General features: G+C 38.8%; 1 protein-coding gene across 5 annotated transcripts; it reads left to right on the top strand.

The window, feature by feature from the left end:
- The first annotated feature begins 25,056 nt into the window (after nucleotides 1–25,056).
- On the top strand, nucleotides 25,057–129,877 carry topaz1 (testis and ovary specific TOPAZ 1). 5 transcript variants are annotated; one of them, XM_079878102.1, is made up of 20 exons: nucleotides 25,549–25,617; nucleotides 26,055–26,133; nucleotides 28,706–30,575; nucleotides 30,786–30,856; nucleotides 31,369–31,430; nucleotides 31,692–31,803; nucleotides 31,962–32,014; nucleotides 32,164–32,250; nucleotides 32,373–32,436; nucleotides 79,969–80,120; nucleotides 102,351–102,443; nucleotides 102,714–102,829; nucleotides 102,929–102,995; nucleotides 107,880–108,051; nucleotides 117,049–117,149; nucleotides 117,234–117,399; nucleotides 117,486–117,638; nucleotides 127,204–127,407; nucleotides 127,750–127,927; nucleotides 128,884–129,877. In XM_079878102.1, the coding sequence occupies exons 1-20, from the start codon at nucleotides 25,579–25,581 to the stop codon at nucleotides 129,092–129,094; spliced, it is 4,050 nt and encodes a 1,349-aa protein (XP_079734228.1). In that variant the 5' UTR covers nucleotides 25,549–25,578; the 3' UTR covers nucleotides 129,095–129,877. The 5 variants fall into 5 exon arrangements, with proteins under 5 accessions (XP_079734224.1, XP_079734227.1, XP_079734228.1 ...); XM_079878100.1 differs by having other exon boundaries at nucleotides 28,205–30,575; XM_079878099.1 differs by having other exon boundaries at nucleotides 26,055–26,169; nucleotides 28,205–30,575.
- The last annotated feature ends 14,302 nt before the right edge of the window (nucleotides 129,878–144,179 follow it).

Raw genomic sequence — 144,179 nt, 5'->3', positions numbered from 1 at the left:
CTCTATGGCACCCTGGAGTATTACCAGAACAACATACACACACACACACACAAACACACAAACCTTTGTGTTTAACTTAGGATACCCTTTTAATGTATGTACATTCCTATATGCATGTGTGGTTAGTTTCTGCTTTATAATAGAGTTATGATTTTCTGGTGTGTAACTTCAAATCTTAAGTGTATTTCTAAAGAATGAATCCCTAACAGGATCACATTCCTGTAACCCGATCTCATTGGCAGGTCATAAAGTTTACGACTTCCACAGCTCCTCTGCAAGAGAGATAACGGGGAGCGCACCATTCCAACACACACATTAAACGCACACACATACACAAACTTTGAACATTAAACTTAGAATATAAGCATGTCATATTTCATATACTCCTGTGGTCTTTCCTAGGTTATATTCACTTCGTGTATGACGTTTGTTTGAAGGAACGAACTTTTAAAAGCCTATAATACGCATATATTATGTGACTTTGCATTTCTATAACCTTCATGTGATGTGTTTGATATCTCTGTAATTCTCTCAATCTAACGAAGTCGAATTCCGATAGCAGAATGCAGTAATGTACATTGTTTTACACATTTCATATTTCTGGAGCCGAAAGGCTTAAGTCAAACACCACTGTAACTCGTGCCAGGAGGCAGTTCCCAAACAAACAAAGGAATCTTCCCGCTGGAAAATCTCGACAGATGATTTGCCCTTCCCGTAAAAAAGGGGCGGGGACGGGATTCCCTCAAAAGACGGAACTTGCCTGATCTCCCGCTCTCTCAACTCTCTTCCCTTCGACAAAATTTTGTAAACCCAAGTCCGGACCGGCTTCGGCCTGCTTCTCATCTTCTTTCTTTTCTTTTAGTCTTCGTTTTTCCCATTCTCCTTTGTTCATTTCCACCCACGAGGGAAAATGAACTTAGCCTGAATTACTTCTTCGGTAACTTCACGTTCGGTGAACCTTTGAAACTTCACGCGAGTCTGCTCGCCCCGAAAGACAGGAAAAGAACACGCCCAGCTTCGACGGAGAAAAAACACTCGCCTTCCTTCCTCATACAAAGAGAACCATATGCAAGTATTGATTATTGAATTGAACTTTTAATGTGATTTCTTTGTTGTCTCTCCAAGGTTACCTTGTCTGTGAAATTGCCATCCTGAGAGTTTAGTTTCACTTTCTCTCATCTCTCTCATTCTCCGATCTCATCTCTCTCACCATTTTATCCTCTCTCTCATTTTCGTTATTCGCTTAGTCTTGTATTTGTTTACGTGTCCTGTATATACATATATTTACTTGTGTAAATTGTAGTATTTTGTATTCCTTAGTTCGATGTATTAGTCCAATTATTAAAATTCCATATATCCTTGATTGCATCTGTCTTAAATGCCCATATTACGAGTCAATGAAATGTTCGATCTTAAGCTACAAAGCTGATTTGTTACTTTTCAGTAACCTAAAATTTATAAGGACAGGATAATAGTTTCATGGCCAGAAACTGTTTTCCCTGAAATTATAAGAAGTGATAACTTTACTGAGAAGTTGATAAGTTGATCTTACGGCCGCGTTTTCTGGACAAACCGATTGTTTGATAGCTAAATTAATTCCATTAAAGTTATCCCATAATTTTGATTTGAAATAAGACTATTGATGTATTAATGACCATAACCCGTTATGGTAATCATTCATATATCGATCTAGTTTCAGCTTCGATAAATTAATGTAACTAATAATATGCAAAATATGAATCATATTCATGATTAATTATTAAAATTCCCTATAGATCATTTGAGCTAATGTTAATGTGCTACCCAGTGTGGTTACATTATGATTCAGGCAGCATTACAGGTCAGAAGTCAGATTGGATCAAAATATTCACAATATTTATCCAGTTCCATCTGGTTGGAGGTCGGAGTCATCACGCGGGTATGGAGATGGGTTTGTTGAGGTTTCCATGAGGCCTTCACAGGGCTGATGAGGCTGGCACTTCAGGGATGCGTTGTGGTCGTGTCCAGGCGCAGGTTCACCGTCTGATCTGGATACGGCCCGGATCTGACTGACTTCAGTAAACCTCGGAATAAATGGAAAGACTAACATTAGCGTAGATGCCATTCTTCTTATGATGTAACGAGTACATTGGGTGTTATAGGAAGTGTCCCCGGTTCCAGCTGACCTAATCTATGCTGCCTAATAATCATTTAACTGATTTGAATAATAGAAATGTATAATGTTCTATGTGAATGCCAGGTAAAAGAGATGCGTTTTTAGTCTAGATTTAAACTAACAGAGTGTGTCTGCTTCCCGGACAATGTTAGGGAAACTGTTCCAAAGTTTAGGCGCTAAATAGGAAAATAATCTACCGCCAGCAGTTGATTTTGATATTCTAGGTATTATCAACTGGACAGAATTTTGAGATCGCAATAGACGTGAAGGACTATAATGCGTTAAGAGCTCGCTCAAGTACTGGGGAGCTAAACCATTTAGTACTTTGTAAGTAATCAGCAAGATTTTAAAATGTATACAATGTTTAATAGGGAGCCAATGCAGTGTTGACAGAACGGGGCTAATATGGTCATACTTCCTGGTTCTAGTGAGAACTCTAGCTGCTGCGTTTTGGACCAACTGGACTTTGTTTATTAAGCGTGCAGGGAAACCACCCAGTAGAGCATTACTATAATCTAGCCCTGAGGTCATGAATGCATGAACCAACTGTTCCACATTTTTCATTGAAATTTGAATTTAGAAATATTTTTAAGATGGAAGAATGCGGTTTTACAAATGCTAGAAACGTGACTTTGAAATGAAAGATTGGTATCAAAGAGCACACCCAGGTTTCCTAACCGACGACGAAGACTTGACAGAACAGCCATCAATTGATATACAGTATTCTAGGTTATTAATTGAGGAAGTTTTTTGTCCAATAATTAGAATCTTTTTTCAGAGTTAAGTAGTAGGAAATTACCAGTCATCCAAATTTTTATATCAGCTATGCATTCCGTTAATTTTGTGAATTGGTGCGTTTCGTCGGGGTGCGAAGAAATTTAGAGCTGAGTATCATCAGCATAACAGTGAAAACTAATGCCATGCTTCCCAATGATATCTCTCAAGGGTAGCATGTACAGAGTGAACAGCAACAGTACTAGTACTGAGCCTTGTGGTACTCCATACTGAACTTTTGATTGATATGACATCTCTTTGTTTACTGCTACAAACTGATAACGGTCAGATAAGTATGATTTGAACCATGCTAGTGCAATTCCACTAATGCCAATATAATTTTCGAGTCTATTCAAAAGAATGTTGTGGTCGATGGTATCAAATGCAGCACTAAGATCCAGTAACACTAATAGAGAGATCCTACACGCTCAGATGCCAAGAGCAAATCATTTGTAACTCTAATGAGAGCGGTCTCAGTACTATGGTATGGTCTAAATCCTGACAGGAAATCCTCGCAGATACCATTTTTTTCTAAAAAGGAACATAGTTGTGAGGATACTGCCTTTTCTAGTCATTTTGACAGAAAAAGGTAGATTCGAGATCGGCCTGTAATTGACTTATTCTCTAGGATCAAGTTGCGTTTTTTTAACAAGAGGTTTAATAACAGCCAGCTTAAAAGTTTTCGGTACATATGCTAGTGACAAAGATGAATTAATGATATTAAGAAGAGGATCTGTGACCCCTGGAAGCATCTCTTTCATTAGCTTAGTCGGTATAAGGTCTAACATACATGTTGTCGATTAAGATGATTTTACGAGTTTAGCGAATTCTTCCTCTTCTATAGCAATGAATGAATCGAATTTTTCCTTAGGGAGACTACAATGCACTGCCTGATGCGATACTGTAGTAGACGGTTGCATGGTTATAATTTTCTCCCTGATATTATCAATCTAATAAGTGAAGTAGTTCATAAAGTCATTACTGCTGTGCTGCTTGGAAACTTCTGGGCTTGAAGCTAGTTTAGCCACTGTTCCAAATAAATACCTAGGGTTTTGTTTATTTTCTTCTAATAGGGTTGAAAAACAAGCAGATCTAGCAGCTTTTAAGGCCTCTTTCAACGGTATCAACATTGATTCCGTGTGATAATATTAGATCTAGAGTATGATTACGACAATGAGTAGGTCCTGACACGTGTTGTCTAACTCCAATAGAGTTAAGAATGTCTTTAAATGCCAATCCCAATGCATGTTTTTCGTTATCCACATGTATATTAAAATCACCAACAATTAGGACTTTATCTGCAGCCAGTACTAACTCTGATAGAAAGTCAGCAAATTATTTGATAAAGTCTGTATGGTGCCCTGGTGGCCTGTATACAGTAGCCAGCACAAATCTCAAAGGTGATTTATCATTTACACTATATATTGCTATATTAAGCACCAACACTTCAAAAGAATTATATTTGAAACTAGACTTCTAAGTAATTCTGAAAATATGACTATAAATTACAGCAACACCTCCCCCTTTGCCTTTCAGACGAGGTTCATGTTTATAACAGTAATCTTGCGGGGTGGACTCATTTAAAGTAATGTAATTGTTTGGTTTTAGCCAGGTTTCTGTCAAACACAGCACATCTAGATTATAGTCTGTAATCATATCATTAACAATAAGTGCTTTTGAAGTAAGGGATCTAATATTCAGCAATCCAAGCTTTATCATTTGCTCATTTGTATTATATCTGTTTTTTATTTGTTGAACATCAATAAAAATTGTACCCTTAGATAGGTTTGGAAGTTTTTTGTATGTCCTAATTTGGGGAACAGACACAGTCTCTATATGATGATATCTAGGTGAAAGAGGCTCTATGTGATGTGATTTATCTGACCTTGGTGACGTGAGACAGCTAGCAGACGGTCGGTTTAGCCAGTCTGTCTGCTTCCTGACCTGAGCCCCAAGTCATGTTTGAGCTCTAAGACTATGTGCCATATTACTAGAGAGAAGAGCAGCACCATCCCAGGAGGGATGAATACCATGTAGCGTCTGGATCAAATCACAATGACTTGTCATTTTAAGATTCAGAAAGCTTTTAACCATCGACCTCATACATGTAAAACACAGCTTAGTGGCGATGAGTCTGAATCAAATTGCCCCCTTTGACACGTTTGTGGCCTGGCAGAAATTTAACAGAAACACCTCCAAACTCCGATGTGAGCTTCAAATAGATCACTATCAATTTCAAACCGGTAAACTCTTTCTTTCTTTATTTACTTTCGTTATACTGTTCATATATATATTCTTTGTTAAATGTAGTTGTCTGTTTATAGTTTCATTTATTTTAAACACATTATATGCTTGGTTGTCTCTGTATGCTGCTCATAGAACAAAGCCTCTTAAATGTGTGATCTTAGCTACAAGCTTTGTATGTCACGAACAATGAAACGGAAGCAAAGATGCAAGTAAACTCTTTATTTGTGAAAATGATGAATGTACAGATCCTCAGGCAGGCTGGTGACGCAGGGACTAGATGGACTAGATGGGGGACCGGGACAGGCGGATTAATATGAGAATGAAACAGGGGTTTAATCTTTGATACATGGAAGGAGGGATGAATTCTCCTGTACGCAAGAGGAAGGTTGAGGCGAACTGTCACCGGACTAATGATCTTGGTGGCTGTGAACGGGCCAATGAATTTGGGAGCAAGCTTATTAGAAACGGAGCGGAGAGGAATGTTCTTGGTAGAAAGCCACACTTTTTGACCAACGACGTATACGGGAGGCTTAGACCGGTGGCGATCGGCTTTAGCCTTGGTGCGCGCCCCCACTTGGAGTAGAGTCTCACGGGCTCTAGTCCATGTGTGGTGACTAGGGGTGTCCCCGACTATGGATTTTCATAGTCGAATCAGAATCGTCAAGTCTTGCCTATAGTCGACTAATAGTCGAATCATGTGTATGGGGGGCTTTAACATTTCAAAGCCGCGATGTACAGAAAATCACACAAAGATATAGAAAAAAAAATTAGAAAAACATTTTGGATCAATAAATCTAAGAAATAACATAAATAACTCCAGAAAGGCCACACGGTAGACAGGATTTGCATTTCACATGCAAATCAAATTAAATCGGCTAAATTACCTGTGCGAGCAGGCTCTAAGTACAGCACAACATCGATGCGCCGAAAAAATAAACAATTAATTTACTAAATTAAATTAGCACAGAATATACCTTTCTAATAAATAGAAATACAAAACGAAATAAATCAGAATCAAGTCACAAGATGAGGAGCAAATGTGTGCAAAATGCCTAAAGTGCAGGGGAACATATATTCAAAACACAAGCCACAAATAGTTAGATTAGATAACCCTGACAGATCAATAAATAAAATTAAAATAAAGAAATTATTAAAATAACGATAGTAGCCAGAATTTAGTCTTTTTAACTGCAGAAACAACAATAAATGCTAAACTGGAGTGGCAGTCTTTATAGCTAAAAATGTTCACAGCATCCAAAAATCAAATTAGAACCGGCTGAAAAGTTTTGAAATCACTTGTACCCGTCCCTACCTGATCGAGAGAAAAAAATCCAGTTTTTCACTCTGTCCGTGTCCGTTGGAGTCTTTTGTGCGCGCGGATAAAATACATTCTAAAATACTTAACGTGAAAAGCGTTTAACGACTTAATCTCCTAAAATAGTTGAATTAAAATATCAAATTATGTAAAGAAAGGTTAATCTGCTTATCTGCACATAGTATGGTTTCTTAATAAAGTGTGTACATACATTTAGCCACGTTAAAGTGCCTTTCAAGCGTTTTAAAAGCTTTTTTCACGTTAAGCATTTTAGAATGTTCTGTGGAAAACCAACTTGTTAACGTTGGGCGGCAGAAGTGCGATCATGGTTTACCTGATGCTAAATCCAGCCTTGGAGAATATCCTTTCTGGTGGTGTACATCCACACTTTAGATTTTCTTATCCCAGACATTGTTAAAGATTTAAATCCTTGCCGCCAAGACGCTCCTCTGTCGGTCACGCAGAGCCGTTGCGCTCTGGGTCACGGACTGAAAGTGAAACTTAAAAATCTGTCACGGGGTGTTTGGATTTATTCACGCACGTTAAAAAATATTTATTAAAAGCTTCTTTCTTTGCACATTTTTATATAGGCCTATTATCATAATGGCTGAATATTAGCGTATTGACAGAAAACCGGTAGTTCTATGTGAAATCAGACATTGAGCGCCCTCAAATAGCCAAAGTGGCATGATCCTCGTTCATAACACCTCTGCGAAGATTCGACCGTGAGATCGGTAGTCGAATCAGGCTCCTCCTATCGAAGCATCGAATCTTCGACTATTCGGGGTCACCCCTAGCGGTGACACCTCTGGATGAAGGCGTGAACGGAGGGAACCGCGACTTCGGATTCCAGACTGGGAAAAACTGGTGGCTGGTAACCTAAACTACACTCAAACGGAGATAGACCCGTCGATGACACTGGTAACGTACTGTAGGCGTATTCCACCATTGACAATTGTTGACTCCATGAGGAAGGATTCTTGGAGACCAAACATCGCAACGTTCTCTCTAAATCTTGGTTGGCTCTCTCAGTTTGACCATTGCTCTGGGGATGGAACCCTGAGGACAGACTAACAGTCGCTCCCAACAACTTACAAAATTCTTGCCAAAATTTGGATACAAATTGGGGTCCCCTGTCGGAAACCACGTCTGTCGGGAGGCCATGTAAGCGAAAGACGTGATCAACAACGATCAACGCTGTCTCCTTGGCTGAGGGTAATTTGGGCAAGGGAATGAAATGGGCCGCCTTCGAGAACTGGTCCACCACGGTCAAAACTACCATGTTGCCTTGAGAGGGTGGGAGGGCGGTGATAAAATCTAGCGCAATATGGGACCAGGGTCTCGAAGGGACAGGCAGCGGTTGAAGTAACCCACCTGGGGGTCGATTGGAAGTCTTACCAGTGGCACAAACTGAGCAAGCCAAAACAAAACTGTGGACGTCACGAGCCATAAGTGGCCACCAGAATCGTTGCTTGACCAAAAACTTGGTTCGACTAACTCCTGGATGACAAGCTACGTTGGAACAATGCCCCCACTGAATGACATCAGACCGTAATCCCTCCGGTACAAATAAACGGTTCGGTGGGCAACCGGGCGGAGGCGTTACCCCTTCTAAGGCCGTCTTGACCTTCGATTTGACCTCCCATACGAGTGTGGAGACAAATAGGGTCTCGGGCAAAATGCACTCGGGTGTAGACGGGCGTTCGTAACGGTCAAAAATGCGCGATAAAGAATCGGGTTTGATGTTCTTGGAACCCGGGTGGTACGAGAGAGTAAAATCAAAACGTCCGAAGAAAAGTGCCCACCGAGCCTGCCTGGAGTTCAATCTTTTAGCGGTTTTAATGTATTCCAGATTCTTGTGGTCGGTCCAGACGATAAAAGGTACCCCCGACCCTTCTAACCAGTGACGCCATTCTTCCAATGCTAACTTGACTGCCAACAACTCTCTATTACCAATGTCATAATTGCGTTCGGGAGGGGACAAACGATGAGACAAAAACGCGCACGGATGCTGCATCTTGTCGTCTGTGGGAGAACGCTGGGATATCACTGCACCTACCCCCACCTCTGACGCGTCGACCTCCACCACGAACTGACGTGATGTATCAGGGGCAATGAGGATGGGGGCTGAAACAAAGCGGCCCTTCAGTTTGGCAAACGCAGCCTCAGCTGCGTCTGACCACCTGAACGTAGTTCTGGGGGAGGTCAAGGCAGTCAGAGGTGAGGCTAGTTGGCTGAAGTTACGAATAAACCGTCGGTAGAAATTGGCGAACCCCAGAAACCTCTGTAGGGCCTTACGGGAATCTGGATTTGGCCATTCCACCACAGCCTTAACCTTCTCAGGATCCATACGTATTCCCTCAGACGACACAATGTATCCTAGGAAAGGAACAGACTGTGCATGAAAAGCGCATTTCTCCGCCTTGACAAAAAGCCCATTCTCTAGCAACCTCTGAAGCACTCGTCGGACGTGCTGCACATGTTCCTGGAGAGAAGACGAAAATATCAATATGTCATCCAGGTAGACATATATGAACTGGTCGACCATATCTCGCAGCACGTCGTTGACGAGTGCCTGGAAGACTGCTGGGGAGTTGGACAACCCGAAAGGCATGACCAAGTATTCAAAGTGCCCCCTGGGGGTATTAAAAGCAGTCTTCCACTCATCCCCCTTCCTAATACGGACCAAATGATAAGCATTACGTAAGTCCAATTTAGTGAAGATAGACGCTCCCTGCAACCTCTCGAAAACTGAAGACATCAACGGCAAAGGATAAGTATTCTTTACCATGATGCTGTTCAGCCCCCGGTTATCAATACAAGGTCGCAGAGATCCGTCCTTCTTCCCCACAAAAAAGAACCCCACCCCCGCTGGAGAAGAGGAAGGGCGGATGAACCCTGTTGCTAGAGAATCAGAAATATATTTCTCCATAGCCTCCCTTTCTGGGACAGAAAGCGAATATAACTTGCCTTTAGGCGGAGACTTACCTGGCAGTAAATCTATGGCACAGTCATAGGGACGATGCGGAGGAAGAGAAGCAGCACGAGACTTACTGAACACCTCCTTCCGGTCTTGGTACTCTGTGGGCACGTTAGACAAATCCACTGCCTCCTCCTGAAACACAGGAACAGAAACAGACGAACAGGCAGACACAAGACAGGACTCATGACATTTACTGCTCCACTCCAGCACTGAACCTTGCTGCCAGTCTATTTTGGGGTTGTGGTCAATGAGCCAGGGGTGTCCAAGAACAACAGGTGCGAGAGGTGAGTCCAGTATGTAAAATGAAAGGGTCTTGGTGTGATTGCCTGATGTGATGAGTGTGATGGGTCCAGTGCTGAGTGCAATGGTGGGTAAATCCTGGCCGTTGAGTGCATGTACAGCAATCTTGCGGGTGAGTGGGAGGATGGGAACTTGAAACTTGAGTGCAAATGAATGGTCCATGAAATTTCCTTCGGCCCCTGAATCCACCAGTGCGTGACAGTCGTGATTGTGGGCTGACCATCTTAGTCTTACCGGGAGGAGCGTAGATGTTGATGAGGTCTTCTCAGCGGAGATCCCACCCGACAGTAGCCTCATACTTACTGCCGGGCTTGGCCTTTTACCGGACAGTTATACGCGTAGTGTCCCGCCGCACCGCAGTACAGGCAAAGCCCTTGGGACCTCCGCCTTTCCTTCTCCTCCCGGGAAAGCCGAGCTTGCCCGGGAAAGCCGAGCTTGCCCGACCTGCATGGGCTCGTTATCGTTGACGGGGCTGACCACGTCCCCGCCGCTGGACCGCTGACTCTCAGCTCCTCTCTATACCCGGCTGTGCAACATCAGTCGCTCGACCCTGGTCAGTCGTGCATCCACTCGAAGAGCCAATTCCACCAGTCCGTTAAGAGAAGTAGGAAGGTCCAGGGCGTAGATCTCTCTCTGGACGCGGTCAGCCAGCCCATGCAGGAACATGTCCCACTGCGCCTCCTCGTTCCACTGACACTCTGCCGCCAGGGTCCTGAAGTCGATCGAGTAATCTAACACCGACCTCTCTCCTTGTTTGAGTTCCGCGAGCATCCGAGCCGCCTCTCTCCTGGCGACCGCTCTATCAAAAACTCTTTTCATCTCGGCGGCGAGTGTCTGGAACGAGGCGCAGCAAGGGTCTTGGTTCTCCCACACCGCCGTCCCCCATAGCGCTGCTTTCCCAGTCAGTAAGGTCAACACAAATGCCACCTTGGTTCTCTCGTTGCGGAAGGTTCTGGGCTGGAGAGAGAAATGCATCGAGCAACGAGTTAGAAATGCTCTACAAAAGCTTGGCTCACCAGCGTATGATTCCGGAACTGGTAGGCGGGGTTCTGACTGGAAAACACTCTCTGATGGTGTGGGGGGAACGGCCGGTGTGGGTGGCACAGTGGGAGCTCGCAGATGTTGAATTTGCTGGGTGAGCTCGGACACCTGCGTCACCAGCACTTGGACAGCCCGTGCAGTGTCGTTCAGATTCTTCTCCTGACTGTCCATGCGCTGAATGCTGGAGTTAACAAACTCATCCAATGTCGAAGGGTTACTCGCTGCTTCCATTGAAACGGTCAGATCGTTCTGTCACGAACAATGAAACGGAAGCAAAGATGCAAGTAAACTCTTTATTTGTGAAAATGATGAATGTACAGATCCTCAGGCAGGCTGGTGACGCAGGGACTAGATGGTCAGTGTCCGGTGGTGAAGTGATGAGACGGTGATGTCGGTGAGTGGTGAAGTAATCCAGAATAATGAATGACAGTCTGTAGAAACAGGAACAGGAACAAGAGCACGAGCACGAAACAAAACCGCCGACTGGAACAGGACCAACACACACACGAAGGACATCAAACAACGATCTGACAAAGAGAGGAGATTGCAATGAGTATTTAAAGATGAGTGAATAGGCTGCAGCTGGTGAGAAGAGTGAGATCAGCTGGATCGCTGATCATCTGGGATGAGCGGTAACGCCCCCATGCACACACCCACACACACATAACAACAGCAACACGAGACAAGAAGGAAACAGTGAATTCATGAACCGTGACATTGTATTGTTGATTAGCCTACAAGATAGTAATCTTATAGAACAAGAAAGTTATTCATGGCCAGAGGAAAAGCCTTTCTTGAGAGTTTATAAGAAGAATAATCCTCCTTGAGAGTCGATAAGAAAATCGCATAATTCGTTTGGCGGACGAACAAATTATTCGATGTGACATTAATTTTGTAGGCATTCACAAATTTGATCTATAGCCCATCTGTATTCATAATTGATTGTAATTCGTTGTGGTTAATTATCTATATATAGAGATACAAATATACGGGCTATGTATCCCCTTTTTGGGCGATTTAAAATGTGTATGTGATATGGCTCATAACCAGTATGATTAATTATTAATTATTAAATATACATTCCCCTCATTTGAGCTGATTTCGCTACAAAAATCTCTTTTTAACAGGTCAGGTCTGCCCCAAAAACTTTTCCAATTGTCTATGAATTCTATGTTATTTTGCGGACACCACTTGAGTGAGGACAATCTACTAAGTATCTCATCACTCCTGTGAACAGGAAGGGGGCCAGAGCAAATTACTGTGCCTGACATCGTACTTGCGAGTTCACACACCTCTTTAACATTAATTTTAGTGATCTCCGACTGCTGGAGTCGAACATCATTAGTGCCGACATGAATAATAATCTTAGAATTTACGATTAGCATTAGCCAGCACTTTTAAATTTGCTTTGATGTCAGGCGCTCTGGCTCATGGCAAACATGTGACTATGGTGGCTGGTGTCTCTATTTTCATGTTCCGTGTAATAGAATCACCAATGACTAGGGCACATTCAACAGAATTCTAAGTGGGTGTTTCACTGAGTGGGGAGAATCTATTTGAAGTTGTAATCGGAACAGAAGAGCGGTGTTTTGTCCCGCAACTACAGCGCCTCACAGTCACCCAATTGCCCTGCTGCACGGGCTCTACTACAGCCGGAACCGAACAATGTAAAGAGTTCACTAAGCTAGTCGCATCCAAAGCAGTATCTAAAGCCCTTACGCTCTTACAATTAACCTCGATTAAAGCTTGGATGCGTGTCTCTAGTTCTGAAATCTTCCCCGTCAGCTTGACTATCTCCCTGCATTTATCACATGTAAATCCTGTGCTGACGGTGAAGGCTATGCTAAGTGAAAGTAACAATAAGAGGAGAAGATGACATTACTCACCGTGTTTGTTGACTGATCCTACTCACCTAAGTTGTTTGATGAACTCGTAAAAGGCGCGAGAAAAAATAAATAAAATAAAGAGCGGACGGATGGCACGCTAACAGGCTAGCGAATTACTAGCGTGTTGTGCTAGCAATATCGATTTAGATTGAAGCTAGCGAAGTCAGGTTAATGTGTGATGATGATTAAGTTATATTTAGCAGTATAAACAACAAGGAATAGTAAATAATGATTCAAAACAGAAAAATATGCGAAGCTTACAGACGCAAACGCAGCAGCAGGAATCAAACTTGTGCAAGCCCACGAAACTGTTTAGAAGCAGATCTCCTAGAAGTGGTAAATGCCTCACTTCTCTCTGGGAGTTTTCCAAACTCCCTGAAAACTGCAGTTGTCAAGCCCCTCCTGAAAAAGAGCAATCTGGATAATGCCATATTAAGCAACTATAGACCGATCTCAAATCTTCCTTTAATAGGCAAGATCATTGAACAAGTTGTTCTCAATCAGCTGAACAAATTCTCAAGCTCGAATGGATACTTTGACAATTTTCTGTTAGGGAGGTGCAGAGACAATAGGAACCCAAGAGCAGATCAATTCAGAATAGAATTTATTGTCCAAAAGCTTGAAAAACAAAACAATGCAAAACATAAAATAATTGGTAGCCGAGCTACCAAGTAAGAGGGCGAGACAGAGGCGAAATCCAATGGACAGGCTGGGGTCAAAAACCAGTAGCGGATCAACAGTTTCAAGGATGAGGCCAAGGCAATAGTCCAGGACGAAGGCAGGGGAGTCAAAAGCCGGGTGAGCAAGCTGAGTTGAGATAGGGAACAGGAACTGGGCAAATAAACAACAAAACAGGATCAAATAATCAGACAAGGTTTTAAAGGTCTTTAGAAGCAACCAAAACGAGACTTCAGGCAAGGGGACAGTGGTGAAGCGGACTGAAACCAAGACACACTGACAGAGAACCAAAGAAAGAGAGAAGCATAAGTAGTGGAGAAAATCAGTGCAGAAAATGGGAAACAGGTGTGTGATTAATGAGAGTGAGAGCACTAATTAGGATGGGATTCAGCTGTGAGAGTAGAGTGAGGTGAACTGACAATCAAGACACAAGACAAACACAGCAGAAAGGCTGAAGATCAAACCAGAGTCCTGACATTTTCAATCTGGTTTCCGACCGCATCACATCACAGAGACAGCACTCATAAAGATAATAAATTATATTCGCTTAAATACTGATACAGGCAAATTATCAGTGCTAGTATTACTCGACCTCAGTGCTGTATTTGACACTGTCGATCATAACATTCTTCTTGACAGGCTGGAAAACTGGGTGGGGCTTTGTGGGATAGTCCTAAAATGGTTCAGGTCATACTTGGGAGGGAGAGGTTATTATGTGAGTATAGGAGACCATAAGTCTGAGTGGGCATCCATGACATGCAGAGTCCCTCAAGGCTCAATTCTTGCGCCACTCCTATTCAACCTGTATATGCTCCCACTGAGCCAAATATTGAAAAAGAACCAAATTGCTTACCACAGCTATGCAGACGACACACAGATCTACTTAGCCCTATCGCTTAACGATTACAGCCCCATTGACTCCCTGTGACAATGCATAGATGAAGTCAACAGCTGGATGTGCCAAAACTTTCTTCAGTTAAACAAAGACAAAACTGAAGTCATTGCGTTTGGAAACAAAGATTAAGTTCTCAAGGTGAATGCATACCTTCACTCTAGGGGTCAAACAACTAAAAATCAAGTCAGGAATCTTGGTGTGACTCTAGAGTCAGACCTCAGTTTCAGTAGTCATGTCAAAGCAATAACTAAATCAGCATACTATCACCTGAAAAATATTGCAGGAATTAGATGCTTTGTTTCCAGTCAAGACTTAGAGAAACTTGTGCATGGTTTCATCACCAGCAGGGTGGATTTTTGTAATGGACTCCTCACTGGCCTTCCCTAAAAGACCATAAGACAGTTGCAGCTCATACAGAACGCTGCTGCCAGGATTCTGAGCAGAACCAGAAAATATGAACATATCACACCAGTCCTCAGGTCTTTACACTGGCTCCCAGTTACATTTAGGATTGATTTTAAAGTATTATTACTAGTATATAAATCATTCAACGGCCTAGGACCTCAATACATTGCAGATATGCTCTCTGAATATAAACCAAACAGATCACTCAGATCATTAGGTTCACATCAGCTAGAAATACCAAGGGTTCACTCAAAGAGATCAGGGGCCTGTTTCAGAAAGGAGGTTAAGTGAAAACTCTGAGTATGTTAACCCTGAAATGAGGGAAACTCTGGGTTTTCTGTTTCAGAATGGGAGGTATGTCAAACCTGAGAAAGCAGAGTAAGTCAAGCCCGTTTCTGAAAGAGAGGTAACTTATACTCAGAGTCAGTTACCATGGTAACTTACTCTGTGAACCTAACCTGGTCGGGAGCAGGTTTTCTTCGGTAAACCCAGAGTTTCTTTCGGTCTACTCCCCTTTTTTAAAGAGGAAGCGGTGTTTAAACACCTCATTCATTCTTTCAGTACATTGTTATTAATACAATTAATCTTTTATTAATAAATAAAATATTGCTATTTTTACTGCTGGTTTTTTTTTTTTTTTTAATAAGATTACATCTATATAACTCCTTAACTGGCAACTGAAAATACAGTAGTAGATTAGAGTTACATCATATAGTTCTAAACAAATTCTACAGATTTAAACTTTGATTCTATAGGCTACTCCACATAAAAATGTGAAATAATCAGAATGTGTAGATTGTTTGATGTGTAGACACATAATATTAACATTACCTCTGTATGCCTCTCTGTGGCAGCAGAAACTCTTTATCCCCATCGTCCTGTGAAGATGAGCATTTGGTTGAGTACACTTTATAACACTATTTGTCATAATTTCTGGTGTATTGAGTAGGCTACTTACAACTGCCTGGGGTTCTGTTAGGACAGGAGGCTCCAAAAGACAGATATTACCATCAGAATCTGTTGGGACCAACAAAAAACCCAACCCAAAGTAAAATAAATGTAAATATCAAAAATAGCCTATATAAAAAATAACACATATGTAAACCTCCTACATGTTATGAGGCCCTTGGATCTTCGGGAGTGAATGGCTCTGAAGTCCCTCCAGGAATTCCCTCAGCCAAAAATGCTGCTGCACTGCTAGACACTGGATGCTATTTAGTTATTTAATATGTCAAATGTAAAGTCAGGTAGCCTACACCCATGATATGCTCAAGCCTTACCTGATTGAATTATGTTTTTATATTTAATTTTCAGCTGCTGCCATGTTCTTTTAATGCCTGCAGGATTGCACCTACATGAAAATTAAAATTAGGTTGAATAACATTGTTCTTCCAGTTTCACCTCTGATATTATAACAGTTGGGTAAGTTACTCTAAAATAGTTATTAATTACTAACTACAAATGACATCTTCAACAGTGTAATTAGATTAATGTAATAATGACTATCTTTAGAAAGTATTGGTCTACTTATTACTAATTACTAAATCCCATATCAACTTCAACCACTTGAACAATACAAGGAGAGACAAGAAACTGCACTTTTAATGCTTTCAAAATAATATACAATTGCATTAATTATTCTTGAATTGACCAAAGTGTGTAGAGGGAGAAGGTTACATTAAAAATATACCTTTTAAAAATATATGTTAAATATACAGAATTGTTCTATAGTCTAATGCAATTACATCAGATTTTAATTTAAATTACAGAAGAATTAAGAGTAAGCCCTTTAATTAAATTACAGTATTTAGATTGCTTGGTAATTAATTACACCCAACACTGTATAACAGTAATTCAAATGTAAACTTATATGCATTGACTCGAGCAACTATTTTCTCCCTAGCTAACTCTCTTTCCTGCTGGAGCCTATATTTTAAATAATAATAATAATATGTGTTGGTACTCTCCATATGCTTGCAGAAGCTCATCCAGTTCTGCTGGTGAGAAATATGAAGACCTCTTTTTGTCTGGCGCTGTTGCCATGGTGACTCATAATATCTGCACTCCATTGATAATGGCTTTTTATAGTTGTGGTGCACACGCTTGACTCAGAGTCAGTCAACTCAGAGTTGATTGAACTAACTCATTTCAGCTGTTCTGTAACCAAAAACTCAGAGTTTCCCATCTCAGGGTAAGTCAACTCAGAGTTCAAGTTTTAACTCAGAGTTTGTTGAACCTCCTTTCTGAAACAGGCCCCAGATGTGCTCCTATAGTCACATTCAAATCCAGACTCAAAACACATCTGTTTAGCTATGCATTTAATGAATGAGCACTGTGCCATTGTTCGTCCGACTGTTTGCACTGTATTTTATTTTATTTTATTTTTTATTCTAAACTGTTTTAATTATTCATATTTCTTTTGATTATTTTAATTTCTGTAAAGCACTTTGAATTACCATTGTGTATGAAATGTGCTATATAAATAAACTTCCCTTGCCTACTTATCCAGACCACCCGGTAATAAATGAAGTCAAAAGGAGTCATCAGTTTAGTTAACAGCTTTTGGCCAACAAAAAAAGCTCTTCCCCCACCTTGTTACACTTGTGGTGTTCAAGGTCAAAAATGACTGGCTTACAAAAATAACTTATCGTTATGCTATATTATGTTTTCTTTCAATTAGGACAGGTTTTGTATTTCTTTTTGGACATGACTGATTGTAGGTCTCATTGATATTAGCTTATGCACCTCAGTTTTTCAGTAAAAATAAAGCTGTATTTGTGGATAATTTTGTCAATATTTATTTCTCCAAAATGACCATTCATAAAAAATTATTGGGGTAGACCAAAAATAAAAGAAACAATTAGTGTTCAGGAGCATGTTCATCATGTTCACATATGTACAAGGGTCCTTGCAAGATAAATGCCTCAGACCTGTGCATGCGTGGATACATGCACACTTTTTGTCAGTCTATTTTTTTGATTGAGTGGGCCTCTGACTGGTTCTAAAACTAGCCTCCAAATTGCAAAGGCCATGGTTGGTAACTAAGCACCCAGCTGATTCCTAGAGCTACTCATATTTTAACGATCTAAGTGCATGGTCTAAAAGCACGGCGCAAGTGCACTTAGGGCATGTCCGAATCCACTTTTGCTAGCTTAACGACGGGAAAAATGGCCGGCGCACCCGGCGCATGGTCTAAAAGGGTTGTCCCTATTCTCTTAATGAGTAATGGGTGTGTTTTGGGCATAACGTGTAATAAACCAATCAGAGTCTCATCTCCCATTCCATTTAAAAGCCAGTTGCACTCGCGCAATGGCGGATTCACTATTTACATGGCGGATTCACTATTTACATGACGGAATTTGAAAGCGGAAAAACTGAACGCTTCTTTAGTGAGGAAACGGATCATCTACGGGACAAAGTGTACGCACGTTGTGGACCTGCCTATAGGTGCACATTACTAACGCACTTAAATATATATATAAAAAAAATAAATTGTGCCATTCACTTTAGACCAGGTTTCTATTTCAGTTGCCTCAAAATAGCAACGCTTTTTCAGACCAGCGCGGCCACGGTCACACAAATTGGCGCAAATACATTTGCTATTTAAACAATGTGGCGCAGGACGTGAAAATGATAACTGCGTCAGTCTGAAACTAGGAAAAAACACTTGCATCGCGCCTGATGCTGCATTGCGCCGGGTGTATGATAGGGCCCTTTATGTGACAGGTCTATGCAGAAAGAAATTTGTTCCAGAGCTACAAACCAGAGACTCACTGGTCTTGGGGTATGATTCTCACTTAGGGTGGGAGAGGGCCCGGGTTCAAATCCTGGACAAGCAGTCTCGGTTACTGATGCAACTCTCGTTCCCTGAAGGAGGTTATGTCGATACTGACGTATTGGGGTCTCACTTGGGAGCCCCAATCACCTCTGAGTAGAAAAAAGGTGCCAATGAATATTGGTGAGTGAGATTTGCACGTCGAGCCACTCCTACCCAGACATACAGTTATATAAGGCAGGTGTGGTGAAAAGAGTGAAGCGATGAGTCCCACTGTAGAGATGAGTCCCACCTTAGGACCGCAGTAATATGCCTGATCTAAAGCTTCCTTGCCTTCCTGCTGCGCTTTCCGGCGCCTATATCCTTTTCATTCTCTGTATTGTGTGTGTGTGTGTGTTGCTACCGCGACACACATACTAAAAGAGCAGCGTCTTTTTAAAGATGCCTTCCTGCGGCTCGTGCAGAGCCACACTCAGCGACGGGGACCGCCATGTGATCTGCGTTTCCTGCCTGGGTGAGGAACATGCAGCTCTCACGCTCGCTGACGGCGGCTGCCCTCACTGCGAGCTACTGCCCATGGCGACTCTGAGGACTCGCCTGGCCTTCTTCGCCGAGACTGCTCCCCCGCCCGCCGCGGTGTCGCGCCGTAAAAAGCGATTCGCCGAGGTACAGAAAGCATCACAGGCTATGAAGTACTTCCTCCCGAAGCGCTCCAGCTCTGCAGCAGGCCGTGCGAAACCGTCTGCACAGAGCTCACAGCCCCAGCCACCGCCCACTGCCGCCACTTCGCAGCGCCGCCAGGCCCGAGGCGCGAGACCGCGCTCCCGCTCATCCGGCCGCCGCCCCACCATGCGCGGCCCGCGGCCTAGGATTGTGGTAAAGCCCGAGGCCCCGAAGTCGTCCTAGCACGCCTAGGAAAACGACGATGTTCGAGTCCCGCTGCGGCCGGACTTCCACCAAAGCTATTCGCTCGTCCAGTTCCAGCAAATGCGACTGGTCCAGTGTTTTCTGCAGCCAACAAGCCGGTTCTGTTGCCCGCTTGCCTGCACACAAAAGCTGTTTTTACGGCTACCCAGATAAATCCCCAAGAGAGTGTATTTTCTGGTGTCCCGGCCACGGCCGATGGTGTTTTATGTGTAGAAAGAATGCCCACTGCCCAGTGCCCATCACTACACACAAGCACACAGCCTGTCACACAAGGCTCGCGCACATATTCAACCCCTAGCTATTCATGCAGATGCATGGGCAAAGCTGCCCGGGGTTTCGAAGTGGGTGCTAGACATTATAAAAAGAGGCTATTCGCTGCAGTTTCGCCGGCGCCCTCGCGTCGAGACCACGGTAAGTAGCACATTTACTTCGAGCCGAAGTGGCGAAACTATTGAGCAAAGGGGCCATAGAGCCTCTCTCTCAAGTTCAGAGCGAAGGAGGGCTATACAGCAGATACTTCCTGGTACCGAAAAAAGACGGGGGTCTCAGACCCATACTAGATCTAAGACAACTGAACAAAGTGCTTGTGAAGCGACAGTTCAGGATGCTCACGACCAGAAAAATCCTCGCGCAGATTCGCCGAGGAGACTGGTTTGTATCAATAGATCTGAAGGACGCGTATTTTCAAATACAAATAGCGTCACGTCACAGGCGATTTTTGAGATTCGCCTTCGAGGGCCAGGCATATCAGTACACAGTCCTGCCGTTCGGTTTGTCCCTGGCACCCCGTACATTTACGAAGTGCATGGACGCGGCGCTCGCACCCCTCAGAATGAAGGGCTTGCGAGTACTGAACTATTTGGACGATTGGCTGATTCTAGCGCAATCTCGCTCAGTGCTCATAGAGCACACAACCATTTTACTCGATCACCTCGAGAATTTGGGTCTCAGAGTCAATTGGGCGAAGAGCTCTCTGTCCCCCAGTCAAACGATATCTTTCCTGGGCACAGAGCTGAACTCGCTGTCTATGATAGCACGACTATCACCACAGCGCGCGGCGGACGTTCAGCGAGCAGCAAACTCTTTCCGCTGCGGCGCATCTGTCCCGCTCAAGAAATTTCAGAAGATGCTGGGTCTCATGGCCTCAGCATCCTCAGTGCTCCAGCTGGGCCTGCTCCGCATGCGCCCACTGCAGTTCTGGCTGAAAGCGCGTGTCCCACGCCGAGCGTGGACATCCGGTTTGCTTCGTCTCAAGGTCAATCAGAAGTGCGTGGCAGCTCTGAAACCTTGGAAAGCGGACGACTGGTACCGATCAGGTGTAAGCCTGGGGACTTCCTCGAGGGTGAAGGTGGTGTCTACGGACGCATCCACCTCGGGATGGGGAGCGCTGCTCGAGGGCAGACCGTTCTTCGGCCAGTGGTCAGAACGGGAGAAGCTCCTGCACATAAACTGCCTCGAAATGCTGGCAGTAGACAACGCGCTGACGCGTTTTTTTGTCCCCAAATAAAAGGACGCCACGTCCTGGTCCGCTCGGACAACATGTCTGTGGTGTCCTACATAAATCGCCAGGGCGGCCTCAGGTCCAAGAACCTGCACAGGCTAGCAGAACGCCTCCTGGTGTGGGCTCAGTGCAACCTGCGCTCGCTGAGAGCAGCGCACGTGCCAGGACTCCTAAACATAGGACCAGACAGACTGTCCAGGAACAATGTTCAGGCAGGCGAATGGTCTCTACACCCACAGACAGTCCAACTGCTGTGGAGGAAATTTGGCAGAGCGGAAGTAGACCTGTTCGCGTCTCAAGAAAACGCTCACTGCCCGGAGTTTTTCTCCAAGAGCAGGGACGCGCTGGCTCATGTATGGCCCCGCCGCCCGCTCTATGCTTTTCCCCCCGTCTCTCTCCTGCCTCAGGTGATAGAGCGGATCAGGGAAGAAGGATGCTCAGTGCTGCTCGTAGCGCCGCTCTGGAAGAACCAGCCCTGGTTCCCAGCTGTGATGCAGCTAGCGAGCACTGCCCCGTGGCCAGTGCCAGTGAGGAGAGACCTCCTCTCTCAGGCTTACGGCTCGATCTGGCATCCTCACCCGAAATTGTGGTCCCTTCATGTCTGGGCCATCAACGGGTACATGCTGAGCTCCCTAAGGGAGTGATAAACACGATCACGCAGGCTAGAGCTCCGTCTACGAGACGTCTCTACTCCTCGAAATGGTCAGTGTTTTCGGGCTGGTGCACAGCCCGTGGCGTGTCACCCACAGACTGTGGAGTGACGGAGGTGCTTTCCTTCCTACAAGAGCTGTTGGATAAGGGTAGAACCCCTTCCACGCTCAAAGTTTATGTGGCGGCTATAGCAGCGTTCTCAAGAACAACGCTTGGTCAGTCGATAGGAAGGAACGATTTAGTCATCCGCTTCCTTAGAGGGGCTAAGAGACTGAATCCTCCCAGACCTCCCTCAGTCCCTGTATGGGACCTTTCTACGGTACTGGAAGCCATGAAAGGTGGCCCATTCGAGCCTTTGCAGACGATTGATCTGAAACATCTGTCTTTCAAGACCGTGTTTCTGCTGGCTCTCGCTTCAGTGAAGCGCATAGGGGACTTACACGCGCTCTCAGTGAGCGCGACATGCATGGAATTTGGGCCGAATGACTCTAGGGTTATACTCAAACCTAAGCACGGTTATGTTCCAAAATCCCTCAACACACCGTTTAGGGCGCAGGTCATTTCCCTGTCAGCCCTAACGGTCCCTGATGAGGAAAGAGACGCGAGCCTCCTTTGCCCAGTCAGGGCGTTGCGAGCTTATGTGTCTCGCTCGTCTGCTTTCAGACAGACAGAGCAGCTCTTTGTTTCGTTCAGTGGGCGCTCTAAAGGACTAGCCGCGTCGAAACAGAGCCTATCCAGATGGATAGTTGATGCTATTGCGCTAGCATACGCTTCTAAGGGCATGCAGTGCCCGTTGGGTGTCAGAGCGCACTCCACGAGAGGCATGGCCTCTTCGTGGGCCTGGTCGAGTGGGATTGCCTTGCAAGATATTTGTACGGCGGCGGGCTGGGCCTCCCCGTCTACATTTATAAGGTTTTACAACCTAGAGGTTCCCGCCCTGCAGGCCAGGTCCTGATGCTATCAGCTCAGAATGCTGTGTCTGCTGAGCGCAGCTCAATGATCGACAGTGTAAAATAATAGCACAAGATGTGTTTGGGCAAATTGTGTAAGACCCACATTTCCCCATCAGTTCAGGCCGTACCCCGCCCTGTCTGTATGATGTAATAAGCGTCTAAGCGACGCTGCTATGTGTGGAAGAGTGCGGTTTCGCCCCTCCCTCTTCCCGGACTCCCTGTGAGTTCCCTGGGTGATTGTGCACTATATGAACCCCGGGCTTTCGCCCTTGGGTCTATGGTGTCAGATCCCTGCACGCACGGCGTCTTGCATTGGGTCCCCTAGCGTAAGATATCTTACGCAGTACGAGAGACCTCTCGTAAGAGAACGTACTCGGTTACTAACGTAACCTCGGTTCTCTCTAGAAGAGGGAACGAGTACTGCGTATCTTGCCGTGCATGCACACGCTCTGGTTGCTTCGATGATGAAAAAACAGATATTAGCTGCCTGCGAGCTGTATTTATAGGCCTAGACCACGCCCGTTTCGGCAGGATGTGACGCAGCGGGCGCGAAGCACCCTCATTGGGTCTGGCGTCACGCCAGGCCTCGCTCGATAGGCTGCTGCAGTTGCCGCAGAACAGCCAATAGGCGCGAGCTGCCTCGCCTATATCTGTATGCTGCCGCAACGCGTTTTGCATTATTGAAAAATTAAGGATAATTTTTGGCTTCAATATCTCGCGGAAAAAGGATTTTCCCCTAGCGTAAGATATCTTACGCAGTACTCATTCCCTCTTCTAGAGAGAACCGAGGTTACGTTAGTAACCGAGTACGTTTTCTGCCATAAAGTAATATATTTATTTGTATAGCGCTTTTCACAGTACACACAGCTTTACAGAAAGACAGACAGCTATTAAATAGTAATTGTCAACTGAATTGTATAAGTTAACTAAAAAAAACACTAAGAACAAGAAATGTTTGATTTCACAATCTATCTTCGGTTATATATTATGAAACATACAAGTTAAAATACATGAATGGTCGTTATAACGTAGTTCAAACATCTTATATAATAAAGTGATTTTGTTTGATTTGTAACCAGGCACTAAAGCGATTACCCATAAAACGTGCTTTGAACCATCCGGATTGCTTGGGTTCTAAGGTGGGACTCATCTCTACTGTGGGACTTATCTCTTCACCACAGCTGTACCAGGAATGCACAAATATTTTGTTGGTAGTACCAGTTTGCAACAATTATTAGTTAACACTAAGTTGTCAACACTTCGAAAAAAAATAAATAAAAGTTTTTGGATATATTTCTATGGAGTGTTAAATTTACTAGCTGTAAATTTCCTGTCATCTTTGCAGGACTGTGATATGAAGAGTGTGGCAGTGTGCAAATTAACATATTTTAGCAACAGTATGAAAGTGAATAGCACATAACAGGCACAATACCGGTATAAACATGAATATATTGGTACAATATGCGTCACATGACTAAATTTACATCAACGTTTTTAAATACCTCCGTTTTGACAGTCCACACTAGGGCTACTCAAAAACGTAGTTTTCAAATTTATCCACTTTGGAGAGCATTTTTAAAACTCAGTTTTAAAAAAAGTTTTAAAACAAAAAGCTTTGTTTCCATTAATAAAAACACCGTCTCAGTGAGGACAGAAAGCCAAAACAGAGAGAAAAAATAAGTGTTTTCCAACGAAAACATATTAGTGTGGACAAGGCCTTTGACTCCAACACTAATTAAACACACCTGGACCAGGATTGGACACCCCTGTAGGATATGCTGCCTGTGCTGATTAGATTAAATGGTAATGTGTTTTCTAAGAAGATGAAGAGAAATTTCTAACTTCCTATCTAGTTTAATTTCTTTTTTTATATATGACTTCTTGTTCTTTGATTGACAGGGTGATTTTTATTTAGTAATTAGATTTTTATTTATTTAGATTTAGTAGGGTGACTGATATCTGTAAAGAACATTCATATGCCTGTATGACATCCCTTATCCAGCAATTTCCTATAAACATTCGGTGTGGAATTTCTTGCCTTAATTTAGTCTTCGCAACGTGAGCACTTTTACAACTAAATTGTAATTCATTTGAAGATTCAGGAGAAGTGACTTCTCAATTTTAGTTAATTCTTGCAGTACTGGTTCAAATTTGTAGTGTTTCAACAGCCTATAGTTTCCAGAAAGATTTTTATTTTTTTATTTACTATAAATAAAAGAGGTTCATTGCAAAATCAGTGAAAGATTAAAAATTAGATTAAAAATGAAAAAGCCTTAGAAATGGAAGCTACCTTTCTATAATTCATAATGTTTTGTTATTCAGATCAATAAAATATTTTTTTTTTCCTTTTTTGAAAAAAAAAGAAAAAAGAAAAGACTATGTTAAACCACGCGGCGGCAGTATTCATCGAATACTCTACCATCAATTGCGCATGTCTTAACTCGAAATTGGAAGTAGGAGGGTGTTTTTTTGTCTTAGTAATAATCGCAAATTGACACGGACAGGTATTGAGGAACATATATTTCATTATATTGTCTTTAAAAAATACGTTTTGACGTGCATCTGTATATTACCTCTTGCCATTTTAGTCTATAGCTTTATCGCGATTGATGCACGTCTCGCTGGAAACAGCGAATTTAATGCGACGCTGTCTTTAACAGTCTCTGTGTGCCTTACATCGACAATTTGTGCTCAGTATAAATTGTAACATGCTGATTTTTAAGTGCATTGAGGAGAAAAAGATTTGAGTTAATTTATGCGTGACAAGTTTTTCGTTAACGTTAGTTAATCGCAGTTGGCTATAGTAATGTTTCCATGTAACGGCGTTTCGAGGATCAAATTAAAGAGGGATTCGTTTAAGCAATATAACAAATTAGAGCAGAATAAACGGCGATGGACTGGGCCTAAAACTGTGTCTGGTTTAAATCCACTTGCCGATCGTGGCATACAGGTACAAGGCCAAGACAGCTATCCAGCTCCGGAGGCAGCAGATGTCGTTTCCTCAGAGCTAAACGCCCACGAAATCTGCACTACCGCCGACCCCCAACCACCGCCCTATTTTGACGGGCAGGCGAGCTCCAAACAAGACGCTTATGCTGAACATGACGACTGCCGAGGGCATTATAATCAAGGTACTTTCACATCCAGAGTCAGTGGCTTTAGTAACTGTGGAGGTGGAATTACTAAAGCTCAAGTTACCTGTACAAGGAGTCGGTCAGCGTCCAAAAAAGCACTGAAAAAATTGCCTGAACATAAAAAAGAAATTTTCTACCGTTTGCGCTTAGCTTTGTGCTTTGCCAGGAAAAAACATCTAAGTGGCGGGAAGCGCGTTATACACAGGCCAACGGGAACGCCATGTCGCGCCCTGTCGTACAGTAAAGTGTCGGTTGAGTCAGATAATATTTCTATTAAATCCACCGTCTGTGGAGAATCAGTGGATCAAACTCCACCTGCCCAACTAGAACCAAAATACGAAAAAAAAACTGGCAGTCAAGAAAACCAAAAATCTCGTCGGGGAAGGAAACCGAGGAAACTCTTTATTGATCATTTTGGTGGGTCTGATGGACAGGTGAAAACTACCATCAAGACGGAAGTCCGGAGTGCTCATGCAAGTAAAGCCAGACCCACTATATCTGGACGAACACCAAGTAAGGGTCAAGACATCCTTATACATGCAAATAAAGGTGGAGGTAATTTAGTAAGGAACATGTTTCCCAGTTATTTATTTCCAGACCTCATGTTTCACAGGCAGCAAAGTCAGTTGGGTTAACTATACATCCCTTCAAGAGGCAGAGATGAGCAACAGATTTGTTATAAGTGCATTGATTTATATCCATCTTAAACAAAAATGAAAATTCACATCATTTACTCACCCTCGTGCTGTCCAGGATGTGAATGACTGTTTCTTTAGATGAACACAAATTAAGATTTTTTTTAGAAAAATAATCCATCTCTGTAAATCCATAAAATACAAGTTGATAGTAACCCAGAAGTCAACACTTCAAAAACCACATAAAGCCATCACAACAGTAATCCATATGATCCTAGTGTCAGGTGACCAGAAGTCTCCATTTTCTGGGGACAGTCCCGGTTTTTGGTGTCCTGTCCCCCACTGGAGCTGTCCCCTGAATTGTCCCCAGTTTACAACTTGTTCAAAACAACCTGCAAATCCACAAAAGCCCAACCAACATAGGAGCAATCATGTTGATTATTTTCACCAACAGATGGCGCTGTGTGCTACTGTACTTGGTCATACTTCATGAAGAACTTAACCTAGACTAGAGCAGAGCACCATAATCATCAAATACCAAAGAAACATTGTTATTGCTTTCAGGGTAGTAACATGCTACTGTTACTTCTTGTTTATATAAAGAAGGGCCTAATACTGTTTTGTATGTGCTTTTATAACTGGGCCTCAACAGGGTGCAGGATTGTTTTGCACAATTGTAAAGTCTCCAAAAGTTCCAGTCTCAACACAGTAATTTCCACACTTAACTATATGTAATTAAAAAAAAAACAAGCAAAAACAAAACAATTACACTTGCAACAAATAGCCTACATTTGCAGAATACACACACTTTCTGCTTAAAATAGGTCTAAGCCTAAAATGCAAAATAACAAGCCCAAATAAGAATAGTAAGAGTAATTTTCAAGCACAAATGTAACAAAACATTTGAAGTTAAAAAAGTGGTGAGGTGAATTGTATTAAAACTAGACCAAAAATCCCAATAATCAAACGAACATAATACTTATTAATGTTAATAATAATTTAGGGAACCCACAGCAATTTAAAAAAACACAAACATTAAAAAATGTATTGTCCCTGTTTTTTAAATAATGGATAATAACAAATGTGATTTCAGTGATATTTTGACTACTCAAATTTCTATTTCAGAAATCTGGTCACCTTATCCTAGTGGATTAATCAATGTCTTCTGAAGCGAAACGATAGATGTGTAATAATTTTTTTTTTTTTAACTTTCGCTTCCTTATAAACTATAAGCTATAATCATATGCACGTTTGAGTTAATGTAAACGTCAGCATGTTGTGAAGCATGATATAGGCTAAGTGTGTTGTGAAGGTCTGTGCTTCCGTGTTACTTCTTGCACGAGTTTCACAAGGCACTTACTTCACGTTCACAGTGTGCTAACATAGTGCTTCATGATGCTCTTTGACAGTTGGACGGAAGTGATGTTTATTGTATAAGCTTCCTTGTAAACTATAAACTATCATATGCATGTTTTGAGTTGATGTAAATGTTAGGAACGTTGTGAAGCATGTGTTGTGAAGGTCCTCTGTGCTTCCATGTTACTTCTCGTGCGAGGTTCACAATGCACTTATTTTATGTTTCACAATGTGCTGATGTAGTGCTTCATGACGCTCTTATAAACGGCCATATGGGTAGTCATCATCGCTTGGTGTGGTTTTTGAAGTGTCAACTTTTGGATTACAATTCACTTGTATTACATGGACTATTTTAAAAAAATATATTTGAGTTCATCGGAAGAAAAAATTCATATACATCTTGGGCTCCATGAGGGTGAGTAAATGATAGCAGAATTTCCTTTTCTGGGTGGAGAATACCAAGCATTTTGATTGATATAATTTAATGGAGAAATCTGTCAGCGTTTTGGGAGAAAGCAGTTATAGGGAGGCTCTTTATATTCATATTGCATTTTTACTCTCACCCTTTTCACATTCTTTGTCTCTGATTGCAGATATCAGTTCAAAAGTTGAGCTGAGACGACGACTTAGGTCAGACTCGAGGAAAGACCGCAAACGATTGGTGAAAAATTCGTGCTGTGCTTTGTGTGGTGATGTAAAATACACTCCTCCCCCTAGTAAGAATCTGGCCCGTTTACTCAATCACAGATCGAGAGCTGGCCGCCCCAGCCCGACTGCGTGGCAGAAAGGTGCCTGTCATAACTCTGAGTCCCGTCGGCCCCCGACCACACCGATTTTCCGCTTTGAGAAAAACCCCATGGTGAAACTGTGTGATGTAGCCCGAGTGTTTGACATAGCCTCACGTGATTTCTCATGTGTCTTGCCAGCTGTACTAAGACAAAAGAGGAAATGCAAAAGAGTGAGGTGCTTAATGAAAGAATTCAGTTTTCTCGTGCAACCTCATCTCCATGGCATCAGGAAGCAAAGAAGTAAGATTGCTAACCAATCCTGGGAAGTTTCCACTCCAACCCATAGCTGTGCTTCTTTCTCATCAGGTGATCCTCCATCTGGAGCTACAGGCAGCACATACATTTCAGACACAGCAGAGACTCCAGATGGATCTGTAAAGGAATGGGATGCTTGCCTTGTAAGGAATCCAGACTGTGAGAGGATGAGACAGACCGACATTGAAGGAACTGCCTCGGTACTCCCACGTTGTGAAGACAACGGTCCTGTTGTGTGTTTCTGTGAGAAAGACAAGGCCTGTCAAATGAATAACATCTCTGAAAGTCCTTCCAGCCCAGTGCGTCGTGTACCACCTTTAATACTCAGACGAGTTACTGTCAATGGTTTTGGTTTCGGACATGACATTGAGAACAGGGGTCTTTCACTGGATGAAGAGGAGGAAGACAGAAGAAATGAGGATTCTGATTGTGAAGTGAACTCACCTGAGAATTTCTCTTGCCAGCGAACACAAGCCTACATATTTTTCCCTCAATCATCATGCGCACGCACATGCAAAATCTGGCCCTTCCCCAGAATGGGCCCTCCTAACAAAATCAGACCATCGCATCTAACTGGACCCCGGTGGATTGTGACCACTTCATTTCCTGCCACCGTTCAGACTTCTCACGGTGTAGCACCTGAATGCTTATCAGATAAGGATGTTCAAAACAAACTTTCCAAACCCATAAAGCAAAGCAAGAGCAGTGATGACGCAAGAGAAGTACTGGAGGGGCAACTACTTTCTTCTGCACCAGGTGAGATGCCACCCATTGACACGTTAGCTGTGTTGGAAATGACTTCAAAATATCGAGCACAAAGTCTTAACAATCCCAGAGGTACAATGACTCAAGATATTTTTCATATTTCGAAACTTGCAGAACACAGCACTTGCAGTGCGTTTGGCGAAAAGCCACCCACTTGCACACCAGAAAGGGCTTGGAAATGTCTAGTAGACAGTCCAAGAGTCATATTCACTCATGTTTCCAAACCGGCAGAGCTTAAGTCAAACCGAAGTCTGAAGAAAGCTTTTGAGGATGTTCTTCAGTTCTCTGCACCTGTAATGACTGAACAGGGTAACAACTACAAACTTAATGGTCTTGACTATGCAGCATCATTAGAAGGGAATGGTCTTTTAAAAAAACATTCCCTTCTCAAGAAGTCTAATCAGGAAATGCTTTCAAGTGGGTCTAACAATCAGTCTGATGTTCCTGTCATCAGGGAAGACGATCAAAAATTGCCCAAAGACTCGTTGTATCTCAAACCTGTTAGCCAAACCTCAAGAGCAACGTCATTTGAGGATCAGGAGGGGGTAGAAAATGGTGTTAGACGAGTTCTCTATAACCCAGGGTCACTCTCGCAAATATGTCTTAAAGTAAAAATGCTAAAAGCACAGCATTCTTCTTTAGTGACAACCTCTTCCTCTGTGGACCAGGAGATCAAAAGTGTTACTCCAAATTCGGTTGTGCATACACCCGACAGCAACCCTGACTGTTCAGGAGAAGGGAAAAGAACGCAAGTATTTGACAGCTACACAATCACAGACTCATCTTCTGAAGATGAAAAGAAGAATTTCGCTACTCTGTCTTCAGATGAGGAGTCAGTGGAACATCATGCTGCTGAGAGCTTGTTGTCTGATGATGATGGGACATGTCAGATTAAAGATAAAGAACAAGGCTCCACCCCTCCACCATCTCATGTGGTTTCCGACAGCTTCCTGGATGTTTCTCGAGCATATGAAGAAGATGTCCTTATACTGGATGTGATACAGGATGATCCAGAGTTGTTCGGGGCTGTTGTCACTGAAACTGTGAGTAACGAAGATGCGTCAACAGAGGAGAATGAAGAGACACAGCAAAAATCTAAATCGAAACTTCAAACTGGAAATCCCTGCAAGATTGTCTGGGACCTGAGCACAGATCGGTAATTCATTTAAGATTTAATAAACAATGATGGATCTTTTTAAATGTGTGAAGAAAGTCTTACTACTGTAAGATTGCTGTTTGTATTTAATTGAATTTCTTCTTTTTTGGTGATGTATTTAAGGTTAGAGGGTTTTTTTTTTTTTTTTTTACTGAATATGTTTCCATTAATCCATGAATATGTTTTCTTAATCTATAATTTATTTTAAAGCATCAGCGAACCTCACTCAACTGCTGTAGACGCCAAGACGGAAGATTTGAAAGATGGTGGTACTGTGATAGGTATGTGACCTTTGAATTGTTTGACAGAAATATTTTAAGCATAGATGTCAAAGTTAATTTGAGTTTTGAGTTTAATTTGTGTCCTAATTCCTAAATAGTTTAATTAAAGGGATAGTTCACCCAAAAATGACAATTCTGTCATCATTTAACTCACCCTTGTCACAAGTTGTTCCAATCTTGTATGAATTTCTTTCTTCTGCTGAGCACAAAAGAAAATATTGTGAATAATAATGGAAAAAAAATAATACTATGGAAGTTAATGTTTGGTTACCAATATTCTTCTAAATATATTCTGTAGTGTTCTGCAGAAGAAAGAAATTCATACAGGTTTTCAAATAACTTAAGAGTGAGTAAATGATGACCATATTTTTTTTGTGCAAACTATCCCTTTAAGGTGTCCGAAGGTCTCATTCTCTATATAGACAAAATTTTGTTGTCCATCAAATATTAGAGCTTTTTCTTAACTTTTTTTTTTATAAGAAAGTGACTTATTTTCTGTTTCTCACCTACAGTAAAGGAGACACAGAGTTACATAGCTCAGCCTGCCCAGTGTATGAATACTTTAAAGTCAAAGGTCAGTTTGCATTGCTCTAAAACATTTGCGCATTATATTGTGATGATTTTATTTTAAAGTGTGCCGTTATACTAATTGTGTGGCTTCTCCTCAAGCAAAAGAGACACTAGTTTTTTGGGGGAAACCTGCTTATTATCCTTTCAATTCTGTTTGTTGCTGCTAGTGGCACAGAAATTAAACTTTTAACACTTATTTGATGTTTGGTTCTGAACATAAATTGTGATGAACAGAGGGTTAATATTTTATGTCCTCATCTTGCAGCATGCCACAGACTGCAATAACAACCAAGAGATGAGAGAAACAAACAATCTGTGTGCTATTACAGTAAACAACACAAGAGCAACAAGTCTTGTAATGAACACATGCGGTAATGGTAGGTCAAACTCAACACCAACCTAAGATCTGAGTTTAATTTGCCTGAAATGTTCACGTTTGCTTATGAATATATGTAGTGTATTGGAATATACGGTCAATTTAAGCAATTAAGCAATCTAACCATAAATGTCACATGCAACATGTTTTATGCTCAAGGGGTTGAAGTGACTGCAAAAGAGACTTCTGCTTTGAGAAATGTAAACAGCAGTGTGAGTATACTCAATCTTTGACACGGATAGATAAGAGCACACAAAATGTTAGTGTTATATTAATTTTACCATTACCTTTCTGTTTTATTTTTATTTTATGCATTATCCACATGTAGCACATTTTGTACCAAACTTCTCTCTGTCTTCAGTATTGTTGGTACTACTTTAGTGAATATAGCACCTGCCTGCGAAGTGTCTGTTGGTTCCTGCACATGCCAAGAGATGGAGACGAAAAGGTGTGTGTTGTAATGTAATTCTGGTTCAGTGTTTTTTGACACGACTGCCCCCTTCTGAAAAAATTTTGATTGTTTCAGTATCATCTGAGGTTGTGTTTATGGTTTGCATTTTTTTGTTTCAGTTCTGCATGGATACAGTGAAGAAGTTCTGTCATGTTGGTAAACATGCTCTTATTCTACGAGCAGGTAACAGAACTTAACTTATTAAAGAAATAGAGGGTATGCATTGACAACATTTTCCCGATGGGACAAGCCCCCTCAGCCGGACTATGTGGCAAAACATCCTGCAACATGACTGGTTTTAATAGGGCTTTACTGCGAAAACAGAAGTAAAACAAACAATGATCTTCTCAAATTAAAGGTGTTTACAACTTGCCAAAGAACCAGTGGTCCATGGACATTGGCCAGGAATCGAGTGTCCTGACATTTATATGTATTTTGACGGCAGGGAAATACATAGTGCAAATACAATATAGGTAGAACTAAATCTGGATGATCACTGTTATGATCATCATTATAATTATCATTGTTATATCCAGGGCTTGACATTACTCACCAGCCACTGTGGCTAGTGGTTTTCCAAAGTTACTAGCCACTCAGCATTTTCACTGGCCTCTATTTTGACATTGATACCATAGGAGAAAAACTGCCATATAGATATTTTTTATATTATCTTATAATTTGGAAGCCGTTATATTAGACAGCTGTCACTTTAAGTCATGACGCACAGATCCATTATTCTGTTTTAAATAGCCAATATATTTGTCTTTATGAACGCGCACTTTGATTGTGAGCACAAAATAAAATTATGCGCAATCCCACTCGAAAATCGAAATGAAATTGGTGCTCGTTCACGCGAGTGACAGTCACGCAGTGTGAATTATCAAAGACGCAATCTGAGAGAATCACAGATGAGTCGCCGTTGCCCGTGAGATATTTGGCATTCTAAATAGCAAAATCCTATTCAAAATCCTGCTATTTGAAATGTGTTTTGACTGAAAATTACATTGGCGATGACCTGCAGCCAATGAGAGAGCAAGATACAGGGCAGCAGATAGTTCGGGGAGGAGTTATAGACCAGAATATCAGTATTTTAAGAGATATATTTACAATTACTGTATATCAAACAGAAACAAAGCACTAACATTTGCTTAACCTTGCGGCTGGCAGCAGCACATTGCAAAATTATTTATTTACCTCCAACTTTCTTTGCAGAACACACAATACTTGCTCCCCGCATCTCCCCAATCATTTCCTCCTCCATAATCTTTTTTTCTTTTACTCCTTTTCAGCGCACAGACAATTTGGATGACAAGCTTCTTGCAGGCTATAATTTTTTTTTATAACAATTTTAGTCTCGCACGAGAACTCCGGTCTTTAGCACACGTGATCTTGCGTTATTTCCTTATCACTTTTTGCATATTTTTGGTTGTGAAATGTAGTTTGTAGACTGCGATTCTTCTTATTGTAAAGTCATGCAATGTGAAACCCCCTGTTGCTGATACATCGTGCAGTGATTACACAGCAGCAACTGAATGCTACCCCAGACAGTCGTGCAGTGTGAAAAGAACAGTGATCTGACGAGTTTGAAAATCAGCATATTGAGTCTGCGATTTCAGTTAGTTTAATTTAATGATTGAAACGTTAAAGGTTTTACTTTGGTTAGTTTGAGCTTAAAGGGGTCATATAATGGTACATGCACTTTTACAAGTTGGTTGTACTGAAATGTGTGTTGGCAGTGCCTGTACACAACCATCATAAAATAATAAAAATCCATCCAGTGTTTTTTTTTTAATCTTCTTATGTTTTCCCCCATCTCAAATCAAGCCGTTCGACCGTGACACGTCACACAGTCGGACGCCCCCCCACGATTGTTGATTGACAGCAGCGTTTCAACACAGACCCGCCCTTGCTCGTGAGCGAGCTGTCATCATAGTCCGCATTAGGGCTGAACGATATTCTGTTTTAACATCGACATCGCGATGTGCGCATGAGCGATAGTCACATCGCCGGAACATGCGATGTGAAGGGCATAGATATAAACACTAGATGTCGCCTGGGCTACGGCAGTTCATTGGAACGAATGCGTCAATAGACCCACTATCTTGGAACAAGGGAGCCCCTCCTCTTTAATGCATCAGCGTCAATGTAGGCAAAGGTCTAACGGAAATAAAATCACCATAAATCGTCATGAATGCGATTTTCTAGTTTTTTTTGGTTTGTTCCAACGGTCAGACACGTATTTACCATTGAGTCTAGAGAAAATTTAAGGTTTTGATATTAAGATAATTACTTCTTTTTCAAATATAATGCATAGTGCTAGTAGGCCTAAGTTTATTAGTCACATTCTTCCACTTGAGTAAACTTAGAATGGACTATCGCTATATATATATATATATATATATATATATATATATATATATATATAGCCTACATATATATATATATATATAGCCTACATATATACATACATATATACATGCATACATACATGCATACATGCATACATATATACATACATATATATATATATATATATATGTATGTATAGATGTATGTATGTATGTATGTATTTATATATGTATGTATGTATATGTAGGCTATATATATATATTAGGGATGCCACAATTCTCAATATAATATTGAACCGTTCGGTACGACATCCACGGTTCAATACGCGCTTATGAATTGCGGTTTTTTCGGTTTTACGTTTAAATAATTTATTTCTCTCCGAATTGACTCTTTGTGTGTGCCTGTAAGTCTACGAGCTGATAAGGAAATTCCCCGCGAGTAAATATTCAATCACTATGCTCTAAAGTTAGGGGGCGCTTAACCATCATTCCACACTTTAACATGGCAAGCGGCGGTGAAGTGAGGCTACAGTACGAGGAAGCGCCGGCGTCTTTCAAATCCGTGGTGTCGGGACATTTCGGTTTTGCCGTTGAGTATAGTGCCGAGGAAGAAAAAACGGTAAACAATAAAAATAACTGTGCAAGCATTGTTATACACGTGTAGCCTACTCAAACAGAAACACTTCCAACATGACTGCACATCTGCGGCACCATCACCCAGCAATATCACTGTCTGAAGGCACAAATATGTTTATTTGAAATGGTCAATTTAAAGGGGTCGCACACCGAACGCGCAGCGCCACGTCTTTTAAATTCGAACACATTATTCTCTATGAGTGTACGTAGCGCTACACACACCGTTGGCGCCTTTCGGCGTCTGTCCGCGGTGCCCAGCAACGGCTCAGGACCGTGTTCAAAATCCTGCCGCGCCACAGAGCGCCATCTACATAGTTTTACATTAAATGTACATTTATTTGTCTCAAATCGTCGTTCATGTATATACTGACTTCACCCTGTGCTGCAATATACATTTAGTTTTACATTCATTCACAGAAATCAGCTGCTTGAATGAAAATTGCTGATGTTATCGGATTTTCAGGTGATATTGTCATTCATTCAGTTAACGGACGCTCTGAGGTAAAGTGTTCAGACTGCAGACTTAGCAACGATTGTATTGTACAGTACAATCATAACATAGTACAGGCATTATCTTAGTTTCATAATGTCCTTATAAACATAACAATATTGCTGGCCATAAACTGAGAAAGTGCGCGTCCGGTGTGCGATACCTCGAGTTGTCCTAGACTGACCCCCTTTATGTTTACTAAAATGTAGGCCTATGTTTATTTTCAAAATTTAGGAATTTGTGTGTTCCCCAGTTTACATGGGCTACCAGCAGCTGTGAGATGTCAGTGTTAATAGTATATTATACAATACACTAGGAACTAGTGGACTTTGCTTAGCTTTTAAGTAAAATAAAGGAGTATTGCAATAAATCGTTTTTATTTTTTTTCTCCTTAACCTCTTACTGTTCCTATTGCCTAAGCACAGAATAACAAAAAAAACACTCTTATGTGTCAAGCCATCAGAACCGAACCGAACCGAAAACCGTGGTTAAAAAACCGAGGTATGTATTGAACCGTGGGCTAACTGTATTGTTGCATCCCTAATATATATATATAAATATAAATAAATGAGCAAAACTTGGCCACTAAATATTTAATATTCAATTATTTTAATGATCACAATTAAAGTTTTAATTTTATTAAATTGAACAAGCGCAACATTCAGCATTCAATCAAATATTCTAAATGTAGATGTATTATTAATAATAATGTTATTTCAACATAATATCTCGTTATTTCGACATAATATGTGTGCGTGCAACAAGCAAGAAGTGCAATTGTAAATCCGGTGACGCGTGCATTGATTTTTATTAACCCTCTGAGGTCTGAGCTGTTTTCTGGGCCCTGGAGGTGTTCTGACATGCTCTGACATTTCTGGTTATTTCTGTTATTTGTGACATTTTCATGGCTAAAGTCTAATTACACTGTATTCAGCACAAACTCTGCTACAATAATATATCAGCAGCATGTATGTAAAAGTTTGTAGTTTTGAGATAATGACATTTATGCGTGGTTTGTGAAAATACAAAAAAAAATTCTCACTGAAATAAGGCCATGAAACCCATACTGATTATTTCTTCACAAGACTTTTGAAAATTGTATGACGTAGCCTAGAATATTTGCTCCAAAACTATGTGAAAATCACCCTGACTGCTCATTCAGATAAGACAATATATTGATTTAAAAATTTTACGACGTGTTTTGTGTTAGAAAGCTTTATGCGGGAGCTCATTAATATGTAAGCTTTTCTCACCTGAGAAAGACAAAGAACCTCCCCTAACGGCCCTATTAGGAGCTATCAGGCCCTGCCATTCTGAGCAACCTTGCACAATACTGTAAATGAGGAGATTTAAAAAAGAATGGCTTTTAAATTGTTTGGATTTATTTACAACACAACATAATCCAAAGATACACAACAAATGCCAAAAAAGCACTTCAAAGACAGACCTTTGTGCCATTCCTAAAAACATTGTACATGCCTTTCATTTCCAAGATTTTCACTTTACCGTGTTCACGTACAGAGACTCATGTGAATGTTGAAGTCCTCAGTGGCATCTGGGCCCTGAAAAAAAAAAGTGAACATACTGATATCAAGAGAAAGGCCTGCACGATTTTGGAAATAAATATTAGATTTTTCTGGTTAAAATTGCTTTTTAAAATTCCTTTTTAAAATTCACAGAATACACACACACACACACACACAAATGTTTCCAACATAATATAATGAACACCAGGTTTGTTGTGCCTTGTAGGCATAAGGTATATGCGCAGTGCCGGATAAAATAATAATAACAATAAATAACCTATAGCAGTATAAATCTTCCAAAAGATTTCAGTAACAACTAAGCTAGAGAAAAATATATTGATTATCATGTTACTTCAAATGTTTCCATCCGTTATGATGATATGAAATGAGATAATAATAAAAACATGAAGCCGTTTGGTGCGTTTTGCTTTCATCCAAAATATGATACAGTACATTCAAACGCGATCGCTATCAAAAATATGATACATTCAAACGCGATCGCGCTCAAATATAAAACATTATGGTTACCATATACATATCTACGTTTGAGCAGATATCCACAAACACAGTAACAGTAAACACGGGTCTAAATATTATAATATTCCCCATATATCTAGCAACAGTTCAACTGCAACGTGACATTTATGCAACAATAACAAACTAATATGTAAGAATTTCTTACCTTATCTTTCTTGTCTTCAAATCGCGTTCTTCTTCTTCTGAGGTAGCCTAAATCCAATGTAAGCTCAGGCACGTCTTTCAAACTCTACGAAAAGTGAAGTGTTTTGTTGTTGAGGTAATGAGCGAGTCCGCGTTCCATGTGGAGATTTGCATGTGAATCTCTTTTGCGCGAGTGGGCGTGGCCGAATTAAAAATAATTAGGAAGCGTTTGAGAAGCTGGACATCTTGTTGGTTTTATACAAATTACTTAAACAGAGAATATTTGTTTTCGTTTTGAATCCGATCATTTAAAAGTACACACTTTAAATGTTTATAAAGGTATATGGCTCATAAATGTGTGACAAGTATTCGCTGAGTTTTGTTTCAGTTTATAGACGTGCTCAAGAAAAAAAAGTTCACCGCGACGGAGAGGCAGAATGCACACCCTGTTTATTTTCTTTATTTTACAAAAGCACAATGTTTTGGTTTGATTGTAAGTGGACACATACAAAAGGAGAAATATCACAGATTCTTTTTTTATATTTCTTTTTTCTGTATGACTATAAATGACTGAGTAATTTAAGTTTATAGTGCTACAATGTGGAGAAAATCCAGCAAAACGCGCCCGCGCGTTTTCGACCTCAGAGGGTTAATAAACTAGTGTTTTCTGACAGTGTCGACTCGGCTGCAGAGATGAAGTTGACGATCGCCATCTCCGTAGTGAACGCGCCTATAGAGAGAAATGCACATAATGGATTACATAATCAGGGAGTAGCCTTTTTCTTTTTGTTTTGAATTATTTCGTTTAGGGTTAGAATTATTTGATGTATTTCTCATGTCTGTGTGGGGCATAGGCTTCACTGAGTTTCGTTAAGTTAGGATGAGATGCGCTCCAGTTAACGTGCAATGTAAGTGACCGCGCAGACGCCTCCATGATTATATTAACAGGCAATTTGTTGATGAATAAAATTTCTTAAAATTAAGATACAATTTATACAAAACGAAATTCACTTTAAAGAAAGGCTTTAAACAGTTGACATTTTCACAAATTCCAGTGTCCTTCCACACCTCCATCCCCAGTTTGCAAGGAAAAGAAACAAGCCCTTGAGCCCACTGTATCTTTGTGCAAAACGCACAGTCGCACACATAGGCTACATAAGATTTTTGGAATTCTATGTATAATAATCATGGATGTACTGTTTGAAGATTGACAGGGAGAGGACAAGCATACTATTAGGACTGTACTTACAGGTTACAAGCGCAACACGTTTTTTTTTTGTTTTTTTTCATTAAAAGGTTTGAGTACAATCGGTAAAAAATCAAAAGTTAGGAACAACACAGCCAAAAGTGGGTATTGAGGATCAACTCCTGCATATTGTACATTTTAAACACAAGGGTTATTTCAAATAATATCTAAAGAATACAGCACATTCACAGTTCATTTTCTGTGCGAGAATCACAGTTCATTTTCTTCCTCCAAGCAGAGAAATGTACACTTAACTTATAAAAAAAAAAAAACTTGACTACTACCATCCACAGAGTAAATGTAATCCCATGCTGTCTGGTTTAGATTTCGTTTGTGTAAACATCCATACACAGCACAAAAGTCCGGTATCATCCATGAATTCGAAGTACAGGCGGAGATAGCAGCGTTACCTAGCTACTTCCTATGACAAGACCCCTGTTCCAAGATGGCGGCGGTTTTGACGCATGTTTAGACCATAGACTGTAAAAAAATATGGACGTAGTGTCCGTGACATCACCCGTAGGTTTCTGAAGAGCATTTTTGAAGCCTAAAGTGGGTGGAGCCGGCCGTCGCCATCTTGGCCTTGCGTCACTCCCGGATAACAGAAAATGGGCAAAGAGGCTGAGAAATCATGCCCAAATAGCTCGACGTGATCAAGTTAGCTCAGGCTGTTAAAGGCTCTGGGTAATGCTCGTAATGCTGCACAGGGCCTCGCGCTAAAGTGACACTTGATGATGTAAAGCCAATTAAAAGTTCCTGTTTTTGCCCTTTGAAATATTATAATAGTTAAAAGACATGGCTACAAGTGAGACTGTGTATCGTGATTCTGTACTATTCTGCTAGTTGAAAATGTATTATGCAGTAACTTAATATTACTCTTGAGAGTGTGTGTGAGACAGTGATTTATGTGCATACATGTCAGTCACTCTTTTTTATATAGGCTATGGTCCGTCAGCGCGGCATCGCTCGTCAAGTTCGTAGAGAGCTTATTCAGTCCATTTTAAATTCTGATTTTGGCTGCCTCTCAAATGGGTTAAACCATAGATATATTGCCTATGAAGTTCAAGTAAATGCGCTAGAAAATCCGCGCTCATTCATGGATGTGCATTTATTGCATGGACGGAGAAAGCGCCGACGCCTGCAGGATTTCATCCGACGGTACATAAGCATATTATAATCCATCTGTTCCGTGAGAGCAGAACGAACGAGCCTTTATTGACGTTTTTAAATTTGAAAACTCCAAAAAGCAACGAAATTGTCAGACATCCATTAGTGCATGATTGTTCACAGAGGAAAAGAACTGAAATACAGCGCTGGTTGTTCTCTCGAACGATAGCAGCTACTCGACGACAACGACGGAATCCAAAGCCGTGGGCTTTGTACCCAAGTAATGGGTGTATTAAATTGTATGAAATAATCCCGAAAAAAAAGCACAAACACTGCAGAGAAAGCAAGTTCAGCAGCAACACTTGCTGAGGTAAAGTGACGGCTAGTAACAGCAGACAAACGGCTAGCTTTGACATCAGCGACAACCCACCTGTCACTCAAGTGGCCACACCCTTAAATGCAGAAATTTAAATATTAATCAACTAAACGGATGAGTTATAAAAAAATTCACCCCCCTCACAGTTGTTATGAAGGGCAAAATTAGCTGTATAGACCAAAGCCACATAGAGATCCAGGCTGTAAACATGTTTTTTTTCTGCTGTAAAGTTGGTAATTTTAACATGGGGGAGATACAGATTTGACTCACTTCTGCAGCCAGCCCAAGCAGCCAGTTAATGAATTGCAGTTTAACTCACTTCCGTGTTGGTTTCAGGAGAGAGAAGGGGAGGTTGCCGCTTGGTTTAGACCCCCAAGGCGACATCTAGTGTATATATCTATGTGTGAAGGGTAGTAGCACCCATGGTGTATTAAGAGAACGGTAGCACCAGGGTAGCACACAGTAAACACGAGTTTGTTGTATGGCTTGTTGCTGGGGTGACGAAATGATGATTTCTACCAAAAAGAAAGTCAAAATATCTTGGCTATATAGTCGGCTATTTGGGACTATTTCGGCTACAAAAAGGAGGATGTTGACCAAAAAGAGGTACTTTGCCTGGAGTGTTATAAAGTTGTGGATGGTTGTCTTTTTTAACCCCCTGAGGTCGGCTATCGCGCCGGCGCGATAGGCTCGTTTTTTTCCTTATCAGTGAAAACAAATAAATAAAATAAAATATTACTTTTTATCTTATATGCTTGTGTTATACATCAATCGATCCTGTTAAGTGTGTATTATTTTTGTGTATACTCACAATAAAAACAAAGTGTTGTGCTTTTCGCCAAGTAAAGAAAAATAAACATGATGCGAGTTCTGCCTTCTCTCTGTCAGTGTAGTCCATTCTGAAACGCGTCCGAAAATGAACCATAACTCAGCGAATACTCAGTCAAACAGACATACAGACACACAGGCGTGAAGCTTGAATTCTCTTCTTTTAAATGAAGTAATTTATATAAAAAACAAATATTCTCAGCTTGTGAAATCTGTATTAAAAGAGAGCGATTCCAGTCGAGCTAATTAGAGCTCATTCAGATGTAATGTGACCCCGCCCACGGAGAGCGCGCGCTATTCAAACGCAAAGGCAATCCACGCAAACTGTGAACGCCCACATCAGCTCGAGAAAACACATCAGATCATTGTACTTGTTTAACACAGTCTCGCAGCGCTGTGAGGAATAATACTATAATGGAAAATTTACCTCAGAAGTACGAGGAGCAACAGATCCGAGGCTATGGAATAATGTAGTAAGTTTTTTTTTCATTTTCAAGTGCGGCGCGTATCTGTGCATGAATGAATGAATGAACGGCAGAGATGCCGCTGTTTACCACAACTGGCAAAAGACGGTTTAAATTTGAATCGTTTCTGTCTGTGAATGTTTCGCTTTTAGCAAACTGTATTGCTATAGGCTGCTGAGTAAAAATCGAGTGAAATATGTTGAAATAAAATGTATTTGTATAAGCAACGTATTAAACTGCAAATTAACATTTATATTTCTTATAATAAAAACGAAAGTTACTATGTTACAGACATATGAAAGACAACATTTCGTTGATTAGTTTTGGATAGATTATACATTTTTACTGTAAAATATCTGCCACCTCAAATAAGCTTTTGTTTGCCAATTTTTGCTCATATGTTAAATATAGTATGTTTTGTCAAAAATAATCAAATAATATGTTATAGTGTTTATTCCAATGTAGCCTAGGCTATATTCAAGTAATGAATCCTTAACTTTGAAATATGTATGATAAAATGTATACTTTAGTTTTTACAAAGAAAGATTACACTTGAATTGTTGTTGTAATTGTAACCTTTAAAAAAAAAAAAAAAATACTAGGTAGATGTAAACAAACTAATAAAAGGTAAATATAAGCCTTTTCTTTAAAATAATTTTTTATTGTGTTTTATTAGTGACAAATTTGGGGAGAGGATAAATATTCCAAAACTGAAAATACAGTATGAGAATTAACTGCACAATTACTAGACATGTTTTCCTTTTGATATTATAGGCCAATTTGCAAGCACAATTTGTGGAAAAATAAAAAAAACACGAGATGCTTCCAACTGTTGCTCTTGCATTCTTTCTTGTGACACACCTGAATGAATGGCTCATTAAGTATGTGGGCCCCATTGTCTCCAGGTGCGAACCACTAAATATGCATGATCGTTGACGCCCACTCCGCATATTGCCTTTCCAGACAGAAAGTGTTTTGCAAAATTTAAATCAATGCATTGTGTTATGTGAATGATTAGGCAGGATAATTTTCACATCATTTTGAAGAAAAAACTCTAGGCGATGACATCCATTAGTCAAAAGTCTTATTGACACATATTTAGAATGTGTTTTATGGCCTTATTTCAGAAACTTTAGTTTTTAGTTTTTTCAATAACCATGCATAAACATTATTCTCTCAAACATACAAACATGTACATGCATGGTGCTCACATATGATGGTAGCCCTGTTTGTGCTATATAGAGTGAATTTACACCTTTGCCATTAATATGTTTATAAGCAACTGAAAAAAGCAAAAATGTCAGGGCATGTCAGAACATCTCAAGGACCCCAAAAACACCTTAGACCCCAGAGGGTTAAAAAGTCTTTTGTCTGTTATTTTTCGTGTTCGCATTTATGAGGAAAAAACAATGTTGCGTGGCAGTTCTCCATTACGGACGTACGGAGCCCGGGAAGTCACCTGTGGGAGAAAAAAAAAAACAATCCGTGGCGACGGTTTTGCAATCCGTCCGCTCAGTTTATAAACCGTACTCACGAATTCTCAAACTGTTCCCTCGGTTTGACAAATCGTGCCCACGGATTAATAAACCGTACCCACGGGTTTCTAATCCGCGCTCTCAGATTTGTAAAACGTGCCTTCAGTTTTTGCAATCTGTACCCACAAATTCATAAACCGTGCCCACGCTTTCGCAATCCGTTCCCACGGGTTTGTAAACTGTACTCACGGATTTGTGGCTCGCCCTCATTTTAGAAGAACACCAGGAGACCGTTGTTAATGAATCATATTTTATATTGTTTTATTAAATATGAAGTGGAACACATCAAATTGTCTTGCGTCTGCATGTGATTCTCAATTGTAGCGGTATGGGGTGGAATATAGCCTACGAATTAATATGAATGACGTGCATCAAAATATTTTGTTTATTTGTGATAATCTTAGCACTTCATTATTATTGTCTAACCTGTATTATGACTGATATTTGACGAATTGCTTTGTTCCTTTTTTGTAAGTTTTGGACAAAAGCGTCTTCTAAATATGTAGCCTAAAATGTAGGCATAATTAATAATAATAATAATAATAATATAATTATTATTATTATTATTATTATTATTATTATTATTATTATTATTATTTGAGTTTATAACTATAAATGAGTTCACTTAGTAATACGGTAATATGTTTTTCATAAAATAATTTATCAGTGCTTTATTTGTAGGCCTATAGGCTATAAACTAACCTTTTACAGTTTTGGATAAAATAGGCCTACATTTTTTGCATAATCTTTGCTTAAAAATAAAGCATTCATAAATTATTTCATGATAAATGTCTGTCTTATTACTGTCTTAAGTGAACTTATTTATAGTTATAAACTCAAATAATAATAGGCTAATAATAATAATAATAATAATAATAATAATTATTATTATTATTATTATTACATTTTAGGCTACATATTTAGAAGACGCTTCCGAAACTTACAAATAAAGGAACAAAGCAATTTGACAAATTTCAGTCATAATACAGGTTAGACAATAATAATAAAGTGCTAATATTATCACAAATAAACAAAATATTTTGATGCACGTCATTCATATTAATTCGTATATTCCGACCCCATACCGCTACAATTGAGAATCACTTTAAACATGCAGACGCAAGACAATTTGATGTGTTCCACTTAATGTTCAATAAAACAATATAAAATATGATTCGTTAACAACGGTCTCCTGGTGTTCTTCTAAAATGAGGGCGAGCCACAAATCCGTGAGTACAGTTTACAAACCCGTGGGAATGGATTGCGAAAGCGTGGGCACGGTTTATGAATTTGTGGGTACAGATTGCAATTGCTGAAGGCACGGTTTACAAATCTGAGAGCGCGGATTAGAAACTCATGGGTACGGTTTATTAACCCGTGGGCACGATTTGTTAAACCGAGGGAACAGTTTGAGAATTCGTGAGTACGGTTTATAAACTGAGCGGACGGATTGCAAAACCGTCGCCACGGATTGTTTTTTTTCTTCCCACAGGTGACTTCCCGGGCTCCGTACTGACGCGACCTCTCTGAAAGCGGCAAAAAGACTGCTTTAAAACTTTCACAGAGACCTCAAACTGAAAGCACAAAGCCTTTCTTTAAAACGAATTTCGTTTTGTATTAATTGTATCTTAATTTTAATCAGTGTTTCATTATCCAATTTCCTGGATTTAATAAATAAAAAGTAAATATAGCAGAGATATGCTATACGGAGGCGCCAGCGCCTGACTGGAGCTTAAGCTATCATCCATGAACCGAAACTCAGCGTATAAGGTAGCCTACTCGCCTCACACACCTAAAAAAAAAATATAGAAATATATCTATTATATACAGAAATCTCTACATTTAAACATAACCATTCAAAACAAAATAAAACTATGTAATCCGAAATGTGCATTTCTCTCCGGCGCATTCACTACTGCGAAGATCGCGAGTAGCCTATCGTCAACTTCATCTTTGCAGCCGACACAGAAAACACTTGTTCATTAATAAACAATTAAAATGTTTCATTGAAATATTTTACATATTCATAGTCATTGCTTTTGCTGGTTCTTAGTGACAGATTTTAGGTGCCGTTTACATGAACGCGTCACTGCATCAGCACCGAGAGAGAGAGAGAGAGAGAGAGAGAGAATAAGAATTTTTTTACTTATTTTGAGGAATTATAGCCTAATGAACAAACATCTGATAAGAGCGCCGCCACGTTGGATTGCGTAGAACGTTAACCGAATTCTTACAGAAATATGTTCTAATTTTGGAATAAAATATTAAGTGACCTTTTTGTCACTTGTAATGAAGCTTGCTTATTAGTGAAATTATTAATATCATGGAATGGTAATAATTGACTTTAGCCTGGATTAATGGCTCGCAATATCATGATATATATCGTTGGGAAAAAAATATCGCAATGTAATTTTTTTCCCAATATCGTGCAGCCCTAGTCCGCATTGTTGATACGCTGGAGCAGAATGGCGTCTAAGAGATTGTGGTGTTCTGTTCTTGGGTGTAATAACGAACACAGCAGTCATTTTGATGTTCCTAAATTCGAACCGCTGAAGACGCAGTGGCTGAGTTTTGTTTTTGAAGGGAATATTACCCACGATCAACAGCAATGCTTTCATGTTTGCGCAAATCATTTATCACCAGACTGCTTTATAAACTAGAACATTGAAAAAGGTATTAGCTCCTGTCTGAGTAGGCCTATGTGTTGTTTATGTGCCTAATGACTGTCATAGTCTCACAGATTTTTTATTTTTTAAACAATCAGTAAAATTTTAGTGCTTCAGCCCTTACAGTTGTACCTAACACTGCATAGATAACGTTACGCATCACGGACAAGCCTACATTTACGAAAAAAAGTTTTTCATGACCATTAGCTGTAACATCAATCTGTCAATGAACTAACGTATACATCAGTAAACACATAGCGTTCGTATCTCACTACTCTACCCTGCCAGTACACACAAAGATAGATCAAAGTGACATTACGTTAACCAACCATTCAGAAACGTCCTGCTTTCCGACTCCAGTTCAAATTGATACGGTTGCACAGTGTCCTCAGAGACTCCCGCTGCCATTCTTCAAAATATACCCTCAACTGTTGTCAAGGCAACACTCCACGTGTGTTGTTGTGGCAAAACGCCCCACAGAACAGAGGGACGGGGTGAGCAAAGCTCATTATAATTTAAAGACACATGCACTTAAACGGCGTGCTGAAAACAAAGCTGTTTTTGACCAAGTAAAATGAGTGTTTTCTTACAATACTAATGAGAATTTTTAATTAAAGTATATTACAAACTTTTAATTTAGACCCTAAAGAATCATATTAGCTTGTACAAAAATGGCATTATATAACCCCTTTAAACTGAGCCTAAACTAACATAAAACATTAGCTTTGCTGTTATGTTAGTGTTGCGATTAATTTCCTTTGCTAATAAACTGTTCTTATTTGTGTGTTTGAAATGAATTTCGTTTTGCGAGGAGAACTGTTGAATACAATTTGAACAGAACAGAACCCAATTTGGTGATTGTAAGAATGGTGCATGCATGTTGATGTCATAGCAATGTGTCTTGCCTATTTTTTTAACAAGGTCCGATGTTTCTCTTTCTTTTTGTTGTTATCGCCTGATTTAATGATGATAAGTTTAATTTCCTAATTATAACGTGTAGCGCTGTTTTTAAAATTGTATTCAAACTATAATGTATTTGTTATTTGTCTAAAATCAGGGATTAAAAACTAATTGCTTCGTTTTGCATGAGCAAAAAAACTTTTTTTTTTTTTCTCTCTCCTTTCTGGTTTTATAGTTCCAATGTCTCCTTAAAGGGATAGTTCACCCAAAAATGAAAATTAGCCCATAATTTACTCACCCTCAAGTCATCCTAGGTGTATGACATTCTTTTTTCAGACGAATACAATCGGAGTTATATTAAAAAATGTCCTGGCTCTTCCAAGCTTTATAAAAGTACATCTATCCATCATAAAAGTGCTCCACATGGCTCCGGGGGGTTAATAAAGGCCTTTTGAAGCGAAGCGATGAGTTTGTGTAAGAAAAATGTTCATATTTAACACGTTACAAAGTAAAATTATAGCATCCGGCCAAACGGCCATACGCAGTATACTTGCGCCTAATGCGTAACTTACGCAACTTGTGACGTCATGGCAAAGCGTAAATATCAGCATGTCACATTACTCACATAAGTTGCGCTTTACACTTAAGTGGAATCCGTATGTTCGTTTGGCCGGAAGCAATTTTTTTTACTTTATAAAGTTTTAATTATGGATATTTTTCTTACACAAACGCATCGCTTCACTTCAAAAAGTCTTTATTAACCCCCCCCCCCCCCCCCCCCCCCCCCCCGGGGCCGTGTGGAGCACTTTTATGATGGATAGATGCACTTTTATGGACTTTAAAACAAATATAGCAATTCAATGCCATTATAAAGCATGGAAGAGCCAGGACATTTTTTAATATACCGTATTTTCCGGACTATAAGTCACACTTTTTTTCATAGTTTGGCTGGTCCTGCGACTTATAGTCAGGTGCGTCTTATATATCAAAATTAATTCATAATTAATTCAAAAGGATAACTATAATGTATGGCGGAATAGCACTTGGGAGCACTTCGACTCGGCGCAGTAATATCATCACTCCTGAAAAATCCTCTCCCCCTCTCCCTCTCACTTCTGTCATTAGAACCAACATGACTTTTTACTGCGCCGAGTCGAAGTGCTCCCAAGTGCTATTCTGCCATACATTATAGTTATCCTTTTTACGTGCTTAGAAAAGCGCCCCGTTTTATTTTGTGTCACCATACTTGATCGTGTAATTACTCGTGTAACTGTATTTAATTAGGGAAAACGTGGAGGTGTTTGGTCGCTTCTAACTTCATCTCTGTTTGGATTCTAATGAATGAACTGGGCTAAGCTAAGTGCTATCAAAGTGTCGGCGCGCGCCAGAGCGATTGATTGCACGCACTGAGACGAGAGAGGTATGTATCAACTCGTCTTAGTTAAGGGAATAACATAATTTAATATGAAAAAATGGTGGAGTGTTCCTTTAAGATACATGATGCTAAAGGCCATTGCACACTGAGTTCGAAATTCGCATCCGAAAAATTCGACCTCACGTTATGTCAATCACGCTTGCACACTGTCTACGAAACTTTTGTCCGTACTAAAAAAATTCAGATCGGGTTCGATTTTCTGCATTTTTCGCATCCACAGCCAGTATTTTGAGAGGTTTTTTGACAATTCAGAGCCACTGTACAAGCGAGCGACAAAATCCAGCTGTTCGGTTCTGTCTTCTGCCGGCCGCGCGCGCGCCAGTCTCTGTTCAGGATCGATTGGTTCACGGAAATTGGTGGTCTTCTTTTTAATATGTGGCTCCAGTATCGCTAGCAAAGCATCAAACTGTTCCACTGACATTCTGAGGTAAATTTTGAATTGCTCGGGATAATTTCGCAACTCCTTGATAAGGAGGTGAAACTCTCCTTCCTCTCGGTGCAATCTCAGGATTGGATGGACCCAATATTTCCTCTTTCTTTTTCTCTTAAAGAGGGCAACAAAATCATCCTCACTGCTTGACGAATCCATTTAGTATTTTTTGCGTTTTTTTCCACAAAGGTTTAATAAATACGCATCGGACTCAGTGTGCAAGGTTTCTGTGCGTGACGAATTTTAAGGCTTACGAACACGAAAAAACGCATACGAAGATTTCAGACTCAGTGTGCAATGGCCTTAAGAGTTCACTCTTAGCATCATGGCTCAACTTGAGTTACAAAAAGGCCCAGAGCCCTTTGCTGCATTCCATTATATAGACAGAACCTCTTTCACATGGAAACATGTGCTAACAATGGAAATTTGCATTCAGAGGTTACACCGTTTGGGGGTATGAGGCCATTTGCCAGGAGACCACCTTCCTTTGTGTGTCAGCTATCTCTAAACTCCTAAAAACCTTATTACTTTTTGTTTTACCTATTTGAAAATGAGACCTTTGTACCAGTCGCACTGAGACATTTCAAATGATACCAAACATTTATAAAACTGGATGATAATTGTTAACATTTAAACCATGTATTTTCTTGGGTGAATTTAGGTGATCTGAGTATGAGAGAGAGAGGGGGTGAGGGATGAGGGAATGAAATGTAGATTAGGATGACTCGGAGGTGAGACTTTTGTCTCAAATGGTGAGTTCAAATGGTAATTTCCTGCAAGATCCTGTCTTCTCAGGGTCTGGTCGCTCCTTAACCAGTCTGTCCGGCATTTTCTAATTTCTCAAGTCTTACACTCCAGAGCGACTTATAGTCTGGAAAATACGGTTGTATTATTATTAAATACTCTGATTGTATTCGTCTGAAAGAAGAATGTCATATACACAGAGGATGACTTGAGGGTGTGAAAATCATGGGCTAATTTTAATTTTTGGGTGAACTATCCCTTTAAGTCGCTTACGAAATAAAAATGACTGCTTTATTTATTTAGAAACAGAAGTATTTAAAAATGAGTTTTTTTGTTTTGTTTTTGTTTTTAATCTACAGCAAAGCATAATGCTCCCAAGATGCTGTAACGGAGCTGCCAACATTGTAAACTCTTAACGCGTGCATGAAATATTCAAAGCACCGCAATTTCTACATCCGTTTGCAGTATAACTAAATTGTATTTATAAAATTATTTTAATTACAATGGTAATAATGTTTATGATTTTTGATTAGGCCTATTTAAATTAATATTCAGAAACAGGTGCAGTTACTTATACCATTTTTTTCTGATTAACTTTTACACTGCAGACCAAAATAAAATAGACCTACTTGATAATATTATTTTTAAAATGGGAGATATCTCTGCTATTCCAAATTAATAAGGTACAGTTTAATTGTTTTTATCTGCAGAACAAATAAATCCAGAAAAATTAGGCTATACTTTTTCTTTTTACAAAAGTAGAGATAAATGATGTTTGACAGGGAACGCATCTCAAAGTCGGATACACAGACACATGTTGCCGTTAGAGTAGTCAGCACCAAACAATAGGCAAATAAAATTAGCCTAGGCCTTAAAGGTATAGTGGAGGATTTTCTTTTTCCGGGTGGATCATCAAGACTATTGGTCCTCCTAATTGTCAATCATTCTGGTGATATGTTTACGTAAGGCCGTCGTACGTGCTTGTCCCTAGGTGCGCATGCGCACTTTCGTCGCAAGAGAAAAAAAGTCGACAGTAGTCGATTGTCGAGTTCGGGCGCATGATCGTACGTACTAAACCTATGCGCGTGAACTCGACAATCGACTACTGTGGACTTCAGCCGAAAACAGGATGTAAATACAGGTATGAGCGCTGGCTGAAATAACATCACTTTTATTAATATCTTTCACATCTACTGCAGTCAGATTCACCCGCGTTCACTCTAAAGGAATCACTCACATGGCTGGTGCACTTGTAATGACACATCAAGGATGTTAAGAGGCTAAAAGCAGGTTTAAAACTTGCCCCATTGAGGTCAACAGGGTGCAAATTTTAAAAAGAGGATAACACGACACCTTTAAAGGAGAACTCCGGTCAATTTTAACATTGAGCTCATTTTTTTGTACATTTGGAGTGCTGTCAATACAGAGAACAACGACAAAAATCGGTGTTGCCTACACCGTGTTATCCTCTTTTTAAAATTTGCACCCTGTTGACTTCAATGGGGCAAGTACTAAACCTGCTTTTAGCCTCTTAACATCCTTGATGTGTCATTACAAGTGCACAGAAAATGTGAGTGATTCCTTCTGAGTGAACACGAGTGAGTCTGACTGCAGTAGATGTGAAAGAAATGTATAAAAATGATGTTATTTAAGCCAGCGCAAATACCTTTGTTTACATCCTGTTTTTCGGTTGAAGTCCAAAGTAGTCGATTGCCGAGTTCACGCGCGTGATCATAGGTATTAAACCTATGCGTGTGAACTCTGTAATCGACTACTTTGGACTTCAACCGAAAAACAGGATGTAAACAAAGGTATTTGCGCTGGCTTAAATAACATCATTTTTATACATTTCTTTCACATCTACTGCAGTCAGACTCACTCGTGTTCACTCAGAAGGAATCACTCACATTTTCTGTGCACTTGTAATGACACATCAAGGATGTTAAGAGGCTAAAAGCAGGTTTAGTACTTGCCCCATTGAAGTCAACAGGGTGCAAATTTTAAAAATAGAATAACTCGGTGTAGGCAACACCGATTTTTGTCGTTGTTCTCTGTATTGACAGCACTCCAAATGTACAAAAAAATGAGCTCAATGTTAAAATTGACCGGAGTTCTCCTTTAAAGCCCTGTTTTCAGATCGTTTCTGATGAAATAGAAAGGTTAAGATTAAAATTTGGACACATGCTGCTGGCCCGAGAATTTTCGGTTTCTTTCGCTTCCCCCCCCCCCCCACCTCCACAATGGCTGCATAGGTGCACTGGAACAATCCTTCCTAAAACGCATTAAACATAAAACGATACAAATACTGTTTGTTTTCTCACACAAACCGCTCGTTTCGTGTCTTAGGCCATCAATGTGTACTTACGATGGGGAATTGTTTAATTTGGACTTCTCTGTGCATGCTCTTTGAGGTGGTGACCATAGACCTGCATTATATGACTGACAGACAAGAACGGTTTGACCTAAAAATATCAAAATTGAAACTACTGCGGAAACAAAGACACCTACATCTTGGATGCCCTTGAGGTAAGCTAAAACATTACAAAATTTAATTTCAAAGTGAACTATCCCTTTAAACTTTCGTTTACAAAGACGTGAAGCTCACAGAGTGGTCAGGGGTGTTCACTGATATGCTCACACAAAAATCGCTGCAAAAGATGCTTTCCAACAGGTTTTATCGTAGTTTTTGTCCAACTCCATTGACTTGTATTGGATGTGCTGTGAGGTACGGTATTACTCCGCCACCAACTGGGCTGGAGTGTCTATTATTCAAGCTCTCAACGGAAGAATGTACGGGTGTGAGGCTGTTGGAAAAATAGGTCCACAGTTTTACAACGAATGGTAAAACACCTGTTGGAAAGCATCTTTTGCTGCGATTTTTGTTTGAGCATATCAGTGCACATCCCTGACCACTCGGTGAGTTTCACGTCTTTGTAAACGAAAGTTTAATGCGTTTTAGGAAGGATTGTTCCATTGCACCTATGCAGCCATTGTGGAGGTGGGGGGGGAAAGCGATAGAAACCGAAAATTCTTGGGCCAGCAGCATGTGTCCAAATTTTAATCTTAACCGTTCTATTTCATCAGAAACGATCTGAAAACAGGGCTTTAAGTGTAAAATACCGAACTTGTCCTTTAATGGTGGCAGCAAATATAGGCTGTCAAATGCACGGATTTAGTAGGCATACTGTTTTTCTTTCTCAACCGTTTAAGACAAAACCGGCTGTTTACGGGGATATTTTGACACAATTATGCATGTATTTGTCCGTGCACCATATAAGAGGCGTCTTGCGCTTAAGGAATGCCATCAAGAAGAATCGATTTTCTATTTCTAACCCTACTAACTACTAGACTATAGAAAATATTTCATTCTTGCTATTGCATGTGAATAAATATGTGTATGGTAACTATGGGGCTATGTAAAATATATTTGTCATTTTTTCCCAATATTGACAATTATTGTCTGGAAACTGACTGTTACAGTATAATTAACATTGCGATACTTGCGAGACATCGTCAATATATATGATAATATCGTCATATCTCCCAGCCCTATTCTATACTATTAAATTGACTATACGCTTGGTCATACTTTAAGATGGGATTTGTTGGTGAAATTAAAGTGACGAGGACATCAATGGATATTCTGGTGTTTCAGTTTATTTTGTAGAAATGTTTAAAGTTATCTGGATAACCGCCAGGTAGGGATGTCACGGTGAGGATATTTTTACACTAGTAAAAATAAACCGGTATTACCAATAACACGTATGTGTATAGGGAGCAGTGGTACTGACCGCACATTTTACTAGATAAAATATTTGTCAATGGCTGTGTTTACACTTGGTCGCAATTAACATGCAACCTGTATCTGGATGTTGTCCACATTCACATTGAAAAGACAAGTGACTTCTGATCGGAATGTTACAAATTGGATCTCAGCGTAACGTAAACGCAATCTAGCCATCGTGTCACATTCACAGGTGGACATCACACAAAACCCCGCCCACTGTCATTATTCCCCTTCCTCTCTCTGGAACTGAGAGCTGTGTGGTTTTGCGATTGTCGAGTGCGAAGTACATCGCAAATATACTGAAATGTTTGCCTTCGCACCCAAAAGTTGCAGAACCATTCATTTTCTGTAAAGAACGCACATTTTTCCCACCACAGCTGGCAACGTTCTCGGACCCATACGTTTCTCTGTACTGTTACCGTTTCCTCCTCATTTTGTGAGATTTGTAAAATGTCCCCCAACTGAAAGCTGTTTTTAAAAGAAAACCCACCACTTGAGGTCGACTTTGTACCGGAGCCATCCTTTTTTTTTCTTTGGGAATGCGAGATCCGATCTGTTATCCAGATACAGAAGCCACTTGATGTGAACAGGTGTAAACGTACCATGTCCTGAATGGCTTATGATCCGATCTGCTTGATTGGATCATGGTGATGGCTTATGATCCGATCTGCTTGATTGGATCACGGTGATCGCATGTTAATGCCAAGTGTAAATGCAGCCAATGATGCTTAGAATCTGTTCTGTGCACCAAATCCTCCATCATCGTCCTGTCAGTCATCTCATCTCTCTTTACCCACGTCACGTGATAAGTGAAATCAGACTCCTGCTCCACTGTCCTGCAACTATGCAGCTCATGCTAAATATGGAGCAGAGCAGACACTTTCAGTTTATAAATGTAGCGTTTGCTGTCCAACTTAAAGCTACACTGTGTAATATTTTTTGTTGATTCTTAGCAAAAAACACTTAGTTCTTTCAAAAATATATGTGCTCATTAATGTATATTTACTTCTTTCAAGTAATAAAGTATTCTCGTAAGTTTATAATCTGCCATTGAAAGTACATACGGGTGAGGGGTTCGAATGCCGGGCGCCATGTTGCCCCTCCATCTTGAATCCAGCCTATTTGTCTAAATTCAAAGTTTTATAGTTGCTTGTCTAACCATAGCATGGTTGTGCATAACGCCAGAACGACCTCTAATAACTTGCATTACTTTTCCTCACGTCAATGGTGAAAAAGTATTGTTTACCTTGTAACATAAATCTGTGCTGCGACGGATCACAGGTGATGAATAGTTTTAAAGGCGCAATAGGCTTTATGCCCAGCTCCACTACTTCCTGAACTTCAGCCAGCTCCTTTGTTTCCTGTCTGCCATTATTGGACAAACTGATTAATCCAGGTGTGTCTGATTATTGTTACTGAGGTCAGGCACACCTGGATTAATCAGTTTGTCCAATAATGGCAGACAGGAAACAAAGGAGCTGGCTGAAGTTCAGGAAGTAGTGGAGCTGGGCATAAAGCCTATTAGACGAGAGTCGAACTGGAAGCCATGTTAATCTTGGAATAATACGGCCACCGTAGGAGTTAAAACGCCCTCGAAATTGAAAGGAACAGAAACTAATATTCACTGGGTAGTCTAAAGCCCCTTTCACACAGCACTTTGAACCCGGGAAATTGCCGGCAAATTGCCAGAACGCCTTCTGTGTGAATGCAAACACGACCCGCGATTGATGCCGGCATCGATGCCGGGTTAGGGAGCTAGTAACATTGCCGTGTTCAGTCCCGGAACGCGCGCTGTGTGAACAGAAGCCGTAATAATGCCGTGTCGTAGTGATGACGCTGAAGCCGGGATCGTTCGCCAGCTGTGAAACGGTACGTAATGCGCAAGTTTATGATCGAATCAGAGAACAAAATGCACTAGCGTGGTTTCTCGAGAGAGAGAGAAATCGCAGCTCATAAGCAAACTTAAGACGCTGCTGAGTCACATCGATGTCACGTGTCTTTACGGGATTTTTACGGGTTGTGTGTGAACGCACTCTCTGATTCCGGAAAATCACTGGCAGTGTGAATGAACCAAGATCTAACAAACCCGGGTCAAATCCCGGGTAGGGCTGTCGCGATAACCGCAATATCGCAGTACTGCGCTATTGACAAGCCAACCGCAGAGGAATTCAAGTAACCGCAGCAACCGCGATATTCGCGTTTTCTTTTTTCATAAGGCTATACCCTTCTTGTTTTGAACTTCGTGCATGTGTATTGAATGTTAACCCTCTGGGGTCCTTCGTTTAACAGTCACACTTGGGACCTTCGGGTCCAAATGGACCCGGAGGGCGGGATTAATATATATATAAAAAAATCTTAATATTTTTTTTTTTACTTGTTTTTTATAATATTTTTTCTTTTCTTTTTTGGTGTTTTGAGATAATTTTATGATTTATAATTAATATTTATGCAATAATTATGACCCATTTTTTCCCATTGAATATAATAGAAATTTTTTATATATATATAATTTTTATTTTATTTTTATTAAAGCTGTATTTCATTTTAGAGTCAAGCCTAGGCCTCATGAAAGCAATTTTTGAAATGAGATGGGCGCCAACTGGTGGACACACTGAGCATTTTTATCACGCAATAGCACATTTTTACCACTAGTGGATTTACAGCTCTCTGTAGAAAGGCTTGCGAATTCTAGTGATTTTTGCCTGAACAGATTTAGTCTGTTTTGCACTCTTGATGTTTTAGAGATTCACCCCTTCACTGTTGAGTCCTTTTTTGAGTCCTTGTCTGATTTGTAGATTGTATGCACAAAAAAACTCTGTTTTCATATTTTTGACAATTTCCCATTCATTTCCTATGGGAGTCATTTTTGACCAAAGAGCAGAAGTGTGATGACCACTTAGCATGCTTGGATCATGACCTCAATATTTTTTGTGTGTTCACATACCTAATACCATAAAAGTCACCTAGTTTCGTAACATTCCGATGAAGCTGTGATTTTTAAAAATTCAAAACAGATTTTTGTAATCTGAATTTATTAGTGTGTATGTGTATAAAAGTGTGTTTGTGTGTGTGTGTGTGTGTGTGTGGATGTGTCTGTTTTGCACTCTTGATGTTTTAGAGATTCACCCCTTCACTGTTGAGTCCTTTTTTTCTGCATCCTGGCTGATTTGTAGATTGTATGCGCAAAAAAACCTCTGTGTTTTCATATTTTTGACAATTTCCCATTCATTTCCTATGGGGGTCATTTTTGACCAAAGAGCAGAAGTGTGATGACCACTTAGCATGCTTGGATCATGACCTCAATATTTTTTGTGTGTTCACATACCTAATACCATAAAAGTCACCTAGTTTCGTAACATTCCGATGAAGCTGTGATTTTTAAAAATTCAAAACAGATTTTTGTAATCTGAATTTATTAGTGTGTATGTGTATAAAAGTGTGTTTGTGTGTGTGTGTGTGTGTGTGTGTGGATGTGTCTGTTTTGCACTCTTGATGTTTTATAGATTCACCCCTTCACTGTTGTGTGCTTTTTTTCTGGATCGTGGCTGATTTGTAGATTGTACGCACAAAAAAACTCAGTATTGTCACATTTTTGCCAATTTCCCATTCATTTCCTATGGCGGGTCCATTTGGACCCGAAGGTCCTGAGTGTGACTATTTTTTTTACAACCACTTAGACTATTCAAATCCTGTCCCCAATTTTTTTGGGTGTTCATATACCAAGTACCAACAAAGTCACCAAATTTCGGATCATTCCGATGAAGCTATGATTTTTTACATTTTTTTATTTAAAGGCTTCGGGTCCATTTGGACCCGAAGGACCCCAGAGGTTAAATAAGTTAATAATGATAATAAGACGTGGTGATCATGGTTTTATCATGGTGATTTGTGAGGCTTCGTGGATTTGTCCTGTCATCCTTTTAACGTTTAAAATAAAGGGTATTTACCATGAATGGCATCAGCGACAGCGCTGGTCAGCATCCACAGCGCGAGGAACTCGCGGTCGCGGGAAACAAAACTCAGTGAGTCACGCATTGAATCAATGCCATTTGTCTCTATTAAGTGAAGCTTCAGCATTACCTATGCAACGCATTGCTGGTCAGCTGAGCCTTGTGGAGCTCAAAGTTAAAAATAATTAACCTTGTTTCATTACTATCTTTTAATGAATCAATCAGCGTTTTTGAACGTGTTGTTGAATGAATGGTTTATGACTCACTCAAAGACAGTCCGTTGCCAACAACTGCGCGCTGAGTGACAGGCTTTCAATGCGCAGATACTCTGTTTAGTTTCGGTTTTGGTTACTGAAAATGTACTCGTTTTTGTGCATGCTGACCACATCGTAACACTTATTTATATAGCAACAAATAAATCAAAATAAATTAATAAATGCGGTAAAACCGCATATCGCGCTATTGAGCCACTCATAATTACCGCAAGGGAAAATCCTTCACCGCGACAGCCCTAATCCCGGGTCACTTTATCCGTGTATTTTCCAGAATCTCTGTGTGAAAGGGGCTATATACAATTTCACCGCTAGATGGGGGAAATTATCACACAGTGTAGCTTTAACTAAATGTTGTTGTTTTTTTTTTCTATAAAAAAAGGAAAACAGCAACGGGGGCAGTGTCACGGTGGGCAAATAATGTAATCTGTGTGTACAGCCGAACACTGTGTAACACCGGTAACACCGACTACTGCAGCAAGCCTACCATCAGACAGACAATACAGTTTGTCTAACATCTAACCATCTCCCTTTGTAGAACACATACTTTGTAGAATACAGTATACAACGGTAAATATTTAATTGATAAGTTAATATAATTTATAACTAGGGATGGGTATCGAGAACCGGTTCCGTTTTAGAACCGGTAACAAATTTCCAAAAACTGGGTATTCAATAAGACGCATGCATTACGATTCCTCTTATCGATTCCTGACTTTGGGACAGTTGCAAATTCGTTATTTCAAATGTAGGCGCGCGGCAAGCACGTTCATATTAGAAGCGATGTGGGCCGTGGGCGCGACGAGCATGCGGTGCGTGGCGCTCGTTTTTGCAGGCACGCCTATGCCTCGGCTAGATGAAAACATCATGCCGCAAGCGGTGCGCAGGTCATGTGACAAAAAACAACCGACCTTTCTGTAACATCAAAAGCTCGGCCGAACAGCTGATCATAGCTGAACAGGGCGGGTTTTTATTTCTCATCTCCATAAATGTATCTAGTAGCCTAGTAAAGCTAATGCAAGGGCTATAAATCAATTAATCCTTTGCTGATACTTCCTCGTCGTCATCATGGAGAGTGCAGTTCATGGTTGCAGGGCCGGCCCTGACCAATTTGCTGCCCTAGGCAAGATTTTACCTGGCGCCCCATGCATCACAGCCCATTTCACCACGTCATTGTGTTCACGATATACAGTATATATATATATATATATATATATATATATACACACACACACTACAGGCCAAAAGTTTGGAAACATTACTATTTTTAATGTTTTTCAAAGAAGTTTCTTCTGCTCATCAAGCCTGCATTTATTTGATCAAAAATACAGAAAAAAATGTAATATTGTGATATATTATTACAATTTAAAATAATTGGTTTTCAATTCATTATACTTTAAATTATCATTTATTTCTGTGATGCAAAGCTGAACTTTCAGGACCATTACTATCACATTATCCTTTAGAAATCATTCTAATATGATGATTCATTATCAAAGTTGGGAACAGTTCTGCTGCTTAATATTTTTTCATAACCTGTGATACTTTTTAGGATAATTTGATGAATAAAAAGTAAAAAAAAAAAAAAAAAAAAAGAAGCAAATGTTTTAAAAATAGAAATCTTTTGTAACAACAATATACACTACTGGTCAGTAATTTTTTTTCTTTCTTTTTTTGAAATAAATCAATACTTTTATTCAGCAAGGATGTGTTAAATTGATAAAAAGTGATAGTAAAGAAGATTTATATTATTAGAAAATATTTTTATTTTGAATAAATGCAGTTCTTTTTAACCTTTTATTCATCAAATATATTAGGCAGCAGAACTGTTTCCAACACTCATAATAAATCAGAATATTAGAATGATTTCTAAAGGATCATGTGATAGACTGGATGTCACATGTGACACTGAAGACTGGAGTAATGATCCTGAAAATTCACAGAATCACAGAAATAAATGATAGAAGAACTTCTTTCAAAAACATTAAAAATAGTAATGTGTCCAAGTTTTTGGCCTGTAGTGACATCTAGCATTCAAGTCAAGTCCCCATTATCTTTTATAGCGCGTTTTACAATACGATTTAATGTGAACTTTGCTATTTAAACCTGTAAATAAATATCATTACTAATTTTTGCAAATAAATTTTAAAAATGCCATATATCCCCCAAAACTGCACAACTGTAGTGTAAAACATTAATTAAAAAAGTGATAAAAAATGCGTCTTAAAACTGACATGATTGTTATACAAAATCACACTGTCTGTGGCCTCTGGAGAACTCACAACTGCTAACATTAAGTTTAAGGTTAAAATAAATGCCATTAAATTATAGTATCTTAGGCTAATACTATGCAATTAGATAAACTGTTAATTCACTACATCATGCACTTTATTATCCCCTTTTATCCTCTTCTCTTCTTTTTGACACTGTATTTATTGCAGACTATAATGCTAATTTATAATGTGTCATGTAAATTTGGCCATCCGTCACAATCAGGAAACTTTCACCGTGTCAAGACCTGGCGCGAGCTGGCAGGTCCGTTTCTACAGGGGAGCCTGAGTGTGTTAAAACAAACAAAAGCAAACCAAAAGCAATGCTGTCTACATTGGATGCGGCGTCGCGCACGCTACACAACAAATTACCAACAACTGATCGCGCGCGCGCTCTTTTTCTGACGCACTTTAACCCTCTGGGGACCAAAAACGCGCCGGCGCGTTTTGCTCGTTTTTTTTTTTTAGCAATGAAAATAAACACTAAATGCTCTGTTAATTTTGATCTTTCATTTTCGTGTAATACATCAAACGATCCTGTTCAGTTTCTATTTTTTTTCTGTATACTCACAATAAAAATAAAGTGTTTTGCTTTTTGACAAATAAAGAAAAATTAACATGATGCGATTTCTGCCTTCTCACTGTCAGTAAACTCCCATTTGAAACGCGTTCGAAAATGATCTATAACTCCGCGAAAATTCAGTCAAACAGGCAAACAGACCCACGGGCATAAAGCTTGAGATCGCATCTGTTAAATGAAGTAACTTATATAAAAAACAAATATTCTCATCTTCTGTAATCTGTATAAAAAGAGAGCGACTCCAGTCGAGCTCATTACGAGCTAATTCACAGTAATGTGACCACTCCCCGGAGAGCGCGTGCTATTCAAACGCAAATTCTGAGAACTATTGAAGATCTGTGAAACGCCCACATCAGCTGTAAACAAAGCGCGTCGCGATCGAGTGAGGCATAATATAGCCTACCTTATGGAGAAAAGATTCCTCAGAACAGTGCTGATATGAGGAACAATATATCCTGATATGAGGAGCAGATCCCGCTGAGGAGTGAGGTAGGCTGTTTTCTTTTCTCAAGTGTGGAATAACGTTATGGAATAACGTTAGTGTAGGCCTATGCAAACCGCAAAAAGATGAATCGCATTTCTATAATATGACTCGCCTTTCTGTGAGATGAATGAAGGGTACATATTTGTAAAGACTGTTTAGCCTAAATATAAATCGCGCGTCTGTGTGTGAAAGAATAAACTGCTTTGCTATAGCCTACTGAGATGAGTAAAAATCGACTGGAATATGTTGAAATAAAATGTATTTGTATAAGCAACGTATTAAACTGCAAATTAGCATTTATATGCCCTAATATTTCATAAAAACAACGCTACAGTCAGTCACTTGTTGACTAGATTTGGGTACAGTTTTTAGGCTACTGTAAAATATACTGCCACATAAAATAAGCTTTTGTTTAGCAATTTCTGCTCATATCTAACGTTTTATATATATATATATATATATATATATATATATATATATATATATATATATATATATATATTTGTCAAAAATAAAGTCATAGACTAAGATGTTAGATGTTCCAATGCGGCTATATTCAAACTAATGAATACATATGATAAAATGTAGGCCTATAATCTTTTTTCTTTTTCTTTTTTACAAAGAAAGAGTACACTTGAAATATTGTTGAAATTGTAATTATTGTTGTAATTGTAACATTTTTAATAAAATAGCAAAACATATTTACAAGAGAGATGTAAGCAAAATCTTAAATGGTCAATATAAGTCTTCTTCTAAATACATCCTTTGTCCTTGCATTGTGGCTCAGTCAGTGTCACACCTGAAAGGATGGCTCATTAGGCAGAGTCATTATGCAGAGTGGGTGTGAACTACTCCTCCCCCTCGCATATTGGCTTTCCAAGCAAAACCTGTTTTACACCATTTAAATCAATGTATTTTTTTTTTGTGAACGATAAAGCAAGACTATTTTCATATAATTTTGAAGCTAGAACTCAAAGGGACCACATCCATTGGTCAAAAGTCTTGTGGACACATATTTAATATGTGTTTTGTGGTCTTAATTCAGCAACTTTCATTTTTATTTTTTCCAATAACCACGCATAAACATTATTCTCTTAAAAATACAAACATCTACATACAAGTTGCTCGCATATTATGGTAGCCCTGTTTGTGCTATATATAGTGAATTTACACCTTTGTCATTAACATGTTTATAAATAACTGAAAAAAGCACAAATGTCAAGGCATGTCAGAACATCTCAAGGGCCCCAAAAACACCTTGGTCCCCAGAGGGTTAAGCACTCGCTGGGCGGGGGAAGATTGATGTGCCGGACTTTTTTTGCTTTATTTGGTAGTATTTCGAAGTAATGGTTTAAATAGTATTATTAAAAAAAAAAAAAAAAAAATAAATAAAAAAAAAAAATTCACTCGTTCACTCATTTTGGCGCCCCTATGGACGTGGCGCCCCTAGCATTTGCCTATACTGCCTATGCCGCGGGCCGGCCCTGCATGGTTGCATAGCAACGACAGACGCCACGGGAGCGCAAGCGCTTGTGGAAAGGAGAAAGCGGTGCGGCCGTGCTTTTCCATGCATTTTTAGACACGATATGTGAACGGTCCCTAATTCAGGAATCTATGTGGCTTAAAATCATTTTTGTTTCGTTTAAAATGGAGATCACGATTACATACATCAGACAACTACTCAGAATAACATGTTTAGTCTAATAGTCTATTTTTAAAAAAACTAGTTTGAATAATTAATTCAAACACTAATTAATTCAGTGTCTCATAAATACTTGTTTAATGAATGAATGATTCACCGTTTTTGAACGAATCTCTCGAGTCTTCTTGAATAAATATTTCAATGAAAAAAACAGTTGATTTTTGCCACCTACTGGAGTAATAATGTAATCAACACCTTTATATGAAGAGATCTTTTCACTTTAGCCATTTTATTGGTTATTGCTTAAAATTGGCAAGAATAAAAGGTAGAAATATTTATTCAAGTATTTGCCCTTTTTTCTCCCTCCAAAAAATATTGGAATCGGAAACAAGAATCGATAAGAACCAGCTTCGATAAGCAGAATCAGCATCGCTAAAAATGAAACGATACCCAACCCTATTTATAACCTAGGTTATGATTTTTACCCCAAAATTCAACATATCTCATACAAAATGGTATCTGCAAATCCACCTTTCACTGCCTGGGTTCCATTTGTTTCTTTGAATTGCAGTTATTCATTTGCTTCTCTTTTCAGTAGTTTTTTTGCGGTTTGTAAAAAGATAGCTCCCATTTCTTGTTGAATCTATTTGTAGTGTCAATCGCATAGCACTTTATCGTTTTTAGATGCGTTTTGTAGGGTTGGGTATCGTTAAAATTTTAGCAATTCCATTTCTGCTTCCCGATTCTTATCGATTCCTAGTTTTGATTCCAATTAGGCAAAGAAAACCAAAAAACATAGATATCATTCACATTTATTCTATGTTTTTTTTTGCGAAACATTCCCTTGCAGCTGAATACCATTAAAAAAAATCAACAGGCTAAAGAATACTTACAAGGAACTTTGTCTATGGTTTTAGCAAAAGTACCACATCAAAAACATCTAGCATAACTAATTAAATTTCAAGCATTATTAAAGACAAGTAAACACTCAGAAATTAAATAAGAACAAATCAATTAGCAATAGTGCAAATAAATACAACTGAATTAAGATACAAATGAAATGCACAGTGTTTTAAGATTTTCAGGTAGGTCTATTATTCAGGTACAGAAATTTTACTGGTATCAAATGTAAAATAACTGCACATTATAAATAAAATATACATTACAAACATTATTTAGTCAAGATCACTGAGTAAATTTTCTCTTTGTCTTTTGTTGTTTAATTAACATTAATTGCACAGATGTCAGAAGAATTGTTAGGCTGCTATCACTTTAAGAACAAATACATGCAACCCTAGTGTTTTGTGTGGGTTTTTCGCAGCATTCAAGCTGAACAACAATGCTGTCACTCAGTGGGTGTAACCACAGTGATTTCCACCTGCTGTGATGTCATGTGCATACTAGTATTGTCAAAAATATAATGTTTTTGATATGTATCAATACTGAAATATCTGAAACGGTTCCAATACTGCTTTTCTTCAATACAAGAGACCAGCTGCACATTCTCGCACTCTCTTCTGTACGCAGATACGCTGTACGCTGTACGCTGACACATACCTGCCTCCTGTCACTCACTCGTCTCATTTGCTCCAGTTGAATAGTGCTTGTATTGCGCATAATTTTTCTCATTCCCGCAGGTTTCGTGCTTACACCAAATGCGCGTGGACCACTGTTCTATATAAGGGCCGCTCTCATAAAGCTGCCTCAAACAGATTGTGAGTACCAAATTGACTTCTTTTTCGTGGCTTATTGCGCTTAAATAGTCAAATATATAAAAAATAATAAATAAATGCCTGTAGGCCTGTCACGATAACAAATTTTGCTGGACGATAAATTGTCCAAGAAATTATTGCGATAAACGATAATATTGTCGTTCGAGACCATTTTCATCTAATATAATGATAATGGCATAATAATCCAGGTACACATTTTCAAAGATCTATAAACTTTTATTTCTTAAGAATATTAAACATTGAAAACGGAAAAACATTTTAAATATCCACAAAAAATTAACAAAACAACCAAAAACAATAAAAGCAATGGACTCTGTGTCTGTTAACAAAAAAAAGTAACTTGAATAAATACCAAAAACAATAAATAAAATGGATGTAAACAAAATTGTACTTCAAAAAATATTAAACATTAGGCTCAGACATAAATAGTGACATTCCATAACAGGCAAAACTGCTGGTTAGGACCTTTGTAAACAAATTAAAAAAAGCCTCAACAGGATACCACAGCATTTGCACTGACCTCCTGTTACTTTGTCGACTAAACAAACGCCCGAGTGATTGTGTAATTTACTGTCGGGAAGACGGAGACACGCTTTATTGCGTGTATATGCTACGCACTGAAAATACTTGGTTAGGATTAGGGGTGAGGAGTGCGTGCGTATTACACGCCATAAAGTGCGTATCATATGCACGCAAAAACTATTTTTGGCGTATAAATGGCACGAGAAATAACATTCGTGGTATAGATACGCATTTTCATGAGACCGGGCTCGCTGTCGCGTTTGGCTTTGAAACCAATTCCTTTTTTTTTTTCCTTTTTTTTTCCCTCCAACTCACAACTAGCGTCTTTTCTCTCTCCCGGCAGTTGCCGCAAGCAGTCCCGCCGGCGCTTTCCCATACAAAGACCATGTGACTGACAGGCGCCGCGGCGCCACCTTCCCCACACAAAGACTATGCAACTGACAAGAGGGTTCACTCCTCCTATACGCTAAGGAACCGAGAGTGGTCATCCAGTCTCTTTGGTAGAGAGAGAGAGAAACGAGGAAAACAAACAGGCATGCAAATGGAATTATCGCGGCCGGAAAAATTATCGAGCTAAATTTTTTTTTATCGCGCGATTAATTGATTTATTGACTATCGCGACAGGCCTAAATGCCTGTCTTGACAAGTATTCCAGTAAATGCAGTCATTTTTAGAAAGTAAATAGAAAGCGAGAGAAAGAGAAAACGCATGTTGTGTATCAGTATATTGGATCAGTGACAGTGACAACAGCCTAATAAACCTGCTGCTGCTTGTCACGTTAATCAAAGAAGACCAATATGTATCAATATATACTTGAAGAAACTGAAGTATCTAAACCAATATATACTTGAGGAAACCAATGTATCTAAACCAATATATAGTTGAGGAAACCAGTATATACAAACTAGGGTTGTCGCAATATACCGGTGTTGACGATAACCACAATGTTTAAAATGAATAGGACTCTTATGATAACATGACGCGTAAATACTCCAGCAGCAGTACCTGGTTGACCTCTCAGGTGTTTGTATTGCACCCGCGGACACCTATCAAATAAGAAGACGACGCAGCGCTCGCCCGCGCCCGCGCAGCTAGAGTGAAACACTCTGTCCACACCCGAAAAAAGTAAGCTCGCCATTATGGAGTTCTTCGGCTTCAAAGAAAACAGCACCTTAACCCTCTGGGGACCAAGCTGTTTTTGGGGTCCTTGAGATGTTCTGACATGCCTTGATATTTGTGCTTTTTTCAGTTATTTATAAACATGTTAATGGCAAAGGTGTAAATTCACTCTATATAGCACAAACAGGGCTACCATAATATGCGAGCAACGTGCATGTAGATGTTTGTATTTTTAAGAGAATAATGTTTATGCGAGGTTATTGGAAAAAAATAAAATGAAAGTTGCTGATTTAAGAACACAAAACACATAATAAATATGTGTCCACAAGACTTTTCACTAATTGATGTTGTCCCTTTGAGTTCTAGTTTCAAAATTATATGAAAATCATCCTGCCTGATTGTTCACATGAAACACTACATTGATTTAAACATTGTAAAACAGTTTTTTTGTCAGAAGAGGTTTATGCGTGGGAGTGGTAATGGGTCATCAATATTAATGAGATTCAGACCAGAGGTGTGACATAGACGCTCCCCCAAGTGTTAATGGGCCATCAGTGAGGCAGCCTGAACAAAGAATGAGGAGATTCAAATGTTTTGTTTTTCAATCTGTTTTATTGTAATTTTGTAAAAACAAAAGTAAAGGCAGGTATCTCACAGTAAATGCTTATGCCCCGTTGATGCGGGCTCTAAGCAAATCAAATGTGACCATATATTACATATATGTGACCTTTTATATTAACATTACCAATCAATAATTGTTATATTGTGCATGCATAACAACACATTTGTTGCAAAGCCACACAGGCACATATAGGCTACATTTGTATCATCAGTATAAGTATATAAACAAAATGTATCTAACATCTGTAAAATAGTAGGTAAATATGTACTTACTCTTTTTGATTTTTGTTGCTGCGTGTCCTCGTTGCAGTGGAAGGCGAGAGTGAACAAGCTACATTCCTTTTAAAAAAAGTTACAAAACATATGTAACATCAACCAATCTCCAAAAATAAATAATAAAGTCATACAGGCTCATATTATTAACACTAAGTATAAACAAAATTGAACTAACACCTGTAAAATAGTGGGTAAATATGTACTTACTCTTTCTGATTTCTGACTGTGTTGCTAAGCGCACTCCGAGTTGCAGGCGGAGGTAGTGATGAAGCTACATTCCTTTTAAAAAAGTTGAAGAATATTATTACATAAATATAACTATAGTAGCATTAGTCTATAATGAATTACTGATGTAAATAATTTTAGACGCGTGCAATAAGCCTATATGCGTGTCAATGGGCCATTACCGGAGAGGCACACCGCAAACATTAGCCTAACACATTTGTGCACTTCATTAACTGGGTATATTTACACATTTCAGCACATTTACACACATTTACAACTGATATTTGCGAGCATGCATCGTTAATGATAATGAGGCAGCATTTATATAGTCAAAATATAATCTAAACACCTACTTTCTAAAATAATTTCTAAATTCTATCTTTCATACATAATGATCTAAACATATCATTTAGGCTACACATACAAATACAAATTTCCTAACCAAGGGGTGTAGCATATGTACACAAAAAAACAAAACAAAACATTTTTAACGTTGAAATGGTACGAGATATTAAATTCATGGTATAGATATGCACTTTCATTAGATCGTGTTGAATAGGTAGATATAAAATGTCAGTACTCTGGATGGCAAGTCCACCCAGTATAATATGTAAGCTCATGTTTTGAATAGCTTGTCAATTAATGCAAGTAAGAATAAATACTTACTCATCCGAAATTCTATCCACGGCTGGATCAAGTCGCTCTTCAAAATACAAACGGTCGTCATCAGAGTAGTCGCGCTCCTCTTCTGATGAAAATCTGGACTCTTCGTCGCTAGTATCCAGGACGAACTGAAGGGCTTCCGCACCGGTGTACCATGTCATCTTCCCAACGCGCAGGTGACGAAATGATGAAACTTGAAGCGTTTAATGCATTTGCTTGGGGGCGTTTACCTGTTTTGCATAGATGGCTTAGCACATTATCTTGTGAATAGCGCGCTCCGTGAGTAGGCGTGAACGAATTAAAGTCAATGAGCTCGTAATGAGCTCGACTGGAATCGCTCTCTTTTTATACAGATTACAGAAGCTGATAATATTTGTTTTTTATATAAATGACTTCATTTAACAGATGCGATCTCAAGCTTTATGCCCGTGGGTCTGTTTGCCTGTTTGACTGAATTTTCGCGGAGTTATAGATCATTTTCGAACGCGTTTCAAATGGGAGTTTACTGACAGAGAGAAGGCAGAAATCGCATCATGTTAAAGTTTCTTTATTTGTCAAAAAGCAAAACACTTTATTTTTATTGTGAGTATATAGAAAAAAAATAGAAACTGAACAGGATCGATTGATGTATAACACGAAAATTAAAGATCAAAATTAACAGAGCATTTTGTGTTTATTTTTCATTGCTAAAAAAAAAAACGAGCAAAACGCGCCGGCGCGTTTTTGGTCCCCAGAGGGTTAAAGGGGGTCGCACACTGGACGAGAAGTGCAGCGCCACGTCTTTAAATCGAACACATCATTCTCTATGAGTGTACACACTCCGACGGTGCCTTTCGGCGTCTGTCCGCGGCGCCCAGCAACGGCTCAGGACCTTGTTCAAAATCCTGCCGCGACACAGAGCGCCATTTACATAGTTTTATATTAAATTTACATTATATTTCTCAAACCATCGTAAATGACTTCACCCTGTGCTGCAATATACATTTAATTTTACATTCATTTACAGAAATCAGCTGCTTGAATGAAAATTGCTGATGTTATCGGATTTTCAGGTGATATTCTCAATTCATTCAGTTAACGGATTCTCTGAGGTAAAGTGTTCAGATCACAGACTCAGTAACTATTGTATTTAATTGTACAGTATAATCATAACATAGTACAGACATTAACTTAATTTCATAATGTCCTTAAACATAAGAATATTGCTGGCCATAAACTGAGAAAGTGCGCGTCCGGTGTGCGATACCTCGAGTTGTCGTACACGCGACGCGGCGCTGCAGAATGTGTAGCCATCAACCTTTTTACCCATCTCCGTGTCCATCACCCTGCGGATTACGCCATTTTACAGAGAGTAAATTGCTATTATTTTACTAGTCATGGAATGGGAAACGTGACATTAACCTGTTAACGGGATTTCTGTGTTCATATATTTAATGAAGGGTGATTATTAAGAACCCCGTTTTCTTTACTCATCTTATTTTTGTATTTGTATTTGCACTTGATTTTTTTTATTAAAATCTGCTATCTGCATGACTTTTCAGTTCTTCAGGAAACCTTCAGACAGTGTTTCGCTTCAATTTGAAACCAGATAAACTTCACATGCTTGTCTTCCTTCACAAAAATTTGCCATATATTGAGTATGCAAGAAGTAAAAATGCATGTGCCTTGCGTTTATCAGTATCCTAATGTTTGTTGGGTAAAAAAGAAAAACTATATAAACAAAGTAAAAATTAATTTGACTGATAACTACCCCCCCCCCCATAGATTCTATAGATATCGCGATATATGGATATCGTGAATTCTTTTGGCCACAATAACCGTAGTGTGAAAAATCTAACATCATGAACAGCCCTAATACAAACCAATGTATAACTGTAGAAACCAATATATACTTGAGCCAACCCATGTATCTAAACCCATATAAAGTTGAAACAAACCAATGTATACCTGAGCCAACCAATGTATCTAACCAAAATATACTTGAAGAACACAATATATATAAAAACCAATGTATAACTGAAGAAACCAATATATACTTGAGGAAACCGGTGTATCTAAACCAATATATAGATTGTATAGTCTATTGTGTGATAGACTACAGGCTCTGTACTAAATTTAACAATTATTTATTAAACACCTAAATATTAAATTTAAATAACAATTTATAATTTATAAATAACCAGCTTTTCAAAATAACAGTTGCAATGTGCAATTTTAACAAACTATACAAATATTTACAAATATTTGTGCTAAAAAGTGCAAAACAACATAACAACTGAAACAACAACAACAACAACTGAATTTTAACCCAAATGCCAAATTAACGTTTTTTTTCTTTTTCCCCGGATAAATAATGTTGTAGAATGATGACATTCAACCACCAGATGCCGCTGTTCGGACGCATCACACGATTCGGAGGCTTATCACAAATTTAAAGATTGAAAGTACTGCTTAGATCGGCCCAAAAAATCAAGCCCGACCCTACCTGAGCCCGTGCACGTTGTGTCCGAGCCCGGCCCGGCCCAATACATTAGCTGTAATTATGAGCCCGAGCCCGATTTAAACCCGACAATTTTTTAATACGTGGGCCGTTATTACCAGGGGTGGCACCATATAATTTTTTAACGCAGGTGCTGAGGGGGTGCTAGATATATTATATATAAATACTATTAATAAATGAGCAAACATAGGCTACTTAAAGGGTTAGTTCTCCCAAAAATGAAAATTCTGTCAGTAATTACTCACCCTCATGTTGTTCCAACCCCGTAAGACCTTCGTTCATCTTCGGAACACAAATTAAGATATTTTTGATTAAATCTGAGAGCTGGATCACTCCTCCATATGCTTCCAAGGCATTATAACTTGCTGGCCCAGAAAATGTATTAAAGACATCGTTAATATAGTCCAAGTGACTCCAGTGGCTCAATCTTAAGTTTATAAAGCGACGAGAATACTTTTTGTGCACAAAAACAAACAAAAATAACGACTTTATTCCACTTTTCATTTCCTTCTCTCTGGGCCTCGAGTCTTTTCACGTAGTGTTTAAGCGTAGCGCGTCTGTGCACGTCACCACGTATCACACACATGACCAGCATCGGCCAATAGTGAGCCTACGTGGTGATGTGCAACACAGATGCGCTAAGCTTAAACACTACGTGAAAAGACTTGAGGCCCAGAGAGAAGGAAATGAAAAGTGGAATAAAGTCGTTATTTTTGTTTGTTTATGCGCACAAAAAGTATTCTCGTCGCTTTATAAACTTAAGATTGAGCCACTGGAGTCACTTGGACTATATTAATGATGTCTTTAATACATTTTCTGGGCCAGCAAGATATAGTGTCTTAGAAGCCTATGGAGAAGTGAGACAGCACTCAGATTTAATCAAAAATATCTTAATTTGTGTTCCGAAGATGAACGAAGGTCTTACGGGGTTGGAACAACATGAGGGTGAGTAATTACTGACAGAATTTTCATTTTTGGGTGAACTAACCCTTTAATATTTAATATTCAATTATTTTAATTATCACAATTAAAGTATTACTTTTATTAAATTGAACAAGCACAGCATTCAGCATTCAATCAAATATTCTTAAAGATTTATTAGGCTATTATTAATAATGTTATTTCAACATAATATCTCATTATTTCGTTATTTTCGTAATATGTACATAATATGTGTACGTGCAACAAGCAAGATGTGCATTTGTTAATCAGGTGACAGGCATGCATTGATTTTTATTAATAAACAGTGTCGGCTGCAACTGCAAAGATGAAGTTGACGATCGCCATCTCCGTAATGAATGCGCAGAGAGAAATGCGCAGAGAGAAATGCACATCATGGATTACAGAATCAGAGAGTTGCCTATTTCTTTTCGTTTTGAATTGTTTCGTTTAAAGACATTTCAAGCTTTCTTTAGATATATTTCTTATGTCTGTGAGGCATACACTGAGTTTCGGTTCATTTATGAGTTGCGCTCTAGTTCTAGGGCTGGAAACGAAACGGTTCTCATTCGTGCTTGAATAAGGCCGGCGACACACTGGCTGCGTGGCGTGAGCGTCTCGGCTGCGTGGCGTGTCCGTTTTTATTTCGGCTCCCATGTTAACAGGTTGGAGTTTGCACACTGCCTGCGTGAGACACGCGTCTCAGGCGCGGCTCGAGTCACACGGAAAACGCGTGCATGCTAGAAATAGAACCGACGCCTGAGTGTTCTCTAGCCTGGTTCTACCAGACTCTCGTACATTTAATTTGTACAGAGTGTCTGGCCTCTCTCCATTGACAAGCATTAACTTCCTTGTAGGCGGGTACTCTGTTGAAGTTTAAAACTATTGGATCTGCCCAGAGTCACTCTGGATCTGCCATAACCAATTGCTAACCTTTGGTCGTGATGTAACCCTACAACTCAAACTAGCGCACGACCTCAACGTCATCGTTCTCAGCCACTCCCTCTGTTTGCTGATTGGACCGCCAAAAAAATTATCGGAGAAAACCAAAGAATACACCACAATCCCAGACGTAGTACTGAAGGGAAATAAAATTGAGCGAAAGTATGCAGGAGGGCGGAGCCAGGCTAAGTGTTCTCTGGCTAGAGTGCAGAATAGTGGAGTTTGTATGGACCGAAGTGCATGCCTGAGCTTGTGTTTTGGGTTAAGCTGCGTTGCTTTAACATTGTGGAAAATAGAATAATAGAAACAAATTGTATTAGCCTTTTTACCCGTTATTATCAATCTAAATTAATCTTGTTTTTAATTTAATTTAATTTCGTTTTTCTTTATTTAAATTTCGTTTTTTCTTTATTTAAATTTCGGTTTTCTTTATTTAAATTTTGTTTTTCTTTATTTAAATCTACCCTTTACTTTGTCAGTAATTTGTTAGTCAGAAAAATATTAGACTACCTTAAAAGTTTTGCTTAATTTAACAGACCTGTGTGTGTGCGTTTTATATCACTAGTGCAGTGTCCGTTCTCGGAGCATATAAGCCCTGCCCGCGTGAGGTGTGCCGCTTCCCGCTCGCGCTGTTCTGTAGTTTACTAAAAGTTTATTATTTCTGAATGTGTTGCGTCTCGCGTGTCCATCTATATTGCACCAAATGTGACACTGCACTCCCTTGTGAAGTCGATTGGATAAACGGTTCTCGAAATAATCAAAATGCAAACGGACATACAGACACATAGAGATTCCTGCCTTTATTAGAGAGAAGAATATGTTCAGCACCCTCTCTCCGAAGCTTCGAATATTCGATGTTCATTACTACCGAAGCTTCGAAGCTCAAAAAATGGTATTCGGACCAGCCCAATCTAGTTCACGTGCAATGAAAGTGACCACGGCACGCCGGCAGCTCCATGATTATATTGTCTGCTATATTTGCTTCTTATTTATTAAATACAGACAATTCGTTGTTGAAAAATTTATTAAAATTAAGATACAATTTATACAAAACGAAATTCACTTTAAAGAAAGGCTTTCTACAAAACAAAACTTAATGAAGTGGTCAAAATCATGTCTGACCCACTCCATGTCTCTTGATATATTGCGCATCCTATTTTACTCATGCTGTTCACTTTTCATATTCAACAAAGATGGAAAAAAATAACATTATAATATTTTAACAAATATGAAACTAAATGAGCTTATTTAATGGCTACAACACGTATAGTAGGCCTACAGACTCTCTATTTGTACAAATTGCTGCACCTTCATTTACTTCTGAATTTTGCACACAAGTTGAAAGGCATTTGTTTGTGCATAGTAAAACATATCTGCAACATTGATCAAGTTCACGGATAATTGTGCGTGCATTTATTAATTATTATCTTAATGAATAATGCAACAAGGACGAAGCATGTAAACTGCGTTGTTTGTTTATTCAGAATGGAATGGATCGCAAATGGATCGAATGAAGAAATGTAAAAAAAAAAAAAAAAACGTGAACAATGATGAACACAGAAAATGAACAAGAATGAACTTGGATGGCCTAGGAGGAGTAGGCCTAGGCTACTACTCTAATATAATTCAACAAGGTTTTAGAATATAGTTTTTTAAACAAAATAAATATTTTTAAAGCCTATTATCCCGGACCTGGTGTGATGAGTGCTAGCGGAGGAGATGCTGCGCATGACACGTGACGTGTTGCATTTTGTAACACAAGTGCTTGATCAAAGGCCCGGGCCGGGTCAAGTTCGGGCTCGGGCTCAGCCAGAGAATCTAAGCTCTAATTGAAAGGGAGAAAACAGGACAGAGTAACACGACGATGTAGTTAAGGCGGCAGGCGTGTGTTGCTTAGGCGGCCGCCTTAGTTCCAAAGTGCTGCGGGAAACCTAGTGAAGCACCATATACAGGCATTTCCCTAAACCGCCACTGCTAATTATTATTTTATTTCAGTTAGTTTTTCAGCAACTGTTGTTAGTTTCGTTTAGTTTTAGTTTTTCATTTATTATAAATTTATAATTTTATTTCAGTTTACGAAAATGTTTTTTGACCAATAGTTTTAGTCTTAGTTTCAGTTTTCGTTTACGAAAATAACCTTGCAGCTAACTGGTTAACTCACATTATTACTGTCTTACTGAAATTCTTCTGCTAATCAGTTTGTGGGCCACTATTACCTAAAACTGTGTCTATTAATGCAGATTGTCTGTTGTTCTCACTACTTTGAGGAAAGATTACGCATGGAGCAAGATCTGTTTTACCAACGTTTATGTTATATCATATCATTCTAGAGCTAGAGCTCGGCTAATGTTGCATACATACACTGTTATTGATAGTTTCCACGTGTTCACCTCAATATATTAGAAAAATACTCTGTAAATAAATTTATAAGTAAAATAATCGGTGTGTTGATGGACATGCACTTGTTAATGCTGATGGTGAGGAATTACAGTTGCAACATCTCATAATGTAAAGATCCGCACACCGGAGAGCTCCCATTTACATGATTTATTAATGTGTGACGTTTCGGGCCTTTCGCGGCCCTTCCTCAGACTGTCAGGAAGGGCCGCAAAAGGCCCGAAACGTCACACATTAATAAATCATGGAAATGGGAGTAGGGCTGGGAAAAAATCGATTTGATTTAAAAATCGAGTTGGTAGGTCAAATCGATTAATATTTTCAAAAAATCTATTTTTTTGATTATTTTTTTCTCCCCCTCTATATAGCGTACAATACATACATTTTGCATTCGCCAAATCTTCCTTCAGGGTTTCCGTAGAACGCTCCCTGCGGCGCAGCCCTCGATGCTTCACGACAAAAAGACTAGCATGTTTAATTTTTTAACGGTCCTCCACGACGACGGCGCGCGAGCGAGTGAGTGAGTGAGTGAGTGAGGGAGAGTGAGTGAGAGAGCGAGTGAGTGTGACTGTGTGAGCGCGAGAGTGAGTGAGTGAGTGTGTGTGTGTGTGTGAGAGAGAGAGAGAGAAAGTGCGTGTATGTGAGTGAGTGTGTATGTGCGAGTGTGTGTGTGTGTGTGTGTGTGTGTGTGTAGGCTATGTGAGTGAGCTTGTGTAGCCTATATGTGCGAGTGAATGAGTGTGTGAGACGGCTCGCGATGACTGGTCATAAAACTATGGAAGGCCGACGGAGACAAAAGTCTTTAAACGAAACGCGTGATTTTTGACCGCGTCATCACGCACCGTTTGTCCGCGTTAACGCGGCAATTTTTTACGTGTTTCTTTTGTACGTGTAGACACGCACATTCTGGTCGTGTTAAGGCGTCAGTTGTTGTCGCGTTACTTTATAACGTGTAAACACGCACAGTTTTACCATGTTAAGATGACCAATTTGAACGTGTTTCTCAACGCGCAAATTATGGCCATGTTCTAACTTGTAATATTTTTTTAAAGCAGATTTACTTTTTAGATTTACCTACATTTTAATCCTTTAGTTTATTGTGGCCTTGTTTTACTGATATTAACTGCTAGAGTAAATTAATAAATGTTACATTGTAAATTAAGTAAATGCTCTATTCCATATTATACATTATAATTTATTTATATGGGTTATTAAATGTTTAAGTTATTGGCCTATCATTTTCAAAAGTATATAACTTGCAAAGCATATTTATAACTGAACACACACACACACACACAGAGAGATAACTTTATTCACTTTAACATGATGTTTTTGTAATTTGGTGTTCAATCCAAAACCTTTTATTATCATATTTCTTTTTCAGAGCTGTTGTGTAGCATAATTTAACGCATGTGCTGAGGGGGTGCTAGATCATTGACAGGAGGAGCTGCAATTATATATATATATATATATATATATATATATATATATATATATATATATATATATATAATATATATATATATATATATATATATATATATATATATATATATATATATATATATATATATACACACTATTAATAAATGAGCAAAACTTGGCCACATAATATTTAATATTCAATTATTTTAATGATCACAATTAAAGTTTTAATTTTATTAAATTGAACAAACGCAACATTCAGCATTCAATCAAATATTCTAAAAGATGCATTAATAATAATGTTATTTCAACATAATATCTCGTTATTTCAACATAATATGTGTGCATGCAACAAGCAAGATGTGCATTTGTAAATCCGTTGACGCGTGCATTGATTTTTATTGATAAACTGTGTTTTCTGACAGTATCGACTGCAGAGATGAAGTTGACGATCGCCATCTCCGTAGTGAACGCGCCTATAGAGAGAAATGCACATCTTGGATTACATAATCAGAGAGTAGCCTTTTTCTTTTCGTTTTAAATTATTTCGTTTAAAGACATTTCAAGCTTTGTGTATTTGATGTATTTCTCATGTCTGTGTGAGGCATACACTGATTTTCGTTAAGTTAGGATGAGATGCGCTCCAGTTCACGTGCAATGCAGGTGCCGCGCGGGCGCCTCCATAATTATATTGTCTGTTTGCTTCTTATTTTTTAAATCCAGGCAATTGGTTGATGTAAAATTGATTAAAATGAAGATACAATTTATACAAAACGAAATTCACTTTAAAGAAAGGCTTTCACAAAACAAAACTTAATGAAGTGGTCAAAATCATGTCTCACCCTCTCCATGTCTCTCGATATATTACGCATCCTATATAGTGCTGTTCACTTTTCATAAATCAACATAAATGAAAAAAATAATAATAATATGGATGGAGACATGAGTTCTGCTATGACTATGAGTTTGTTTGTGCTGCTCTGTCTCTGTGTTGTTTACAGTATACATCGTCTTGGATGCTTCAGGCTGATGAGTGCTATAATGAAATTAGTATATTATATTTAAAATATGTAATATATAATAGGCTATTACAGGCTCAATATTTACGCTTGTCTGGGCCAAGTGGATTTTTTGAAGGGGCAAGTGAAAGAGAATTTGACTTGCCCGACTGGACAAATAGCCTGATTAAAACGTCAATAACAAAAAAATACTATTCTGCATTCATTTAGTGTAAGTGGCGACTGATAGTGAATACAATAGCCTAATATATAATGTAAGTTAGCCTACTGACGATAACAAGGTTCTGCGCGCCTAATTTGGAAACAAAGGAAACATTCAAAATGTGTTTTTATATTTAGCTATAACATATGATACAGTTACAGTTCAATAAACAAGCAATTCATATTAAGTCAGTTGAATGTTAGACACAATATTGGCATTTTTTGTTCTATTTCAGCAGCAAAAATAGTTCCACAGCGTCTCAAAGGAAAACTCAACCGTGTTTCATTACCGAATGATTCAGTGTTTTGAACGAATCAGTTGAGTCAGATTCAATGAATTTCAACTGCCTCATCCGAATGAATCAGCCGTTTGAACAAATCGTTTGAATAAATGACTCAATGACTCACTCATTAAGATGGTCGCCTGCCGCCTCCTACTGGCGATTTATAAATATTATTTCTATGTACAAATAATATTTTTTATTTGTGTATTCAAAAAATATTTTAAATAATCTCATTACATTATTTAATGAAGTTTAATTTGATTGGTAACAGACCTTTAGCATCTTATTATTCTATTTTAATTTATTGATCAAATTTAAGAATTTTAAATGAAAGATGAAGCATATATTTAAAACAATAGGGAAAAATGCCCTTTATAAAGATGAAAATATCATAAATATGCCGATTTATATACGTTAAAGCTTGACTGAACAGTGATGAGAATACTGATTCGGAATAAATTATATTTACAACACACACACAAAAAAATCAAATTTTACTCATTACTCGGACAAGAATGACCGATCTTTGTGGGTGATGGCAGGGTTCACATTAAGACAGGACTCAGGATGCCTTATAGTTAATCGTTCATTTCTTTTCTTTTATTCCAAAGCTGCAGTTTTTTATTGCTTGCATTAAAATAAATTTCTCTTGTTTTGTTTTTTAATTGCAGTCTTTTTCTTCTGCCATTCATGCTTATCAGCTCCATGCAATCTTAAGCTTTTCTTGGTTCAGCTGCACGCAGTCTGAAAAGGTTTTTTGGCAGTTTGCTCAAATAAAAGAGCCTTTCTAAGAGCCATCGTTTAAGCTGTTGACTTCTCTAACCTTGAGAAAGAACGTTAAACGAACAACTTAAAAAGGCATGACAAATCATGACATAAGACTGACATCACTCACAACGTACCAATGCATCATGCATCATCCCTCATGAACAAATATAACGTCTGATGTTTGCATACGTGTATACCTGTATACCATTACGACATCCTTCATGAATAAACATGATGTCTGATGTTTGTATACGTATATACCAACCAGAGACATACGTACCATTGCGTCACATATGCAAATATGGTCTTAAATACAGCAATTTCATTGGCTGCTGTGCGTGTTGTCACGTTAACGCGGACAAACGGTGCGTGTTGACGCGTTAACGCGAACAAACAGTGCGTGTTGATGCGGTCAAAATTCACGCGTTTCGTTTAAAGACTTTTGTCCCCGATCGCCTGCCATATAAAACAATGTGTAGTCTGACATGTTTCTTGTCCACGACATGACAAGATTTTTAGGAGTCAAAATTGTGTAATCTGACAGTGACTATCGTAACAGACAAACAAAATTTTGTTTATGTTGATGCACTTTAATTAAATACAATAAATATATATTTTAAAAAATCGAATCGAATCGTAAATCGAGTTTTTTATAAAAAAATCGCAGATTTATTTTAGGGGAAAAAAACGCCCAGCTCTAAATGGGAGCTCTCTGGTGTGCGGATCTTTACTTTGTTACTTGCATTATATATGAGATCCAGCACCCGTACTTGACTGGGATGTGCATGATTAAACTGCTCCTTATGCCAACATCTCATAATGTACCTCAAACTGAGTTGTGTATCACTAAGAAACGTCCTGCTAGAGTCGTCCTTGCGATGGAGGTTCGGGTTCAATAACTAGTTTTTCCAATGTTTCATCATCGGACTTGCGCTGGGATTGATATGGTAAAATCAACGTCATTGTTCATTACTATGTTTAGTTTACGGTGTAGGAAGCCTTAGGACACGCAGATCTGACATTGTTATGGCAATGGGCATTTTTGTTTTCGACGCGCGTGCTGGACACGGTAAACCAATCACAACAGACTGAGCTGTCTGGCCAACCAGAGCAGAGTAGCTTGCGGAAAGGACGGATTTAGAGAGATTGATTTATCTGACGAATCGTTTGAGAAATTAAACAGTTTTTTGACCTATGATGCATGTAAACCTGTTGTAGGAGACTCCAAAACAACATTAGGAAACTTTAAAATAGCATAATAGGGCACTTTAAACCCACCTGAAAAACTTAAATCAATGTTTATTTCATTGGTCTCTTTATTCTATTTTATTTATTTGTGCTGTCATTTGCAATTTTATTATTTGTTCTTATTTTATTACTGACTGTTCACTTGTCTTTTTTTTTTTGTAAATGTACTTCAAATAAAGCCTTCCTGGGCCATGTAAAAGCTACAACAAAATTAACCAAATTATCCAAAAAATGAGATAAATTATCTGCATGGCTTTATATATGGCAGTTTTCCCTGTGGTATCGAAAATCTATATTTTTCGAGGTATCGTATTGAAGTTGGAGATTCCAGTATTGTGACAACACTAGTTCATGCCCTCTGTACTTCTCCTCTTTTTTTGGGTGAATTATGCTGTCAAACAGATAAATAATCCTTGGTTGACTAAATGGCTTTTCTGTCTGTCTTTTCTATGTGAAGTGGAAGTGTTTATGGGTTATTACAATAAATGCTCTCCCAGCGGGAGTTTCAACCAGGAGACAGTCAATTCTCTGCTCTCGTCTCTCCTCAATATGTGTTTGCTCAGAGAATTTGAGGCAGTCATTAACTTGCTTCTCGCACACAAGAGGCTGGTGAGTTAGGTTCCTTGTGGTCTTGTGTTCTTTTTTTTGTGGATAAGATTTTTTGTGTGTACAGACGGTACTCAACCAGAATATGTTTTTTGCCACTGTGGGTACACTGAAGAATGGTTTCAAACAGAACAGTATATGTCAAAATTGTGTTCGATTTGTGCTTTTTCATGGGCTGTTTTAAAATACAGCAGGCTACTAATAACCCATATTTCATTAAAATTATTTCTTAATATATGTTAGTCTGTTCTCCTTGCAGTAAAAAAAAAAAAGTGAATTATAGGCTAGGCCTATGTACAAAAAAAAAAAAAAATCACAAATAAAAAATAAATGCTGAAAATGTACATTTTGTTAATTAGAAAGTAACACTTTCCTGTGTTTTATTCATTATCTGTCATTTTAATGAGAAGGCTGAGAAGGGTGCGCTGTCATTACATAGTACGAGAGCGCTGAGAAGTAGAGGTGTAAAGTCCAGGATCAGAAAGTAAAAGTCCTCCTCAGTATTTTGTTCCAATCACCTGGATTTGCTAATTAGCACCGTTTTTCAGAGTTCATGGGTGGAATAAACATATGGCAGGACTTTTACTTTCTGACACCTGGACTTTACACCTCTGCTGAGAAAGGACTGCTGTCATTATACAGAGCAAGAGCGGCCTCTAGAGGCGAATTAAAAACTTTGGATGCGCCGATTGGATACTTAGTATCGGTATCGGCTCCGATACTGCCATTCTTTGCCGGATTGGGTATCGGTCAGACGAGGCCATTCCAAATCTGATATTGTGCGTATACTATTCTGTGTTATTATTAAGCCCCACAAATAGGCACAAACACATTATAAAGCACCATAAAGTTTTTGTGCACTATATTATAAGTGTTCTGAAGCCATTCTATTGTATAATGTGAGATAGAAATGAATATTTAAGTCATTAAATTCAAGATCACGTAAACTCTTCCCTCAGCTCAGCTGTGGCTGTCAGTCATTCTCCATTCAGCATTCAAACAGTGCGTTGCGTTCGGTTACAACAGTCAACACGATGAAACTCTCTCCAAGATGATTCAATGTTACTATTATTATACTTGATCTGTAGATAAAGGTCTATGGTTTCGCATAAAATGACTTTATCTTGCTGGACTTTATTGCTGTACCTTAATCACTTTCTACCGGGTGTCTGTTAGATCACAGCACAGGAGTAGAGAGCAATATAATTGTTCTTCATGTGCACAGTAACTGAAATTTAAAACTGGTAAAAGAAAAGACTCAATAAATGATTGCATAGATAGATACTGTATAATACACTACGCATCAATATGTCTTTCCTTTGTGCTTTGATCTTTTCAATGCAGACTCGGAAGAGCTGCGCGCTGTGACTTGTTTCAAGACTTGTGCCGCACTGTATTGGAGTCTTTCATATCCAGAGCATGTGAGCGGAGTGGAGCGGGAGCGGGGGCGGGCGTATCTTGGACAGAGCGCAGAGCGGCATTTTTAAAAGGACGGAGCGTCGCGTTATTTCCCGCTCCAATTTCGCTCAGCTCACACCACGAGTCTGAAGCATGCTCAGTCAAACCTAAACCAGGATCCATCTGTCTTGCACAGTCATCAACAGTAGACTATTTTCAGTCAAAACTCGGCTCAATAATGGAGTTCAAAAAGTAGGCTACTTCAAAAAGGAAAATGAGAAGTCATACAGGTGTAGTATACTATTAAAATAACTAACTAACAATGACAATGAAAACGAATGTGGAGACATCGTTTCAGTCAGCAAAGATTCATTTTGGAATCTCAAAAGACACATCTCTCGAAAACATGAACGTGACCTACGCGAACACGCAACAAAAGGTTAGCAAATTGAATACGGTAACTTGTAACAAAGTGTAAATTAAATATAGCGTAATATTCAAATAAATTCGTTTTTTCATTCAAGTAGACCTAATGGTTCGTTTTATTTAGCCGAATTTGTGTCGTCCGTAATAATATTTATATTATTAGGCCCATTTATTTGTTTAATTTTACAGCAGTTTGTGTGTATGAAAGCCAATTTAAATTTTAATCGTGCGCGTTGCAAAAGTTCACGTATCAGAATTCTGGCCTTATAGTTAATTTACTTTAAAAAAATGTATATGTATATTTTTGTTTATATCATTTTTATTTATATTATTAGGCCCATTTATTCGTTTAATTTTACAGGACTTTTTGTGTAATTTGAAATAAAACATTTATATTTGAAAATTTAGGAGGTAAGCTAAAAGTGATATACATGTAGATTTTTTTCCTTTTTCGGATCGAGCGGGGGTCGATTTGAGTGGAGCGCGAAGCAAACCTCGTTGAGCGCTGAGCGATAATGAGCGGAGCGGCCTGATGTAGCTTTGAGCGGGGGAGCGGAGGGGTGAACAGTTCCGTGAGCGATGAGTGGAGATTCTCACCGCTCCACTCCGCTCACATGCTCTGTTCATATCATAATACTTTTGCGCAATGAAAGATTATTAATAGCCTTTATTGTTTTGTCCTATATCTATCATATGCTGCTGCCTCATTAAACAGCTCTGCTATACATTTAAAAATGTCTTAATTGTATAGTACGCTATTTATCAAATAATTGATCTTTTTGAATTTTTTTATTTTGTTTTTTAAGAATGTATTTTACAACAATACAAAGAGCAATGTGTAACGTTTTAACAGATTTAGTGCTACACTTATTTGGTCCCCACTAAGTGTTTTTTTTCACTAAATGTTCAGATTTTATACAACTATTATGCACTCGTGATTTTTCTAGACTATTGGCTAGACTAGACTATCTAGTTTTTGTCTATTTATATCATATTATGTTGTTATATTACAATATCACATAAGCAAGAGTGCCGTTTTCCCCAGCACAATTGCAAATGTGATATTTATTTTATACAACAGTTAAATTAACAATAAGTTAACATTGTGAGTTACTTTTTAGACTCAATATTGTTTGTTTTCCCTTTATTTTGCTGACGAGAGTTTCAAAATGAAACCGTAGCAGAGTCTCCATGCAACATCCATTGAATTGGCTCTATCCAACTCTCTCCTCTCCACCTGTAGCTGGTGTGTGGTGAGCGCACTGGCGGCGTTGTACTGTGGCTGCTGTCGCATCATCCAAGTGGATGCTGCACACTGGTGGTGGTTGAGGAGAGATTCCCTGATATGATTGTAAAGCGCTTTGGGTGTACAGTAGTACATATGAAAGCGCTATATAAATGCCTCATTCATTCATTCAGATTCGCGTTTTGAACGAATCAGTTTGATTCAATAAACAATCACTTGCTTCTTTCCTGAATAAATCAGCCGTTTGAACAAATCGGTTGAATGAATGACGAAAACGGATGTCTGGAATCACTTGATGAAGTAGATGAAAATACAGTGTAAGATGTGCAGCGCCAATCTGCTATATATACGTAACATATAACTGTCCGGAAGACATATGGAGTATAGGTCAGACATGATTTTGACCACGTCATTAAGTTTTGTTTTGTAGAAAGCTTTCTTTAAAGTGAATTTCGTTTTGTATAAATTTTATCTTTACCTCATGTAAACGCAAAACTTCGACCAAACTAATGCGATTAAGCTCATAACTTGTCTTGGACTTGGTCATTGGTCTCGCCAAACGTTCAAGCAGCAATGCATGTTTTTTTCTCCTTCAAAACAAAATAGGGTGCTTGTTCAGGAAACGGGTAACGTTATTGGTTTAATTCACAATCCATCTGGAATGGGCATTGACATTGGTCGTCTGGTATGTGTCTGGCTCCGCCCTATGCTTGGCTCTGCATGTGCGCGTTACATTTACATTTACATTTATTCATTTAGCAGACGCTTTTATCCAAAGCGACTTACAAATGAGAACAATAGAAGCAGTTAAACTAGCAGTAGGACAACAAAATGCAAGTGCTATGACCCTTCTCAGTTTAATTCAACGCTTTTTTTTTTTTTTTTTTTTTTTTTTTTATAGAACAGAATAGAGTAGTAGAGAGAAAGTGTTAGTATTACTGGATCAAGTGCTGTCGAAAAAGAAGTGTCTTCAGTCGTTTCTTAAAAGTGGCTATGGACTCAGCCGCTCTGGTTGAGTTCGGCAGATCATTCCACCAGCAGGGAACAGTCATGGTAAAGGTCCGAGAAAGAGATTTTGTGCCTCTTTGAGATGGCACCACAAGACGCCGTTCACTTGCAGAGCGCAAGTTCCTGGAAGGCACATAAGTCTGAAGTAAAGAGTTAAAGTAAAAGGGAGCAGAACCAGTGGTTGTTCTGTAGGCAAACGTCAGTGACTTGAATTTGATGCGAGCGGCAACTGGCAACCAGTGCAATTTTGTGAGGAGAGGAGTGACATGTGCCCTTTTCGGCTCGTTAAAGACCACTCTAGCTGCGGCGTTCTGGATCAGTTGCAGAGGTTTGACTGTGCAAGCTGGAAGACCAGCCAGGAGAGCGTTGCAATAGTCAAGTCTGGATAAAACAAGCGCTTGGACAAGGAGTTGAGTAGCATGTTCTGATAGGAAGGGTCTGATCCTCCTAATGTTGTACAAGGCAAATCTACATGACCGGGCAGTTCTTGCAATGTGGTCTGTGAAGTTCAATTGATCATCAATTACCACACCAAGGTTCCTGGCTGATCTAGATGGAGTTATGGATGACGAGTCTAGCTGAATGGTGAAGTTGTGGTGAAGTGTTGGGTTGGCCGGGACCACGAGTAGCTCTGTCTTCGCAAGGTTTAGTTGAAGGTGGTGGTCCTTCATCCAGCCAGAAATGTCTGTCAGGCAGGCTGAGATACGATCAGCTACCGTCGGATCGTCGGGCTGGAATGAGAGGTAGAGTTGTGTGTCATCAGCGTAGCAGTGATAGGAAAAACCATGTTTCTGAATCACAGATCCTAGTGATGTCATGTAGATGGAGAAGAGAAGTGGTTTCCAAGCACTGAGCCCTGAGGCACTCCAGTAGCTAGATGTTGTGTCTTAGACACCTCACCCCTCCACGAAACCCTAAAGGACCTACCTGAGAGGTAAGACTTGAACCATTGGAGTGCGGTTCCCGAGATGCCCTTCGTCTTTAGGATTGACAGGAGGATCTGGTGGTTAACTGTGTCAAAGGCAGCAGACAGATCCAGCAGGATGAGAACTGAGGATTTGGAGGCTGCTCTTGCCAGTCTCAGAGCTTCAATTACTGAGAGCAGGGCCGTCTCAGTTGAGTGTCCGCTTTTGAAACCAGATTGATTGTTGTCCAAGAGGTTGTTCTGTGTAAGGAAGGAAGAGATCTGGTTGAAAACAACTCGCTCAAGTGTTTTCGCGACGAATGGAAGGAGAGATACTGGTCTGTAATTCTCCAGATGTGCTGGATTTAGAGTGGGTTTCTTAAGCAGTGGGGTTACACGAGCCTGCTTAAATGCTGTGGGAAAGGTACCAGTGTGAAGAGAGGTGTTTATGATGTGTGTGAGTGTGGGTACAACTGAGGATGAAATGGCTTGAAGTAGGTTAGTGGGAATAGGATCAAGCGGACAGGTGGTAGGGCGATTGGAAAGGAGGAGATTGGAGACTTCTGTCTCTGAGAGTAGAGAGAAGGAGGGTAGAGAGTGCGTGTTAGCTGGAAAAGTGTGTGTGTCAATTTGTGGATTGCTAAATTGGCCGCTGATGGAGGTTGTTTTATTTATAAAGAATGTAGCAAAATCGTCAGCATTTAGTGTTGATGAAGGAGGAGGAGGAGGAGGGTTGAGAAGAGAGGAGAAGGTTTTGAAAAGCATGCGAGAGTCTGAAGAATTGTTAATTTTGTTGTGATAGTAAGTCATTTTAGCAGTAGAGATATTATCAGAGAAGGAAGAGAGGAGGGACTGATAAAGACCAAGATCAGTAGGATCTTTTGATTTGCGCCACTTCCTCTCTGCACCCCTAAGTTTCGAACGATGTTCCCGGAGAACATCAGATAACCAGGGGGCAGAGGGTGTGGCGCGGGCTGGCCTGGAGGAAAGGGGGCAGAAGGTGTCCAAGCAGGATGTTAAAGTGGAGAAAAGATTATCAGTTGCACTGTTAGTATCTAGTGTTGAAAGCTGATCAGGTGGAGGAAGTGTGGATGAGACCAGAGAGGATAGACGAGAGGGTGAGAGTGAGCGTAGGTTTCGCCGAAAAGTGACCTGTGGAGGAGTGTGTGTTGTGTTCCGTGGCAGGTTGATGTTGAGAGTGAGGAGGAAGTGATCTGAGGTGTGCAGTGGAGTGACCAGTGTATGGTCAGTGGAGCAGTAGCGTGTGTAGATAAGGTCCAATATATTACCTGATCTGTGAGTAGTCGCAGTAGATACTCACTTGAGGTCAAATGAGGCAAGCAGAGTGTGGAAATCAGCAGCCTGAGGTTTTTCTAGGTGGATGTTGAAGTCTCCAAGAACAACGAGAGGAGTACCATCCTCAGGGAAGGACGAGAGTAGCACATCAAGCTCTTCCAAGAAACTGCCGAGCTGCCCTGGGGGACGATATACAACTACAAAATGGATATTAATAGGGCTAGTGATAGTAATTGAATGTGATTCAAAAGAGCTGTTGTCACACAGAGTTAGTAAATGATCAAATTTCCAATCGTTTGAGATGAGCAGACCAGTACCACCACCCCTTCCAGTCAGGCGAGGGGTGTGTGAGAAAGTGAATTTAGTGGAGAGGGCAGCTGGTGTGGCAGTGTCCTCTGGTCTGATCCAGGTCTCAGTCAGGGCCAGTAGACTGAGACCCAAATGACTAGAAATAGATGTAATGAAATCAGCTTTGTTTACAGCGGACTGGCAATTCCAGAGACCAATAGGAAAAGAGAATATAGTACTAGAAGACACCGGAAAAGTACGCAGGTTGTTAGGATTGGACTGCCCCTGACGTGTGACATTTGATTTACGTGTGTTAGTAATAGTAGGGATTTGAAAACACATAGTGTAAGGTCACAAACAAATAGATCAGATGAAAAAGTTGTGTAGACGAGAAATTAAAGGAATAAATAGGAAAAATTAATACTCAAGTGCCTTGTTGGTGTCCTTGCTCGGTGGAGTCGCACAGGTAGAGTCGTTGGTCTTTACACTCTTCCGTCTTAACACGATGAGGGCTTCACACGAGGGCTGCCGCGACCGCTGCCGCGGTGCACTAACCAATTTTATACACACCTAATACCTCTTTATTGAATACAGCAGGTCCCGCCCTCCTGTTTAGTCAAGCGAAACTAACAAGTCACGATGCACAAACAAAGTCACACGTGCGTTTTTACCATAGTAAAAACACGGTAAAACACACTTCCTAGCAACACAGCCGCGCTAAAATCTACTGGGAAAAGTAAACACTCACAGACTGCTGATCTCTCCTGTTGTTCGACTGCTTCTTCTGATAAGTACTAGCAGTTTCTTAGAATAAATACTTTAACTGGCTTAGGTCCCGCCCTCCTATTTAGTCAAGTGAAACTAACAAGTCACGACGCACAAACAAAGTCACACGTGCGTTTTTACCATAGTAAAAACACGGTAAAACACACTTCCTAGCAACACAGCCGCGCTAAAATCTACTGGGAAAAGTTGCGTTGCGTGGAGGCATCAATAATTTTCATTTAGCTAACAGCAGGCATGTTCCAACCCGAATGTAAAAGTTAGCCTTTGCATTCTAAGTCTTTTTATGAGGTTAGAAAGTAGGGCTGAAAGATGAATCGTATTTTCAGTGTCATTGCGATATGAACATGTTATTTAGCGATGGGCACCGAAACGTGCTATTAAATGGGCCATGGGGCAGCAGACCGGCAGCCTCTGCTCTCGTCAGCATAATAATTATTACAGCAAAAAAACGTGTGATTAATCTAGTTAATTTTTTTAATCGATTGACCGGACTAATTCAAATATTCTATTCTTATTTTTATTATGTTACTTCACAGTGCATTAGGCTAACTAATGTTAATAAATACAACTTTTGATTTAAATAATGTAGGCTACTTGTAAATGGTGAAATTAACATTAATAAAGATTAATAAATGCTGTAGAAGTGCAGTTTATTAATAGTTAATGTTAACTGATCTAGTTAACTAGAGTTTAATAAATGGAACCTTATTGTAAAATGTTACCGATTTGTTATACACCAATTCAGTGTTGGACAGATCAGTTGTTTTAACCATTCATTAAATGGAATCGGTTCAAAGGAGTCATTAGTTTGCAAATCGGACGTGTCATTAGCGGACTTGTACGCGTTGTGTGATTATCCCGGCAGTTAGGACATCGCACAAGATTTGTCAACACAGAAAACATTTCATCATTGGATAAGTTTTGTTTTGTTTATTGAAAGTGTTTTTATGTCAAGTGAATGGGCGGAACGCTTTTATAAAGTTTTTTAAAACTTTATAAAGGTTTTTTTTTTAGCACAATTCACACCCAGCGGTAATTCAGGAAAAAAATATCCGAATGTTCCACATGAAACTTCGGTCTTCCGATCTTTTACCATCGTGTCAATTCTCAATAGATTTTGATTAATATGCGCGAGGGAGCGAGAGAGAGCAAGACAGTTTGCGTGCGCGACCGGGCCTCTCTGTCTGCTCGTTCTTTCAGTAATATGCGCCCTATCGCAAGCGCACCAGTCATCTACATCAATCACCTATCAAATAAGGCTTTGGCAAGACAAAAAATAGCTTATGAGAGAGACGCGTGAGTGACAGAGAGACGGAGGGAGAGCAGGGAAAGGAAATGCAGCTGAATGAATACGCTGTGTATTTTAAATAGCATAACATTTTTTTTTTACAACAAAACGCAATATCTGGCGGCCGGTGGTGATTCTGTGGCGCACCGCCACGAATTAGTCTATGTGTGGGAAACACTGTGGTGGCAGCACTATTCTAGTCATATTTATTTTCATATTTAGATTTTTATTTGTCAACAATAATTTTCACAGGTGTTTAAAGTACAATATTTTCATTATCGCCATGATTGACATGCCCTGCCCCCGTACAAGCCCCGCCCTGAGTACTCGAGTACTCGTTCTTTGAGACGCCATCAGTACTCGAAATAAAAAATTTACAAAAATGTCCCACCCTAGATAGCACAGAGCGGATCATCGAGTCGGAGCAGACCACAAAACATATCGGATCCATTTGAATTCCACACAGAATGTTGAAAATGAATGTTGAAAAAGAATGTTTAAAGCAATATGGAGTACGAATGTGCAAGACTAGTTGACTAAACGGTACATCTGCTACATTTGGACATTTAACCCTCAGAGGTCGGAGATCACGCCGGCGTGATCTGCTCGCTTTTTTCCTTATGAGTTGAATTGAGACCCAAAATACTCTTTTGACTTTGATTTTACAAAACAAGTTTCATACATCAATCGATTCTGTTAAATGTGTATTATTTTTGTGTATACTCACAATAAAAACATAGTGTTGTGCTTTTCGACAAATAAAGAAAAATAAACACGAAGCGAGTTCTGCCTTCTCTCTGTCCGTGTAGTCCATTCTGAAACGCGTCCGAAAATGAATCATAACTCAGCGAATACTTCTCACACAGGCACGTGAGATATGTCTTTATGAAGCTTGAAATCTCCTCTTTTAAATGAAGTAATTTATATAAAAAACAAATGTTTTCAACTCATGTAATCCGTTTGAAAGCAAGGAGAGGTACCGTTTTTCCTTCTGCTTCATTATCTCTATAATCAGCTGCGGCCGCCCCGCCCCCGGCGCGATTCACATGTAAATAGTTAGATGATCTAGTATGCATCGCATACGCCCCTCGATCAATGCCATAAAAAGTTTCTTCATCAGACTTACTGATAGTTCATCGCGTTTTGAGTATGAAACGCTTCTCCGGTAATAAAGACGTCCTTCAGATGATTCTGGACAGCGAGGAAGAATGCACCTTTTCCTCAGAGGACGAACGGCAGCATATTGAAGAGCGAATTCCGCCGAGAACACAATTTCGGAGTAAGTTTTACTTAAAAGTCTTTTGTCTTTTATTTTTCGTGTTCGCATTTATGAGGAAAAAACAATATTACGTGACAGTTCTCCATTATGGACGTGAGCGCTCTAAAAAAAGCACTAAAAGACTTTCAAACTTTCACAGAGACCTCAAAACAGAAAGTACAAATCCTTTCTTTAAAACGAATTTCGTTTTGTATCAATTGTATCTTAATTTTAATATTTTTTTCATTAACAAATTTCCTGGATTTAAACTGCAAATTAACATTTATATTTCTTATAATAAAAATGAAAGACCTATGTTACAGACATATGAAAGACAACATTTCGTTGATTAGTTTTGGATAGATTATACATTTTTAATGTAAAATATCTGCCACCTCAAATAAGCTTTTGTTTGCCAATATTTGCTTGTTAAATATAATATGTTTTGTCAAAAATAAAGTTATCAAATAATCAATCAAATCCTTAACTTTGAAATATGTATGATAAAATGTATACTTTAGTTTTTACAAAGAAAGATTACACTTGAATTGTTGTTGTAATTGTAACCTTTTTAATAAAAAAATATATTTATAAGGTAGATGTAAACAAACTATTAAAAGGTAAATATAAGCCTTTTCTTTAAATAACTTTTATTGTGTTTTATTATTGACAAATTTGGGGAGAGCATAAATATTCCAAAACTGAAAATACAGTATGAGAATTAACTGCACAATTACTAGACATGTTTTCCTTGGATATTATAGGCCAAATTGCAAGCACAATATGAGGAAAAATAAAAAAGAATTGAGATGCTTCCAACTGTTGCTCTTGCATTCTTGTGGCTCAGTGACTCACCTGAATGAATGGCTAATTAAGTATGCGGGCCCCATTGTCTCCTCAGGTGTGAACCACTACATATGCATGACCGTAGACGCCCACTCCGCATATTGCCTTTCCAAACAGAAAGTGCTTTGCAAAATTCAAATCAATGTATTGTGTTATGTGAATGATAAGGCAGGGTGATTTTCACTTTATTTTGAAGAAAAAACACTAGGCGATGACATCCATTAGACAAAAGTCTTATTGGCACATATTTAGAATGTGTTTTATGGCCTTATTTCAGAAACTTTAGTTTTTAGTTTTTTCAAAAACCACGCATAAACATTATTCTCTCAAAAATGCAGACATGTACATTCTTGTTGCTCACATTTCATGGTAGTCCTGTTTGTGCTAAATAGTGTGTAATTTTTTTTTGCCATTAATATGTTTATAAGCAACTGAAAAAAGCAAAAATGTCAGGGCATGTCAGAACATCTCAAGGACCCCAAAAACACCTTAGACCCCAGAGGGTTAAGTTGCGTTTGTCTATATATGGGTGGCAGTTGGTTATGAAGCACCTGCTGATTACTTTTGTTTTATTTTAAAACTTTCGTTTACCATTCATCGGTTCCCCCTTCTTCCCTGCGCCTTGAACTTTGATACATTTATATTTAAAAGCATTTTAAGTTAACATTAAATTCCATTAAAATAAAACGCTTGGAAAGATAATACCTGTAGAGGTAGGGCCTAATCTTTTCATTTTACCTCAAGATGTGTTTTCTTCTTGTCAGGCACAGAGTGCACAGAAAGACTGCTCAAAAGACAAACAAGGTGCAGGAGTATTTTGAAATAAAACGGAAACGTTTTTTTCCACTAGAGCCATGTATAACCATATTCAGGACATGCACGGAGGTGTGATAGTCAAAGCAAGCAAACGGCCATCGCATATTCACTTCAACTCTGAAAAAAATAACTGAGCTTCAGAATTGGAATCAGAATGATTTTTTCGCCAAGTGTGCGGCGAAATTTATTATGGGATTTGACTGTTTGATTAATAGATTAAGTGCTCAAATGGATCATATATACACAAGTCTTTAGAGGATTTCTTACTTTTAGACTAGTCGGTTACAAAACTGTTTAAACACCTGTCAAATTAGTCAATGCCCACATCCCTAATATGGAGGGGATTAGGAGGAGAAACGGTTAGACAGACTCGGCAATAGAAACTTATGGAAGAGATAACACCTACAGTGCCATGCATCAACATAAATTAGACATTTTTCAAACTTGCACATCCTCAGCAGTAGGGCTGGGACAATACATTGATGCATCACGATTCTCCAATGATTCGTGGATTGATTCTTAGATTTTCTGTATGCATCGTGATTCTCTCTCCAATCGATTACCTGCAGATGGCGCTCTAGGCTAGTTTTTAACCGGACACTCAAATGCTCACGTGCGCTTTGTGAAAAGCGCTTGAGCATTTGGTTGAGTGCAAGTTCATGTAAGTGGTTAAATGTACTTGGACCTCAGAATGCTTTGATGGTGCGAAATTTATGTAAACACAGCCCACTGTAATTTATGGGCGCTCTTGTAAATCGCTTCAACCTTTTCGAATTTTATGAATGATTATTTCATAGAAGGTTCAAATGTTGTGTGTAAGGAAATGGAAGCAAGCAGATTATGGTTGTTTCTAAAGCACGCAGAGCCACCTGCTGTTAAAAACTAAGCTCAAAATCGATTGAAGAGAAAATCTTGATGCATACTGAAAATCTTAAAATTGATCCAGAATCATTGGAGAATCGCAATGCATCGATTTATTGTACCAGCCCTACTCAGCATGATTATTCACTGGTTTGCTTAAGTAACAGTTTCTTATTTAATTCAGAAGGGAAATCTATCTGTCAAATGTGGCTTTGCCGAGCTTGTACGGATCTGGCTGTGCTGCGATATAAATGAAACACTATTCGCTAATTGATGAAAAATGAGGGATACTGAATCTTATTCTTGCGATAGTTTTACATTTGTATTGCCTAAGAAATTGCTGTGTTGCTTAGTAGATTTAAAACAATGTAAAATGAAAATAGTACATAGCAACATAACTTAAAGTTTTTTTTGTTTTTTTTTTACTCAATCTCGTGTACGCTGGGTTTCTTTTGGTCAATTTGTTTGTCTGCCTCGCTGACGCATCGAGTCTCTCTCATGTAGGTAATGTAATGAAACGTTTCAGGGAAGCAACACTGCGTATTATATTGTATATAATATAATTATATATTATAATAATTATAATGATAACTTTAATTATAATTATATATTATAATTATATTTAAAGCTATTTCTTATCCTTTTTTTGGCCTTCAAATGTCTTGAAAAGCACATAACAGAGAAATAAAAAAAACTGATCCCCCTAACAACCTTAAATTTAGGACCTCTTTGATTTATAAAGCCCTGTCTACGGCCCTGTATTAGGAATAAGATCAATAATAAATTTGTACATATTGTGAATGAATTGAATAAACTTAGTTAGGCTACCTAGCTTCCCTAGTAGCGTTCAGTAAATGAACTCGTCTGAGAAAATGATTCATAAATCAACCTATCAGTTTGACCCTATGTTTACTTTCTTCACTGACAGACAAAAATGAAAAGCCTATATCAGTCAAAGCTCAGCTTTAGGAGGGGAAGAGACAGAGCAAGAGAAAAACAAAGAGAAAAAGAGTTTTTTTTCTTTTTTTTTTTTTCTTACACATCTTAAAGGACAAGTTCGGAATTTTACACTTAAAGCCCTGTTTACAGATCGTTTCTGATGAAATAGAACGGTTAAGATTAAATTTTGGACAAATGCTGCTGTCCCGAGAATTTTAGGTTTCTTTCGCTTTCCCCCCCACCAGTAGACTGGGTGTATAGGTGCACTGGAACACTCCTTCCTAAAACACATTAAACTTTCGTTTACAAAGACGTGAAACTCACCGAGTGGTCAGGGGTGTCCACTGATATGCTCACACAAAAATCGCTGCAAAATATGCTTTCCAACAGGTTTTATCGTAGTTTTTGTCTCCTCCATTGACTTGCATTGGATGTGCTGTGAGGTACGGTATTACTCTGCCGCCTGAAACTGAAATGGGGTTCAGGGGTTGTTTTCTTCTTCTTCTTCGTGTTTTTTTTTTTTTTACGGCGGATCGCAAACAATGAAATGTCAGTAGTTTGCAGTGGTTTACAGGTGCATTATCGCCACCAACTGGGCTGGAGTGTCTATTATTCAAGCTCTCAACGGAAGAAGTTCGGGTGCGAGGCGTTTGGAAAAATAGGTCCACAGTTTTACAACGAATGGTAAAACACCTGTTGGAAAGCATATTTTGCAGCGATTTTTGTGTGAGCATATCAGTGGACACCCCTGACCACTCGGTGAGTTTCACGTCTTTGTAAACGAAAGTTTAATGTGTTTTAGGAAGGAGTGTTCCAGTGCACCTATACACCCAGTCTACTGGTGGGGGGGAAACCGAAAGAAACCTAAAATTCTCGGGACAGCAGCATTTGTCCAAAATTTAATCTTAACCGTTCTATTTCATCAGAAACGATCTGTAAACAGGGCTTTACGTGTAAAATACCGAACTTGTCCTTTAAAATGCACATATGTAGATCAGAGAAATCAACATTTTCTATTAAATCAAAACTAACCTACCTCACATGATAAAACCCTGCCATCTGCATGTTAATGAAACTAGATAATAGTGAGCATTAGACCCTAAACTAAAGTGTTACCCTCATTGGGGGCTGAGCCACAGACACAGACTGATTCATGTTCCATACTGGTCACACAAATTTCAGTCCAGTTAGAACCAGATGTATATTTGTATTGATGATTCTAATTTGATTATTTTATATCCAATTGTTGATATTTGTGTTTTGAAAAAGTTTTTGATTCATGTTTTGACTCCAAACCAATTTTCTACATTAAAAATTTTCTTTTTATTTGGGCTAGTAAAATTAATTTCGGTGTGCCTGCCCGAAGGGTAGACTTGTAGTCAAGACCGCCTAAACCGAGACCAAGACACTACCAAGACCAGAGGGTATCGAGACCAAGACAAGACCAAGACCAAGACCAAGACAGACCAAGTCGAGACCAAAACCGAGACCAAGTCGAGACCGGAGGAAAAAAAAAACAGACTAGTGTTGAAGCTAAGCAATAACTTGTATGAATTCAAGAACAGCAGCATACTAGGGTTCAGCCGCAGTTTAGGCTACATTCAATACATATTAGACGGTATTACTTCAACTACACTGGCAGAACAATACAGAGACAGACCATGTCATGTGTGTGACTGTGAGTTCACTGTAAATGTTTTTGCAGACTGGGTGAGATCAACTAGGCCTATGTGTAGCAATTGCATGACGGCTGTTACTGCACTATTAGAGGATTGAGACTCCCTTAACTTTTGTGTACCGTTGAGGACTGACATGACTGGTACTGACTGGTTCATCTGACAAAACATCAAACACCTCCAACACCATCTTGCTCCTCCAACAACTGTCTAAAGAATGAGAAATATGTAACCAATTGAAATTATACTTAATTTGTAGATGAAATTGTAACATCAAATTAAAGATACACAATTATAAACTTGGATTAGGCCTAATGTTTAGTCAACACAACGGAGATATGCAGATGATATTTAAAAGACCATTTATTTAGTCTAACACCATCTTAAATACAATACTGTAATCAAACAACACACACACAGATATCAAAGACACAAATTCATCTAAGCAAATGCCTGCCTATCTCTGCCGATTTCGGAGTCTCCAAATGAATCCATTCTGCAACTTTTAAATACATAATTAAATTTTTAAAAACGAAATTATAGGCTTAAGTGCAGGATCCGAAAGTTGGTCGTTTTGTCGCTATGGTTACACACACACACACACACACACACACACACACCGTTGGCGGTGCGCTCAAAGTCATCTGTCAGTTGTGCAGTTACCCAAAATCTCCTGAATGAAGTTAAAACCCATCATGTCACTGATATGTGTTTTTTAAATCAAGTGATCAAAGTGCTCGTTGCCGCTGCGATCAGTGGCGCGGATAAAGTGTTTTCTCGTGGCTCGCGCACACGCAGCACTGTCTTGACTCGGACGCGCGCTTCAATCCGTTCCATTGTGGATAATAATGTTGCATTATCGAACGTTGTGTCGTCGTGGATATTTTAGTATTGTATTGCTAAATCCCTCGACCACTATGTCGGTCTGAGACAGCGAGACCTAGACAAGACCGAGAGGTCCGAGACCAAGACAAGACCAAGACCAAAGACCGTCAAGGCCGTGACAAGACGGAGACCACGTAAAAGTGGTCTCGAGACCGGTCTCGAGACCAAGACCGGTCTCGAGACATACATCACTACCGAAGGGCTACCAGCGATTTTGAAATTTTGCGAGCCCTGCAGAGCATCAACTATTTTGCTCAAGTTGGCTTTCATTAGGGCAGTACTTCTAATATCAAGGCCTTTTGTCAACTTTAATACATCCTTTGTGACGGCTGAGAAACCCTGCCGTGAAATGGGCAGGTGGCACAAAGGGCTTGATGGCACAATACGGATGTGTACTTTGTCCTATTTTCCAAAATCAAGGGCCCATAAAAAAAAGATTGGTACAGTAAAAACTGCTCAAAATTTGTTTTTTTTATGGCAGTGCGTCATATTTGGGGCCTTAACCATGTCCGCTTAAATTAATGTAACTGTGGCGGCTGAGAAATTGTGCTGCAAAATGGACTGATGGCGCAATATGCGGCTCAGTGTTTATTTTCCTAAATGCAACATTTTCTGGATCATAAAAAAGATTAGAACAGTAAAAAGTGGTAAAGTAAAATGAAGAAACAATTTAATATAAAAGTTTTCAGCATTTTTTTTTATTAATGGACACTACAGTATTTTTCAGATAACGAACAAGTACGTACAGTGGGGAGAACAAGTATTTGATACACTGCCGATTTTGCAGGTTTTCCTACTTACAAAGCATGTAGAGGTCTGTAATTTTTATCATAGGTACACTTCAACTGTGAGAGACGGAATCTAAAACAAAAATCCAGAAAATCACATTGTATGGTTTTTTTAAATAATTAATTTACATTTTATTGCATGACATAAGTATTTTATCACCTACCAACCAGTAAGAATTCCAGCTCTCACAGACCTGTTAGTTTTTCTTTAAGAAGCCCTCCTGTTCTCCACTCATTACCTGTATTAACTGCACCTGTTTGAACTTGTTAACTGTATAAAAGACACCTGTCCACACACTCAATCAAACTGATTCCAACCTCTTCACAATGGCCAAGACCAGAGAGCTGTGTAAGGACATCAGGGATAAAATTGTAGACCTGCACAAGGCTGGGATGGGCTACAGGACAATAGGCAAGCAGCTTGGTGAGAAGGCAACAACTGTTGGCGCAATTATTAGAAAATGGAAGAAGTTCAAGATGACGGTCAGTCTCCCTCGGCCTGGGGCACCATGCAAGATCTCACCTCGTGGGGCATCAATGATCATGAGGAAGGTGAGGGATGAGCCCAGAACTACACGGCAGGACCTGGTCAATGACCTGAAAAAATAAAAGAAAACCATTAGTAACACACTACGCTGTCATGGATTAAAATCCTGCAGCGCACGCAAGGTCCCCCTGCTCAAGCCAGCGCATGTCCAGGCCCGTCTGAAGTTTGCCAGTGTCCATCTGGATGATCCAGTGGAGGAATGGGAGAAGGTCATGTGGTCTGATGAGACAAAAATAGAGCTTTTTGGTCTAAACTCCACTCGCCGTGTTTGGAGGAAGAAGGATGAGTACAACCCCAAGAACACCATCCCAACCATGAAGCATGGAGGTGGAAACATCATTCTTTGGGGTGCTTTTCTGCAAAGGGGACAGGACGACTGCACCGTATTGAGGGGAGGATGGATGGGGCCATGTATCGTGAGATCTTGGCCAACAACCTCCTTCCCTCAGTAAGAGCATTGAAGATGGGTCGTGGCTGTGTCTTCCAGCATGACAACGAGCCGAAACACACAGCCAGGGCAACTAAGGAGTGGCTCCGTAAGAAGCATCTCAAGGTCATGGAGTGGCCTAGCCAGTCTCCAGACCTGAACCCAATAGAAAATCTTTGGAGGGAGCTGAAAGTCCGTATTGCCCAGCGACAGCCCCGAAACCTGAAGGATCTGGAGAAGGTCTGTATGGAGGAGTGGGCCAAAATCCCTGCTGCAGTGCATACCTGGTCAAGAACTACAGGAAACATATGATCTCTGTTATTGCAAACAAAGGTTTCTGTACCAAATATTAAGTTCTGCTCTTCTGATGCATCAAATACTTATGTCATGCAATAAAATGCAAATTAATTACTTAAAAATCATACAATGTGATTTTCTGGATTTTTTCGTCACTCACAGTTGAAGTACACTGTACATCTCCCCACTTGTGGATGTGTGACCTGTTGAAATATATCAATGAGTTGTATAGGATTGATCGACCGTTCATATTGTTTTATTTATTATATGGCATAATACACACTATGTGTAATAATTTAAAATAGTGACTAGTAGGCCTACTGTACTGTAAAAAGTAAGCAGACTTCATGCACTGCCGTCACTGTAATATTTCACTGTAAAAGTAGTCAAATAGCTGGAACATTAAGCATATATATAAATAATTAGTCGAGATTAAATATCATGTCATATTATTATTATTATTATTATTATTATTATTATTAAGTGTGCTTGCTGAAAGCAGCACACTTATTGTTCTTCTTAAGTTTTCTTATTATTATTATTAAGTGTGCTTGCTGAAAGCAGCACACTTATTGTTGTTCTTAAGTTTTCTTCTTCTTCTTCTTCTTATTATTATTATTATTCCCGGGAGAAAAATTTTGGCCAGCTCCTGCGCCTAGGCCCTTTGAGACAGAGACACCGTTCCAACTTTAAAACGTTCGGTCAGTACCGGTGTAAGTTGCTTGCGAAGATGACATCACGAGTCCATGTCGTTTGTCCGCCATAGTGGATTGAACAGAAAGCGAAACTAAAGTTTCACAGGTCACAAATTTGGTCCGAACTTCACGAAACTAGACGTACATGATCCTTGGACCAAGCCTCACAAAAGTTACTAGAAGGATTTTTGATTTTCGGAAGCGTTTGCCCGTCACAGCCAAACGAAATCACCGGCGTAGTCGCCAAAACAGGAAGTAGTTCATATTTCAGGAACGCTGTCACGTATCGAAACCAAACTTTGTACATTAACTCGAGACTCCAATGTGAGGATGTACAAGATAAAAAATAAAAAAAAATTACAAAAGTTTACATTATTTGGCAACCCACCCCCCCCCCCCCAGCTATTTGGCCAGCTCCTGCGCCTAGGCCCTTTGAGACAGAGACACCGTTCCAACTTTAAAACGTACGGTCAGTACCGCTGTAAGTTGCTCGCGAAGATGACATCACGAGTCCATGTCGTTTGTCCGCAATATTGGATTGAACAGAAAGCTAAACTTAAGTTTCACAGGTCACAAATTTGGTCCGAACTTCACGAAACTGGACGTACATGATCCTTGGACCAAGCCTCACAAAAGTTACTAGAAGGATTTTTGATTTTCGGAAGCGTTTGCCCGTCACAGCCAAACGAAATCGGCGGCGTAGTCGCCAAACAGGAAGTCGTCCATATCTCAGGAACTCTGTCACGTATCGAAACCAAACTTTATACATGAACTCGGGACTCCAATGTGAGGAAGCACAAGATCTGAATTTTTTTTAAAAATGTTTTATTTCAGGCTAATAGACAAACCCATTTACCTATGTCTATGCAAGAGTTCACCTCACACTTTTAATGTTAATGCATTTAGACAGTAGGTGGCACTGTTGTATTACATTTCACAGAGCTGCCAAGTCAGTGTATATACTGCATTCGTTTTTACTAGGTTTGTCTTAATAAATGCAAGTATAAATTTCGTTTTTTGCATTGGTCTAATTTAATCATCTGTATTTATTAATATATACAGATTTGTATGCATGAATTGTGCATTTCCAGTTCTCAAAGCAGTTAATAACAACAACAACAAAAAAAAACTTTATACAAAATACATCATGCTCTTCTTCTCTAACCGAACAAACAATTCATTGTCTGTGGCTGTGTTTGTGCGCACGGGAAATATGCTGCGCATAACAATAGAAAACAAGGAGAAACGCGCAGTCACATGCTCAAACAATCAACAGGTGCGTTCCATTTGACCATAAGTGGACTGCGAAGTGGACTTCACAGGGTTTTCCGCCATCTTAAGTTAGATTCTAATCCGAAGGGAGCGAACATGTTCAGTTCGAAGGGCACTGCGCACGGCATAGGGAATAAGGGAACATTGATACATCACTTCACAGGAAGTGGAGAGCCATGATCACCCAACTGTCATTTCGCGCACCACGTCATCACCAGTCAGAACGGTCATAACTAACGATGGAGGAGTTTACGTATGTGTGTAAGTATTCATACATTTCGCCATTGTTATACAAATGACAGTATTTTTAACGGTTATTGTTGTGAATATTACATATACTATTTTTGATGATTATAATTTACCTCAGTGAATGCAGCCAGCTTAGCTAGTTTGTGAAGTAAAGTGATTTTATTTTAGGTAGTTGTAAAATAGTGCAATATAATTGTAAATATATAATATAATAATAAAAATTAAACTATGAATGTAGTCCTATATATATTTGTTATATCATAATCTGCGCGACTCCGTCGTTGACTTTCTTTGATGACATTTGCAGGGCGTTTCAAATGAGCGGTTATTGTCAGTGAAGTCCACTTCAACTGATATACCGTGCTCAGGGAGCAGAGGAGCAGTGAACACTGCATATGGACCCTGTCGAATGGAACGCACATTAGATGTGTAAAAACAAGTGGAAAGCGCGAGCGCGCCGCTGCCTCCTTTCCACAAGCGCTTGTTCTCCTGTGGCGTCTGTCGTTGCTATGCAACCATGAACTGCGCTCTCCATGATGACAAGAGCTGTGTCTGAAATCGCTCCCTATCCACTATATAGTGCACTATTTAGGGTGTCGGCCATTTTGTAGAGGTGTCCGAATTCTGAGTGAACGACATCATTCCCTCCATTCTTCACTACTTTTACCCAATCCTCTCTGAATTCGAGTGTACATACGATGTACACTTGCTGAGACACTATTTCCCACAATCCAACACAATAAGGCGATAGAGCGCGAATGAAAAATAAACAAAAATGTCACCATGGCAACGGTGCACGTGAGTTAGAAAACAATCATTTATAAGACCAGACGCCTGGTTATTTATTTATATATACCGTTATATCTATATTTGAATAAACAAATGTGTTGTGTAGTGTTTTGTTCTCTTTTATTTTCACATATAAATGTAAAAAGTAAATAAATATGACAAGCAAGTGTTTTTATTATCTTTTTTTTTAATCAAATAACGCAATAAACGTGAAAAATACATACATACAATTGTTCCATACAATTCATACAGCCAAAAAAAGGAAATATTAAAGATGGGTAGGTAATGTTTATGACAAATTGTCTGAGCTCTCTGGCGCGTGATAATTATGTCAGCGTCCGAATTCTTTGCTGATGTAGTGCACTCAACTGCCATTTACTATACGGGATTAGTGAACGAGTGAGCGGTTTCAGACACAGCTAAGGAAGTATCAGCAAAAGATTAATAGATTTCTAGCCCTTGCATTAGCTTTACTACTAGATATATTTATGGAGATGGAAAATAATAAGGCGCCCTGTACAGCTATGATCAGCTGTTGGGCCGAGCATTCAATGTTGTTACGCTGCAAGCTGATGGTTCGTTGCTGCCGCGCTCTATCATGCGCACACCATAAAGAGCAAATTGTTTTTTAATGTTTCAATTTCGTGATTAAAATGACATAATTTGGAAGCGGATCATTTCTTCACAAACAGCTCATTATGACTCAATGTTAGAATGCTGCACCTACACTCGATAGTGTGAATAAGATCAGCGCAACGCAGACCACTGCATTGACAGCGTAAAACATATGATCTGTCTACGGCCAGGGCTCAGCGGAAGACAGAAAATGCCGGTCCAGCGCTGATTGAGGAATTAAATTAAAAAATAAAAGACAGTTTGACATCTTTTTTCTCGCATTCTCGCATTTTTTCTCGCATCTCGCATCTATCCACTACCTGCTAACGTTAGTGCACTGCACCCGAGCAAGCACACTTTGCAGTTCCTCCGGAAATGCATTTTTCTAGTTATTATTATGTGTGTTATTGCCAGTAATTTATTTGATTATCTTAATTTACAAGTAAAATGTCACAATTCCAGCCTTACTGAGCAATGTTGCAAACGGTCCTTTTGCGGCACTGAGTTGTATTTAACGCTGTGGCCTTGTTGCGGTGGTAATAGGCATTCTGGTTGACTACTTACTGTCTATATAATGCATAAATATATACTTTGTTTTTCTTATGTATTTTCTTATATATTTTCTTGTGTCAGCCTCCTCCTGAGATTATGTTGGCTGTTTTTAAACTTGTGAGGGAAAGAGGTCTGATCAACACTGTCCCTGAGCTCATTCTCCTCACCTCAAAGGTAATGCTCACTTTTTAAGCATTAGATCAGGGGTGCCCAATCCTGTTCCTGGAGATCTACCTACCCGCAGAGTTCAGATCCTGAACTGTCTGCAGTTATCAAGTACTCCTGATGATCTGCAGCAAGGTAGATCTGCAAGAACAGGTTTGGGCATCCTTGCATTAGATCATTATATAATATAATGGAGGTAAGTGATAGTGTGTGTGCGCTCTGCAATTACAATTTCAGATTAGCCATAATGCCACATTTAATATGTGTTTATGTGTTTAGATTGTTGAGGCAGGTTGTGTATTCAGTGTGGATCAGTGTGAGGTCATGCAGAGTCATCTCCAAATGATGCTGGTTCCTAGACAGCAGATGGACATTTTCCTTGCTGTTAAATGCAGGTATGCTCCCTCCCACAGCAGAACAGTTAATAGTTTTATCATGTTACATTACCGAAAAACCATCACATGATGTCACACATACTCTGTTTTTGTTTGTAGAGCTCTGGCGACTAACCCTCACACATCTGAGCTGTCGGATCTGGCCCAGGCTGTTGTTAGAGTTGAAGTAAGATCATTACAGATGTGGCCTTTAAAAACGCGCGTTTTCTCCCGCGGCATTCGGCAATTCGTCTCGCACAGTCTCGCAGAATTCTGCAAGTGCTTTCGGGGGGCACTACTTACAAATTCCCTCAATGTGTTTCGCTTCACAGAATATCCACCAGGTGGCGCATAAAAAACAAATTTACATTTGATTTTTCATTTTACTTCACATTATGTCATGATTGTGAGAAAACATCCACAATAAAATATAAATTATAAATAATAATAGACACAAATATTTACAGTACTGCATTATACAGACATTTGAAAATATTTGTAAATCCAAAAGGTTCATCAAAGTGTTCTTAAGACGAGAAGGGGTATTGGACAACGTTTACGAATTTTTATATATGCTTTGTCATTACTGTGGTTTCCAGGAGATGAGTGCATGTAGAATATTTAACATTGCTTTTATTAAAACAGCAAAGTGACGTTCTTGCCAGCGCATAACTTTTTTTGTACAACTAGGCTATTAAGATGATTGTGCGTGCAATGCGCATTTAAGTGCAACAGAGAATTTAGTGTGAGCATAATACACGTGACTCTGCCTGTAAAAACCCAGCAGTATTTTTTTTTATTTTATACACAAAATCATCCTAACATAATGAAAGGCTTAAATAATGCGACTTAGCTACCCAGATTCTTAATTCCTGCAGATATTTATTGTGTGATTGTTCTTGTGAGATAATGTTGCAGCACAACGCGTTGCATTTATATTTTGGGCGCATCTGATTGCCATTACAATTACATTATTAATAAATATTTTAATTGAACTGTCTATTTTTCCACGTTAGTCGCAGAATGTCCGGGGTTGGCTTGAGGTCTTGCCGACAGTTTGTAAATCTTTTAAATATTCATATTCACAAAATCCATATAAAGGGTGATCAACAGTCATGACTTCTAAAATAAAATAAAAATGGCCAGATAAGAGGTATCTGATTGACAGTTTGACAGATGTTGTTTTAAAAATTAATTACATCATTATGGGGAAGTGGTATTAAATATTTGGTAAAACATAATAGGCCTACAATTATTTTAATTACGCATTTTGTTCAGTTTTGTTTTTACAAAATGTTCCCTGTTTTTTTATATAATTAATTTAACCTGAGATGTGCGTTATATCGCCTTTTGATAATTCTTTGTGTTGTCGAATTTTGACACAGTTTCATTGTTTGTTCATAATAATTTGATTCATAATTGTCATTTTTTTCTAAAAGTAGCAATATTTTAAAGAGATAAAAAGACAGAGAAATGACAGAGAAATTACGTTAGTCTGGTCACAATTATGGCCAGATCAATGAATCTATTGCAGAAATACAAGACAAAGTGCATGAGAAAATTAGAAGTATGCAAAAGAGCACAGTTCAGATATTGTTAACTATTGAAGCGGGTTTTATACACGTTACTGCTTTTTTTAAATTGACCATTTAAAATTGTATTTGCCAACACATCAACACGTTTTGTGATTGATTTACGGATTTATTACAGAAACTTGTCAGAAGCAAAGATAATTGTACTAGCATAAGCGTCGATTTCGGTGGGGACGGTGCGGTGTACCCACCAGATTTCGTCATGAGTCATTTTGTACCCACCACTTTTAACTTAAAGTCCATAATAATTTGACTTTTGTTTCGATTTTTTGACCGTTTTCAGTGGTTATGAGGAGCAATATGAGAGAGAAATTTGGTAATCATTGTCTGACCCATTATAATATTCATTTTATTTTATTTTTCGTGTTCGCATTTATGAGGGAAAAAACAACGTGTCAGTTCTCTGTTACGGACGAGCGCCCTGAAAGCGCCACTAAAAGACTGCTTTAAAACTATCACAGAGACCTCAAACAGAACAGCTGCCTTTCTTTAAATTGAATTTCGTTTTGTATTAATTATATCTTAATTTTAATCAATGTTTCATGAACCAATTGCCTTGATTTATAAGAAGTAAATATAGCAGACAATCTCAACATTGGAGGCGCCGGCGAGTGAACTGGAGTTCGTCTCATAAATGAACCGAAACTCAGCGTATAATGCACATTCACATTCACAGCGTATTTAGACACATTTAGACGCATTCATTACTTTTACTGGTTCTTTGTGGCAAGCTTTATGCGTGCGGTCGTGCGTTTGAGTGCGGCTATATAGTAGCCTAAACGCTCATTACTTAATACAAAGCATAAGCCTCTTCCTGCATGCAATCTAATCTACTAGCCTACAATGTCAGTTGGTTATATCAACATATGTCAAATTAAGTTACACGATATCAACTTATTTTTATAAGTTATAAACATTAATTTAAAATAACTTAAATCGTATGTATAGTAGATCAGCTTAAATAGCATTTAAACAAAGGAACTGCAAGGGATTAAAACCCCGCCCACACGCTGGTGAAACCTGGAAAAACCGGTTTTCTTTTGATTCCCTGAGAGGAGATCGATTAGCATTGGGGGTTGGCAAAGAATTAGCAGACCTGGGGGGTGGGTGGTTTGTAATTTTTTTACTCTGTGTCAATTGGTAGCAGCTAAAACAAGCAGCTAAAACAAAGACTGCAATTAATTACATTTTGGAACTAACTTCCTTCATGTCGTTTTATTTATATATATTTTTTTTATTTGTAAGTAAAGTTAGCATTAAATATGTTTTACAAATAAATGGTTTACAAACTCTTGGAGGTTTGTTACCATCATTCAGAAGAGTGGTGCTTGTGTTTTACGTGATTAAATCAGGAAGATTACATTGGTTTCTTTTCAGTGTAGGACAGTTTGTCAACAAAATGCAAAAATATAGTATATTTATAAACATCGCTAAAACAAAGAGTGAATAAGAATTAAAAAAGTAATGATGTTTTTTATGTTTTATGCACTTTTAGTTTTGTTGCAATTTCACCAAAAGCTTATAATTAGGAAATACACACAACACGCTAAACTTATATTCTCTATAAAAATGTTGTAAAAAAAATACGTATTCTTATATAATAAGAATAACAATATGATAGCCTAAATTTATATTGCGCTCAAACTGATTTAGATATGGAAAGAGGAATTCTTCTCAACTACCACCAATAAAGTTTTAAAATTCTTCTTTAGAAAATATAATATTTTGATGTTTCTGCGCAAGTTCAGCAGACAGTGTGGTTCAGGTTTGTTCCGATCAGAGCTCGTGAGTGGAGAGCGCATTTCTGAATATTCCGCAGGGTCGCTCGCTCAACCCAGATGTCCTGTTGCCTGGTTCGAAAATATGTGGAGTAAGGGCTGCTTCCAACTAAAAGTTTTAGTTGTTCATTTAAGTCATTCATGGACAAATCTCCCCTTTATATTCATTTAATTACTACTTTAGCCTACAGGATAATGAGCGTTTACGTAATATAGCCGCACTCAAGCGCACGACCGTACGCATAAAGCTTGCCACAAAGAACCGGTAAAAGTAATGATTATGAATGCGTCTAAATGTGTCTAAATACGCCGTGAATGTGAATGTGCATTATACGCTGAGTTTCGGTTCATTTATGAGACGAACTCCAGTTCACTCGCCGGCGCCTCCAATGTCGAGATTGTCTGCTATATTTACTTCTTATAAATCAAGGCAATTGGTTCATGAAACATTGATTAAAATTAAGATATAATTAATACAAAACGAAATTCAATTTAAAGAAAGGCAGCTGTTCTGTTTGAGGTCTCTGTGATAGTTTTAAAGCAGTCTTTTAGTGGCGCTTTCAGGGCGCTCGTCCGTAACAGAGAACTGACACATTGTTTTTTCCCTCATAAATGCGAACACGAAAAATAAAATAAAATGAATATTATAATGTTTTTTTGTTGGATCAGACAATGATTACCAAATTTCTCTCTCATATTGTTCCTCAACCACTGAAAACGGTTTAAAAAAATCGAACCAAAAGTCAAATTATTATGGACAGAAGTTAAAAGTGGTGGGTACACAATGACCCATGACGATATCTGGTGGGTACGCGTACCCACTGTCCCCACCGAAATCGATAAAGGGAAACATGATAATATAAAAAGTACTGTACAGTAATGCAGAAACGCGCATTACAACCATGTTAAAGCTATTTAAAACGTTCCGATGCAAAAAGGAACTAAATGTAAAATTAGATAAACTAGTTAATGATATTGCGCAAATGCTCTCGGTCTCTTCAAAGGTCTTCGCGAATTATTGTGTTATAAGACTCAGTTATCATACATCACGTCTCTTCTACTGTAAGTACATAGAAAAAAAATGATGCGCGTTTGAATCGGATTTTTATGAGTCGGATTTTTATGAAGAATATGTGACTGTTTATGTAACTGGCAAAAGAAAACTTTGCCAACCAAACGTTTGCCAAAAAGCGTGCATGTGTATGACATCAAAGTACTGCCAAAGCACCGAGAATCCCTGTCATGTTACTTCAATATCATACAGTATGCTCAGCATGAAGTCGAGCACACATACAGTATTGTCGTCAGTATGGCCACATGAAACACGACTGCCATCTACAGGTTTTAGTATTTCCTGCGTCCAACACCTAATCCCCCTTCTGCAGAATCCCGCAGAATTTCGGAAGTGCTCGTGGCATTCTTCTCTCTGAGACGCGCATTTTTAAAGGCCACATCTGTACCTCATTTCCATAGTACTTATTTACACTTTTATATTTGCTCTCTCTTGTTTGTTTCTCTTTGTTTTTTTCCCATTCTTATTTATTTATGATGCCATGTCTTTTACATTATCACTTATTTGTGGAGAGGTTTTACGTGTGTGTGTGTGTGTGTGTGTGTGTGTGTGTGTGTGTGTGTGTGTGTGTGTGTGTGTGTGTGTGTGTGTGTGTGTGTGTGTGTGTGTGTGTGTGCGTGTCTCTTCAGATGCTGAAGCATCAGGATGACTGGGCTGGATTGGCACTAGTATTCTGTGGTGTTTGTGTAGGTTCACACAGTCCCCCAGAACTTCTCAGGTTCTGCTGCTGCGTTACCATGGCGCTGCTGAAAGAGCCCAAAGACAAACTCGCCCTACCATATGAGCTGTTTGCTGAATCAGGTACACACTTACTTGATTTCATTGATTTTAAAAAATTGAGTTTTGTTAAATAATTCATACGTACATTTCCATTTAAAAGTAAGGGTTTGGTAAGATGTTTAAATCTTTATGAAAGAAGTCTTATATGCTCATTAAGGCTTTATTTAATTGGTCAACAGTAAAACCAGTAATATTATTACATTTTAAAATAACTTTTTTTTTTTTATATATTTTTAAAATGTAATTTATTCCTGTGATGGCAAAGCTGAACTTTCAGCAGTCTTTACTCCATTATTCATTGATCCTCAAATGATCCTTTATAAATCATTTTAATATACTGATTTGCTGCTTTAAAACATTTCTTATTATCAATGTTGAAAATAGTTTCGCTGCTTAATATTTTTGTGGAAACCGTGATCCACTTTGTTTCTAAATAAAAAAAAAAAAAAAAAATGAAGTACAGCAATTATTTAAAAGGTAACGGGCACCATTTATGACCTTTTGCAGGTTCATAACTGTGTTAATTATGTCTGCTAGAATGTTTACATCATTTAATAAATATATATATATATTAGGGGTGGAGCCGAACCCGAATACGGTATTCGGAAAGGCACAAATAATGTGTTTTTTACGAATACTTATTTCGAACAAATACTTAAAAAAATAGTTGTATTCGGGAACAAGAAAAACTTTATATCAAAAAGCTGCGTTTCCTCCGGCTGTAAATCCACTTGTTGATAAGAAATGACACGGAAATGACACGGACATTTTTTGGATTAGGCTAATGTCACGTTGCCATAAGGGGTCGTTCACATAGCGCGTTTTTTGCGCGTGCAGATTTCAAATGTAGGCGCGCGGCAAGCGCGCTTATAATAATAGAAGCGAACGGCGCGCTCGTTTTTCCAGGCGCGCCTATGTTGGTTGCATAGCAACGACAGACGCGGTGCGAACTGCGCTCTTCATGATGACGAGGAAGTATCAGCAAAGAATTAATTGATTTCTAGCCCTTGCATTAGCTTTAGATATATTTATGGAGATGAGAAATGAAATAAAAAGCCGTCATCATGTCATTAATATCAGTCCATCAGAAAAGCTGTTCTAGGCTTATTCTTGGCTGGATAACTCTTAGCAGGTTTAAAAAGCCCTTTTAAAATTAAATATGAATGCAGTTTTGGATTAAATAAAAGTACAGCCAAGTCAAATAAAACACGTTTTATCTCCTGTATTTGGTAACACTACAATAAGATACCATTCATTAACATTACTTAATGCGCATCTAACATCAACACATTGAGGGAACAATATATTTTTACAACATTAATGTTTGTGAATGTTATTTAATACAAACACTTGATTGGTCATGTTTGTTCACTTCAGTCATTGTGCATTAAATAATGTTAACATAAATAATGTTAACTTTTGATTTTAAAAATGTATTTTTAAATGAACCCCAAGGAGAATAATTGTGACAGTATATAACTATTGTTTATTGTTAGGTCATTTTATCTAATGTTATCTAACAAATTGAATCTTATTGTAAAGTGTTTTTAATACTACAGTTTCCATCTTTGTAACCGTGATATACACTTTAATATATGTAAATTTAATCTAAATTAAGCTTTGGTACCGAAATTGGTACAGAGAACCGAGGATTTTCACTGGTATTGGTACCGAATACTGAAATTTTGGCACCGTGACAACACTAGTAGCTCTGTTAGCTCTGTAATTTAGACAATATAGGCTGTTGACAGAGTAACGTTAACGTAGGTAATGGCTGTTATGTTATTTTCTTTTCAATGACGTTCCTTGTTACATGTTCATTGCTGGATTTAAGGAAAAACATCAACCAATATTGCATATCCATTATTATAATGGATATAATTAAAGAATACTTACACTATAACGTAAATTAGAAGTGTAATGCAAAAAAAATGGATTTTTACACCTATTTTGAATTTTACTCGAATACAAATACAAATACTTTTCCCCCCTCAACAAATACAAATACAGATACAAATACCGGCTGCTTTGCACACCCCTAATATATATATATATATATATATATATATATATATATATATATATATATATATATATATATATATATAAACAAATCATTTTCATATATTGTTCATTGTTGCAGCACCTGCTTTCATCCTCTGTCTGAACTAGGGCTGTCGCTAACGACTTTTTTTTGTAATCGGTCGATTATGTTGATAAATCGAGTAATTGGATAATTTTTTAATAACAGACGCAAGTTGAACAATAGCCTTTGACTTAAATGCATATATTATAACAGTGAGTCAATAATAATTGGTTCAAATAAAATATCAAAAGCAAGTAATCATATGATTTTATTGAACAACACTGTTAAAATACATGTAATATACAGTGAGGAAAATAAGTATTTGAACACCCTGCTATTTTGCAAGTTCTCCCACTTGGAAATCATGGAGGGGTCTGAAATTGTCATCGTAGGTGCATGTCCACTGTGAGAGACATAATCTAAAAAAAAAAATCCAGAAATCACAATATATGATTTTTTAACTATTTATTTGTATGATACAGCTGCAAATAAGTATGTGAACACCTGTCTATCAGCAAGAATTCTGACCCTCAAAGAGCTGTTAGTCTGCCTTTAAAATGTCCACCTCCACTCCATTTATTATCCTAAATTAGATGCACCTGTTTGAGGTCGTTAGCTGCATAGACACCTGTCCACCCCATACAATCAGTAAGAATCCAACTACTAACATGGCCAAGACCAAAGAGCTGTCCAAATACACTAGAGACAAAATTGTACACCTCCACAAGGCTGGAAAGGGCTACGGGCAAATTGCCAAGCAGCTTGGTGAAAAAAGGTCCACTGTTGGAGCAATCATTAGAAAATGGAAGAAGCTAAACATGACTGTCAATCTCCCTCGGACTGGGGCTGTGAGAAATCAGCCCAGAACTACACGGGAGGAGCTGGTCAATGACCTGAAAAGAGCTGGGACCACCGTTTTCAAGGTTACTGTTGGTAATACACTAAGACGTCATGGTTTGAAATCATGCATGGCACGGAAGGTTCCCCTGCTTAAACCAGCACATGTCAAGGCCCGTCTTAAGTTTGCCAATGACCATTTGGATGATCCAGAGGAGTCATGGGAGAAAGTCATGTGGTCAGATGAGACCAAAATAGAACTTTTTGGTCATAATTCCACTAAACGTGTTTGGAGGAAGAAGAATGATGAGTACCATCCCAAGAACACCATCCCTACTGTGAAGCATGGGGGTGGTAGCATCATGCTTTGGGGGTGTTTTTCTGCACATGGGACAGGGCGACAGCACTGTATTAAGGAGAGGATGACCGGGGCCATGTATTGCGAGATTTTGGGGAACAACCTCCTTCCCTCAGTTAGAGCATTGAAGATGGGTCGAGGCTGGGTCTTCCAACATGACAATGACCCGAAGCACACAGCCAGGATAACCAAGGAGTGGCTCTGTAAGAAGCATATCAAGGTTCTGGCGTGGCCTAGCCAGTCTCCAGACCTAAACCCAATAGAGAATCTTTGGAGGGAGCTCAAACTCCATGTTTCTCAGTGATGGCCCAGAAACCTGACTGATCTAGAGAAGATCTGTGTGGAGGAGTGGGCCAAAATCCCTCCTGCAGTGTGTGCAAACCTGGTGAAAAACTACAGGAAACGTTTGACCTCTGTAATTGCAAACAAAGGCTACTGTACCAAATATTAACATTGATTTTCTCAGGTGTTCAAATACTTATTTGCTGCTGTATCATACAAATAAATAGTTAAATCATACATTGTGATTTCTGGATTTTTTTTTTTAGATTATGTCTCACACAGTGGACATGCACCTACGATGACAATTTCAGACCCCTCCATGATTTCTAAGTGGGAGAACTTGCAAAATAGCAGGGTGTTCAAATACTTATTTTCCTCAATGTATATATATCGTAAGTGTTACGATGTGGTCAGCATGCACAAAAACGAGGACATTTTCAGTAACCAATGTAACCGAAACTAAACAGCGTCTCTGCGCATTGAAAGGCTGTCACTCAGCATGCAGTTACATTGTTACGGCAACGGACTGTCTTTGAGTGAGTCATTAAACCGTTCATTCAACAAACACGTTCAAAAACGCTGATTCATTAAAAGGTAGATGTACTGAAACAATGTGTAAATTATTTTTAACTTTGAGCTCCACTTTTCAAGGCTCAGCTGACCAGCAATGCGTCGCATGGGTAACACTGAAGCTGATGCTTCACTTAAAGGTGAACTAAGTAACTTTTTTTACCTTAACTGAACAGCTTCGGAGTCATTGGAATGGTTATATTACTTATTTCGGGTTGAATGGTGGTCGTTTCGCACCCCCCTGGTGCCCGTGAGCGGAAAATCCGCACTTGCAACTTTGAGCCGGCGGGCCGCCGGCCGCCGCGTCAGGAGGTCTTGCGTGATATCAGGTCTCGCGATGGAAACAATTGCTTTACAGCCAAAAGAAATCTGCTAAAATGCTGTCATTATTGCGCTCCCTCACGCTGTTCGAACCCGAATGAAGAAGACGTTTTAAAGAATGTCCCATCTGCTTTGATGTCGTTGATCTATAGCCTCTGGTGTCTTGAGAATCACCAACGAGTTTTTACAACAGTGTTGTCAAATATCTATTCCGAAGCTGTGGGGGGAGCTCTAGAGAGAAACCTGCGAGCAAAAAGCGAGAATACAGCGAAGAAATCCCGAAGCTACTGAGTGCTGCTTTAATAGAGACCAATGGCATTGATTCAATGCGTGACTCACTGATTTTTTTTTCCGTGGCTTCCTCGCGCTGTGGAATGTTGACCAGCGCTGCTGCTGACGCCATTCATGGTAAAAACCCTTAAACGTTAAAAGGGTGATACGACAAATATTTCACTTTTCTTGGTCACTGAAACCTTTTCACGAATATAAATGACTTGACCTCAAAGACAGACACAGGTAATCGCACTCAGTCAGTCGATCTCTCTCATTCACTGTCTGTTTAGGCTAAAGTGCAAATCCACAAAGCCTCTGTACAAATGACCATGATAAACAGTCTTGTTATCATTAGTAACTTATGTAACATTTAATTCACATGCACAAAGTTCAAAACAATAAGGGTATAGCCTTATGAGTAAAGAAAACATGTGAATATCGCAGTTGCTGCGGTTACTTGCAATCCTCTGCAGTTGGCTTGTCTGTAGCGCGGTACTACAATATTGCGGTTATCGCGCCAGCCCTACATAACGGTAATTAAAATGATTAACCTTTTGCCTGACTAATGTTTTGCTAATGTTACACAAACCATGTTCCCATTTGCCATCTGTTCACCTTTTATTTGTATTTAGCCTTCATACAAACAAGAAATGTGAAATTGCCATCAAATAAACATAAGACTCTCAGCATATTAATATAAATGTACACTATAAATGTAGTGTTTACATGAACGCTAAACAAGTGGTCGGGATGATGTGCAAGTTCATATTTCACAAGCATCAATCGGAATTGATTTTTTGACGAGCACACTGCACAAATATACAGAGCTTCCTGTTGTTTGCGCAGTTTATTTGTTTATGAACATATGAACTGTTGTGCCAGACTGCTTATATTTATCACGCAGTAAAAATGCCCCTCCCCGCGCCTAAAACCAGTAGTCTGTGGATGACAATCCGAAAGAACAAGGACTGGTAGGACGTTGTCCTGCTCCACTTCACAGACGTTGAGTGAAATGAGAATTTTAGAATGACTGGACCGGACGGGACGCTCAAATATATGACACTTTATTCAACAGGAAGAGCAGCTTGTTCTGCTCGTCATACGTCAGTGCGCTATTTCTATGTCATCGCACATGCGCAGTCCTTTGAATTTAGGTTTTCAATCTGATCAAGTGTTTACATGTTCTCTCGATCAGATTAGAAAAGAATAAACAACCCCTTTCAATCCGATCAAAATTTCATTCGGATCAAGCCCAATCGGATCGATTAAGGTATTTTATCGGTTGTGGGATAATAGTCTTAAGAGAATTTACTAGGGCTGCACGTTTTCAAGTTTTTCATTAACCGTTAACCGAGGCCCTTAGCGGTTAATACTCGGTTAACCATAGTGTGCGCGCCGCAACCCCGAGATAGGCGTAATTTGCGGGTGGGACATGTCCCCACCACTATTTTCTAAGGTCGATATTGTCCCCACCACTTTTGAAACATCTCGCGGCACGAATACCAATACAAATAAACAAAACATCTCCAGTTAACTAGCAGAGCATTCATTTCGTTCGTTTTTTTTTTTAGGCGATCTAGCGCTGAAATGTTTTGTTTTTTAAATCAAGTGATCAAAGTGCTCGTTGCCGCTGCGATCGAGAAGGGTCTTGTAAAACGTGCTGAGGTATTATTAATTCGTGGCCACGAAACAATTCACCTGAATATTCACCAATTCACACACAAAAAAAGGAATAAAAAGCTGTACGAGAATAGTCGGCCTTCACTGAAGAGCTATCTTCACAGGTAAGAAAAACAGTTTAATAATTATTATTAATTCGTGGCCACGAAATAATTCACCTGAATATTCACCAATTCACAAAAAATAGGTCTTTAGCATTCACTAATTAATAGTATCAAACTGTTTTTGGCCACGTTGTAATTCGTTAAATCAAAATGAGGGAGGGAATTAGGTCAACGTGTCCACGATTTATTAAAACGAGGGAACAAATAAGTCGTCGTAACAACTAATTATTTAGATCAGTGGACAGGGCGCATAAGAACAAACAGTGAGAGAGCCCCGGCCGCGCGCGCGCACTCACCGCCTTCAAACAACACGAGCGCTGCATTGCTCTCTCTCCCTCGCGCATATCAACACAATAGTAAAAGGTCGGAAGACCGATTGTGTTTTATAGATTAGTAGTTTGTTCATATAAAGTGTTTGATTAGCAAGTACATGTTTAGGAAATGCATAATACAAATTGTATGGGTTAATGTAACGGTAAACGGACTCTGCGGGTAAAACTGTTGTGATGAAACTGCACATGCGCGGGGTAAAACTGCTGGGGTAAAGCTGCGGCTCTGCAGACAGATATTATTGTGCTGCGATCAGTGGCGCGGATACTGTTTGTTTCTGGCTCGCGCACAGCCTTCACTCTCGGACGCGCGCTTTCTTTGCCCGCTCCATATTAGAAAACTGGTCTAGCGGTCTCTGGTGGTGCAAAAATGTATTACAACATTACATTGAATTTAAATGCACGCCATTGACGCCACTTAACCGAGCAAAATGTTTCACTCGGTTACGCAATTTTTAACGGTTAATCGGTTAACCATGGACACCCCTAGAATTTACAATTAGCATTAGCCAGCACTTTTGAATTTGCTTTGATGTCAGGCACTATGGCTCCCGGTAAACATGTGACTATGGTGGCTGGTGGTTGTTATTTTAAGTGTACACAAATAACAGTAAACCCTTTTCAGTTTAGAATGATGTATTGAAAATGACGGAGTAATTTAAGTCGATTTTGCTGCTATGTGGAAAAAATCCACCAAAACCCCAGAGGATTAAAATAATCTTACTGTAGCCAAGTTCAAGCTCAGGGAAGGAGGCAGGAATGATTAATAACACAAAAATAAACATGTCACGGCCGACTGTTACACACAAAGCATAAAACAAAGTTGCTTTGACAAAAATGTCCCAGGCCTGGTCCCCTCTCGCCTTTCACTGTCATAGCTCCTTCTTTTACCCTTCCAAAACTACTCCGTGGGACTTGAGACCGCTGTTTTGTGCACTTATTAACATTTGCTCCGCTTCAACGGCTCTTGGCCCCCAATTTGCTTCATGCCACTCTTACTGACCCCAAACTTTTGATAGTGTCCATGATCAGGGTTCTCATAGTCCTTATATGGATGTCTAAATGTAGTGCGGTCTGCTTATGAATCCAGACAAAGAATCAGGTCTGAGAACAGTTATGTCCTGTTGCACACACAGAAGAGGCTGTTTTTCTGGTGGCACATATCATTTTTATTTCTGTCACACACTACAATCTGCAAATTCAACAAAGACAACAATAAATTCGTTTTTGTTTCACAGTGTTGAAATAGCTGGACTCTATAGAAGCACTTAACGCAGCTATTTAACTTTATAACTGTAAACTCTCTTTACAAAAACATTGAGTGCACTGAAAATGAATCTCTTTTAAACATTGTCAAGTCGATCTCCCGCACGACATCTGACAGCCCGGCCGCGGACATACCCCTGAGTAGCTAGTCGGATGAAAAACGTTCTCTCGCTGCAGTTTCTGAATTTACCATAATCATAGTAAAGCTGCCTTTCCACTGCACACGACATTCGCATATGATCGGAACTCCACGCAGCTCCCGTACGACTCTCCATTGGAAATGAAAGACTTCCGGTCCGACGGCTGTCGTGTGCGTTTGAAAGGCGGCTAAATATCCGAAAATGACCCCGATCGCGCCAGACCTGCCTTCCGTTTCCATTATACGCCTTCCGTTTCCACTATACGCCTTCTGTTTCCACTATACTTTCTTTCACACATACATACATTATTATATTACATAAACATATTTTTTTCAGACATACATACATTTTCTTCTTACATACATTTATTATTTATAATAATAAATGCATACTTTGAATACATTTGCATAAGAGTAAAATGTATATATGTGAAAGGAGAATGTATGTGTGTGAGAGTAGAAATGTATATATGTGAAAGGAGAATGTGTGTGTGTGAGAGTAGAAATGTATGTGTGTGAGAGTAGAAATGTATGTATGTGAAAGGAGAATGTATGTGTGTGTGAGAGTAGAAATGTATGTATGTGAAAGGAGAATGTATGTGTGTGTGAGAGTAGAAATGTATGTATGTGAAAGGAGAATGTATGTGTGTGAGAGTAGAAATGTATGTATGTGAAAGGAGAATGATTTTTAAACAATGGGAAAAGTCATGAAAATAAATTTCATGTTTTATGACAAATTTTGGGTGGATTGTCATGTCTTTATTCTGTGTAAGTGTGTCAGCAAGCCTCGTCTAATGAAATGATCAAAACCATCCTGGGAAGAATTGGAGTCTCTCTGATCTTCAGGTACCACAGGACACAAGAGTGGAATAAGGTGCGTGTGTATCCTGTTTATGAAAGTATGCTGTATAGTAGTAAACCTTTGACTGAAAACTGTGTTTGTCTTGCATGTTCTTAGGGAGTGAAGCTGGTCAGTGTGATGTTCAGACTGCACATTGAGTTCATTACTCTGAAGGGGATTATGGGGAATGAACACGGGGTGTCTCGCTGTCAACTGGTCACTATGGCAACAGAGCTCTTCCTTTACAGCGGGAGTATTGAGGGAGCTTTGAAAATGCTGAGAGGTAAAAAGGACATATGCAACTTTTGTGCGTGTTGTTCTGAATCTGGAAATAAGGGATTACTAGTGTATGTTTTTCTTTTCCTTCAGCTGATGGATGGTTTGTGAGCTCAAGCGTGTGGCCTTGTGAGCAGGCTGACATAGAAAGTCGAAAACATGTCCTGACTCTCTTAGCTGGAAAGACATCACACAGAGACACCTTAGAGATTCTTACCAACCTACCTGGACTCAGACAACCGATAAGCAAGTTATTTCATCTTTCATCTTCTCACACTGTGATATACACACAGTGTTTCCCACAGATTAGAAAGCAATTTGTGGTGGTGGTGGGGTGGGGAGTTGTTCCATGTCAGACCGGGGGGTGGGCGTGGTTCAAAATAATTCCTTTGTTAACCCCCTGAGGTCGGCAATCACGCCGGCGTGATCTGCTCGTTTTTTTTTATATCAGTGCAAATTACTCTGTTGATTTTGATTTTACATACTTGTATTGTACATCATTCAAAACTGTTAATAACTTCTTTTATTTGTGTACACTCATAATAAAAACAAAATGTTGTGTTTTTCGTAAAACAAAGAAAATAAACATGATGCGCGTTCTGCCGTCTCTCTCAATGTGAAACTCATTCTGAAACGCGACAGAAAATGACCTGTAACTCAGCGAATGTTTGTCACACAGACTTGAAACGCATGTCTATACAACGCTTGGAATCTCTATTTTTAAAGTATGTAAATTTATATAAAAAACAAATATTCTATTTTTAAGTAATCCATACGAAAGCAGCGGCATGTACAGTTTCTCAAACGCGTCCTCATTAACTATAATGTGACCACACCCACGCGCGCACGAGCGATTGACATGCAAATGATCCATGCGGAGAAACGCAGACCTGTAAACGCCCTCATCACCTCAAAACAAAGAAGCAGAGACTTCGTAACTTACTCTTCTCTGCTTTCATCGGGTTTGGACAACTGTAAGCTGTGCTGTGCTGTGCTGTTTACCTTGAATTTACCTCGGATTTACCTCAGAAGAACGCGATTTGAAGATGATAAGATTTTTAAGGTAAGACATGTTAAACTGGTCGTGCCAGATTAAAATGTATGTTATGAAATGAGTTTGGAGTAAAAACATGAACTAAGCCTAATGTCATGTACATGTAGACAGAAACATGAAATGTGAAATGTGAACTAGAATGATAGGCAACCTTTCAGTGCTTGTATAGCCTACGTGTTCAACACGAGGATGTTTTTATATTCTAATAAAACACAGCATGGTAAAAGTAGGCTAATATATATATATATGTGTGTGTGTATTCTGTACATTTTAAAAAGCTATTTTAACCTGAAAAATCTAAAATATATTCCCCAAATTGTGCAGCATAGTTTCTCTTGATATCAGCATGTTCACAGCTGTTTTGTTGTTGTTTTTAGAGGAACAAGATGCCACTGATAAGTCCTGCTGACTTCAACATTCACATAAGTCTCCATACATGAACATGCTAAAGTGAAAAATCAAACACCATGGAAATGAAAGGTATGTAGCCTACTATGTTTCAGGAATGGCACAAAGGTGTGTGACAGTTCAAGTCTCTGTCTTTAGTTCAGTGTGTTAAATAATGTGTTTTTTTTTTGTCATTATGTTGTGTTGTAAATACATTAAAAACAATCAAAAAGCCATTCTTTTTTAAATCTCCTCATTCTTTGTGCAAGGTTGCTCAGAATGGCAGGGCCTGATAGCTCCTAATAGGGCCATTAGGGAGTGTCTTTTGTCTTTCTCAGGTGAGAAAAGCTTACATAATAATGAGATGTCCACGCCTCTTGCATAGAGCTTTCTCACACAAAACACGTCGTAAAATTTTTAAATCAATATATTGTCTTCTCTGAATGAGCAGTCAGGATGATTTTCACATAGTTTTGAAGCAAATATTCTGGGCTACGTGATACAATTTTCAAAAGTCTTATGAAGAAATAATCAGTATGGGTTTCATGAGCTTATTTCAGTGACAATTTTTTTTTGTTTTTTCACAAACCACGCATAAATGTTATTATCTCAAAACTACAAACTTTTATATACATGCTGCTGATATATTATTGTAGCAGAGTTTGTGCTGAATACAGTGTAATCAGACTTTAGCCATGAAAATGTCACAAGTAACAGAAATAAGCACAAATGTCAGAGCATGTCAGAACACCTCCAGGCCCAGAAAACAGCTCAGACCTCAGAGGGTTAATAATTCGTTACACAGAACTTTATTATTTTAAATATTAATCAAAAATGTTTCACACCTTCTCAAATTCCACACACCAAACCCAAAATCCACACATTTAACACCCTATACAAAATTCACACCCCATTCAAATTTATTTACCTCTACAAAATCCACACGCCGTACCAAAAATCTACACATCTTCTATACAAAATTCACACCCTATACAAATCCCACAGCTGTACAAATTTCACACCCTATACTAAATTTAGTATAAGCAGCCTACTTGCTGCAAAGGCTTATATAGTGTTTTGACCTCGACAACCCAACTGCATTTTACCGCAAACTTGCGACTAGTTAACTTTCTAAAGAAGGCGCAATCGGTCGGGTCGGGACTCCAACATTTACACACTGACAACATTGTATTCAGAATATAAAATATTTTTATTGCACTTTTTAATGTGTGATTGTGTAAAGGTGTTCACGAGATACCAACGTTTCGTGAACTTTTGAATTTCACCAGCCGTATTCTCTGCACCAAATAGGCCAAGCTTCCACGCTTCTAGGGATGATCTCGTGGAGACAGATGTGGTGTGCACGGAGGGGAGGGTGTGTGTGTGTGTGTGTGTGTGTGTGTGTGTCTATCTATCTATATATCTATATATATATATATATATATATATATATATATATATATATATATATATATATATATTATATGTGATGCGATCTGGGAAAACCCACCACATGGTGAAATTTTACCTATTACAGGTTTTGATATCATATGGAAGCTGGTATCAAGCCCTTTCCAAATCTGTTTTAATTTTTATCATAGCTTGTTGGTAGCAAAAGTTATGTTTATCTGAAGTCGGCCGATCGCTATGATTTTCTGGAACGGAATTTTGAGAAAAACAGGTTTAATTAACTGTCACCGTCGGGACGCTTCTTGTCCATCTCGCGATTGTTATAAAACTGCGTGACGTTATAGTTTAAACAGGACTGGCGCGAAATGCGCACTATACACATTCACTGTACATGTATATGGTTTATTTTAAAGGTAAACTATCTTTGTAATGTTAAGAGACGGACAGGTGTATGGGATATACAGCGATTGTTTTTCTTTTTTCACCTCTGCCGGGCGTTAGAGAAAATGGTCGCATAGAATGCATTAGAGAAAGAGAGTATTTTCAGCTTGACACTATAAATCGCTGTTTTTCTGCACTAAACAAGGGAATTTTGCCAAGATATTTTCAGAGATAAGAGAAAAGATGTTATAGAATAATAATTTAATGGGAAAAAAAATTGACAAAAAAACTGACATTCAAACTATTTTGGAATTTACTGAAAACGGCCCAGCGCGACATCCCGACGGGTTTTCCCAGATCGCATCACATATATATATATATATAGAGAGAGAGAGAGAGAGAGAGAGAGAGAGAGAGAGAGAGAGAGAGAGTCGTGCTCAGAATTAATCATACCCCTGGTAAATATTATCAAAAATGGCTGTAAAAAATAAATCTGCATCGTTTATCCTTTTGATCTTTCATTCAAAAAATTTGCAAAAATCTAACCTTTCATTTAAGTAAAAGAATTGAAAGTGGGGGGGAAATCACATTATGAAATAAATGTTTTTCTCCAAAACACGTTGACCACAATTATTGGTACCCTTTTATTAAATACCTTTTTGCAATCTCCTTTTGCCAAGATAACTGCTCTGAGTCTTCTTCTATAATGCCTGATGAGTTTGGAGAACACCTGACAAGAGATCAGAGACCATTCCTCCATATAGAATCTCTCCAGATCCTTCAGATTCCCAGATCCATGTTGGTGGTGCTTCTCTTCAGTTCACTCCACTTATCAGGTCAGGGAACTGGGACGGTCATGGCAGAAGCTTCATTTTGTGCTCCCTAACAAATTTTTGTGTTGATTTTGATGTTTGTTTTGGATTTTTGTCCTGATGGAAGATCCAACCACGGCCCATTATAAGATTTCTAGCAGAAGGCGTCAGGTTTTGATTTTTTATCTGTTGATATTTGATAGAATCCACGATGCCATGTATCTGAATAAGAAGTCCAGGACCTCAAGCAGAAAAATATGCCCACAACATTAAATATCCAATGGTATATTAAATTGTACACATGGGGTACTTTTTATCCTTGTGTGCACCAAACCCATCTAGCATGTTTGCTGCCAAAAAGCTCTTTTTTCTTGTTTCATCTGACCACAGAACCCTGTGCCGTTTGAAGTTCCAGTCGTGTCTGACAACTGAATATGCTGGAGTTTGTTTTTGGAGGAGCGAGGAGCATTTTTCTTGAAACCCTCCCAAACAACATGTGGGGATGTTGGGGTTGTTTGAAGGTTTTTTTTTTTTTTAAATAGGCTTTCTGACCCCAAGACTAAACTAATCTCTGCAATTCTCCATCTGTGATCCTTGGAGAGTCTTTGGCCACTCAAACTTTCATCCTCACCGTCCATTAAGACAATATAGACACACGTCCTCTTCCTGGCAGATTCGTAACATCTTTAGTTGATTATAACTTCTTAATTATTGCCCTGATGGTCAAAATGGGGATTTTCAATTCTTTAGCTATTTTCTTTCAGCCACTTTCTATTTTGTGATGCTCAACAATCTTTTGCTGCGCATCAGAACTATATTCTTTGGTTTTACTCATTGCGATGGATGATTAAGGGAATTTGGCCTTTGTGTTTCCTCATATTTAAACTCATGTGAAACAAGAAGTCATAGCTGGACAATTTTATGTTACTAGTTACCCTGGTGTGCTAAAAAAAAAAAGGTAAATATTAATGGGAATATACTTAAGAGATATTTTATTACTAGAAAATTCTAGGGTAATAATTGTGGCCAACAATGTGTGGCCATTTATTTCATAATGTGCCCCCCCCCCCCCCCCCACACACACACACACACACACACTTTCAATTATTTTACTTAAATGAAAGGTTAGATTTTTGCCAATTTTTTTTTAATTGAAAGATCAACAGGATAAACGATGCAGATTTATTTTTTACAGCCATTTTTTATCATATTTACCAGGGGTATGATTCATTCTGAGCATGACTGTGTGTGTGTGTGTGTGTGTGTGTGTATATATATATATATATATATATATATATATATATATATATATATATATATATATATATATATATATATATATATATATATATTAGGGGTGTGCAAAGCAGCCGGTATTTGTATCTGTATTTGTATTTGTATTTGTTGAGGGGGGAAAAGTATTTGTATTTGTATTCGAGTAAAATTCAAAATAGGTGTAAAAATCCTTTTTTTTTGCGTTACACTTCTAATTTACGTTATAGTGCAAGTATTCTTTAATTATATCCATTATAATAATTATGGATATGCAATATTAACACGTTAATGTTACTCTGTCAACAGCCTATTGTCTAAATTACCGAGCTAACAGAGCTACTAGTGTTGTCACGGTAGGCTACCAAAATTTCAGTATTTGGTACCAATACCAGTGAAAATCCACGGTTCTCTGTACCAATTTCGGTACCAAAGCTTAATTTAGATTAAATTTACATATATTAAAGTGTATATCACGGTTACAAAGATGGAAACTGTAGTATTAAAAACACTTTACAATAAGATTCCATTTGTTAGATAACATTAGATAAAATGACCTAACAATAAACAATAGTTATATAGCCTACTGTCACAATTATTCTCCTTGGGGTTAATTTAAAAATACATTTTTAAAATTAAAAGTTAACATTATTTATGTTAACATTATTTAATGCACAATGAATGAAGTGAACAAACATGACCAATCAAGTGTTTGTATTAAATAACATTCACAAACATTAATTAATGTAGTAAAAATATATTGTTCACTCAATGTGTTGATGTTAGATAACGCATTAAGTAATGTTAATGAATGGTATCTTTTTGTAGTGTTACCAAACTATACAGGAGATAAAACGTGTTTTATTTGACTTGACTACTTTTATTTAATCCAAAACTGCATTAATATTTAATTTTAAAAGGGCTTTTTAAACCTGCTAAGAGTTATCCAGCCAAGAAAAAGCCTAGAACTGCTTTTCTGACGGATATTAATGACATAATGACGGCTTTTTATCTAATTTCTCATCTCCATAAATATATCTAAAACTAATGCAGAGCTAGAAATCAATTAATTCTTTGATGATACTTCCTCGTCATCATGGAGAGCGCAGTTCGCACCGCTTTCTCCTTTCCATAAGCGCTTGTTCTCTCGTGGCGTCTGTCGTTGCTATGCAACATGGACATAGAAAAAACAAGCACGCGCAAAAAAAACGCGCTATGTGAAGGCCCCTTATAACAACGTGACATTAGCCTAATCCAAAATTATTTCCATATGTGGCTCTTTCCTCCTTTCTTATCAACAAGTGGATTTACAGCCACCACATCAGCAGCGCCGCCGGTCGCCATGTCTCATGAGGAAACGCAGCTTTTTGATATAAAGTTTTTCTTGTTCCCGAATACAAATGTTTTTGTATTTGTATTTAAGTATTTGTTCGAAATAAGTATTCGGAAAAAACACATTATTTGTGCCTTTCCGAATACCGTACAGGCAATTCTTAGACTACGGGCACTTTCATGTCCTTTGATCATATTTTATAAAAAACATTTAATTTTGAAAAATTCACACTTTCAAGGTTAAATTTAAAATGAAAGTACTTTAGGAACTTTTTACCGGTAGTCTACGATGATTTTTTCACCCTTTTAAACATCATTATACATGCAAATATTGCTGTTTTGTGCTTGTCCCACACCCAGACTTCTGATCTTCAATAATGAAAAAGAAGTATTTAAGGTCAGACAACTATTAATGTGATTTTATATACAAAATGTAGTTGTCCCACAGTATTGCGCCATTTCCACCACAGCGCTGTAATGTCCCTTTAAAAAGTTTTTTTGAAAGATTGTTTGGGTAGTTTCTATGGGGATGAACAATGACATCACAGCACATGTCTAACATGGAGGAGATTTTAAATTTCTTCAGCAACTTGGAGAAGAAAACTCAAGGTAAATATTGCTTGAAATGAAAATATTTTTATTGTATGTCATTTCCAAACATGGCGTAACATCAAATTAGTTTGTAAATAAATAGATTTTTTAACACAAATAGATGTATTTTGCATGCATGCAATGCTAGCTACCAATTCATAGCTAATCTGTAATACTAGCTTGGATTTTTTTACAAAATACTGTAGGATTATCATTTCCACCACCGTCATTTCCACCACATTACCTTCTTGGGTGGAAATGACAAAGGTGAGGTGGAAATGACATTTATGCTTACAAGGTGGAATTCATAGATTGAGTGGCTACATATGAATATTTTATTTATTGAAATGTACAACGCTAATGTATTTATTCAAATATGTATTTGTTGAAATGCCTTTTCATCTATTTTTAGGATGCGGAAGTCAGCTGGATAAAGGTCTCACTATTTGTGGTTAAAGTTGTTTACAGTAAGACTGTAACTGTTCATCTGGTTATGGAACCAAACAGACTAATGACTAATGATTTGTTAAATGGGTTTCAAATAAATGTTTTCTGTTTTTCTACATGGACGTCCATTCATTGTCATTTCCACAACACCCAGTCATTTCCACCACCTCATAACTTTTTAAAAAATATGTACAAAATTCTAATCACTCATTAAAAATTTCTGCATAGTTTATGGGATAATGTTCCACTTAATGTAATAACACAAGTAGTTATTTTTCTGAAATGTATCTAACCAATGCAATATTATATTTCAGGTTGTGGTGGATGTAAGCTTTGTGTTTGGGCCTCATGACAATTAATTTACTTAATCCACAAATCTATGGTAATTGCAATATAGGTATAAATTGGTAAAACTATGTGTGAAAGTGGTCTTACACTGTTAAGAAATTATGTATATCATAATCATTTAAAATAATAATCAAATATTTACATGTGATGGAAATGACATTTGTTCAGTGCGGATCGGAAAATATGTCAAAAAACACCAGTTTGTCTTATAATGTAAGTGCGTTCTCTTATGGATCATTAAACTAGACTAGTTATATTTAACTGTTAGACTGTGACAATTTTGATTTGAACAATTTTTTTCCCCTCAAGTTCACAAGGCCAAAAGTGCCTGTAGTTGAAGAACCACCGATATATATATATATATGTGTGTGTGTGTGTGTGTGTGTGTGTGTGTGTGTGTGTGTGTGTGTGTGAATGTGAGAGAGACGTGTGAGTGACAGAGAGACTGAGGGAGAGCAGGGAAAGGAAATGCAGCTGAACAAATACGCTGCGGGTTTTAAATAACGTAAAAAATAAATAAATAACGAAACGCAATATGTGGCGGCTGGTGTCGATTCTGTGGCGCACCGCCACAAATTAGTCTGTGTGGGAAACACTGACACACACGCACATATACATACATACATGCATACATGCATATACTGCCATTCAAAGGTTTGTGTTCAGTAATTTTTTTTTATTTATTTTTTTATGTTTTTTAAAGCAGTCTCTTATGCTCACCAATGCTGCATTTAAATACAGTACAAATACTACTATTTTTAAATATTACAGTTTAAAAACTTTCTATTTTTAATATAATTTAAAATTAAATGAAAGATGACATTTTATTCAGGATTCTTTGAATAGAAAGTTCAAAAGAACAGTATTTATTAGGGGTGGGGGAAAATAGATACAGCATAGTGTTGTGATATTTTGCGTAGGGACATTGTATCGATACTTGGATGCCAGGTATAGATATTTTTAGGGCCTGTATTTTGGCTCGCGATTGAGTGATGAGCATAATTTTACCATTGCTCCCCCCTTATAATGCCATAAATAATAATAATTAGAAATATTTCTTTCAGACTGTAATTTCACAACTAGTGCGAGGAAATACTGCATTTCTCTCTCGCGCTCAGAGAGCAGTAGTCAAATATGTCTAGTGTTGTGAGAGGGTGAAGAAGGATACTTAAAACTGCTTAAAACTGGATACTTAAAGGATAGCTCACCTGTTACATTACTGTTACTGGTTATACTCTTGAAATTAACTCAATTGTGTTTGTGTAGTCTATTTCACAACTAAAAGAACTCCATAGCGCCATCTAGTGTCCAAGTTGTACGCAATTGATGACAAATTTATGTATCTTCCTAAAACAATATTAATGATTCAGCACATAATAACATTTCATAATTGAAAAGGAGTATAAAGTATAGTGTCATCCTTGACTTGTTCATTAGGGTGTTTGTAAGGTTGTTCTTTGTAAAACTGCTTAAAATATTGTAAAAACAAATGGATTGATTCTTGCTAATGAAAACATTTCATATACTCTTTTTATGCAAGATTTATACAAGTAACAAGATTTTATTTTCAGAGAAATTAACTTAATCAGCAAGGACGCATTAAATTATGTAATTGTGTGTGTGTGTGTGTGAAGAGACATTCATTGTAGTTTAGTCTATTATGGTTAGGACTGCCAGTTGATTGTTCATTTAATTAATTTGATTAATAATATGCTGATTAATTAATTGCATATATTAGTATTTTTCCTGACAATTCAACTTTATTTCACATTTCCAGATGGTGTGCAGATAAACGACTATACTGAAATGTTCAGTGCTCATCTGCGCTTGTGTGTGATAAAGCAGACATTACCTGTTGCAGCAGATATTGTTGAGTTCATGCTAATACATGGTATGGTGCCTGAAACTCTTCAGCTACAGAACCTCATCCATAAACTGGGCAAGCAGAACAACTGGAGCCGTGCCAGGGCCCTTTTTAAACGTGAGTCAGATAACTCCTCAATGTTTCAAATTCAACCGAACTTAAGTTTTTAAAGGCCTCGATATACTCACAGCAAAGTTTTTTTTCGTTCTTCGTTTAGGGGTAAAAAGTAGTTCAAAATACCTTTGCAGTGGTATACTGTTAGCGATCATCCTGACCCATTTGTTTGATATGATGTCACACCAGTTCTTCGATTTTGCTTGAAGTATATCGGGGCCTTAAAGATTCACTTGTTTGGGGGTCTAGCATTTGATGTTTAGAAGCCCACCTGCTTTTAAATACCACAGTGCTCAGCATGTCATGCACTGCATATCCTGTATAATGTTTGTTTATGTGTTCCAGGTGCTCGGTCAGCAGGGTTTTACACTGCAGTGGTGTGCGAAAGAGACAGTCTGTTTCTACCGTGTAGCCTCACCGAAATCGAGATGACGCTGGCCTTTGAGATGTTCATTACCTTTATTAATACCAACCTACTGGCCCCTGCTGGATCCTCCCACTCACTTCTCATTACACTTAGACGGTATGTTTGTGTGTGTGTGTGTGTGTGTGTGTGTGTGTGTGTGTGTGTGTGTGTGTGTGTGTGTGTGAGTGTGAGTGTGTGAGAGAGACTGTGAGAGAGATAGCAACATCTTAAAAGTTCAAAGGCAAAACTACAGATTTTTTTTTTGCTTATAAGTAGGGTTGGTTATTGTTTGAGTTTTAGCAATTGCGATTCCGATTCTGCTTATCGATTCCCAGTTTCGATTCTAATAAGGTAAAAACAAATTAAGTCAAACATATATGAAGTGTCTTTTTGCAAAATATTTTTTTCTAACAAAATTTCTTAGCAGCCTACTGAACACTGTAGAACACAGAACACACAGGAACCTTTGCCTATAGTTTTAACAAAAATACCAGAGAAACAACTAGCCCAACTAATATAAATTTCAAATATTATTAAAGACAAGTAAATAGTCAATAATAAAATAAGAATAAATAAACATTAGCAATAGCACAAAAAAAAAAACAAAAAAAAACACTTTTTCAGGTAGGTCTAGTATTCAGGTACAGAAATTGAAATCAAATGTAAAATAACACTGCATAGTCTTTACTTTATAAATCAAAAATAGATAAATACAAAAGTTATTCAAGAGCTTCAGATGTGTGTGCACAGAAAACAGCGCATGATTGCTGAATTGAGTTCTCTTTCACAAAACAGCGCATGATTGCTGAATTGAGTTCTCTTTCGCATAACAGCGCATGATTGCGGAATTGAGTTCTCTTTCGCGTCCTTCTGAATGGTTTAGAATCAAATTAAAACGTGCCCACATAAATCAATAAGCAGAATCTAAATTGTAATTTCAGGCCAAGTATCTGATTCCTTGCCTAAAGTATCTGATTACAGAATTGGAATCGATTTTTGATTCCCAACCCCACTTGTAAGTGCTTAAATGTTGTTTGGTCATGATTTGTGAGTGTGTAAGTTGTTTGGTTTAGGCATGCTGGTGTCAAGGATGTAACGGAGAGTGTGTACTTGGCGGCCGGTTGTCGTCTCCTCTCTGCGGCTCTCATACCAAACCCCAAATTGAGCATCCGCTACACAGCTGTCAATCAAAGCCAAGAGCAACTGTTTCAACTGGACCGTGGGTCTGCTCACAAATGGTTTTTACAGAATGAGCGGTGGGCACAAGAGATTTGGGCAAGCTAGCACACACACACATGCTTGTAAACAGTCCCAGATGTAACAAACGTCTCAAAGTCTGGTCAAAGGTTAATTAATGTTTCGGACTGTTGAAACTGAGACTTTTTGAAACTGGTTGCACAATTTTTTTGTGGTGGTTGTTTATATGTTTTGTTGTTTAAAACGTTGTAAACCAAGACTGTTTTGTTTTGAGTAAAAAGAAAAAAAGTTTTCATAATATTTAGTTTCATGTTCTTAACAATTTAAAAAATCCTGAAACTTCCAAGAAATCTAGAGATTTACATCTGAGGCTATAAACTCCTGTGTAAAAATAAATAAATAAATTGGCCACAAATGTAAACAAATTTTCTAAAATAGAGTTGCATTTGTGAATATTTCCATTATTTTCTACTAAAGACTTGACAAAACAGAGTTACTTTCACTGTTACCATTTGTCTTGCCAATTAGAAACTGTCAAATAAATTTGTGATTAGTGTAAATCATATGACCACGGTAGCTCTGAAAGGCACTTGTGTGTTACAGTTTGGGCACAGTTTGTTCAGTTTAACTGAAACATTATTACAAATAAATTGAAAATTAATACAATACCGATCTAAAGTCAGTTGCTTTTTATAATAGTTTGCCCACATTTTTACATGCAGACAAATCAATGTTTATTTTGTTTTTCAAAATCTTAAATGAGAATACGTTGCTGTATTTGATGACCCTTGTGTCTCTTTGTGGACAAGTGGAAATTTTCTTTCTTTTTGCTGTCAATACTATATTCACAATAAAAATGAGTCATAAAAATGGGTGTCAAATATGTAAAGACAATAAATAGGAAAAATTTGTTGTGTGAAATCATGCTGGAAATTTCTTGAAAATGGAATGCAAATTCAACTTTTTATTTACTCATTCGAACTTGAAAATAACATTCATTTTTGAAGGAGTATGCCTTAAAATAATGGTTTGTAGCTTGGTAATGAGCGTATATGTTTCTAAATTTACAGTAAAAAAAAGTTTTAAATTTAAGTAGTCTGCCAAAAAACTATAACATGATAATAAGATAAAAGATAAAACATTTTTTTAGCCATAATATGTTTTTAGATAAGATTAACACAATTTATATCTTATGTAATGCAAATGCGTTAACATATTATTTAATTTAATATTGTCAATTCAAAAATCAGAAGGATAAACAAATTGACAACTGCTGTAAAAAAAAAAGTCATTCATTTTAGCTCACTCTAAACAAATTTCTATTCAAAAGTAACTACTCCACTCTTTTTTTCCACTCAAAACTGCAACAGGAACTGCAGGGAAAAGTAAATTCGAAGTTCATTTTCTAATATAGTCTATTTCTGTCTAGTTTTTGCTGCTTCTTTTTTAACTCACCAAACGCTGTGTTTACACTGGCACAAAAAAAATCCAATCTTTCACTCACATCTGACACAGATCAGAATTTGTTGCACACGTGTAAACACAAAAATCCGCACGAGATCCGATTTTTTTCCAAATGTTGTTTTAAATCAGATACATATCCGATATCTGGACATGCACACACATCTGATTTCTCTTTGAATTCCATGCCACCACAAGGCGAGGACGACACGTTTATTCACAAAGATAGTTTTTTAAATGTTGAGGCAGATGTGCCGTCGCAGATGTGTTGAGGCAGATGTGCCGTCGAAAACAAAAACGCTTATTGCCATAACGTCAGCTGTCCTGAGGCTTCCTACACCATAAACTAAAGACAGTAACAAACAATGCCGTCGATTTTACCATATCAATGCAAGCACGAGTCCGATGATGAAACACTGGAAGAACTAGTTATTCAACCTGAACCTCCATCGCAAGCACAACCAACCAAACAAAATTTTGCAGGATGTTTTCATTCACTTAGAGCTATGTTACACCTTACATGGAAGGTCATTTTCAAAAATCCATAATAGGGCCCCTTTAAACCAACATGTTTCACTATTAGGTTTCTCTCTCTCTCTCTCTTTATTTCACTTCAGAATTCTAGATCTGTGCTGTATATAAAGGACAATTATTTTCGGACTATATATCTGTTTCGTCATATTTTGCGCAGCTGTTATCTTGTCCATGCTGGCAAATAATCATGACCACCCGTTGTGAATTATATAAATAATTTTAATAACACGGCCATTCAAAACCAGGGTCTACCATGTGCATAGTAAAGCGATCACCAAAAATCATCTTGGGCGGGAATTAATGTAATAATAATCTGTGCAATTTTATTAAAAATAAAAAATGAAAAAATCACATGTAGGCTACATAACTTAGTATTCATAGCCTTTGCCATGACACTCAAAATTGAGCTCAGGTGCAGCCTGCTTTCACTGATCATCCTTGATGTTTCTACAACCTGAGTCCACCTGTGGTAAATTCAGTTGATTGGATATGATTTGGAAAGGCACACACCTGTCTATATAAGGTCCCACAGTTAACAGTGCATGTCAGAGCACAAACCAACTGTACGTTCACACCGCCGCCACTCTCGCCGCCCTGCCAACGACGCCGGAGAAAGATTCGGGGACGCTCTGATGCTCTGACGTAGAACGAAGTAGACCAATGTTTACAGGATTGCGTTCTCTGGAATCCTCTCAGGCGGAGGACTTCTACATTCTGATTGGTTGCCGCCGAACCGCATCATAGCTTATTACCATAAAGTTGACCTGACTTCAACTCTCTTCGCCGCTCTCACCGTCCAAGACGCGCCGCGCTGCCCTCGCCGGAGCTCGCCGCCGGCTCTCATTGAAAATGAATGACTTCCGGCCACTTTGACGCTCTAGCCGGCAGCGGTGTGAACGCACAGCAAGCCATGAAGTCCAAGGAATTGTCTTTAGACCTCCGAGACAGGATTGTATCGAGGCACAAATCTGGGGAAGGGTACAGAAAAATATCTGCAGCATTGAAGGTCCCAATGAGCACAGCCTCCATCATCTGTAAATGGAAGAAGTTTGGAACCACCAGGACTCTTCCTAAAGCTGGCCGCCCGGCCAAACTGAACGACTGGGGGAGAAGGGCCTTAGTCAGGGAGGTGACCAAGAACCTGATGGTGACTCTAACAGAGCTCCAGCATTTTTCTGTGGAGAGAGGATAATCTTCCAGAAGAACAACCATCTCTGCAGCACACCACCAATTAGGCCTATATAGGAGAGTGGCCGGACGGAAACCACTCCTCAGTAAAAGGCTAATGACAGCCTGCCTGGAGTTTGCCAAAAGGCACCTGAAGGATTCTCAGACAATGAGAAACTGTGGTGGATTTTTAATAGATAAAATAGTAAACTGTATATCAAACTAATATTAACTCTAACATCTAACCTTACTTCCCTTTTTAGGCCTAACATGACAACACTTTGAAACACAATGTACTAAAACGTTCTGTCCTGTGTTTTTGAATGTTGTATTTTTGCCATACCCCTTTTACTTTGGTTGTGTGAGTGTAAAAATAACAAATTTGGGAAATGAAACTAGACAGATGACTAAGTTTGAACCTTGTGATTAACAATGAAGTAATCATTAAAACAAAGTTTGCTTTACCTAGTAACAGAAGGGTTTGTCTATGAAAACCAATCAAATTCATATCATTTTGCCATACCTCCCTATTCTATAAAAACTGTTGTATTCTTTTAGCTGGTGGGATTCTCAGTGGAATTTGTCTGAGATCCTCCGGCCTTGCTTCTTCTTGGGGGAGATTCTCTGAGAACTGCTCGAGAGATCATTCGGCCGTGATTAAAGCATTTAGAGGACATTTGCTTAAGTCTGTTTGTCGATTATTCCTGCGCAGGAAGAAAGCTAGTTAGGGAAGCAAGTTAGTTAGGTAGACTATATATTAAACGTCGATTGGAGACGACCCAGGTAGACTTTGAGTAGGAAGGGAACGTCGTTTGGAGACGACCCAGATAGTTAGGTTTAGGGGAAAATCTACGACAAAACAAAATTCTCTGTTCTGATGAAACAAAGATTGAACTCTTTGGCCTGAATGGCAAACATCATGTCAGGAGGAAACCAGGCACCGCTCATCACCTGGCCAATACCATCCCTACAGTGAAGCATGGTGGTGGCAGCATCATGCTGTGGGGATGTTTTTCAGCGGCAGGGACTGGGAGACTAGTCAGGATCAAGGGAAAGATGAATACAGCAATGTATAGAGACATTTTTGATGAAAACCTGCTCCAGAGTGCTTTGGACCTTAGACTGGGGCGACGGTTCATCTTCCAACAGGACAACGACCCTAAGCACACAGCCAATATAACAAAGGAGTGGCTACGGGACAACTCTGTGAATGTCCTTGAGTGGCCCAGCCAGAGCCCAGAACTGAAACAGATTGAACATCTCTGGAGAGATCTGAAAATGGCTGTGCACTCTCAGCTTGAGAGGTTCCGCAAAGAATGGGAGAAACTGCCAAGGTGTGCCAAGATTGTAGCATCATACTCAAAAAAGACTTCAGGCTGTAATTGGTTCCAAAGGTGCTTCAACAAAGTATTGAGCAAAGGCTGTGAATACTTATGTACATGTGTGTTTCGTTTTTTATTTTTAATAAATTTGCAAAGATTTCAAACAAACTTCTTTCATGTCACTATGGGGTATTGTTTGTAGAATTTTGAGGAAAATAATGTATTTAATCCATTTTGGAATAAGGCTGTAACATAAAATGTGGAAAAAGTGAAGCACTGTGAATACTTTCCGGATGCACTGTACTATATGTAACTGTCTGGGACACGCGCACAGACACACACACACACACACACACACACACAGGTGAGATGGATAGTGATACAGAGAGCAGCAGTTACAGTGGTTCTGAGAGCTGTCTGGAAGTAGAGGACTTCTCCCCACTGGAATCGCATGACAGTGCAGGTCCTGTGCCTAATCAGTTTGAACCTTTGGACCCTCACATACATACAGAAGAAAGTAAAGATGGACCTGATGAAGCGCAGATAGAAGTCGTCTCGCACTGGTATGTTTTTGTACTTTTAATATTTATAAAAAGTACAATATGTATTTATCAAATTGAAAGTTTATCTTGCATGTAAACGCCGAAATATTAATAAAAACATAACATAATTTTAGCGGAAACCAAATTCTACCTCAGACTAATTGTATCTCCCGTTGCAAAGTATTATAAAAATGCATATGTTGTCATTTTATAACAGGTGTTCTTGTGTTAACTACTCCAGATTCAGTCCCGGGGAGAATATATGTTGTAAAGACATACCACAGGTAAAATCCTATTTCACCTTAGTTTCTGAAGAAAAAGCACATACTCATCTTTATGTTGTAGCCTGAACCAAGTAATCTGTCATTTCTGTCAAACAGGTGATGCACAAGCAGTTGAAGTGAGTGTATTTTGCTTTTTCTACAGAGAGAACAAAATCCCAGCTGACCTGAGCTGGTTATACCTGTGGCTGTTATTCTTTGTAATAATTGATTTGTCTTGAGGTTGAGCTTTTATTTCTTCTGTGCTCTGAGGTGTTCCGATCACGCCACATAAATTACATTATTTAATAAAATCTGTAGGACATAACATCTTTGCAACTTTCTTTGACAGGAAATTAATGGTTAACTAAGAGTTTGTGGTTTAACTTGATGTCTGTAAATGTAAAAGCTTTAATGTTTAAATCCATCCACGAAAGCTATAACATTCACCCTACTGGCAGTTTCAAAGCTGTGTGCAATTTTGAAATAGTTTACACGAAGCACTGTAACATGATAGATAGCCTATGCAGTAGTTGCACTATAACTAGTTATTAGGATAGTTTTATTGTGTGCAGCTTGAGTTTTGAAACGTCTCTTTTTTTGGTCTTGATTTTATCCGTCATGTAATTTCCCATAGACGTAATGCCATTCCATTTTGTTTATGTAGATTTTTATATCATTCTAATATAGCTAAGATAAACATTTTCAACAGTTAACAAATATATTAAAATGAAAGTAAAGATTGGTTCACATGACCATAACCTCAGTCAAATAAATGTTTATTTGTTAGTTGCTTTTCACAGCATCGTCTAAAACACTCAAAACAACATGTAATGACTACATTGTAATTTTTTAAAGTGTAGTCAATAGAACTTTGATCTATCTCTAGGGATTTAGTTGCATAAAAAAATATAATTGTTGTTATTGCAAAAAGATGTCAACATATTTTAGTATAACAAATCTGTGATATAGGCTATAGCACAGTGAGTGAGAGAGAAACAAAATATTTGATTCATTCAGGAACGAATAAATGCTACATTGCTTTTATGGAACTATGAAACGAACACTGAAGACTTAAAGGCAGACTTTGAGTTGAAAAAATAAAGACAATGGTCATAGATATTTTAAGTCTAAACCAACTGTATTCATAAAGGAAATATAATACAAATAATATAAAAACAAATAATAATAATACATAGGTTATAGGGCTGCCAATAGGCTATTCAAAACATTACACCTCATTGCTTAAAGTTTAAATACGTTATAGCTACCGATTTAAAATCCAAGAATAATTTGCCTAATGCATGTTCTTGCCAAATGATCAATAATATGAGGTAATATGAGACTTAACACACTAGCGGTATGCCTCAGAGTATCAACAATCTGCTGGCTCGTAAAATTTGCAACAAATCAACTGAAAACTTTCCTAAACGGAAGAAATGTGTTCTTTTTTCTAGCAGATGTCATGTAAGGAATAATTGACAACAGGCCATTGAATTGTATTGTATTTATTTCTAGATGTTTGTCAGGTTTTTGTCCTTAAATCACTCTTGTGTTGTAGATCTAATCCCAAGCCTCTGTTGCTAATTCCAAAACGTCATTATAGAGCTAGTAACAGAGGCTTGAGCCACTGATAGCAGACCAATGCAGTTATAAGAGAGAGAGAGCTTTAGCTTGTATGAATTACCAGAGTATGTGCGTCTCTGTGTTTGGCACTAGCGTCTCTACTAATAGCGAAACTGTAAGTTCCCTTCCGAATGGGAACTCGCAGTGGTTCCCAAACCTGTCCTGAAGGCACCCCAACACTGCACATTTTCTTTGTCTCCCTAATGAAACACACCTGATTCAACTCATCAGCTCATTAACCCATGTGATAATGAGCTGATGAGTTGAATCAGGTGTGTTTGATTAGGGAGACAAAGAAAACGTGCAGTGTTGGGGTGCCTTCAGGACAGGTTTGGGAACCACTGCGTCTAGAGGACAATTTGGGGAATGCCTCCAGCATGACCGATGTCTGAAGCACGTGATTCAAACTGGACAATGTCATTGGCTGGCGACAGCCCGTGACGTGGCTATGTGTGCGACCGTGAGTACAAGAGGGCACCTGTAGTACGTCAACAACTTTTATTGTCTTCAGGATCCATTTGTTTGCTTATGTGTGAACATGAATATCATGAAGAAACGCTCTGCCAAGCACTTTCAGAAAGCATACGTATGTGTGCTTTGTGCATGAATAGGAGCATGCACATTTTGGATACGCGCATTGTGTGGATTTCTTAATGAAAGCTCAGTTCGTGTCGTCCCTATTTCTACGAATGTGGGACGTGCGTTTGGGTGGAATGCCTTCGACTCATCGAGGAGGCTGGAATGTGCTGGGTAGGGCAGTGGTTTTCAAACCCTGGGTCGCGACCCTCGGGTGGGTCGCGAGACTTAAAAAATGGGTCGCCAGGATGATTTAAGGAAAATATAATTAAATTAAAAAACAAAATTTGTTTTCATAAAATCATAGTCTATAGGCCTATATAAAAGAAACACGCACAATATGGCTATTTAAACAATTAATAGATTAATAAAACGAAAGAAAAAAACTGACAGCATGCTGCTGAGTTTGGTTCGTTTGGCGCGGCGCCTCACAAACAAGTTGACGGAAAGGAAACCGAGATGGCAGTTTGTTTGTTTTCTTTATTTTACAAAAGCACAATGTTGTGTTTTATTGCGAGTGTACACAAATATAAATAAATACTTTGCAGTTTCGAATGATGTCCTGAACAAAATAACGGAGTATATTTATATGATTCCATCGTGCCTGTGGCGCCTCACACGCACACAACATATTCCAGCATTGCAATCTTGACATCGCAGCCGGTTCATTATCAAAATAAAATAGTCAACCTCACATAAAAATTACACTGCTCTGTTTAAATAGTCAATAGCCTACAATTCGTGCCATTCAGCGTAAGCACCGCTCCACTGTGATGTTTCCAAGCACATTTTTGCGCATGTGAAGAGGGTGATTTTCTGAAGAGGGATCGATATTGGAACGTGAGTGAAGTACAAAGAAGCCCACGAGCGTAATTTCCTATGGGGACAGGGGGGACATGTCCTCCCCACTTTTCAAAATCCCGTTTGCTATTTGTTTATATAGTGTGTACGCGATGTTCCCGGACGCGGACAGGCGCGCATCGACATAGGCTCGGTCCTGCTCCTCCGTGGTATCGCGTTTGCGGCACCCGGGCGATGAAACGCCAGAAACAACAGCAGGTGACTAAGCTATCGTTATATGATCCCGCTCTTATTCATGCAAATGCTTTTTCATGTGCGACAAGACAAAAGAGAACGCGCTGTCAGTGAATGTCCTCCTGACACACACACACACACACACACACGACCCACAGATAGACGCGCGCCAGTATCAAGTTCTCTTTCGCGCTAGAACGAACAACACACATGTATGCCAAAATGTCCGTTTTGTCGAGAATCCTCACAAGAACAGTCTTAAATGAGTTAAATAAAATCTTAAATTAAAGTAAAGAGTAGTGAGAGAATGGGATGCGTGAGATCGTCAGCTGTGGCTGGTCCAAAAGTGGCAGCTAATTCTCTGAGAAAATTACTAACTGCTCTTGACTAAAGAATGCTTGTAGCTTTAACAAGGATTTATCTATATTTAGTTTATAATTTATGCAGTGCAGAATGTTTTGATAACCTTATTCAATTTCTGTATATTCCATACCTGTTAGACAGGAAAGGCACAGGCAAATATGACATTTATAATGGGTTTATGTAAGGTTTGTTTTAAGTTCACTTAAATTAAATGTTTTTATATTTTTTGAAGCCTAATAAATATTTAAAATTTGGGGGGATAATCATTTTCATTTTTTCTTAGAAGCCTATAATAAATAATAGTTTAGCATCCAAATAAATCGCGAATATGGAAAAAAAATTATTCGAATGAGAGAGTTACGTGAGCCCAACGCCGCTTACTTTCACTTTCGCTTTAAATTATTTCGCTTTGGCTTGTTTATAGATATGTATTTTTTTTCATTCTTGTTCTGTTCTGAATATCATTAAATTTAAAGGATTTGTTGTGGAATATTTTTAGTGAATTTTTTAAGCATACAGCAAACGATAGTAGGCAATTAATTGGTTAAAATTCTTACAATGGTTAATGGTTAACCAGTTAATTAGCATCCCTGTAGCTTTAGCTAGATCAAGAGAGTGCAGAATCAACTTTGCGTTACGATCGCGTCACGGATAAGCCACTGCACGTGCATCATCAAAAGCGGTTGTTAACAAAAGGCTTAAGAATAGGCCTATATAGGCCTATGGGTCGCGTCAATTAAAAAAAAAAAAAAAAGGGTCGCTCTTGAAAAAGTTTGAAAACCACTGGGGTAGGGTACATTCGCAAAACTATTTACTGAGACAGCAGAGAACAGAAAGACAAAGCTTCTTAACGGAGGCATAGTAGTTAGCGTTTGCATAGTAGTTAGCGTCGGCTCTCGAGGGAGTTGAAGGCACTCATAGCGATGCATTCGAGGCTGTTCTCGTATAATTCTTTTTGAGTAAAAGAATCTGTCATTTGAACTTAGCGCGCTTAGACCGCTGTGTGATGCGGTCCCTGTGATTTGTTCCACCCAGACGTAACTTTTACTTTAGAGATTAGAGTCAAGTACCTACTCTCTGTTGCTTGGGTCCCGCGGCCGCCACTGAACCTTGATATGCTTCTTACAGAGCCACTCCTTGGTTATCCTGGCTGTGTGCTTCGGGTCATTGTCATGTTGGAAGACCCAGCCTCGACCCATCTTAAATGCTCTAACTGAGGGAAGGAGGTTGTTCCCCAAAATCTCGCAATACATGGCCCCGGTCATCCTCTCCTTAAAACAGTGCTGTCGCCCTGTCCCATGTGCAGAAAAACACCCCCAAAGCATGATGCTACCACCCCCATGCTTCACAGTAGGGATGGTGTCCTTGGGATGGTACTCATCATTCTTCTTCCTCCAAACACGTTTAGTGGAATTATGACCAAAAAGTTCTATTTTGGTCTCATCTGACCACATGACTTTCTCCCATGACTCCTCTGGATCATCCAAATGGTCATTGGCAAACTTAAGACGGGCCTTGACATGTGCTGGTTTAAGCAGGGGAACCTTCCGTGCCATGCATGATTTCAAACCATGACGTCTTAGTGCATTACCAACAGTAACCTTGGAAACGGTGGTCCCAGCTCTTTTCAGGTCATTGACCAGCTCCTCCCGTGTAGTTCTGGGCTGATTTCTCACCTTTCTTAGGATCATTGAGACCCCACGAGGTGAGATCTTGCATGGAGCCCCAGTCCGAGGGAGATTGACAGTCATGTTTAGCTTCTTCCATTTTCTAATGATTGCTCCAACAGTGGACCTTTTTTCACCAAGCTGCTTGGCAATTTCCCCGTAGCCCTTTCCAGCCTTGTGGAGGTGTACAATTTTGTCTCTAGTGTCTTTGGACAGCTCTTTGGTCTTGGCCATGTTAGTAGTTGGATTCTTACTGATTGTATGGGGTGGACAGGTGTCTTTATGCAGCTAACGACCTCAAACAGGTGCATCTAATTTAGGATAATAAATGGAGTGGAGGTGGACATTTTAAAGGCAGACTAACAGGTCTTTGAGGGTCAGAATTCTAGCTGATAGACAGGTGTTCAAATACTTATTTGCAGCTGTATCATACAAATAAATAGTTAAAAAATCATATATTGTGATTTCTGGATTTTTTTTTTTTAGATTGTCTCTCACAGTGGACATGCACCTACGATGACAATTTCAGACCCCTCCATGATTTCCAAGTGGGAGAACTTGCAAAATAGGAGGGTGTTCAAATACTTATTTTCCTCACTGTAGGTAAGACAAAAAGTTGTATTTTTCGCAACAGGTTTATTGACTTGTAATAGCAGTTTAAGGTGGAATATGTGACAATCGGGTCCAGTTGGGTCTGTGTCTTCCCGGCGGTTTCGGGTCCAGCTTTCAAATAATAGAGGCATTTCTCGGATCTGTACGGGTCCGGGTCCAGCTTTTGAAATAATAGACGGGTCCGGGTTGGTTCGTTGTAGCACATTACGGGTCTCTTTTGGGTTCGGGCATGAATTTTTGGACCCGTGAAGACCTCTACCTTACACATGAGTGGGGTCCTTAAGCCGGCGGCTCCTTCATGAGCCTTTTCAAATGTATTAAGGTTGAAGTTGCCTCCCACTAATGGAGAGTTCATTAAGCAGGCAGCTCCCTTATGTCTCATGGCTGCCTTCCCCAGTGTTTGGAGCAGTAAGCATGCAGCCCATTCACGAACCTTGGCAATACGTTAAGGGTTGAAGCTGCCTCCCCTAATATAGGTTCCTTAAGTAGGCAGCTCCCTCATGCCTCGTGAAGCCGCGGCTGCCTTCCCCAGAGTTTAAACAGACCATGTGCCACTGCAATGTTTTTAGGTTAAGGCTGCCTACCCATTTGATCCCTTACATCTTGTAAAGTTGAGGCATCCTTCCCAGAGGTTGGGTCCCTATGCAGGCGGTCTCTTCACAAAGTCATTGCAATATATTCTATGACTCATAAGGTGTTACTTCCTTCCCTGTCTATTAAATAGTATCCTCACCCCTGAAGGGGTTCCTTCTAAGTATGAAGCTCCTACTAAATACCAGCAGGTGGTAGCCTCCTCCCCCTAGTGTCGGGTTTAGTAAGTAGGAGACTCCCTTAGGTATTGCCATGGTGTGGGCTTCCCCAAATTTGCATATCTTCAGGAAGCCCACCTTGAGGCTTGTAAAAGGAGTGCTCCTTCCTCTTAGGTGTTTATTACAAATGTAACCACTAGGGGTGCACGATTCAGAAAATTTCACGATTCGATTCGATACCGATTTTTAGTCTCAAGATTCGATTCAAAAACGATTCTCGATTCAAAAAACGATTCACAGTATGTAGTTGACTTTTTCCTGTGTGATTGCAGTAGACATACAATTTAAAAGAAAAGAAATAACAAATTAAATGAAGTTTGATATTACTTTGTCTTCATAAAAACTTTTGCAACTAAACAGTGCAAAGTGCCAAGCTTTGGCCAGCTTTCAAATACATTTAATTCAAGTGTAAATTAAAACTTAAATATATATTTTTTTTTTTACATTTAGCTTTAAAGTGCTGTAGTCAGATCAAACAAACAATACTGCTAAATGTAGTTTAAGGAGTAGGCTATTGATGGCAAAATAGGCTACATAATATTTCGTTCTGTATTGACAGGTGCAATTTTTGAAAATCGATAAAAAAAAATACAATAAGCCTACATTATATCTGCATTTATGTCAAAACCTAGACTTTCAAACATCAAAATGTCATTTATTAATATGAATATTCGAGGCAAAATGACATATATAAACATTCTATTTTGCCTGGAAACGCTTCCAACACGCTTGCGTGTCGCGAGAAAAATAGGCGTCGGTTCTATTTCATGCACGCGTTTTCCGCACGACTCGGGCCACACCTGAGACGCACGCGCGTGTCACGCAGGCTGTGTGCAAGCTCTAACCTGTTAATGGGAGCCGAAATAAAAACAGACACGCCACACAGCCAGCCAGCCTTCCTTCTGCTCCGCTTCTGCTGCACTTCTTCTTTTGGCTATGACAAGAGTGTGCAGGCGTAGTGCAAGTGTGAATTCGATGCTGCGCCATCTATGGGAATGGCAAGCTAAACTCATTTCAGGACAATACCAAAAAATATATATTTAAAAAAAAAAAAAAAAAAAAACAAGAATCGATTTTTGGAATTCTATGAATCGATTTTGAATCGGTAAAGTTTGAATCGCGATTCATATGTGAATCGATTTTTTTGCCCACCCCTAGTAACCACGGTTCCCTGAGAAGGGGAACAAGACACTGCGTCTCACTGCCATGCATCGGGCCTGCCTGTCTACATCTCTTTCAGAAAAAGTTGTTGTTGACATACTATAGGTTTCCTCTTGTACTCGTGGCTGCACACATAGCCACGTCACAGGCTGTCGCCGGCCAATGACATTGTCACGTTTGAATCACTTGCTTCAGACACTGGTCACGCTGGAGGCTCTAGAGGACACAGTGTCTCTTTCTCCTTCTCAGGGAACCATGGTTACATGTGTAACCTAAGACGTTTATCTGCTCCAAGAACAGCACCGTTATTACCTCGCTAGTGAGAATTGTCATGTAGCTTTTAAGTTGTTACTCTTTTACTGATAAAATCGTCAGAGCAACGCTAACAACAGTGTGTCCGTAGTGTATGTGTGTGCGTTTTTACATAATTTACATAATAAATGTAATTTTGTGGCAAAAAAACTTTAATAAAGCTTTATTAACATGTATTTCTACTGTAATTCAGGGTTAATTCAGGTAGTTATAAAGCATTTAGTAGTGGTCAGTTAACTATTTTTGTGAGCTTTTGTGACTAGTTATGCCTTGTAAAGCATTTACAAAGGAGATTTAAAGGCTGTTAAATATTTTTATGTTCTGTATGTTGTGTTTGTTTCCTTTTTCTGTTTAAAAGATAACTGAGTCTTTAAATCTCCTTTATTAATGCTTTACAAGGCATAACTAGTCCTCACTTTAGATGAGCTCACAAAAATAGTTAACTGACCACTACTAAATGCTTTATAACTACCTGAATTTACTACATTTACTTACACTTTCTAAGTGATCTTATGAATCACTGACAACTCCTAAATAACTGGTTTGTAAATAATGCAGTACTCCATTTAAATATGATAAATTGATCATTAATAAATGATGAAAATACAATTATGAAACACATTATAGATATGCTTATAAATCAAGAATAAATAATTTATAGCCATATTTATAAACTGCTTATCCATGTCTATTAATGCTTTATAAATGGTGAATAACTGTTTACTAATGCTTAACTAATGATTAATAGCGTGCAGTTATTATAAAGTGTTAGCAACAATTGAAATAATTTGGCGAAGTGAGATGGAACTGTAATGCGGTCAAGACCTGCCTGGAACTACTCTAACCGTGTGTTTCCCTGAAAATAAATCAGATTCAAGCATTCAACAGCCCTATAGTATAATTTAATGAATCGTCAGAATCTCCTATGGCAAATAAAATTAAACATGACACTTAAATAAAATCATTTTATATACACAGTTTATCATCATGTAATATTTCAAACAGATGAGAAAATGTAAAGTGGGTTGAATCCAAGGAGCTCTAAAATAATTTTAGAATCATTATCTGAGGCTAAATCAACAGTATATATTATATTGTCATGTTTATCAAAATAAGGGTGTTCACACACTTGTTGTTCGGTTCGCTTGGTTTGTTTGGTCCGGACCAAAAAAAAAAAACGTAGTTCTGGTCTGCTTAGCGTTCAGATTGGCATTTTTAACACAGAACCTAAAGACATTGCCTATTTTGAGACGCAACTTACCGAACATCCAAAACAATGCTGTGTGCTGGGATAAATGCTTTCGTTGTATGTACGTAGCCTACATATCATGGTGTTTTGACCAGCTGAAAACCCGTGAAGAGCTTATAAAATGTGTGGAGAAGTCAAAACAGTGGCAGGAATCCCTCCGTCACACCCACAAACAAAGATCTGCTGCGAGGAGACGCAGTTCTGATGCCTGTACCGAACTGTAATGGCAACATCCCGACTATGATGAAAAAAACAGGTATGTGTGCGCATTCTGCCTTATCTTCCTGTTTTTGGTTCGTTTACATGTCTTTGGTCCGTGTTGAGTTCATATTTCATTCGAACCACACCACAGTTAGTTTGGAAGCAGACAACGATCCATCTTTTCAGCGGTCTCGGGCCGCTTGTTTGGTGCACACCAATGTTCTCAGTATTCGGATGGCAGTATTCACACTCACTACTAAAAGCACTAAAAGATC

The sequence above is a fragment of the Squalius cephalus genome (assembly GCF_949319135.1).
Source record: "Squalius cephalus genome assembly, chromosome: 8".
Lineage (NCBI taxonomy): Eukaryota > Metazoa > Chordata > Actinopteri > Cypriniformes > Leuciscidae > Squalius > Squalius cephalus.
This window is presented reverse-complemented; position numbering and strand designations above follow the sequence as displayed.

Coding starts and splice junctions, on each gene's coding strand:
- topaz1 (XM_079878098.1), top strand. CDS start 25,293: ATGTTTCCATGTAACGGCGTTTCGAGGATCAAATTAAAGAGGGATTCG. Junction 30,576..30,785: donor TGGGACCTGAGCACAGATCG/GTAATTCATTTA, acceptor TTTATTTTAAAG/CATCAGCGAACCTCACTCAA. Junction 127,928..128,883: donor CTTCTCATTACACTTAGACG/GTATGTTTGTGT, acceptor TGTTTGGTTTAG/GCATGCTGGTGTCAAGGATG.